At 38.6% G+C, this 144,179-nt stretch overlaps 1 protein-coding gene across 1 annotated transcript; it reads right to left on the reverse strand.

The window, feature by feature from the left end:
- Positions 1 to 4,342: 4,342 nt before the first annotated feature.
- Positions 4,343 to 105,075, reverse strand: FYB1 (FYN binding protein 1). The gene is made up of 18 exons (XM_060146035.1): positions 103,920 to 105,075; positions 55,819 to 55,975; positions 37,557 to 37,603; positions 35,615 to 35,634; positions 35,140 to 35,174; positions 34,012 to 34,132; positions 31,602 to 31,761; positions 30,957 to 31,101; positions 26,553 to 26,575; positions 25,338 to 25,404; positions 24,431 to 24,565; positions 22,718 to 22,743; positions 19,893 to 19,959; positions 17,082 to 17,172; positions 15,744 to 15,906; positions 8,045 to 8,078; positions 5,397 to 5,428; positions 4,343 to 4,609 (listed from the first exon to the last, which is right to left on the reverse strand). The coding sequence occupies exons 1-18, from the start codon at positions 105,052 to 105,054 to the stop codon at positions 4,587 to 4,589; spliced, it is 2,481 nt and encodes an 826-aa protein (XP_060002018.1). The 5' UTR covers positions 105,055 to 105,075; the 3' UTR covers positions 4,343 to 4,586.
- Between the last annotated feature and the right edge of the window lie 39,104 nt (positions 105,076 to 144,179).

Consider the following 144,179-nt stretch of genomic DNA (forward strand, 5'->3'; position numbering starts at 1 on the left):
TTATTCCGAAGGCCCCCATCTGGTTGGCTGAGGATGTTGGGCTTGGATCCCAGTTTAACTGCTTTCTCTGCTCAGTCATGTTTCTTTCCCTTCCTTCAACAGATGTTCATCCCTAATAGATACTACAAACTCTATCCCAGAATCTGCTTCCTAACGCAGGGCACCATTGCAGTCAGCTTGGGCTTGATTGCTTCAGTCTTTCTAAGGTCACCTATTATCCACATGTTGATAAATCGAACTGGCATTTCTCAGCCATCAATTTACTCAACCTCTTATGGCATTTGAAACAGCAGTTAAGGAAAAATTACAGTGGCAGCCTACTGGATTAACACATTCTTTGCAGGCATCACTTATATTTTCATTGTCAAATATATAATAAAAGGCTTCAAATACCATGTAAAGTATAGGAGTATAAAACAAGTAAGACAGAGTCTTTATTTTGGGGACCTCTGTTTAATGATGAGTCATTGGACACTGAGAATGAATGAGCAGAAGCAGAGAAACTTCTGGTTTTGAGCTTGGGCAAATGGATGATACATTTGTCACTGAGATAGAATCTACAAGAGGGATCATCAACTGAAAGGGGGAAGAGAATGAGCTCAGTTTTGAGTCACGTGAGTTAGAGGTACTTGTGGGATATCCACATAGAGCTGACTTGAGAGTAATTGCAGCACAGATCAGACTGCAGCAAGTTGAAGATTGAATATAACTTAAGAATGTGGCAGAGGGTGAATAGAGGCCAGGGATTCCCAAACCTGGCTAAGCATTAAACTCATATTTAGAGTTAATTAAAAATTGATGGAAACCAGCAAGTTTCTACTGTGTAGCACAAGGAACTATACTCAATATTTTATAATAACCTATAAGGGAAAAGAATCAGAAAAATAGATAGATTATATATATGTAAAACCGAATCACTTTGCTGTATAACTGAAACTAACACAACATTATAAATCAACTATACTTCAATTAAAAATAATGATTGAGGGCTTCCCTGGTGGCGCAGTGGTTGAGAGTCCGCCTGCCGATGCAGGGGACATGGGTTCGTGCCTCGGTCCGGGAAGATCCTACATGCCGTGGAGCGGCTGGGCCCGTGAGCCATGGCCGCTGAGCCTGCGCATCCGGAGCCTGTGCTCCGCAACGGGAGAGGCCACAACAGTGAGAGGCCCGCGTACCGCAAAAAAAAATAATAATAAAATAAAATAAGATAATAATAATAATGATTGAAAAGTTTCTTCCCCAGAGATTCTGATTCAGTTGATTTGAGGAGGATGTGTATTTTTACAAACTCTCCAGCGCTACTGTGTTCAGTGCAGGTCCTCTGGAAAGCAAACACCAAGATGGAGTGAAAGTGTAGTAATTTTCTGTGGGGGGGGGGAGGGTGGCACAAATATATGTGTCAGAGGAAATGGGAGGGAGGTGGGGAAGGCTGGAGGAGCCATCAGGCAGCAGCGCAAGTCTGACCTCATGAAGGGAGGAGGGGGAGATGATTGGGTAGAAGCATCTCAGAGTGCTATGTGGGATAAGGAAGGGTTAGCCGGGCTGCTGGAAGCTTATGTATCTTTCAGGAACAGGCCTGCCATGCTCAAGTGCTGGCTACACAGGAGCAGTCTGTGGGAAACGTGGCATTGGCACAACAGTGGGGATGGATTTCAGAGTGCAGAAGCTGGGGTCTTTGGTTAATTAAGCTCTCCGTGGTTGAAAGTCTGTAAGGCACATTCTCCTGGCTGCCACATATACTCTACTTTTTTTTTTTTTTGGCCACACCGGGCGGCATGTAGGGGTCTTAGTTCCCCAACCAGGGATTGAAGCTGTGCCCCCTGCAGTGGAAGCATGGGAGCCCTAACCACTGGACCACCAGGGAATTCCATATACCCTACTATTTTAAGACAATGAGATGAGGAAAGGAAGATAGAAATGGGCTGTAGTTAGAGAGGTATTTGGATTCGAGGCAAGGTTTCCTGCTGTTTTTCAAATAGGAAAGACTTCGGTATGTTTGTAAGCCTAGAAGAGGGAATCTGCAGAATGGAAGATGTTAAAGATAGAAAAGAGGAAGGGAAGGAGGGAAAGAGGGTTGGGGAAGAGGTGCAAGAGGGATGTTGAGAATGAATTAATTGTGGAGGAAGAAGACTCCAGAGAAGGTAGAAAGACGTAAGATAACAGGTTGTGGCTTTGACTCTAAGCAGTGACATCTTATTTTCTGGGATAGTGTCTGGATAGGGTTAAGGTTGAACGTTGTAGGAAGTTAAAGGGAACTGCACTTGGTTATCTCAATTTCTACCACAAAACAGGAGGCAAAGTATCAAGGGCACCAGTGGTGGAAGGTTTGGTCTTGAACAGGAGGTACCACCCCATCCGCTGAGGTGGAAATCAAAAGAGGTAAAAATGGGCTCAAAGACTCATAGATTTGGGATCAAGTTACAGGACAGAAGGGCTGATGGCCTTGATTTCTTGATAAGTAGGAGGCAAAGTTATCTGCTGAAGGTATTATTTATTTGTCGCTCTTCTCACATGACAAAATTCCTCACATAAAACCATAATAGAAATAATATTTAGTATATTAAAATTAATACTTCAGATATTTCTTTTATATTAAGATGATTGTCATATAAATCTTTCATAAACATGTGTCTGTTTCTTGGTGTATAAAGCATAACTCTGAAAGATACCCTTGATATAATTTAGAATTTTAAAAACCGACATTGGGGCTTCCCTGGTGGCGCAGTGGTTGAGAGTCCGCCTGCCGATGCAGGGGACACGGGTTCATGCCCTGGTCCGGGAGGATCCCACATGCCGCGGAGCGGCTGGGCCCGTGAGCCATGGCCTCTGAGCCTGCGCGTCTGGAGCCTGTGCTCCGCAACGGGAGAGGCCACAACAGTGAGAGGCCCGCGTACAGCAAAAAAACAAACAAACAAAAAACCCAAAAACTGACATTGTATTGAGTTTATACCATTCTCAATCAGAAGATAAAATTACTGGAAACATAATGTCAGTGTATGTTGTATATTTGTTACCAAATGTAACAAACAAAAACCACTTCTGGATGCTGTAATTTTATCTAGTATTAAAATAAATTCATCATGTGAGCAAATACTGGCTCTCCCTATCAAAAAGTAGACACCAAAATATTTCATAATTGGAGGGGGTCTTTGAGATTAGTGGCTTCTAATTTGGGGGCCTCAGACCCCCAGAGTATACACATTGAACAATAGTAGTTGATCTATTTTTAAATTTCAAAGCACCTAACAGAAATCCCACTTTACCCACATGAAGCCTTTGAGTTCCTTTACAATTACTTGAAATTATTTCAATTCAGTGGGGCTACTCTTCAGACTCTCCAATGGGCCTCTGCAATATTAAAACATGGATAATGCATTAATGATTATTTAATCAATGAGTTTTAAAAATCAGCAAAACTTCTGAAACACAGGGCTAGGGTAGAGGGAGGATTATAGACATTTGAGGTAACTGATAGTGAAAACGTTGGGAAAAATTGACTTAGTCTAATCCTGAAATTTGCAGATGAGAAAACTAGGAGGAGGATAAATAATTTATCCAGTAACACATCATGGCTCATTAATAGCAGAGCCAGCATTAGGATTTGCTCAATTCATGTTTTGGAAGCTGTGAAAAAATTTCCTAATATGCTATTTTCTTGGGTGTTACGTTTCTGCATTTTGTATCGTGGTGTTTAGTGTTCTTAGCATTTGGAACCCAAATGCTTCACATTTTGTTTTTGGGTTATTTTTGGTTGAGTACGTACCAATAGGAAATACCCCAGCCCAAACGCTAAGGTTTATTAATTTGTATTTCCTCTGCTGGCCAACTTTCCAGTAAAGTGGTTTAAAATTTTTTTTCCATAGAGGTAATAGAGAAACAAAAACAGAAACCTTTAAAAGAGTCTTCATAGTAAAGAGATGCCATAAAAGGCTAGTTAATTTTGAACTCCATTCTTCCATTCTTCATAATTTTGGGGTGGTCTTCATTCATATCTACTCTAGTTACAACAGTACTTTAAACAGAATTATATGGTAAACTTTATACAAAAGTTCTGCTACTACTATAATTTTTGAAAACATTTAACCCACCAGTAAGTGTGGAGACAGCCCTGCCTTTTAAAAGATAATTTGAATAGAGAATATAAGATAGGATCATTAGAAGTACAAACAAGAGTTTTTCTTCTTATGAAAAATTTAAAAATTTCCTTCCTTATATTTTTGTTGTTCTTTATATTTCTTTAGACAACAGCCATTTTTTCTCAAAAGATTTTTTTTTTTTTTTCGGAAGGGAGAGTTGTCTATTGATGGTCTAAAAGAAGTGCTTATATAATTGTAGCTGAGGCAGAACTGGGTATTTAATATTTCTTACATCTCATTGATGCAGTCTTCCAAGATGTTGATTAAGCAGGGAAATCATTTTCTAAGTCCAAAATCTCAAAATGTATAAAAATAATCATAATTTTATAACAAATGGTAATAACTAGTTTTGTGCATTCATTTTCTATGATACCCGATAACATAGGCCAATTAAAACACAGACTTCACATTGTCATCAAATGAACATAGCAGAATGACCAAAGCTGAGAACTAGTCATTGTCGTAGATGGAACCTAAAAAAAGAAAATACAAATTTAAATTAGTTACACAAAATACATATCCTCTAAGTGTTCCAACGCTGTAAATGTAAATGATTCATACTCTCCTGGTTTAGGATAAAAATAGGAGAATTGTCTCACTTTATGAAAAAGCATTTAAATCGAAGGCCATATATTTATTTAACATTCATTGCTCAGTGTACTTTTCCAAACAAAGTTTCTGGACAAATCTATTCTCTATCAAAATGAGACTCAAGATTATTTTACCTGGTACTTAATTAAATGTACTTTTTGATAGTAATTCTGAATGAGGTTGAAAATACTAGGTATCAGTAAGAATCATACATTTAAAAGGAGACTAAAAGGAACATAATTAACACTATGCTTCATTTCAGGTGAGATTTATTTTTTAGATCATAATTTAGAAATGTACAATGCTTAGATAATACTAGTGAGTAATACAGGTTATGAAATAAGTACCTACTTATTGTCGAGGCACAAATATTTTTGTGGATAAAAGCAATTCTTATTAAGATTCATGGTATAATGAAAAATACACTAATATTTCATTCTTTTGTTTTCAAAGAAAATAAATAAGAGATTTTTCCTTGATTTTCAGTCATGTTCAAAAATAATTTTATTTCATTATACCATGGCATTTACCTTTCTTAACATTTTCAGGTGATTCAAATTCTAATCAGATTGGAAGGCTCTAATTAATCCAGCAAGCTATTTTCAGTATTTGTAAGAACAGTAAATTCACCATGACTGTTCTCTGTGCTGGGTGCCACGTGAGACTTACCATCAGCAATATCGTCATAAATCTCTCCATCACTGTAAGTGTAGAAAATAAATTTTATTTTAAAGAAAGAATCTTCTTAACATTAAAGCAATATTTAGGTTATAAGTTTAATAATGTGATTTTATGTGACATAAGGCATTTAAGGGTGAGAGTTACATTTATAAGTGGGAAGAAATTTCATATTCATCTGTATCTCCTTTCATTGACTTAATCGAATCCTCTGTTTCATTCTTATAGCGCACACATACACACACACACACAATTTATTCCATATCATAGACATACAGAACAATGAAAACATGCCCCAAGAGCATAGACCTTGCCTTACTCATCTTTAGATAGAACTATAAGCCTAGCACACAGCTGTCCTTGGTCAGTAGTGTTTGTTGAACTGAACAAACTGAAAAATCATGGCACAGTACTCCACTGGGGGCCCTAATCCAAAACTGTGATGGATTCTTTATGTTCAGTAATATCAGATTTATACTACTTTCACTTGAACTTCAAATGTTGAATCAAATACAGAAATATTTGGCATAGGAAATGGGTGCATAATTTCTGCAATGTTTCTAATTATAATGTGTAAATATTAATTTAAAATATATAAATATTGGTTACAAAATAAGCAGCCAGGATATGGTTTGTATGGCGATTCTTTTTTTATTTTTTATTTATATATTTTATTTATTTATTTATAATTAATTAATTTTATTTTTGGCTGCGTTGGGCCTTCATTGCTGCACGCCAGACTTTCTCTAGTTGTGGCGAGCCGGGGCTACTCTTCGTTGTGGTGCGCGGGCTTCTCATTGCGGTGGCTTCTCTTGTTGCGGAGCACGGGCTCTAGGCACGCAGGCTTCAGTAGCTGTGGCACACAGGCTTAGTTGCTCTGCGGCATGTGGGATCTTCCTGGACCAGGGCTCGAACCTATGTCACCTGCATTGGCAGGCGGATTCTTAACCACTGCGCCACCAGGGAAGTCCTATTTTTTACTTTTTAAAGTTTTGGGCCATGCCGCGCAGCATGTGGGATCTTAGTTTCCCGACCAGGGATCAAACCCATGTCCCCTGCATTGGAAGCATGGAGTCTTAACCACTGGACTGCCAAGGAAGTCACTGTATGGTGATTCTTGTGTTATATAATTTAAAAAATATTTGTGGTTATAGGCGGCAGCCATAATAATCGTTCTGGTGAGTTTTACACATTTTAGGTTTTATCTGGTCCTGAATCTTTGTGAAATATTCTATTCTACACACGCACTGAGTTCCTCCTATGTACCAGGAGATATAAGTAAGACACAGTTTTTATTTCAAGAAACTTATAATCTAATGGAGGAGAGAATGATATGCAAGTAATTAAAGTAGAAAGAATTATAAATATTAATATAGCCTTGAAACGTAGGATACACAAATGTAAGGTGACTTTGTCATTTAGACCAGACCTACTCTTGGTTCCTATACTACCTCTGTGCATTTATCATGGAAGCAGCAGCAGGCTTTTCAAATTGCTGCCAACTATGGCAGATGCTGTGAGTTCCCTAGGTCTTCTGTTTGGATCCTTTCTCTGAGATTGAGGGAGGATTTGGCTAACGGAAATCTGATACAAATGCAAAGAGGACAGATTTTTTTCTATTATTCATTCAATAAACTTTTATTAAGTATTCACTTCAATAGGTAATAAAGCAATAATTACTTAGAGAGTACACTTTCTGAATTCTCTCTTCACTGATGAAGACATGGTCCCGTTATTTGTCACGCATTCTTTCCTTGAAATTTGTATCTTTCATAGAGTAAAACCTATTGAAAAGTCCCACACCTACTACTGTGATTAATGCTCTGAGGAAAATAAAAGTATTGTGATTATTTTTCTTTTGACTCTTTCCTGGTTTGCTGACAGAGCCCTTAACATTGCTTTGCCTCTTTCTGATTGGTGTCAGGTTATTTACGGATACAGTTTGTGAATCTTCCTTGATTTCTTAATCATGCTGAATTCTGTAAATCTCTGTATTGGTATATGACCTACCCTGATAATGGAGTTCATTTCTTGCACTGGTTTACTTGGAATAGGATCTTATAACATTGTGGGTGGACTCTAATAGCACTAGTACCAGACTGTGACAATGTCCTATTCATAAAAATAGAAGAATCATTGACCACTATCTTTTTCTGGCATGCTTCCAAAAAAGGCAACTTAATACTCTACTATGCCTAGTGTGAGTAAAGAAAAGCCTTCAATTAGGCGCCAAGCCATAAACCGTTAACAGGTGATATTTGTACCTACTCTGCAGACACTAATCGATACCTGATTAATTCAATTCAATCAACTGCATTAATAGCTAGTGAAATGCAAAGTGTTAGTGGTTTTGACCTGTCTCCAATGTTTGCAATGTGTGTATCCAATGAATATATAAAACTATGAACTGTATAAACGTGAGTGAGAAGGGCTCCTCCTTTATATTTAAAAGAGTGACACTTTATCAAAACTAACTTTGTTATGGGTACTACCATATTGACATTAGTATAGCATATTGTTTTAAAATTTATTTATGATAGTTTAGTAGATTATATTATGTAAGTGATATTAGGAAACTTTCTTAAAGAAAAGCATATAATTATTTTCGGAAGTATAGTAGTAGAAGAAAATGGGCTTACTTGTCTACCAAGTGACTCCGAAGGACATAACCGTCTAAGAAAGAAAAAGAAAATAAATTTTATTAACAGTACAAACTTGAAAAATCCCTACTATTTTTAAAGAAATTGAAATAGAATTTAATAATTAAAAGAATATATAATATATTGAATAATTATATCTATCTCCAAATATGACTTATTTTTCTTATTTGTGTCCACTTTTCTCTCCTTCCTTTTTTTTTTTAACATCTTTATTGGAGTATAATTGCTTTACAATGGTGTGTTAGTTTCTGCTTTATAACTTTTCCTCTTCTCTCTAACTTTTTTTTCTCTCTCTCTCCTACATGACTCTTTTCCTCCATTTACAATCTTTCCTCCTTTCCCCCTTAAATTAAAAACCAATATTTTCTTTTCTAAGCTACTGTAGGTTGTAGCACAATCTTCTTTCACATTTTAATCTATTTCTTTAAGGTGTTACCCACTTGACACAGTTTTAAGAATCTATTAAGCATAATTTCTCCTATGAAAAAAGTAGGTCACAGGTAGGGATTTTAAATATCACCAGGTCTAAGACTTAACTTTTCAAATTTTATTATACTGAACAGTCAGAACTGTGTTCCATTCCCCTTTCAGATCCGCAATCTAGTGTTTACTTGGGGGAGTGTGCATTCTAAATGGTTTCAAAACAGCTCTCTTATAATGAGCGTGAAAGAGCTTTCACTATTGCTTTTGCCATTTGACAGAGCGTCAATGTTTGCATTTTCATCTTTCATGGAATAAATAATTATTAGAAGAGCACTAGTATCAGGGATTCTAGTGATTCTTCTGTTAAATGGAAAATAAACATTTTATACAAGAAAGCAAAGATTTTTTTTCACTTTATTTTTGCCCCTCTTGTGCAAAATACTCCTAAGAAAAAATATGGGCTGTTTTTCTTAAGAAAATGTCTGCTGACATCTAATTAATGTTACTAGCCTTTGGAATTATTGGTTTTGTGTTAGCACCTAGCCACTGTTGTATGTTTGAGATTAGTACCATTTATAGTCTTGTCAATACAGCTTCTAAATAACTTCTTTCACTGAGTCAGTCTATTGGTTTTGCTCCACCTCAGATCTAGTTTTGGTTCTAAATCAGAGTAAATGTGTAAAAAATGATAAAGCAGGAAGCTCACAAGCAAAAATTAATACCAACGTTAATAAACTTATGTAAACGTTAATAAACTTACATATTGCCATTGATTTAACATGCAAAATTTTTTAAAAGTTAGAATCATACAACTGAAATTGTGGATTAAAAATTAAGAGAATGAACTTTCCCTTGAAATATTCCAGGGTAAAATCAATTCCACCAAAATTTTTTGTCAAGAAATTAACTACTTGTTGATGAAAATTGTTCATAAGAATCATATTTGGAAAATAAAGAATCAAAGTTATCTCTGAATTCCTGCAGCATGGCAGTAATGAAATGATAAAATGATAAAAGTACAATAAGTAATATTTTTCTCAGAGTATGAAAAATTAGACAATGTTATACCTTCCTTTTTATTTCAATTAAAGAAGTGGAAAAATTAATATAAAGGTCATCTAAAATTAATATCTATGATCCTTGGGTAGACTTTGATTCCACAGTTCTTTCAGTCATTTCACGTTAACAAACTTTAAAAAAAAGTTAAGGTAGACATCATCATTTAGCGTAATTTTTAAAGGGGGATAATCTCATCTCTAACAAATTCAACTCTATGTGTGTCTCTCAAAAGAGAAACTCTGCAAATAACAGACTTTTTGAACAAATTGTGGATTTTGTGTCAGGCTTCCAATAATTGAAGTCTGTCTTTACTTGTACTTCTGTTTAGGACTAACATAAAGTATGAACCATTTCTACAGACAGTAAGAGTCACAAAGTTTTTTTTTTTCGTTAGTTAAAATTGGTGGTTATGTTTTCATTTTGAATTTTCTCTTAAAACAAATTGGAAAATAAAACAATACAAGTAAGTGTTCCCATTGATATTCATGTTTAAATTAATAATTTTAAAATAACGACTGAAGCCTTTAATGGTGAAATCAATCTCATTGTGAGTTGTCTGGGCTTTGTAAAGTGTCTGAACTAAAATTAACATGTAGACAATTAGAGAAATGTATAAGAAGTAAGAAAATATTGCCAGAGATTGGAATTATTCTGGCCTCAAGTATATTTCTGTTGTTGTTTGTAAAATATATTTAGAAGGTCAAGAGAAACAAAATCCAAAACAAAGAGAATATAATCACCATTTCTGGAAATAAAAGGATTTTATTTTCTTGTGCTTGTAGGTCATCTACTTTTTAAAACTCAGTTATGCTAAAATTGTATAGACCTGGATAAAACACTATCTGTAATTAGGCATAAAACAGTCCTTTCAATGACCAAAGTTAATAACTCATGATATAGAGCTTAATTACCTAACCTCACAAAGTTTATTATAAAAATATATATTTTCCTAGCTTCTCAAATCCCTATTACATTTCCTCCTATATCTTGACTCTTCAAGAGCTCTAAGGAGCAGCTTTTTCTTTTGTTGAAGGCTCTAACGTTGTTGCCGTTTTGTTGTTTTTGTTGTTGTGTGAGCTACATAAACATCAACGATTGTGAATATTATTTAAGAACAAACTTATCAAGGGGTTGGGGTGTGGGATGGTACTGTGCTGCTCTACTTTAGTTCCCTGAAATGATGTGATCATTTGGGGCTCATAAACTATGAAATCACTATTATATAGCACTTTTGTAGGGTTAACGACTTTTAATACAGCATAGGTTTTGCTGTCTAGTACCTTTAAAAATCTCCGCTGAAACTTCATTCTATTACAAGCATGATTCATGGCAGTGTCAAAACAAGTGTCTTACCATGAAGTTTTAAACCACTTCTCCATGATAGTTCCTAGACACAAATTTTTTTTTTTTTGCAGTAGAAAAATGTTCTCTGCTCACATGTTCCATGAACATTCATCATAGGGAATGTAATGAAAAATACAAACAAATGAAATGAACAGAAAACCTCATCATAGTTCTGTAACGTGCAGAGTGGCTGCTGTGTTTAGTTAGCTCTGTAATATCGTGGGCGCTGGCTCACCAGGGATGCTCACAGATACTATGAAATTATCATTAGGAAATCTCACATTCATAGAGCAGAACACAGTGACTTGAAACAAATGTTTTGAAATATGTGGTGGGTAGAGTTGGTTAAGAAAGTAACACCCACCCACCATTTGTGCCAGTTAATTTCTTCCCAAAACATTTACTTGCTACAGTGCAGATGTGTTGCAGGACTAATGACTCACCTTTCAGAAGGGTGTTGTGAATATAAAATTACCAAGGATATACAAAACCATCTTTGGAAAAAATATCTTTGTTCTAATATTTTCAGATTTTTTACTCAATAAAAATGACAAATTTTATTATTTCCTTATTATTTCGTTTGTTGTGAGCAAGTCCAGAAATAAAGTTAAACTTACTCAATTTGGCCTCATGCAGTTTAAAAACAATAAAGTCATACTGCATAGATTTACTAAGGCAAGTGGAACAACGTCCGACTTCAAGAGAAAATGCTCATAATGTAATAGAAATTAAAAACAAAATGCAGTGTATAACGCTAAATATAAATTATTATCCTAGTTCTATAAAAATGTTCTCTTTCCCTCTCTCCTTTTCTCTCCCTACTTATTTTTAGGGCTTCAAATCAGGTGACATTAAATTTCTGAATACAAAAATTTTCTTCAGTGAACATGTGTTGTTTTAAAATCGAAACCAAAATTACCTAAGCAAAGAAATCATCAATTGGATTTGGGGACACCCAAAGCACCTTTAAAATTCCCCTTCCTTTGGTGCCCAAAGGAAATGGACAACATTTTGATCACAAATAACTCAGCTCATGTCTCATTCCATACTTTTTTGTAGAAAAATTTTCTCCAGTGACAAGAGGTGGGAAAACTCACAGCTTATGAGACTTTGAGTTGAGGAACATGCACAAATATTAGCAAGAAATTCTAAACATTTGGGAATGTGCCAGAAATATATATTTAAGATCTCAATGCCTCTACAATGTGCTTTTTACAAGTCAGTGGGTGAGACTTGATCAAATGTGATAATGCCTGTAAAAGTGGCTTGTACTCTACTCCGCAGTGGGAAGGGATTACTGTTAATGATTTAGCCTCTCATATCTATCATTACAAATTAGGTTTAAGTAAACTATGGTTTTCTTTTTTTTTTTGGATGGATTAAAGAAGAATAGAAAGTGAGGAAAATGTTAGGGTCATCATGATGTTGGACTGCAAATGTCGTTACCGCTAATTAGATGTAGAAAAAAGGAACTGAAAGATTCAGAGTCTCCCAAATGATACACAACAAGTGAACCACATCACTATGGCTAAGACAGAGAAGTTCTGTCTTCTAACAAGTTAAACTATTCAACGGACTTCTTCCTGTGAATGTCAGTATGTCAGATTTTCATCTGGTTATCCAACTGCAATCTCCAAATTGTTATACTCAATTCAGCAAGCCCCAAACAAGGTGCCAGGCAGTGTAGAATGTGTTGGCAATACAGTGTTGAGAACATTTCACTGAAGCTACTCTCAAGCTCCGTCTCATAAGAGTAATAGATTGGAAAAACAGTAAGGACAGTGACAGCAATAACAGTAGTGGCATGGTGCAGCAAGGGAGAGATTAATTGTGTTAGGGTGGCTGCAGAGGAGTGAGTGAGTGTGCTTCCAATTTTAGATGACAACTGGGTTGTTTTTAATAGATAATTTATGGGCATTCCAAGTAGAATAAAATAGCATAGAAGGATGAAATAGCATAATTTATTCAGGGAATGACAAATGAGTAGTTTACATTTCTGGAGTGTTAGTTGCAGATGGGAAATAGTTGATGAAGGTGAGGCTAGATCACAAAGGGTTTTATATACTAACCCTAAAGACTTCATGTTTTTAAAAATAATATTTGGGCAACAGTATGGTGAGTGGATTGGCTGAGAGAAGGGTAAGGGAGACATATCATTTGAAAGGCTATTGCAATAATCCAGGTGAGGAAGGGTTAAATCCATACAACAATTGTCCCAAATCCTATGGAGGTATTTGAGGAATAGATCAGAAATTAAGAAATTTAAATTAGATTTAAAATTAAGAAAATTAAACATCCAGTTCAAGGAAAGACTAACCAGCAGTTTTAGAAAAATTAAGAAAAGCAAGAGATTTGGAAAAATAAAAGGGAAATTAAGCAGATATGATCATTGAATTGTGGAATAATGAAATCGCAAATGCTCTTGGTGGCCTTCCCACCTGCCCAGGAGTAGGCTTCAATTCCTGATGGACACAGAGTTGATGTATAAGTACCCCAGTTTGTTTCCCACCGGATGGGATAACACTGCCACTCCGATTTCCCAACTGATTAAGCTCCTACTACCCAAGTGTACCTTTTTTTGATAACAAGATTTTATTAGCTGCCTTCTCTTCCCAGTCTACTTCTCCATGTGCTCATGGGAGTATCCCAGAATCTCCTCCCAAATGGGAAAGCCAAACTAAGACAAAGTCCAGGCCAAAGAAAGTCTATAAATAAAAAACAACTAGTACGCAAGTGCTACTGATATAATCATCTGGTTTTCATTCTGTCCGAGGTGGACCCTAAAACCACCTAAGAATTGAATTAGTTATCAGTGAGCTTGAGAATTGTAAGGTGCATTGGTCCTGCCGCAGAAAAAAAAAAAAAAAAAAAAGAAGAAGATAAAAGGTACAAGGAACTCTTGATTTTATCTACCAGAATGTCATGTAATGTTTTCACCTCTCATTTTTAACAGATGATAAATTCTAAGAGGATAGGAGTCCTCCAGTATTCATAGCAGTATTTAGAATTATTGATGTCGAAGTAGAAAATGATAGCAGACTACAAATTATCCCAGAATGGCTGTTGCTTTTCCTCATTCTTAGGGTCTACTGGTTCCTAGGTAGGAGTCTCCTCTGAATTTCTGTTTTTGATGCTGAATCTACATCTGCTCATCTGTATCTATACTTGTTTGTTGTTGAGGTCATTTATATCCTGTTACTCAGAGTATGTTCTGCGGACCAGCAGCATCAATTACCTGCGAGCTTGGGAAAACACCTTACCTCAGACCTGCTAAGTTAGAATCTGCATTTTTAACAAGATCCCCACATGAAGTGTATGTACTTTGGAGTCGAGGAGCATTGCTCTAGATGGGATTTGTTGCGGGGACAGAAATCTCAGGACAGCAGGTCAAGATAAATCTGAAGCTTTTCCCCTGGAGAAAGGTCCACATGACAAGTACTAGAACAATTCTCTGTTGTGAAAAATGTGAAATAATTTGGAAAGTAGAGGGAAGGAAACATATCATTTAGGTCCATCACCCTAATCAGCCACTATTAGGATTTTAGTTTGGTTTCTTTTATTTACATATTTTTTAACATGGCTGTAAATAAATCCTATCCTACTTTAAGCAGGCTTCTTATTCCTCTTACTGTTGTATCATGAGAATTTCCTCATGCTATCATAATCACCCTGGAAAATACTCAGTTTATATATTTATCATAACTTATTTAATAATTTTAAAAATTTGAACATTTTAAAATATTTTGATGACCTTTTAAAGCATGTAGTTATTCTGCATTTAAGACTATTCCTTGGGGTACATCTTCACAAATCCTGGTCTGAATGGGGGTTTTCTTTGTCTTCTGGAGCTCCATCTTTGAATTATCTCCAGTAACCTTCAAGTCGTAACACTACATACCCCTGCCTGTTATCCTTTGCACCCACATTCCATTTTTTCCTTTTAAAGCCAACCACACCCCTTCCATAAAAGCTTTAGATCCATTTTCCCCACCCTTGAGTCACTGTATTTTATTCTTAAAACATCTACTTCGGTTCCTGTACCTGAGTCACCTTCCTGTCATTAAAATTGAACTCAAAGTTTGTGTTTTCCGTGCAGACTTGCCGAGCTGATATGGGACAGCCATGTTGGCCATTCAATTTTAAATATAGGACAACATAATTTTGACTTACTCTTCTCTGGACGTTAAATGAAATAAGCTTCCTTTTAAAACTGGACAAAAACATTTCCATCTGCCAGCTTTAGTAGCTGAGAAAGTCAGAGAGGACAGGACACTCTTGTGTTTATTTGGAATAGAATGTCGTATTAAATGTGGCCGAACAGGAAGTGAAAACAAGTGAATTTGCAAGGTAGGAAAACTGGAGATTCTAGGTGTGACATATGTGATATAATTTCAAACCAGACCAGAGCAAGAACCACTCACTACTTTAGCAGAGTGGTTCTCACTTTAGTGTACGTAGGAGCAAACTAGGGAAGCCGTTATGATCACAGACTCTGTCTGACCCACGGAGTACATGACTCAGCAAGTCAAGGGTGGGTCCAGGGTGTTAGAATTGTAATACACACAGGAGTTTTCTGATGCTGGTGGTCTGGGGACCACATTTTCAGAAGCACGAATTTGGCATAACTTTGGCAACTCAGTGCCAAATATAGCAGGTGGGAAATGAAAAAAAAAAAAAAATTAAAATAAAATACATTGATTCCAGCACAGCGAGGTCTCCAGTTTCTTAATGTTTTCCACAACTCACAAAGCATGGAGCAAAAACAGTTAATACAAATAGGAGTGATCACTAAAACTTGTTTAGTCGTTAAATTCTGGGGCGTCCTAGCGATAAAGAATAAATAGTGACTTACATTTTCCTTCTTCATTCCTGCAGAGAACTTTTGTATCATCTGTGTTTTGTATAACTTCCAGGGATTCTCCAGGCTTCACCTGTAGATCTCTGTTCCCCCACTTTTTAGAAGTTAAGTAGGGTGCAACTTTGGTGTAATAGAGGACTCTAATTTCACCACCAAACTGGAAAAATAAGGAAAAACATTTACCTTATTGATTGATGCGTAGTATTAAAGTAATTCATTTAGGACAGATTTATTAAGAAAATCTTTGTTAAATAACTAGTTCCTTGTTTTCAAAAAATAACAAAAACTTCTTTGGAGAAAAATCACTCATAACCTCACCAACCTAATAATAATTACTATTATTATTTTATTTTTTTTGGCGGTACGCAGGCCTCTCACTGTTGTGGCCTCTCCCGTTGCGGAGCACAGGCTCCGGACGCGCAGGCTCAGCGGCCATGGCTCACGGGCCCAGCCGCTCCGCGGCATGTAGGATCCTCCCGAACCGGGGCACAAACCCGTGTCCCCTGCATTGGCAGGCGGACTCTCAACCACTGAGCCACCAGGGAAGCCCCTAATAATTATTTTTAAAATAAAAAGTTTTTTAAAATTTAAGATGTAATGCATGTGTTGATTTGTCGCACTCATATATTGCAAAATGATAACAACCAGAACGTAAATTCTATTGGCTTGATCACCTCGCAATATTACCATTTCTTTTTTTATAGTGAGAACATTTAAGATTTGCTCCATTAGGGACTTCCATGTATATAATACCGTATTGCTAACTATAAGCACCGTGCTGTAATTAGATCCCTAAAACTTACTCATCTAACTACTGAGTATTTGTACCCTTTGACAGACATCTCCCCATGCTCCCCTTCTCTGGTAACCATGATTTTACTCTTGATTTCTGTGGGTTTGGTTATTTTAGATTCCACATACAAGTGATATCACACAGTATTTGTCTCTGTCATTCTGACTTATTTTGCTTAGTATAATGCTCTCAAGGTGCAACCATGTTGTCACAAATGGCAGGAGTTCCTTGTTTTTCGTGGCTGAATAATATTTCACATGTATCTATCTATCTCACATCTTTTTTATCTATTCTATTTTTAGCTTACTTTCTGATTAAGTTTCAAAGGACAGCTAAATTTAGATGATTATCACAGTACATATATTGCGTATGAGAGTTTACTTAATTTCTTATAGGAATAAATTTAAATCTAAAATAAATTTTGTAGAAAATAAAGGAGTTGTGATGGAGAACTGTGATATTGATAATTACACTTTTAAAAATCATCAATTTTTTCATTAGCACTTTGAACTTTGTATGATATTTAAATGTAAACATACTTTAAATTTTTTCCTGAAGTCTTTTTCTTCTTTTTCTTGCTTTTTTAGTTTCTTAGGGTCTTTTTCTTCTGCCTTGGCCTTGGCTCCTTGACTAGGATGGCAGAACACACATAAAATAGCATTTAGTTTCAAAATATAAGAAGAATAGTGTATAACAGACAATTCATAACATTACATTTTTGTTAAATTTCATTTTCAATTATCATTGTTAGAAATCTAGTACATTCATTGTAATAAATGATGACATTTCATAATGCAGAATAGATTTTCAAAAGAATACAGACTGAGTTAAAATGGAAGTGAGAGATAATGTATTATGTTGAATGGTATAAAATGACTGAAGTATAGTTTAAACATCGTTACATACCAGCAGTTTCATATGATTCAACCTATTCTTGAACCCCTTATATTTTTCAACCCTTCCTAGATAATTAAGTGGTTTGGCTAATGTCATAGAAAAGGCTTTTTAAAGAAGAACACTTTGTGAAAGACTGATTTTTATGGCTTAAAAAATTTATCTATATATAATCTACTTAAAACAAAGCCAGGGTCACATCTCATGATACCAACTAAAGCCAATTATTATAAGACAGGTGAACAGCTCTGAGGTAGTGATTCTCCAGCCTGGCCACATATAGGATCACCTGGGAAGTTTTTAAAAAATACCACTGCCCTTGTCTAATTCCCAGAAATTAAATTAATTAAAAATTCTAATTAATTAAATTGAGTGAGGTCCAGGTACTGACGTATGTATTTTAAAAGTTCCCAGGTGATATTAATTTGCAACCAAGGTTGTGAACAATTCCTGGGTTAAGTATGGATGTTAGGGAAAGGCTGTGACTCTCTGTAGGAGGGAATTTAAAAAATCAGAATATTTGTGAATAATGAAAAATTTTAAACACTGACATTAATTTTGATTACCTAAGGTAAAGTTTTGTTTGTAACTGATTTATTTAAAAATTTTGAATCTTAGAATTTAGTTCATTCACTGGGAAATGAATTAGCACACTGTCCTGCCCTAGGTTCTGCATTGTCCCTCATACCTTCTCTCTGATGGTACCTGGGTAGTAGTGGAATCGCTGGCCCGGATTAGCACTCTGGAGCAATCAGAATATACATGAATGTTAAAAATGCCCCACAAGCTCTCGTTAAAGGTAATTTATTGAAATTTATTTAAAAAAATAGAATGCTGTGTTAGAGACACACGATTGCCTTAAACTCTGAAAATAAGCAATGGGAAAGAAATTAGTACATATCGCACAAAGTTTAATCAGCTGGGGCTTATTTTGCTTAAAGAAAAGGGCCAGTGGGTGACTCTGGGTTCCTAGAGAGCTATTTAATGGAATGTGGTGGCATTTCTACAGTAATATTAAAGACAAAAATGTGCTTAAAACTGTCAGGAATAGAAGCGACGTCCCAATGGTGAGGAATATTAAAACTTAACATATTTCTGAAGATTAGATTTTCCTTTCATGGAGAACTGAAAAAGGAGAATGATTCTCCTTTCATATTTCTGGTGTGCTTTGCCTGTAGAACTCGATCTTCTTATATAAATAACAGGATATTTTCCCCTCAGTTTCTTTGATCTTGCTCTTGTTGTGTAAAATTAGTTTAACAATGTTGGTAAAAAAAACGAAAAAAGAGGGGCTTCCCTGGTGGTGCAGTGGTTGGGAGTCCGCCTGCCGATGCAGGGGACACGAGTTCGTGCCCCGGTCCGGGAGGATCCCACGTGCCGCGGAGTGGCTGGGCTCGTGAGCCATGGCCGCTGAGCCTGCGCGTCCGGAGCCTGTGCTCCGCAACGGGAGAGGCCACAGCAGTGAGAGGCCCGCGTACCGCAAAAAAAAAAAAAAAAAAAAAAGACAAAAACATAAACTTAGAGTTCACTCATGCATTTTTTACCAGTACAGCTCAGAAGACACCACTTACTGTATTCCATTGATGTTACTTCTATCCTTTAACTGATCAACTTCAAGATCTTTTTATTCATCTTTCTTTTTTCTTGAAAAAGCTAGAGAGGTGTTCTTGCTTCCATACATAGCATGTATCAGATCATTTCACATATTTATTGGGGTATAAAAAAGCATCCTAACATGTTATTTTCTATTACAAAAGAATTTTGTAAAGGTACTCCTCTTCTATTAATTGATTTTAGGTTTTCTTACAACTTTTGTCTAAAATTAAATTGAAGCCTTAGGTAAGTTAAAGAATGTCACTATTCACTGTTGACTGTTTTTGTTTGAATGGAACCTTTGAGAATCAGATGATTTTGTGAAAAAGTGACATAACTCGTAAAAGTCCTTTCAAAACACAAATCTGCTCTCTTTTTTTTTTCATAAAAGGAAACGATCTTCTTGTGGAGGATGGAGGAGGCTTGAAGCAGGTGGGTTAGGATTGAGACATAAACTAAGCAGTGTGTTCAAGATAAAAAACGTTTTGAGAAAAAAGTAAAAAAGGGAGCGAATGAATCAGTGAGAGCAGTTGCGATCAGGCTCTCAAATATTTTCCCAGTGAATGAGTGAATAAATGAATGAAGACATTGGTGAGTCATAGGTCAGAAGATAATCAGGGGTCAGGAAGAAGGACCACTGGGAAGGGGTGAGGGGAAGCGAGAGAGAGAAGGAGGAGGAGAACCTGGGCTATCCATCCATTCACAAACCTGGCAGAGAGGTCAGAGTTGGGATCAGGGAGAGGACGACAGAGCCAACAGGATGGCACACAGTACACACGCCGTCACTGGGGTTTTATTCCAGCTGAATTTTCTTAAACCGTCTGATTTTCATAACTTCACTGTAATGAGAACATTTAAATTACCTCATCTCTGGTGGTGGAGCAGGGAAATCAGAGGCATCCACATCGTCATAAACGTCATCTCCCATGTCTAACAAAAGACAGAATAGCAAATGTTGAAACACTGTCAATGTACATTTTGATATGAGCATTCAATGGGATTTTAATATAAAGATTGTTTCAAGGACAACAAAATAAGTTTTCCTAAGGTCTCTGTACATTTCTCCTGGAAGCACTGCCTATTCCTTAAAAGGGAGAGAGAGGTTCCTCTCTTCCTTGATGCTTGTGTTAAATATCCCTCAAAAAGAAAAACAACAACAACAACAAAATAGTGACAATGATAATAACTATTGTTATCAGGGAAAAAACCCTAAAGCGGTGACTGGGATTATTTGAATATCCACAAGTGTGATGAATTGTAAGATTAGTAGATTGCTGACAAGCAAATCAATATTACTGGCCATTGGCTGCAGGTAGAGATTGAAGTAAAGATTTTGATGGGATTTGGGGTGCTAGGATAATATATATCACTTTATTTATATGTCTTTGTCTTTGTGCCTATCTATCTATCATCTATCTATCTATCCCTCTTTTTTACTCATTGATCTGTCTTTATTAACTTTTACCTTGTAGGAATATTATGTGTGGCACTATTGTAAAATAAAAGACACTTCTGATACCAGCAGGTCTTGAGAATCAGTATTGGTGGAAAAGTTGCTATGACCTTAGCTGGTTCAATGGCTTTTCCAATATGTAGACATTTTTCTTGATCCTAGACTTCTTGTTAATAAAGTCAGGAGGAATGCATCCTCTCTACACCTATTAAGTTGCTCCACAGCAAATTAAGCTGAAGAGATGAGTTGAAGAGAGTACAAATGTTTTAAGAAATGATTATCACAGAAAGTTTAAAATGCTCTCTGGTAGTGGTAAGGATTTGATTTCCTTTAAAAAATCCCCCCCGCCCCACCTTGGGACTTCCCTGGTGGCACAGTGGATAAGACTCTACGCTCCCAATGCAGGGAGCCTGGGTTGATCCCTGGTCAGGGAACTAGATCCCACATGCATGCAACAACTAAGAGTTCCCATGCCACAACTAAGGAGCCGGGGAGCCGCAACTAAGGAGCCTGCTTGCCGCAACTAAGACCTGGTGCAACCAAAAAAAAAAATCCCCCCCCTTCTGTATATATGTACACACACATATATATATATATATAAATATATGCTCTGTATATGTATGTATATATGTTTGTGTGTGTGTGTGCTTGTGTGTGTATTTTCCTCCCACTCAGGTTAAGTAATTTCACAGGATAAAACGTGCTCAACTATATGAAGAATCTATAATAAATATGTAAAAATATTACATATCACTGGTTTCCAGAAAGGGAAAAGTTACTATTCCATGCACATGCACTTAATACACCTTTGAGAATGAAAGAAAATTAAAACAAGAAACACATTTTTTACTTATTTGATCACATTTTTTCCATTTTGTTCCTACTATTTGTGGAGCTAAGTTTCTTTTTTTTTTTTTTGCGGTACGTGGGCCTCTCACTGTTGTGGCCTCTCCTGTTGCGGAGCACAGACTCCAGACGCACAGGCTCAGCAACCATGGCTCACCGGCCAAGCCGCTCCGCGGCATGTGGGATCTTCCCGGACGGGGCATGAACCCGCGTCCCCTGCATCGGCAGGCGGACTCTCAACCACTGCGCCACCAGGGGAGCCCAAGAGCTAAGTTTCTTGAGTACTTTTTGAAAATTATAGATTAAGATATAAGCTTATCAGTTATTGATCAATTTGAGGTAGAGCCTTACATATTTTCAAATTGATAACTGAAAACAAAGTCAGATAAACAGTCTGGAAGAATAGATTATCTTTGTGTTTGGTTTGCTCTTTCAATTTATTTATTTATTTATTTATTTTCATGTTGGGGGTAGGAGTTTATTAATTAATTAATTTATTTTTGCTGTGTTGCATCTGCATTTTTGTGCGAGGGCTTTCTGTAGTTGTGGCAAGTGGGGGCCACTCTTCATCGCGGTGCGCGGGCCTCTCGCTGTTGCGGCCTCTCTTGTTGCGGAGCACAGGCTCCAGACGCGCAGGCTCAGTAGTTGTGGCTCACGGGTCTAGTTGCTCCGCGGCATGTGGGATCCTCCCAGACCAGGGTTCGAACCCATGTTCCCTGCATTAGCAGGCAGATAGATTCTCAACCACTGCGCCACTAGGGAAGCCCTCTTTCAATTTATTTACAAGTCAAAATAAACTTTTTGAAAGCCCCTGAATATTCTTGTGAGACATTTTATTTTGTTCAAAGTAAACTTAAGAAAACTCCTTTAAAGATCTGTCTCAGCAGGGGTAAAAAAATAAGCTGATCAAAATTGTACAAAGAAGAAACTGTTTCACATTGAGCAGTGGAAAATTTTCCAAAGACAATATAAGTGATACATTTTAAAAATCAAAGAAATTTAGATTTAGAAGGACCTTCATGGCATATAATGTGGCATGTTTTCAGAAATCTTTATGCATAAATGCAATACACCAAGCTCTGACTGAATTGGGGTGGGGAGGGTCCATGGGGAATGTTGGGGTCCATCCCTACTCGGCCCTTTCTCCATAGTGATCCTATGGCTGGAAGAACTGTTCAAAATTCATGATATTTTAAAATTTCCTCTTCCCACTATTTTACTGTTGAGAAACTGTGGTGACCCCAGGTGAAGTTACTTGACAAGGTTACACCATTTATTATTTTCAGAGTCAGGACTTTAATTCAGACAGCGTGACTATAGCCAATCCTTTCCACTACCTCATCTGCAAGAAGTGAGATATAAAATATACAATTAGCTTTTATTACTTACCCACTTGTTTAGGAGGAGAAGGGAAACTGGAAAGAAAATGATAACACAGTTATAATCAGACCAATATAAACACAGAAATTGAGTCTTTTATTTAGGAGAGACATGAATAGCCTGGAGGCTTATGAAGTCTAATTAATCTGCTGACTGTCATTCCTTTCTCATCCTCCATTTCTCTGCTAAGTCCCAAGTTTTTGTCCATCAATCTGGAATTTAGCAAGACTTTTTGTGAACTCCAGTGCTGACCAAAAAAGTCAAGAGTCAAAACATCCAGTGGTTTATTTTGCTCACAGCCATTAGACCAATGTTTGCAGATTTGTTTTACGAAGTTTGGGCATATAATCATACCAGAGTAATTCAATGGTCTCAGTGTTCCGGAGTCACTGTGGCATAGCTCAGGCCCCAAACTGTTTATTTGACTCAAAGAATAGGAATGCAGAGTCAAAATCAGCAGAGGTCATAGGAATCTTTATATGACCATGTTTCAACAATATGTACATGTATATCTCCAAAAGAAGAATGGTGAATAAGAGAGGAAAAGCCACTGAAACTAGAGAGTGAGAGCTTATTAACAGAAGTGATTTGAAATCAGGATTGGGTGGCTTTTAGTTGCAGCAGAAAAAGACCTTTGCTTTTATTACTTTCTGAGCTTTAAACACACACACACACACACACACACACACACACACACATCACTGGAAGAATGGTGCACAGTTACAGTAAAGTGTGAAAGGTCATTAGTTCGAGTGATCTAAAACCAGAATTAGCTGGTGTGTAATTAGAGCAAAAAAAAAAATCTCTTCTTTTATTTCTAAGGACTACATTTGAGTAATGCTGCATGAAGAGAAGATTTGCTATGTTTACTTATAATTTTAAGAGTCCTGCTTATTGAGTGTTGTTTTAGTGTCTCACAAAAGGGTTTAAAATTAGGACTTCTATGTGGAATTAACATCTTATAAAGACTTCAGTTAAGTGTGGTGAATCTATTAGGCACATATAAAATAAGGATATCCTGTACCAGCGAGTGTAATTAAGATCCTTCAAATTCATACACATGGAACTTATACTAAAGGGTTATTTTTGTATGGAAAGATAAAATTTATGCTTTAGTTTTATTTATACAAACTGAAGATATTTAGAATAATTTTATTATAGAATAAATATGTAATTCAAGTAGAATTAATATATCACAATTGTGATATAGAGTTACAAAGACTTTAAATACTGTACTTAGAGAAAAGAAATTCCAAATTGTGTCCTTTATTTCTAGCAATTAATTTTTAAAAGAGAATGTATATTTTGAAGAATAGTTAGTATACAATATTATATAATAAAATGTGGCATTGGAATTGTGAACATTCAGATGTGATGCCACAGTTTAAAAAAGTCCTACTAAATGGAGGGTGAGTGTGTATGAGTGTGTGAGGGTGTGTGTGTGTACACTTGTGCGTGTGTGTGCTTGTACATGTTTGAATGGAAAGCAAAATATATTTTTGAACCATATGATGATTTTCGAATCCTTTGTGCTCCTCTTATATAAATGCATGAGTTTAAGGGTGACACAGTAAATTAGGCTAGAATAACTAATGGAAAAAACACATTAAATTGTTAGAAGTTTGTCAGAAATTGGTTATTGGTTATAAAATATTAGCAGCATTTGATTAAATTATTAGTGCTGTTATCGTGCACTGTATTTGGTGGTTGGTCGACTCTTACGATGAACCTTCATTGTCTGACTCAGAGTCTTTTGGTTTCTCTCGTATACTTTTCTTTCTGTCATCTTTTCCCTTTAACATCTTCAAAATCCCCCAGGACCACGTGTTACTCTTCTCTTCATCCTGTAGCGTGGAGCTTTGGAGCATGCAGGCATTGATCAGATTTTTTATAATTATACTGCTTTGATCATTCAGGCTGTAAGCTACTCATCGTATTGAACAAAATGAAGCTATTACGTTTATAGGTTATGGTCTTTGAATACTGCTTCTACTAGGTAAATAGGTAAGTTATTTTTTCCTATTTGGTAGATTTCTCCTGGTTCTTAAACTAGCGAGCTGAGTCAGGATTAAGTTTTAAACATCAATTTAGCTATACTGTATTAAAAGTAAGTTGTTAATAGATTAAACATTTTTTTAAATGTATTTAAATTTTAAAATACACCATTTCAAAAGTTTAAACACCCAAAGGATTCAATACTGGTTTTGCCACAGATAGCATATGATCTCAGTTTATTTGGGATGCCTACAACTATGTTTAATATACAAAGGATAGCCATGCTACTGATTAACTTTCCAGATTGTCATAAAAATAAATTATTGATTGATAAATAAATGATAGGGAAAAGTTTGAAAAAAAAATCTGCAACACTTCTAATCCTTTATCCCTTTTTCATTTCACTTCTTTTGACGTAGTTGTCAAGGTTATTCCAAACAATATACCACTTCATTTGAAGTGTGGTGCAGTTACACTTCCGCATTTACTAATGCTGTTAATTAAACATTCAAATAAGTTTTGGTAACGTAACAGGGAATGCTATTTCTGCTTTTTATTTTAAATAGAAATCAAAACTATACAACTCCAGTATATACAATACTTTGCAAAAAGGCAATTCGCTGATCATTCTTACCCATTAACAGCATCCTCCTCTTCTATCCCATCATAAATATCATCGTCTGGGGGAGGTGGGAACATCCCTTCATGTGAATTAGGGGGGAAAAAGTCTTCTGTTAGTTTTATAATTTGGTCACAAATGTTCACTCAAAATTTGTGAAATTTAATTGCAGAAAGCATCCTACTTTCATATCAACTATTTAAATAAAAACTAGCTTTATTTCCCACTCTCACATAGGTAGTAGGTAAATTATTTTTAATTTAATTTTTTAATTAAATTTAATTAATTTAATTAATAAATTAATTTAATTAATTTAATTTAATTTTAATTATTTTAATTATTTTTAACATTATCTTATAAGGAATTTTTAGAGGTGAAATGTAATAAAAATATGAGGGAAGATAAAGAGTAGTATGCATGGGAGATGAAAGAAATGGGGGAAAATAACTATGAAAAAAATCAAATTAAATAAAGATAGAGTTAGAATTTATTGTGGAAAAAGAAGGGAGAGGTGATAAGAAAAATTTAATTAATACTGAGGAGACATTCAGAAAAAGCTACCGATCAAGATATAAGTAAAGAAAAGCAAATAAAATGAAAGGTGAATTTATAAACATTGATGGGCTGACTTTTCATTTCTTTATTTCATTTCATCAATGTGATATTTTAAAAGTTAAACCTTTTTTTGATTTGTTATCCTATAGTCCTTAGGAACCTTTCTATTTGACAAATATTTATTTAACAAATCTTTATTGAGTACCTTCTCTATACAGGAATATGTAAAATCAACTTGACATTTGATTTTTAGGATGAGAATTTTAGCACTGCCAGGTATTAGTAACCCTTATTTTGTTGATGAGATAATGAGGAGTCTTTAGGAGTCATAGCTAAGGTGACCATGTAAGTTATCATCCAAACAAGGATACTTCTGAAAGTGAAGGGGGATACTACTAAAAATTGTGCTCAGACAATTGGCATAAGTCAACACTGCCCTGGGCATACTGGAAGTGGAGTCACCCTACGACCCATAACAAACTTAGAAGAAAGAACTGACTTGCTCAGGGTCACTCAGTGGCCAGGGCTGGACTCCCAGTCATTGGTTCCCAGTCCAGTGTTCTTTCTACCACATTAAGATCCTCCTCATTGTTTGCAGACAAAAGCATTTTGTCATTAGTACACACAAAAACGTCGAAGACTTGCAGAAACTGCTGATGAAAGTGTGTGGCTTACCTCCACTTCCACTCTGATTGTGGCTAGGAAAAGAAAAGTGGACCAATTAAATTAATATATGAAGTATTTAGCTATCAGGGAGAGAAGTACATACATTGAGCAGTTATACAAAAGAAAAAATAACATTCCAATCAAAAGTTTATCAGGATGTTATTTACAATAGCCAAGATATATCAATAGAAGCAACCTAAGTATCCATCGACAGATGAGTGGATAAAGAAGACGTAGTACATATACACAATGGAATGTAACTCAGTCATAAAAGGAATGAGATTTTGTCATTTGCAACAACACTGGTGGACCTACAGGGTATTGTACTTAGTGAAATAAGTCAGATAGTTAAAGACACATACTGTATGCTATCACTTATATGTGGAATCTAAAAAAAATAAAACAAATGAATGAATATTACAAGACAGAAAGAGACTCGCAGATATGGAGAACAAAGTACTGCTTATCAGTAACAAGGGGATGGGGTGGAGGGGCAAGCTGGGGATAAGGGTTTAAGAGGTACAAACTACTATGTACAAAATAAATAAGCTACAAGGATATATTGTACAGCATAGAGAATATAGCCAATATTTTATAATAACTTTAAATGGAGTATAACCTATAAAAACATTGAATCACTATGTTGTATACCTGAAACTAATATAGTATTGTAAATCAGCTGTATTTTAGTTAGAAAAAAAGTTATCAGATGTTATATGTGAAAAGGAAGAAAAACTGTTCCTTATTGTAATAGATGAGTAGTAACAAAGCAAAAAACAAAGCAAAACAAACCTAATAAGAATCGAGTGAGATTCAGTACCATAAAGTATTCTAAACAATGATACTGTTTGCTTCTAGCATGTTCCCATGAGGCAGTTTTCAGATTATACTGTATTACATCATTCCATAGATGGACTTATTTATAAAAAGAGAGTATTATTCCAGAACCATTATTGCGTTAAATTCAATTTTCTTTTGCTATCTTATAGTCACAGCATTTAACTCTTAGTCCAATAGCATTCCATTTTTTTAAAAGGGAGAACTTAAAAAAAACTGAAATCCTCTTCATGGGGCCTTTGTAGAGCGTGGCTCCTGATTCTCTAAATCCAGAATTCTGATTTTTAATTTATTTTGATAACATTCTCTATTTCCCCTCTTTTATAATTGTCTGTTTTCTTGTCCATTTCTGCCACTAAAATATGAGTTCTGTGAGAACAAAGGAAGTGTAGAGTGTGAGAACTAAAAAAAAAAATCTCAGGAGTCATCTAGTTAATTTTGCAGAAAGCAGTTGAGGTGCTGAGAAAGCAGTTGAGGTGCTGAGACGTGATATGACCAAGCCCACTTTTAAGTAAATGAACAGATGAGAGGAGAACTTCAGCATCCTGCCTTCCCTTACAATATCCTTTTGGCTACACCTCGCTGCGCTCCCTGTGTCACCATTTGAGCCTTTTGGATAATCTGCCAGTAACAGATATCAGTCTGATATTACAATCGTATAGTGTAATTATACACTCATATCTGATTCCTCAACCTTTAAGTCAGAATAAAAGAAATTGGTCCGACGCAGATCTACTGCTAATCTAGAAATAAAAAGTACGTTTGTTAATGGAACTTTGGAGGAAAACATGCTATAAGTGTCCTAATATATAAATAAGAATGGATTTTTCATGAATTTTTAGTATATTTTCTACTTGCTTACAAACTATTTTCACATTCATTGTCCTCAACACTTCCCTTTGCGCATGAAGCAAGCAGATAGAATTATGTGAAAAATTGCAATTTGGGTTGGCTGCCACTCCTGGCAAATACAATATATTCCCTTGGAGAGTCTCACACCCAATTCCTAAAGAACAGAGTTATAATCAGGAGCAAAGCCACCATACATGATTTCATCTCTATAGCCGTTCTTCAATTTCCTATAATGGTCTTTTTGGAATACAAACCATTGATCAGATGAATGAGAGGTAAGAAGAGGAGAGTGTGAGAAAAGAGGAGGAAAGAGAAAGAGGAAAGGATAAATCGCAGGGAAAAGGTTGGAAACATACATAGAAGAAAGTATTTTTATGTGATGGAAGAGTGGTATTTGCACTTGTAATTTCCTTTTGTTCAACGTTTCACATTTAGCACAAAAAATTGCTTAGTTGAGAAGAAAGGGAGAAGAACCGCTGTCAGGTCCTGTGCTTTTAAGCCTCCTGTCTGCTCACAGAATTTGAAGTACACAGTCAGCTCTCCTTACCCTGGAGGAATTGGGAAAGAGCCGGTAAAGAGTGCAAGGAACCAGGAGGCATCTGGGGGAGGGAGAGGAGAGGATGGTGCCTTCTCTTATTCTTGCCAGGACAAGCTGCCAGCTATACTTAGCATCTTTCCTTGTTCTACTAAGGACAAAGCATATTCTGTCATGAGATCTCTGCCAGCAGCAGCTGTAGTTTCAAGAAAAAAACTTGTGTAGAAGTGATGTCTCTTATTCCATTTTCTTATTAAATGCGCATAAGGGAGGAATAGATGCTAGTAAATATTGTGGGGCTATACTTGTTTAAAATATTAAGCATAAAAACCATACACCTCCTCCAACCCCAGTTTATTAAATGGGAGATTCTTTTTCTGCTACATGTTTACTAACTAGAGATATCTTTTAGAGTTGTGGTATGTATAGACTAGATAAAAGGAAAAGGTAATAGCAGTTGTTTTGGGAAATAGTCACCTATTATGGAACATAATGCTTCATTTTAAGGATATCATCCCTTTTTGTGGATTTATCATTTTTTTCTTGAGTATGTTCATCAGTGTAAATATGTATATATTAATATAACTGGGGTTCTTTAATTCCAAAATAAGAGAAATGTGTGTGTGTTTTTTTAAAAAGATAAAAGACAAACATAAGGTATATATGTTGCTAATATACATGGTATGGCATACTCATGTCCAGAAAATTCTGTAACTCTCAGAATATGGCCATTTGGAACTTTGACCCCCAAATTAGCATTTACTGACTTTCAAATTAGGTCAAGGTGTTTCTTATTACTAAGGCCAATTTACAATCTGTAAACTCCAGTGCATACATCGCATGTTTTGCTATATATTGCATAATTTATGATCATAACATGGTAAGAAGGCATGGAAGGCCATCATTGTTTTTTTTTGGCTGTGCCACGTGGCTTGTAGGATCTTAGTTCCCCAACCAGGGATTGAACCCAGGCCCCATGCAGTGAAAGCCCAGAATCCTAACCACCAGTCCGCCAGGGAATTCCCTATTATTCATTTTAGAAAGACAAAACTGCCGGAGAGCAACATAAGTTTAATTGATGCCATGAGCTCAAAGTCCACAAGAGGGAAATTTAATTCTTCATATAGTTCAAAAGTATATTACTGTTTTGATCATTTTACATTTTTAAAATGGTTGATAATGAAAATATTTTTCCTTTAAAATCTGAGTTATGAAGAATGCAGACACATTTTTTTCCCAAGTGAAGGTCTAGCACAGATCCTGTGTTCTGGATCACGTGGGGGATTTCCCAATTTCACAAATGGGCATTAAAAAAAAGAGGATTCTTCACCACGCTGGAGATTTTCCTTCTCCTTTTCCTTCAACTTGAAGGGATTATGGCTTTACCAGGAAAGGGAGATATTGGAGGCAAGAAGGAATGAAAAGAAAAGGGGAATGGAAAAGGAAGGAGAAGAAAGGATAAGGAAGATCAGAGCTAGGAAAAAGAGACAGAAGAGGAGGCAAGGATAAAGGGAGCTGGAGACGGAGAAAAGAGAGAAGGAAGGAAAGGTACGTGGGAGAAGATCGCCATCCTCCCCTCTGGACTCCTCTACCCCAGAAAGATGTTCCCATAATTCTTGCAGGGAAGGTCATGCCATTCTAGTGGAATGAATGGAAAGTTGGACCCTTAGCTGATTGCCAGGGATCATAGGGGATTTCACATTTTAACTCTTAAAGAGCAAAGTAGAGTTGGCTTAAAAAAGCATTTTTGTCTGTTATGTTTTTAAATAAGAACGATGAATACATTTAGACTCAGATTTCAGAGAAAAACACTTTATATTTTTCAGAGCTAACTTCTACATCTCATCCTTCAGTTTTACAAAGTCATACTTACTTTAGGCATATCCTTAAGATCAAATCAGAATAAATACTGTAAAACAGCATTTTGGATTGACAACACGTTTGGCAATATCTGGCAAATGGCCCATTATATTTCAAGTAGTATTTGATACATACAACCAAAGAGTGAAATAAAAGACTACGGAGTTTCAAATGACTTTTCATCCATATTGAAGTGATTGTAAATGGTAATTCAGTTTAGTGATAGAGGGCAGTAGGAAATAGGGAAAGTAAAATTCTAGCATCTTACAATCTACAATATCTGACAAAGAGATGATTTGATTTGCTTTACAATTTGTATTTACACATACCTGTTAACATCTTCCTGCTCTGCGACATCATCATATACTTCCTGGTCATCTTCAAAAGGTCTTGATGAAAGAGCACCAAGCGAATTTTTTTTCCGTTTCAAGGAATCATAGTCAATCTCTACAGCCGTTGTTTTAATATAGCCATCTACCAAAAGGGGAACAATTTATGTTCAGGTAACTGTAGTTTAAATATCATAAAGTTGTGGATAAAATATTAATTGCACACTTACTCTTTAAATTTTCCCTTTATTTCTTTGCTTGCAATTCTGATTTATAGACTTGTTGACACGTTTCACTGTATTTTGTCAAAGTCTTATGCTGTTGTGGTTTGGGGTAAGCCTAGAGTCTATTTTCAAGATTCCAAAGTGATTCGTATGAATCATTTTTGCCTTTTAACCTCAATGAAGAACCTAATGCTCTTTGCTCCTCCCTGAGACACTATAAATATTTACATTTTTCCCCACTAAAAAGATTACACAGATGAGGTGAAGATGGAGCTATACCTGTCATTTAAAATCTTCCTATCTTTGTCCACCCTGTAACGTGCTCCCAACTTAATGCTTATGAGTAGCTTTGGAAGAATTTTCACATTCATATTGGCTCAAATAGAAAACACTTCGAAGCCGTAGGAAAATGTGCACTCACATGACCCCCTGGCTGTTTTGCCCAGCCATTTTCCTTCAGGGTTGTCTGTGATTCGGATTATCTCAATTTGCTCTCCTTGCTTGAAGCTCAGTTCATTCTTTCCTCCTTTGACATCACAGCAAGCTTTTGCTTGGTGGATGACTTGAATAGGGCCTGTTAGCTGCAAAGAGGAAAAAAAAATCACGACCAGCTTCTTTACTATTCAGAACATCTTTAAGGAACGCGGTTTTGAAAGACAGTATGTCCACCACTTGCCAACCTGCCTATTACCAACATTTACAAGTTTGAACTAGAAGTTGAGGGTGAATGTCATTCCTGGTGAATGTTCTTAGAGGAGGGGTTAGGGGAAAATTGCAGAGGTCAGACAGAACCAGCAAAGAACAGGTAAGCACATGCTCGGGGGCCAGGAGAGAGTGGCAGTGATCTGTTGACCTCGGGAACTCTGTGGAAGATTTGCAGAGAAAGCCACCGATAACCGAATACCACTTATGTACGAATTGCTGGGTGCTATGTGTTTTTATGGGGTATGCTGGTGGTTTGCTTGGTAGACAGAGAAATAGCTTTGTGAATAATAAAAATAACAAACAAATATTATGAGAGGTTTTTAAATTAATATCCTGAATAGTACAGTGTTTTCTTGACAGCAGGGGAATAATCTAGTTTAGAGGTCATGAATCCTAAACATTTCCTAATCCTAAATTGGTCTTTTCAACAGAATTTCTCGGACCTTTTGATATGCAAATATGCATTGTGAGTTTTGAAGAAGGTCTACTTTATTTTATTGAACTTGTGATGTGATGAATTGTGAGACATATCATTAATTATGCACCACCAAGAAAGAAAGAAAATAGCTTAAGTTAAATTTTGATATGCCAACGATGTTAAAACGCATCTTAATATCAGAATTTTAAAATGTGAAATATTTTGTCTTGGAATTAATGAAATGTGAAGCTATGTAACAGTTCTCACATTTATTTATTTAATTGGAACATCTATTAACATTTTGTGGAAGGAATATAGCGTGTGAAGTCCTAGTCTTGACAGACTTTTGAGTTCATATTTGGTGGTATATCTTCCATATCCTATTGTTTTCTTACTAACAAATGTTATTCAAATGAATGAGTGAAACAATGCAAAATTGATTTCTCAAAAAAAGCCCCACAAGGGAAAGCTTCATACCATTCCTTCAAAACTACAAACAATCTCTTCATAAAAAGTATGTTATAAAGATTTTCATTTAAGAAATTAGTTTTTCATGTTTTCCACTTGAAAACTATAAACATTGGTAGCCATATATTCTGTATGAGTAAAATGTTTTAGTATTCATACTGTAATCTTAATTTTGCTTAATGTAGTAAGCAAAATTGAATGAGATCCTATAATAGATACAGTGCCTTCCGTGCATTATTTTATTTAATTCCATAAAAATCTTTCAGGATCTGAGATTCAGAGATGTTTAGTAATATGCCCATGATCACATAATTTGCATGTGCAGTTGGACTTTGAATCCACATCTGTCCAACTGACTCTAAGCTTTACATTTTCCCTTTGCCCTGCTGTTGAATCTTTGTTTTACTATAATCAATATACTGGGAAATTATATATAAACCACATTTTTATAATTCAAACCATATTGTAAATGTTCAGGAGGAATTAAATATTTAAAGGAAACTTGATATGAATCCTTTTTATAGTGAAGAATAGTTTTGTAGCTAGATAATCACTCTATAGCTGACATACTAGACCCACCCCAGATGGGCCATGTCATCAAAGACGTACTGGCCAAAAGAGTATAGTCCGCAAGTATAGTGGTAGTGGTGGTAGCAATAGAAATCACACAATTAGAAATCAGAGATCAGAGAAGACAGAGGTCAGAAATCCAGGTGGATGAAGAGGGAGGAGAAACAGCAGGTATCAAGTCAGAATGTAGGTCAGCTTAAAATAAAGGCAAAAGTCAGGTCTAGACAGCAGCAATCAGGTAGCTCACGGAGCTTTATTACGACAGGTCTGGTTAATCCAGAGACACTTCTGTCCCTCGTACCATTATAATACATGCCACAGGGATGTGTATGTGTGTGGTCCTGAGCTCATATTATGAGTAGGATAAAATGAAATGCATAACAAGGAGGGTCAAGATGGGTCTGAGAAATCAAGTACTCTTTCACTCAATCGACATAAAATTTCCTGAGCTCCCACCATATTTTATTTGGACTTTATTGCATTAGTTTTTAGTGCAGGGGTAAAGGAGATTATTGGACAAAAATATTACTATTGTGAAGGTAGTTACTCTTTAGAAAACAATGATTAAGTAATTCTCTGACCATGTAAGGTTTCAAGAATTGTGCCCCTTTTGTGTGAAAGTTATAAAAAGAGGTTACTCTTTTTCACCCTTCGGCAAGCAGGCTCTTACTTTAAATTTCTTCTTTATTTCCTGTTCTTTCTTTTCTCTCTCTTTCTGTTCCTTTTTCTCCAGCTCTAATCTCTTCCTTTCCTCCTTTTCCCTTTTCTTCTCTCTTTCTTTGGCTGTTTCTCTGTGGATTAAAATTGTAAGTTTGTTTTAGCATCCACGGGCATTGATGTGTCAGGGCTCCCTATCCAGAGAGGTTTCTACCCAGAACAGAAGATAGTATGTGAAGAAGTATAGGTGAAGGTATAAAGCCAAGGCTTGTCAAAATTCCTGGGTGTATGAGACTGTTCTTAGAACCAGCAGGAGGCATTCAAATGAGGATGCCTTCCTAAGGTTCTGCTGCCCTTACAGCTCGTGCAGGCAAGTGGAAAGCACTGTTTATAACGGTTCTTGCGGCCTGTTGGCATGAATAGAATTAATCTCTCTCTCTCTCTCTCTCTCTCTCTCTCTCTCTCTCTCTCTCTCTCATGCACTCACTAGTACAAGTTCACGTACACACATGCACTGGTACACACATGTACAAACCTTAATTCAGAAACTTTAGTCAGAATTAGTTGAATAAGAACTGGGTAGGGAAAATTAACATATTTGAATCAACAAAAGATAAAATAACATATTCATTCTACTTCTACTCATTTTCCAAGAAATTTCTTAGTCTCGGGCTACCCAGAAACCCATTATGGAACCCTTTCTAACACCTTTCTGTTTAGCAGGCTAAAACTTTGGCATCTGGTGCTGTGTTAAATCGTCTCTCATAGCAAGGTTGTGAGGTGAAGCGCTGTCTAGGTGAGGACATTGTAACGTATACACGAATTCATGTGCCCAAGGACACACCGAGAGCAAGAAATCAGATTCCCGGCCCCTGTGATTCCCTGCCTGTGGGCTATCTAGTGGGCTGCAGGCCTCTGACCTCTCCGGGGATGACATTTTAATAGAATCCTCTGTAAAATCCTTAGACAAGAAAAGAATCTTTAGTCCTTTGTATTGAAATAAAGGTTATCATTATATGCCCGTCATTTGAACAATACAGCTTTTCCCTCCCAGTGTTGAATATCCCTCCACTCTCCCTCATACAAATCATTATATTCATCTTAGAAGGAAAATATCATGGTAAAAAACTGTAACTCATACATGTCTTCATATGTTTCTCCTTCACTCTCTTGTTCCTGTCAAGAAAAACATTAATAATGATTAACTGTAATTATTTAATAAGGGAACATACACATATTACATTGCTCAAATAATCAGTAAAACAAGCATACATTTGTGTGTCAATTTGGCTTATTTAAAATATTTTTGTTTCCTTTTGAGAGACAGACTGGAAAAGGAAGCACAGAAAGATTTCATTTTATATCTTGCTATGTAATTCAGATGTGTAGCCAGACTTCAGTCTATGTTTAGCATTACAAAATTACTATGAGTCAGTGTAATAATGGGTGTTTAATGTCTCAAGCATTTTAGATGAAATAAGATTATAAATGGAAAAAAATCACCATTACTCATAAGGATTTTCATTTGTTGGTTTATATCAATAGAAGATGAATCACAATAATTGTTACATATTCTAGTTACAGCAATATAATATGAGAAGGAAAAAAAAACTGACCTCATCCAGATTTCCAGTTCCTAAAGTGTTTAAAAAAAGAATACAATTTAATGTAGTGTAATTAAGAAGTGCTTTAATACAGGATTATTAGATGTAATATAATATTCAAAACAGTTCATCATGTAACAGAACTTATAATTTACCAAAGGTATAGAAGTACAAAATAGAATATGCAGTTTAGATTCTTACTATGGCTTTTTTGAATCTTGTAATTTAATTATAAAATCATTTCACTGACTTTCATAAAATAATGCAAAAGCCAAAAATTAATGAAGACACTCTTTATTCTCTTTATGAAAAGCATGCACATTTGGTTTTGTGGGCTTGCAGTATGGAACAAAGATTTTACCAGAAAATCACAACTAGTTCACACTTTTCGACTTACTTGTTCCCAAGGATTTGCTTTCATGTGTCAAACAAATCAAGTTAATAAGATTTTTTAAAAAGATATTTTACTGTTCAAGGGTTTGGTAATATCAATAAATTACCAGGTACAAAGACATCATCTAAAACAATAATAATAAAAGCAGTGTGGAACTGATATACAAATGAATAGACCAGTGGAATAGAGCAGAGAGCTCAGAGACAGATACACAAATTTACACACACACAAATAGAAGCACACATTATGCACACACAAACACACCTATATATGCAAAGACACAAACACATCAATAGAGTTAATACAGTAAATGTGGCATTATAAATTAATGAGAAAAGGGTGGATTTCAGAGTATGGTAATGGGAAAACCGGCTTTGTACATGAGACAACAAATCTATATTTCTACTAACGCCTCAAAAGTGGACTGCAAAGAGATCAAAGACCTAACTATAAAGGATAAAGTTCATAGAAGATAATATTTGTATTTCCTAGGGATAGGACTTCTTAAATAAAACTTAAAAAGTATAAATTACAAAGTAAATATTAATGAATTTGATTATATCAAAATATATTTATGTTCAGTGAAGGACAGCATGGACTAAGTTAATAGACAATGGACAGAATGAGAGAAGATATTTGCAGTGTCTACAACTGACATAGGATTAATATCTGGAATACAAAGGAACGCCTGCAAATCATCCAGAAAAGGATACCAACCCCAAGAAAAAAATGGTCAAGGAATAGGAACTGGCAACGTACAGAAGAGAAAACCACAAAGGCTATTAAACAAATCAAGTATTCGAACTCAGCAGCAAGCAGAGATATGAAAATGAAACAAGTCATCATTTTATGCATGTAAGACTGGAAACAACTGGAAAGCTGCATGGTACTATGCACTGGCGAAAGGCAGGCATCTTGGAATCTTCATGCCCTGTGATGGGAGTACACAGAGATGCAGCTCTTCTGGAGAGCACTCTAATCCTACTCAGTTGGAATGAGTATGCCATTGCTTACAAGCAGCCACTCTACTGCTGGATATACATAAAGGAAGGCTCTCAGAGGTCCACATGGAGATATGGACAAGAAGGTGCATTGAACTATTATTTGTGGTACCAGCAAGTTGAAGGTGAAATGTGAATGCGTAGGATGCATACCATGGAGTGCTGTGCAGTAGTTAACAGAAAGAAATTAAATATACATATATAACATGGAGGAGTCCCCCCAAAACACATTATGCTGAATATAAAAAAAAAGGCCAGAGTGAGCTATAATATACAGTTTATGTAAATTGAAATATGTACATATACACATACAACAGCATGCAAAGAATATGTACAAAAGACACACACTAAGTACATTAGAATATTTGTCTCTGGTAAGGGGGAGGAAGGAAAGGGAGTGGGTCATGGAGATAAAAGGAAATAAATAAGTAAGTAAAATAAGAGACGGGTCTTGCATGGACCAATGACGATAATGACCCATTAATGATCCTATGAGAATAATTAACTCAAACTTCCGTATCGGAGGGAAAAAATAAATAAAACATCTTTCGCCTCTTACCATCAGAGTGCATGACACTATCTTGATTTTCTTCATTTACAGGGTTTCTGAAAACAAGAGAGAAGAAAAAGTGAAAATGAAACAAGTAGATGCTCCCCTTACAATGAAAAAGAAAAAAGAATAAAAGGATCATTTAAAAATAACTCTTCTCTTTCATATCTGCTCTGATTTAAAACTTCAGAAGTCAGTAGAGTAGGCTTTAGCCTTGTATTGATGCCACTACTGCTGCAAAAAATGGAGAATCGGGGAGCTTGAGCACAGCACTGCCCATTCAAAGTGAGTATCTACAATTAATCAGTAGTTTAGTTTCAGAGCAGAAATATTTTTCTGTTAAAAGGACAGTATGTCAATAAGTCAATTCTGGGTTCTGAAGGTATATGATTGGCTGTACGGTACAGATTCCAAAGATCATTCGTTCCAATCCTGACTCATCACCCTTTTCCAGATGTTTTCCATCTGGTTTTGCTTCCATCACTTGTGGCTTGAGCTCCAAGGTGCTTCATTCCAAACCACTTCACTCCAACTGTTCATAACAGCTATCAATACCTGGGCTTCATGAATCCCTAATGATTTATGGAACCATCTATATTTTCTATTTCTATTCTTGGGTTGATTTGCATAACTGGGGAAAATTGCCATTTTACTGATTTAGGATATTACCAATAATTGACATTCAATCTCAGCTATACCCCCAACACTATTCTATAATCTCATTACACTTTTTTTCTAGTCAACCCTCTCTTGCATCATCCTTCCCAATTGCTATTCAAAACGTTCATTACTTCCCTCAGATCTCCTATTCCTCTCCTTTCTCTTTTCATCAGATGATCTTGTGTCTTATTTCACTGATAAAATAGCACTTATTGGGGGTGAACTCTCTTAAAATACATTCCTTTAACTCCCAAGCTTATCTACAGTTACGCCCATCCTTACCTGTCCCTACCGAAGTTCCTTCCATCTGTGTTCTGAATCCTATCTGAATGATCAATTATTTTACTCCTTTTATTTGCTATCTTCTGTGTGTCATCATATTATTTATATTACTATTATTGTTCTTCTTCTTTCACTCCCCATCCCTAAATATCTCACTACTGTTTTCTCCCTCAGCCCAAGTTACTCTCATTCATGAAGGACAAACACTTCTCTTCACCTTTCTAAATCCTCCACATTACCATAACGCCATCATCCTTTTCCCAAAGTAGAAAAAGCTGTCCATACTCACCGACTTCACTTGCTCTCCTCCTCCTCATTTCTTCATTGACTACAATCTGGTTTCCCTTGCTAATCCTTCACTGAAACTATTCTTAAAAGATTTGATTACCAAATCCATTAAACACTTCTCAGCCAGCACCTACTTGATTGCTTTGTGGCTCTTATCACAGTATTGGCTATTTTGCCTTCCTGGAGTCTCCTTTGTTTCCATGAGAAATCTCTCCCACTCACTTCTTGTCCCTCTGGTCACTACCCCACAATTTCCTTTGTGGGTTAATTTGCTCTGACTTCCCCTTTTAAGTGATGGTGTTCTTTTGTGTTCCAGTCTTGGCTTCCTCATTTTTATTTTCACTCTACGTTTGCCTCTAGATGGTCTCATATAACTCCATAGTTTCACATATTATCTTAATGTTGGTGACTACATGTTGAAATCTCTAGCCCAGACCTCACTTCTGAGTTTCAGACTCATCTATCTATCTATCTATCTATCCATCCATCCATTCATCTATCTATCTATCTATTCATCTTCCTATCTATCTTTATTTGTATGTCTCACTGACACTAAACCTGTTTTTCCTACTAAGTTTCTTACCTTGGTCAATCGCACCACAATTCCCTTAACCACTTAAGCCTTAAGTCATCCTTTATTTCTCACTCTTCTACAGTCCCACATTGACTTAATCAAGTTCTGTACGTTCTGCAAGTTCTGAGTATTTAGTGTCTCCTATAATGCACTCCCCCTTCTGCCTCTCCTCTATCCTGCTAGACACAAGAACAGGATTCTATCATTGCTAGTGTGGACCCATGAAGTAGCCTTCTGGACAGTCTTCTAGTGATGAGAATTGCTCTTCATCTTTCCTATCCTTAAAGTCCCTTCTATATGCTTCTGCCAAAGTGATCTTTCTAACGTGAAATTGACACCATTTGAAGAATGTGAGCAGGAAGTGCCTTGCTACCACTGAGACCATAAAAAAGGGCTAGTGGGTACTCTTGTAGCCCAGGAAGAATTGTCATGGATATACATGTCTCAGTTTCCACCTGAGATGATAAACATATGTGGTCATAAACTGCTATCTAATAAACTCACTTTTTAAAAAAATCAAACATTTAAAATTTAACACATATGCATAGCTTACTACCTAGGTAAGTGTAAAGGCCCAGTGAAATTGATCATGACATGACACTTGTTTTTATTAGTAAGCTTTTTTAGATCTTGGATGATTCAGAATTAAATACAGAAACGATGAAGTAATTCAAGCCCATGGTACAAAAATCTGTTTCTAATCATTGGGACAATATATGTATGTTCAATATTTTAAGTATTTGTAGTATTTAAGAGATTTACTACATTAGATATTCAGTTGAAAATCTGTGTCACATCGCTTAAAAAATTGTCAGTTAGACTTAATATTTTAGTTGAAAACTAAGGACTCTAAGTGTTAATGTCAATGGCTGCTGGCCTCATAAAACAGAGTCAGCCAAAATTATGAGCTCCTAATAAAAGAATATATCATCACCAAGGAAGGAGTCTTACCTAAATAAAGAAAGAAGTACATTTAGAAAATAGAACTGAATTTGATCAAGCACCCATCAGTATCCAACTACCAATTTCCAGAGGAATGGGGAACACACAAGCTGTACTGTGAGGAAGCGATCAGTGCAATCTAGACTGTGGGCAACTATAACGCCCACGAACAACTTGATTTGCTCAACAAATAAATTGCAACAATTAAAAAGAAAGAAATAGAGGGTGAACCTAGAGATTGAAAGAGAATTACAAAACATATAAGCCATAGACTTTGCTTGGATTCTTATTCAAACAAACAAGAAAACCCACATACAATTTAAGAGAAAACTGGAAATTTGAAGACTTTATGTCTTAAATTAATACATAGAGTCTATTTCTAGGGAAACCTACTGAAATATTTATGGTTATTATTACATGATGCTTGGTATTAGTTTCAAAGTAATATAAGAAGAGAGAAGTGGGGGGGTATAGATGAAACAAGATTGGTAGTGAGTTAAAAACTGTTGAAGTTGGGGAAGGGTGCATGGGTGCATACTATGCTATTCTCCTTGCCTTTATACACTTAAATTTTTTTAAATAAATGTTTCTTAAAAAGTATAAGAAGAGGACTAGGAACCAAGATGGCAGAGTAGAAGGACATGCTCTCACACCCTCTTGTGAGAACACCAGAATCACAACTAGCTGCTGGACAATCATCAATAGGAAGACACTGGAACTCACAAACAAAGACACCCCACATCCAAAGAAAAAGGAGAAGCCACAATGAGATGGTAGGAGGGGCGCAATCACAGTCAAATCAAATCCCATAACTGCTGGGTGGGTGACACAGACTGGAGAACACTTATATCACAGAAGTCCACCCACTGGAGTGAAGGTTCTGAGCCCCACGTCAGGCTTCCCAACCTGGGGGTCCGGCAATGGGAGGAGGAATTCCAACAGGAGGAGGAAGAAGCAAGAAGAACTACAAACCTGCAGCCAGTGGAACAAAAACCACATTCACAGAAAGACAGACAAGATGAAAAGGCAGAGGGCTATGTACCAGATGAAGGAACAAGATAAAACCCAAGAAAAACAACTAAATGAAGGCAGCTTTGCAGAAAAACAATTCAGAATAATGATACTAAAGATGATCCAGGACCTCAAAAAAAGAAAAGAGGCAAAGATCGAGAAGATGCAAGAAAAGTTGAACAAAGACCTAGAAGAAATAAAGAACAAACAAACAGGGATGAACAATACAATAACTGAAATGAAAACTACACTAGAAGGAATCAATAGGAGAATAACTGAGGCAGAAGAATGAATAAATGACCTGGAAAACAGAATTGTGGAATTTACTTCTGCGGAACAGAAAAAAGAATTAAAAGAAATGAAGACAGCCTAAAAGACCTCTGGGACAACATTAAATGCAACAACATTTGCATTATAGGGGTCCCAGAAGGAGAAGAGAGAGAGAAATGACCAGAGAATATATCTGAAGAGATTATAGTCGAAAACTTCCCTAACATGGGAAAGGAAATAGCCACCCAAGTCCAGGAAGCGCAGTGAGTCCCATACAGAATAAACACAAGGAGAAACATGCCGAGACACATAGTAATCAAATTGGCAAAAATTAAAGACAAAGAAAAATTATTAAAAGCAGCAAGGGAAAAACGACAAATAACATACAAAGGAACTCCCATAAAGTTAACAGCTGATTTCTCAGCAGAAACTCTACAAGCCAGAAGGGAGTGGCATGATATACTTAAAGTGATGAAAGGGAAGAACCTACAACCAAGATTACTCTAACTGGCAAGGATCTCATTCAGATTTGATGGAGAAATCAAAAGCTTTACAGACAAGCAAAAGCTAAGAGAATTCAGCACCACCAAACTAGCTCTATAACAAATGCTAAAGGAACTTCTCCAACTGGGAAACACAAGAGAAGAAAAGGATCTACAAAAACAAACCCAAAACAATTAAGAAAATCGTCATAGTAACATACATTTCTATAATTACCTTAAACGTGAATGGTTTAAATGCTCCAACCAAAAGACACAGGCTTGTTGAATGGAAACAAAAACAAGACCCATATATATGCTGTCTACAAGAGACCCACTTCAGACCTAGGGACACATACAGATTGAAAGTGAGGGGATGGAAAAAGATATTCCATGCAAATGGAAATCAAAAGAAAGCTGGAGTAGCAATACTCACATCAGATAAAATAGAATTTAAAATAAAGAATGTTACAAGAGACAAGGAAGGATACTACATAATGATCAAGGGATCAATCCAAGAAGAAGATATAACAAATATAAATATATATGCACCCAACATAGGAGCACCTGAATACATAAGGAACTGCTAACAACTATAAAGAGGAAATCAAGAGTAAAACAATAATAGTGAGGGACTTTAACACCTCACTCACACCAATGGACAGATCATCCAAAATGAAAATAAATAAGAAAACAGAAGCTTTAAATGATGCAATAGACCAGATAGATTTCATTGATATTTATAGGACATTGCATCCAAAAACAGCAGACTACACTTTCTTCTTAAAGGTGCATGGAACATTCCCCAGGATAGATAACATCGTAGGTCAGAGATCAAGCCTTGGTAAATTTAAGAAAATTGAAATCATAACAAGCATCTTTTCTGACCACAAACCTATGAGATTAGAAATGAATTACAGGGGACAAAACGTAAAAAACACAAACACATGGAGGCTAAACAATACGTTACTAAATAACCAAGAGATCACTGAAGAAATCAAAGAGGAACTCAAAAAAATACCTAGAGACAAACGACAATGAAAACACGACTATCCAAAACCTATGGGATGCAGCAAAAGCAGTTCTAAGAGGGAAGTTTATAGCTATACAAGCTTACTTCAAGAAACAAGAAAAATCTCAAATAAACAATCTAACCTTATACCTAAAGGAACTAGAGAAAGAAGAACAAACAAAACCCAAAGTTAGCAGAATGAAAGAAATCATAAAGATCAGAGCAGAAATAAATGAAATAGAAACAAAGAAAACAATAGCAAAGATCAATAAAACTAAAAGTTGGTTCTTTGAGAAGATAAACAAAATTGATAAACCATTAGCCAGACTCATCAAGAAAAAGAGGGAGAGGACTCAGATCAATAAAATTAGAAATGAAAAAGGAGAAGTTACAACAGACACCACAGAAATACAAAGCATCCTAAGAGACTACTACAAGCAACTCTATGCCAATAAAATGGACAACCTGGAAGAAATGGACAAATTCTTAGAAAGGTATAACCTTCCAAGACTGAACCAGGAAGAAACAGAAAATATGAATAGATCAATCACAGGAAATGAAATTAAAACTCTGATTAAAAATTTTCCAACAAAAGTCCAGGACCAGATGGCTTCACAGGTGAATTCTATCAAACATTTAGAGAATCGCTAACACCCAGCCTTCTCAAACTCTTCCAAAAAATTGCAGAGGAAGGAACACTCCCAAACTGATTCTATGTGGCTACCATCACCCTGATACCAAAACCAGACAAAGATACTACAAAAAAAGAAAATTGCAGACCAATACCACTGATGAATATAGATGCAAAAATACTCAACAAAATACTGCAAACAGAATGCAACAACACATTGAAAGGATCATACACCATGATCAACTGGGATTTATCCCAGGGGTGCAAGGATTCTTCAGTATGCACAAATCAATCAACGTAATACACCATATTAGTAAATTGAAGAATAAAAACAATATGATCATCTCAATAGATGCAGAAAAAGCTTTTGACAAAATTCAACACTGATTTATGATAAAAACTCTCCAGAAAGTGGGCATAGAGGGAACCTACCTCAACATAATAAAGGCCATATATGGCAAACCCACAGCAAACATCATTCTCAATGGTGAACAATTGAAAGCGTTTCCTCTAAGATTAGGAACAAGACAAGGATGTCTGCTCTCATGGCTATTTTTCAACATAGTTTTGGAAGTCCTAGCCACGGCAATCAGAGAAGAAAAAGAAATAAAAGGAATACAAATTGGAAAAGAAGAAGTAAAACTGTCACTGTTTGCAGATGACATGATACTATACATAGAGAATGCTAAAAATGCCACCAGAAAACTATGAGACCTAATCAATGAATTTGGTAAAGTTGCAAGAAACAAAATTAATGCACAGAAATCTCTTGCATTCCTATACACTAATGATGAAAAATCTGAAAGAGAAATTAAGGAAACATTCCCATTTACCATTGCAACAAAAAGAATAAAATACCTAGGAATAAACCTACCGAGGGAGACAAAAGACCTGTATGCAGAAAACTATAAGACACTGATGAAAGAAATTAAAGATGGTACCAACAGATGGAGGGATATACCATGTTCTTGGATTGGAAGAATCAACATTGTGAAATTGACTATAGTACCCAAAGCAATCTACAGCTTCAATGCAATCCCTATTAAATTACCAATGGCATTTTTTACAGAACTAGAACAAATCATCTTAAAATTTGTACGGAGACACAAAAGACCCTGTATAGCGAAAGCAGTCTGGAGGGAAGAAAACGGAGCTGGAGGAATCAGACTCCCTGACTTCAGACTCTACTACAAAGCTACAGTAATCAAGAAAATATGGTACTGGCACAAAAACAGAAACATAGATCAATGGAACAAGATAGAAAGCCCAGAGATAAACCCACACACCTATGGTCAATTAATCTATGACAAAGGAGGCAGGGATATACAATGGACAAAAGAAAGCCTCTTCAATAAATGGTGCTGGGAAAACTGGACAGCTATATGTAAAAGAATGAAATTAGAACACTCCCTAACACCATACACAAAAATAAACTCCAAATGGATTTGAGACCTAAATATAAGACTGGACACTATAAAACTCTTAGAGGAAAACATAGGAAGAATACTCTTTGACATAAATCACAGCAAGATCTTTTTTTTTTTGGTGGTACGCAGGCCTCTCACTGCTGTGGCCTCTCCTGTTGCGGAGCACAGGCTCCGGACGTGTAGGCTCAGCGGCCATGGCCCACGGGCCCAGCCTCTCCACGGCATGTGGGATCTTCCCAGACCGGGGCACGAACCCGTGTCCCCTGCATCGGCAGGTGGACTCTCAACCACCGCGCCACTAGGGAAGCCCGCAAGATCTTTTTTGATCCACCTCCTAGAGTAATGGAAATAAAAACAAAAATAAACAAATGGGACGTAATGAAACTTAAAAGCTTTTGCACAGCAAAGGAAACCATAAACAAGATGAAAAGACAACCCTCAGAATGGGAGAAAATATTTGCAAACGAGTCAATGGATAAAGGATTAATCTCCAAAATATATAAACAGCACATGCAGCTCAATATTAAAGAAACAAACGACCCAATCCAAAAATGGGCAGAAGACCTAAATAGACATTTCTCCAAAGAAGACATACAGATGGCCAAGAAGCACATGAAAAGCTGCTCAGCATCACTAATATTAGAGAAATGAAAATCAAAACTACAATGAGGTATCACCTCACACCAGTTAGAATGGGGACATCATCAGAAAACCTACAAACAACAAATGCTGGAGAGGGTGTGGAGAAAAGGGAACCCTCTTGCACTGTTGGTGGGAATGTAAATTGATACAGTCACTATGGAACAGTATGGATGTTCCTTAAATAATGAAAAATAGAATTATCATATGATACAGCAATCCCACTACTGGGCATATACCCAGAGTAAATCATAATTCAAAAAGACACATGCACCCCAGTGTTCATTGCAGCACTATTTACAATAGCCAGGTCATGAAAGCAACCTAAATGCCCATTGACAGACGAATGGATTAAGAAGATGTGGTACATATATACGATGCAATATTACTGAGCCATAAAAAGGAACGAAATTGGGTCTTTTGTTGAGACATGGATACAGAGTGTAGTAAGTCAGAAAGAGAAAAACAAATATCGTATATTAACGTATGTATGTGGAACCGAGAACAATGGTACAGATGAATCGGTTTGCAGGGCAGAAGTTGAGACACAGATGTAGAGAACAAACATGGACACCAAGGGGGGATAGCTGTGGGGTGGTGGGGATGGTAGTGTGATGAATTGGGCGATTGGGATTGATATGTATACACTGATGTGTATAAAATTGATGACTAATAAGAACCTGTTGTATAAAAAAATAAAATAAAATTTAAAAATTTAAAAAAGTATAAGAAAAATCCAATTGCAAATGCAGTTGGAGTAGATAAGAGAAATGGATATGGTTTAATAGATTTACAAGAGTTGTTTAAGTTCTTGGGAGGTTTTGCTGAGTGGAGTTATGAAATTTGTTCAGTCAGGTAGGTATCGGAAATGCTTAAAAACAAAATTCAATATGTAAATTTATACACGTAATGGGAAACATGTAAGGGAGTTTAATTACTTAAATTTATTATAAACATAACTATTGATCTGAAAGAAGTTAGTCTGAGTTTTCCAATCATTAATCAGAGATCCCCCTGAAAATAATTATTCTTATTTAAATAAAAATTGCTAGGTGTATAAATTGCATAGCAAGTTATATTATGTGAGTTTAAATATTTAAAATAAATTAGGCCTTTGCATTATGAACTTTAGTGAATTAAATATTAATTAAAAGCACAAGATATAAATACCTTAGACATCAAAATACACTGACATTCTACAGAATAAAATCTATAGTTCTTTTCATGGTATATAGTTCTTAAGATCTGTCCTGCTCTTTTAGAGTTTTATTTTCCATATTTCCTCTTCTTACATTGTCTTCTTTTCACATATTAATACTGAATTCACTTATTCTCTGAACACTGGTTTCTTGTTCCTTCATGCTTAGCCCCTGCTGTTTGCCTTCTCTGGAATAATTCTCCCTTCTCATCATCCCCTGCTGTGGCCCTCCTTAATCTTTAAATCTTTAAGCCTCTTCTTAAACACTCCCTCCTCTGTGAAGTTATCCTAACTCCCCCAAGCTCACACAGTTGCTGCTTCCATATGTCATACATTGCTCACTACAGAGATTATTCTGGATTGCTATAATTATAGAGCAATTACTTGCAGGTCTCTATTCCTACTACAAAACCATAAGCCCTTGGAATAAAGAGATTATCACTGTTAGTTAATTTATTATTATGACTGTCATTTTTAGGAAGCTATTAGAATAATTCCTGTTATATAGAACTTTGATTTTTTTTGGCCAAATTAACGATGTCTTAGTAATACTAAGAAATGAACGCTTATTACTAAGGTGAATTGTTTATTATCATTTTTGAAGAAGAATATAAGTTAAAAAGACTACTGGACTTGCAGTTTACTTCCTGAAACACTTGGATGAATTACAAATATTTGCAAAATGAAGGGGATCTGCATAGCACACTCATACATATACACCTGCACTTTAATGTAAACCATTTATTACTTGTAGATAATGTTTGTATGCATACATATATTCATGGAACCAACATTATAGCATATAAATTTTAGTTTTATATAGGTCTGAATTCACCATATATAGAACATTAATATAGTCACTAAATATGAAATTGTGTTAAGAATAGGAATAACAGTGAAGAATAAAAGGAAGAAAGATGAGGGGAAGAAATAGGTGAGTGTCAAGGATAGACCCAGAACAAACTGTCACCAACTGCTCAAAAAAGTGTTCCAGGCATTGAGAAAAGCCACACAGAGAGACAGAGACAAACAACGACACTAGCCACAACCCAAGTCCTAGAAAAGTAAACAGAGGGAGCGGGTAAAGAAGAAAAGGAAGCTTATCAGTTGTTACAATAAGGACATCTATTCAAGAAGGCCTTTCACCATAGTTCTTTGTTTTAGTATAAACAAAGCATACAGAATTAAACAGGAAAAGCAAAATTAATTTAATGTTATGACTGTCATGTTTAGAAAGCTATTAGAGCTCTATTTCCTGACTTTTAAAGATGGGAACTGTTGACCTTTATACTTTATTCGCTATTCATGACCTTTATTCCGTGACTTTAGCTCTTAATTCTCAGTTTGATTTTTAAAGAAGAAGGAGGAAATCTAAGTGACATATAAAACTTTGTTCTATACCTGACCTTACTGAAAACGAAATCTCATAAATTTTTCTCTGGAACACGACTTCCTGTATTTAACGCATGAGAAATTATGAAACTATGACTTCTTAAAGCGAATGGACTTAGGTAAGACTGTCTGGGAGTGCATGACTGATATGGCAAGTCTCAAAATTCCAGAAAGTGTTAAGCATTTCTTTTTTTTTTAATGTTCAAAAAGTGTTGAAGAAAGTGTTACTTTTTTTTTTTAACATCTTTATTGGAGTATAATTGCTTTACAATGGTGTGTTAGTTTCTGCTGTATAACAAAGTGAATCAGTTATACATATACATGTCCCCATATCTCCTCCCTCTTGCGTCTCCCTCCCTCCCACCCTCCCTATCCCACCCCTCTAGGTGGTCACAAAGCACCGAGCTGATCTCCCTGTGCTATGCGGCTGCTTCCCACTAGCTATCTATTTTACGCTTGGTAGTGTACATATGTCCATGCCACTCTCTCACATTGTGCCAGCTTACCCTTCCCCTTCCCTGTGTCCTCAAGTCCATTCTCTAGTAAGTCTGTGTCTTTGTTCCCGTCTTGCCCCTAGGTTCTTCATGACCATTTTTTTTTTAAGATTCCATATATATGTATTAGCATATGGTATTTGTCTTTCTCTTTCTGACTTACTTTATTCTGTATGACAGACTCTAGGTCCATCCACCTCACTACAAATAACTCAATTTCATTTCTTTTTATGGCTGAGTAATATTCCATTGTATATATGTGCCACATCTTCTTTATCCATTCATCTGTTGATGGACACTTAGGTTGCTTCCATGTCCTGGCTATTGTAAATAGAGCTGCAATGAACATTGTGGTACATGACTCTTTTTGAATTATGGTTTTCTCAGGGTATATGCCCAGTAGTGGGATTGCTGTATCATGTGGTAATTCTATTTTTCGTTATTTAAGGAACCTCCACACTGTTCTCCACAGTGGCTGTATCAATTTACACTCCCACCAACAGTGCAAGAGGGTTCCCTTTTCTCCACACCCTCTCCAGCATTTGTTGTTTGTAGATTTTCTGATAATGCCCATTCTAACTGGTGTGAGGTGATACCTCATTGTAGTTTTGATTTGCATTTCTCTAATATTAGTGATGCTGAGCAGCTTTTCATGTGCTTCTTGGCCATCTGTATGTCTTCTTTGGAGAAATGTCTATTTAGGTCTTCTGCCCATTTTTGGATTGGGTCGTTTGTTTCTTTAATATTGAGCTGCATGTGCTGTTTATATATTTTGGAGATTAATCCTTCATCTGTTGACTCGTTTGCAAATATTTTCTCCCATTCTGAGGGTTGTATTTTCATCTTGTTTATGATTTCCTTTGCTGTGTAAAAGCTTTTAAGTTTCATTACACCCCATTTGTTTATTTTTGTTTTTATTTTCGTTACTCTAGGAGGTGGATCAAAAAAGATCTTTCTGTGATTGATATCAAAGAGTGTTCTTCCTATGTTTTCCTCTAAGAGTTTTATAGTGTCCAGTCTTATATTTAGGTCTCAAATCCATTTTGAGTTTACTTTTGTGTATGGTGTTAGGGAGTGTTCTAATTTCATTCTTTTACATGTAGCTGTCCAGTTTTCCCAGCACCACTTATTGAAGAGGCTTTCTTTTGTCAATTGTATATTCTTGCTTCCTTTATCAAAGATAAGGTGACCATTGTGCATGGGTTTATCTATGGGCTTTCTATCCTGTTCCATTGATCTATATTTGTTTTTGTGCCAGTACTGTACTGTCTTGATTACTGTAGCTTTTTAGTATAGTCTGAAGTCAGGGAGCCTGATTCCTCTAGCTCCGTTTTCCTTTCTCAAAATTGCTTTGGCTATTCGGGGTCTTTTGTGTCTCCATACAAATTGTGAAATTTTTGTTCTAGTTTTGTGACAAATGCCAGTGGTAGTTTGATAGGGATTGCATTGAATCTGTAGATTGCTTTGGGTAGTAAATTCATTTTCACAATATTGATTCTTCCAATCCAAGAACATGGTATATCTCTCCATCTATTTGTATCATCTTTAATTTCTTTCATCAGTGTCTTATAATTTTCTACATACAGATATTTTGTCTCCTTAGGTAGGTTTATTCCTAGATATTATATTCTTTTTGTTGCAATGGTAAATGGGAGTGTTTTCTTAATTTCACTTTCAGATTTTTCATCATTAGTGTATAGGAATGCCAGAGATTTCTGTGCATTAATTTTGTATCCTGCTACTTTACAAAATTCATTGATTAGCTCTAGGAGGTTTCTGGCATCTTTAGGATTCTCTATGTATAGTATCATGTCATCTGCAAACAATGACAGTTTTACTTCTTCTTTTCCAATTTGTATTCCTTTTATTTCTTTTTCTTCTCTGATTGCTGTGGCTAAAACTTCCAAATCTATGTTGAATAATAGTGGTGAGAGTGGGCAATCTTGTCTTGTTCCTGATCTTAGTGGAAATGGTTTCAGTTTTTCACCATTGAGGACAATGTTGGCTGTGGGTTTGTCATATATGGCCTTTATTATGTTGAGGAAAGTTCCCTCTATGCCTACTCTCTGGAGGGTTTTTATCATAAATGGGTTTTGAATTTTGTCGTAAGTGTTAAGCTTTTCTAACTAATAAAATGTTTATAATGGTAAATTCTTACTTTTCTTCTAATTTTAGAGCCAGAAAAAGAAAAGTCTTACACTGACTAAGAATGACCTCAGGGTAAGAATTGCTTAACATTTCCTTTTCCAACCTTAGTCATTTCCATTATTTATTACTTCTTATTACTTCATTTTTCCTGTTTCATTACTATTAGTAACCATGTAATTTGCTTTGTATACCACAATATTCAACCACTGGTTCTGTGTTCATATGAATGAGTTATACTGTTAAAATTATAATTAATTTTTAAAAATGGTACCAAGAAATGCGTTACCCTAAAGATATTGATTTGAACACTAAAACTGATGAACGAGCTCCTTTGACCCATTTCAGTTCCTCTTCAGATGTCTGAGTAAAATAAAAAATGGAACTAGCTGATTTCTGACCACTAGGTGGGGAAACAATACAATTTAAAATACAGTATAACTTTGGCCTTAACTACTGTCTTTTTGAAGATGTTTATTATTCGTAATTCTCACCTGCCTCCAATTCTTCACATTCTTAAGGCATACTGACCTGAAAGATACAATTACAAGTGACTTCTGGGAAGTAGGCAGGTGATAAAGGCCGGGAGATCTCCTGAAATTCTTTCTTTGATCCCGATTCCTTTTCTTGCCATAAGCAATACAGACTCTACACCCTGGGGAGAACTGTGAACCTTATCAGTCATTTATGCCTTTGGGAAGCCAGTCCCTCACTTGAGCACTAGTTCTTCGTTGTTCTAATTCTTGGTTCTAGGAATTCACTTCCTTAGTGATCTTAACAGTGTCAGGACTTTAAGTGTGGAATATACACCCATGACTCTCAAATATATATTTTTAACCGAGAACTCTCTCCCAAACTCTTCACTTCTTATACCTAATTGCCTCCTCAACATCTGCGCTTGCATGTTAAGAGACGCCACAAGCTTAACGTAGCTGGGCTCTCCTGATCTTCCCCAGGCCCAAACTTGCTCACCTTCAGCCAATCCCATTTCGGTTGATGGACACATCAGCCTTGGAGTTACTCAGGCTCAGACCTTGGAGCCACATTGGATCCTCTTTTTATTTCATACCCCAAATCCAAATTCTGTAGTCTCTACCTTCAAAATACATCCAGAATCTGGACCTCGTACCACTTGCCCTGCACCCTCCTGGTTAGAGCCACCTCTGCACCTTGCCTGCACTTCTGCCCTATCTGCCTAACTGGTTTCCCTTCTTCAATTTTTGCCAACTGTCCCTTTTCAGACAGCTGTTAAGGTGATATTTACAAAACATAAGTGAGAACGTCGCTGCTCTGCTCTAGCTCTTCAGGATTTCCCATTTCACTTAGGATAAGAGCTGTAATCTCTATCATGACCCGCAGGGACCTGCATGAGCTGAATCTTTCCCTCCTACTCCTTCCCTTGTTCATCGACTTCAGCCCCAGCTACCTCCTTCTGAGTCCCTGGACATTCTAGGGCTCTGTTCTGTCTGTCCTCTCTGCCTGGAATGGTCTTCCTCCAGATATTAGCGTGACTAACTCCTTCACTTCCTTGAGTCTTTGCTCCAGTATAACTTCCTATAAGGGGAGTGACCCTCACCTGTCTCTTTAAAGTTGCAACACGTTGTCTCCAACCCTCACACTACACCACTAATCTGCTCTACTTTCTCCTATAGCACTTGATATTTCCTAACATGCTCTATCCTTTACTTGTTTATTATTTTTTTTCCCCTTGTGTCTCTTGTCCCCTGTTTTATGTGGGCAGGAATCTTTATTTTGTTCACTGATATTTTGTGAATTTCTACTGCAAAGGCACAAAGTAGTGGCTCAAAAAATTATTATTGGAAGGGTGGTGGTGAGAAGAAAAAGCATAGAACATACATCACTCACAATTTTACTTAAAAATCATTCCATAAATTTCCCTCTCACATGAAATATAAATTTGTGAGACTGAATATCAAGACCAATGTTACTTTCATTTCCTCTTTGTGTCTTTTCTAGCTTCCCCTCCTTGGGGGAAAGTTTCCAACCCAGATTTTGGATTTTACTTGAGCTCTCTGATGGGAGCTTGAAAGCCTTACACCATACACCACATTTTTACTTAAAAAAAAATTGTCTTATAGATGTCCCTTGGCTTTCATTTTCCCTGTTCTCTTCATCTGACATTTAACTTTCAGATGTGCCAGTTCTAGCTTATCTAGGCAATGTAACATCTAAGATTCTTGTTTCTCTCCATCTTTTTTCTGAGAGTAAGAGTAACTCTTAGATGAATCAAACTTTCTTATTAGGAGTCCTTAATAAGATGGAAATAGGGATGAGGTTAAGTTTATTGCAATTGGTGGATTTTGCTGATTTCTGATGAAAACACTATTACAAGTGAAAATTTGAACCTGGCTGGTTGGCGGGCTCTTTTCAACTTTGCACGAATTTCCTACAAAGTTGGGAAATTGACCAGCATTGGTATGATGCTGTAGTCCAGGCTACTGGTCTCTTTTTGAAATCCTTTCTTCTTTTTATAACTTTTTATTCTCCACCTTATCACAGTGGATTCTAGGGTGTAGGTTTACAGAAAAGAGTTATCATAGCAGGCCTGAAGTTGCTATTTTTAAAAGAATCTTTTATCAAGATGGGCTGTTAGTTTGTAACTGGGAACTCAGCTCCAAAAGCATTTCCTGCACTGATAGGAAAAGTTGCCTAATCATAAGAATGCTTTGCTGTGCCTAGATTGTATAAACAACATGACTTACGGTGAACACCTGCTTTCCTTCTAGAAGTCTGGTATTTTGGTAGTTGCTAGGCAGAAGGTGCCTAGGTGTCAGCTTTCAGTAAAAGCTGCCTCTAAAAGGCTTTCCTGAGAAGCAACATTACACTTGTATTGCATTTTTGTACCTGGAGAAAAGAGCAGTCCTACTCTGTCCACTGCCAGGTTTAGAAGGAGAGTGTGACTGGGATAAATCTTAGCCATGAGTACCACTATGGGCTGAGTCCCGTGTGTCCTTTTAGTGGATCATCAAACACATGGGTGGTCTTGGGGACTCCCAAACAGCAGGAATAATGCCAAACCCTCCTCCTCTCCATGATTTCTTCAATCAAAGAGTTACCAGTCTTTATGCCTTAGAAATTATCAGGAATCCAAGCTCAAGCTATTTACTGAAATTTCTCACTAGAATTAAACAGGATCCAGAAGACTAACTGAAGCCAGGAGCAGGGATAGAGTCATATAATAAAATTCAAAAGTACTAAGGTTGAAATCTAATGGGTTAAATTCATCAGAGTAGGAACAAAATTAGGAAAAAGACACAGGATTTAATACATGTGAAAGGAAAGTAATTTACACAGAAATCCAGTGTATATAAGAACACCTATTAGTTATTTTAATTAAACTAATATTTATTTGACACATATTTTAGTAGGCAGATGGCTTACACTCTTATTTGGTAGCTGGTTATCATAAATTAGGATTCATAAACTCAAATGCCTGGAAGGGCATGTAGTTAACATAAATGCACAGTGCAGCTTATACAGAGGATTGTAGCCACTAAGCTGCTCTAACACCTCCTAGTTAGTTGAAGTTATGCCTTTAACCACACCCCCCCCACCCAAAGCCTAATAAAGTGAAATGTAGTGGTGGCTACCCATGACAAACATGTTTTCAACCCCTGCTCTAAATTGTAATCATCAGCATTAAAGGAAAGCTGTCAATCGGATTTTGATATTAATAGATTCTATCAGAAGGATTAAGGATATTAAGTACTTTAAATGTAATGAATATCAATCTGATAGGGGATTGAAGTGAAGGAAAAACAAACGTAGCTAAATATTTTGGCATATTACTTACTTGCGGTAAAGGAGAATCATGCAAAACAATTTTCTAGCAGAGGAAACGGAAGATCTACTCTGACTTGCCAAAGGAATCTATGCTTGCCATCGTCTGGCTATTTCTTTTTAAAACATTTCATCTATCCCAATCTTCTGCTTGCTTTTTCCTCAACCAGCTATTCTGGTAAATCACGGATAAAGAGCCCGTGCATACAACCCATACAGTTCTGACATTTCTAAAACTACCATCTAAGAAAAGTGAGAGTGGGCTTGAATAAGTGTCCTAGTTTTTTAATACACAGTCAAAAATCTGACTATTCAGAGAAAACCTCCATTTTTTTACTTAAAGGAGGTTATTTAGCAGAGTGGTTAAAAGCTCACATTTTCTTTGGACTCAGACTGACATTGACTCACATTTGGAGAAGTTACTTAGCCTCTGTAAAGTTCCATTTACTCATCTGTGACAGGAGGATAACACTATCCACTCAATAAAGTTATAAGGATTATACATGTAACGTGCCTAGCACATCATAGTCAGTGAGTAAAATATGGTGGTGGTGGTGGTGATGATAATGGTGGTGATGGTGGTTGTGATAATGGTGATGATGGCAATGATGGTGCTGGTGGTGATGATAATGATGGTGGTGGTGATGATGATAATGGTGATGGTGGTGATGGCTGTGGTGTTGGTGATGCTAATGGTGGTGATGATGTTAATGGTGGTTGTGGTGATGCTAATGGTGATGGTGGTGGTGCTGACCTGAAGAATGCTTCAGAACTTCTAAAAAGGCACTGGAAAATTTCTTCAGATGAACTCTTAAGGGGAAAACCACTGAAAAAACAGAGAAGTAAGAGTTGCTCAAAGGTATGGTGGTGTGAGAGCAGCTTGCTCAGCCATCTTTTCCCCCTGCCAACTGCTCATCTTTGTGGATCCATTAGCTTACCATGGAACCCACAGCATTCAGCCAAACATAGTTTGAAAATCCATGGCAAGAGACTGACAAAGAAATGGCAAGATAACCTTTTGCTTACTTGAGATCGAAGGGAGGTTTAATGTTTCTGGGAGGTAGACTTGGGACTGTCGATTGTGTTGGGTGAGATGCTGGCAATGGTGGCTGGCAGGCTGGATGGGATGGTGGAGGTGGTGGTAGGGAAGTTGTTGAGTAGGACGTTGAGACCTTGCTGGTACCTAAGAAGCAAAGCAAAAAATACTGTGAATTAAGACAAATCTTCAAACTATAAGAACTGGCTATTCCAAGTATGTAGAAATGAGGATTTTAAACATAAATATGTAAGAAATGCATTCTAATTATTCTAATTAATGCTTTAAAGAGTTTAATACTCTCAGTATCATGCGACATGGCTTTTTTATTTTCTTTCTGCATACCAGCTTTTATATTTACACAATTAAAACATCTACATATTTTTATTCTTAAATGCTTACAAAATCTCTATAGCATCATGATTCTCTGAATCCTCCTCAACCCTCTTGCCCTCATAAAGTCACCTTTTTTCTTTCTTATTTTTCTTTTTAAGTTCATTTTTTCACACACACACACACACACACACACACACACACACACACACACTGTATTTTATTTTTACAAGAGATAAATAAACTGACACCAAGCATTGTAAATGGATGACCACAACAAAAGCAACAATGGTTGCAATTACCAAACACGAAAGACACTCATACTGTGTCATAATATTGACATTCAGTCCAGTAATCCTCCACTGTAACAGCTCCTTTACTTTGCAGTGAAAATTGATTTGTATATTTTTTGCCTCTGACTCCTTGTGGGATTTCTTTTTTTTAATTCAAACAGAAGGTCACAAAAATTATAATCATCCACATCAGTTCACTCAGTCCCATGTAATTAATTTGTTTTTATCTTGATCTTTTGTTAGCACTTTTATGAATTCATCAGGTTTCCTTTAGAGTTCTGAAAATGCTTATTCATTCAGTTCAGCAGTATAGTCAGTTACCAGAAACCTGTACTTGTCAGAGACTTTTCATAAATTCCTTGAAGATGAAACCCTTTTATAGGAACATTTTTGCAAAAGCATCAGACTACACCCAGAAATGTCTGTAAATGACAAAAGACTTAAAAATGACCACAGTTAAAGATTTGAAGAAAGTTCATAATAATGCAATTGACAAGGAAATTTATTTATTTCTGAGATATACATTTTACATTTTAAAGTAATAACTAGAATTATGATTTATAACTTTATACCAGAACATATAAGATTTTTAGAAATTTCATGTAACGTCTAAAACATTTATATTAACATATTTCCATACAAATAACCCAAAGAAAGTTTAGTATTAGTTGTTTTTTTGTTTGTTTGTTTTTTTATACTGCAGGTTCTTATTAGTCATCAATTTTATACACATCAGTGTATACATGTCAATCCCAATCGCCCAATTCAGCACACCACCATCCCCACCCCCCCCGTGGTTTTCCGCCCTTGGTGTCCATACGTTTGTTCTCTACATCTGTGTCTCAAATATTCCCTGCAAACAAGTTCATCTGTATCATTTTTCTAGGTTTCACATACATGCATTAATACATGATTTTTTTTTTCTCTTTCTGAATTACTTCACTCTGTATGACAGTCTCTAGGTCCATCCATGTCTCAACAAATGACTCAATTTTGTTCCATTTTATGGCTGAGTAATACTCCATTGTATATAAATACCACATCTTCTTAATCTATTCGTCTGTTGATGGGCATTTAGGTTGCTTCCATGACCTGGCTATTGTAAATAGTGCTGCAATGAACATTGGGGTGCATGTGTCTTTTTGAATTATGGTTTTCTCTGAGTATGTGCCCAGTAGTGGGATTGCTGGATCATATGATAATTCTATTTTCAGTTTTTTAAGGAACCTCCATACTGTTCTCCATAGTGGCTGTATCAATTAATATTCCCACCAACAGTGCAAGAGGGTTCCCTTTTCTCCACACCCTCTCCAGCATTTGTTGTTTGTAGGTTTTCTGATGATGCCCACTCTAACTGGTGTGAGGTGATACCTCACTGTAGTTTTGATTTGCATTTCTCTAATGATTAGTGATGTTGAGCAGCTTTTCATGTGCTTCTTGGCCATCTGTATGTCTTCTTTGGAGACATGTCTATTTAGGTCTTCTGTCCATTTTTGGATTGGGTTGTTTGTTTCTTTAATATTGAGCTGCATGAGCTGTTTATATATTTTGGAGATTAATCCTTTGTCCATTGATTCCTTTGCAAATATTTTCTCCCATTCTGAGGGTTGTCTTTTCGTCTTGTTTATGGTTTCCTTTGCTGTGAAAAAGCTTTTAAGTTTCATTACACCCCATTTGTTTATTTTTGTTTTTATTTCCATTGCTCTAGGGAGGTGGATCAAAAAAGATCTTTCTGTGATTGATATCAAAGAGTGTTCTTCCTATGTTTTCCTCTAAGAGTTTTATAGTGTCCGGTCTTACATTTAGGTCTCTATTCCATTTGGAGTTTATTTTTGTGTATGGTGTTAGGGAGTGTTCTAATTTCATTCTTTTACATATAGCTGTCCAGTTTTCCCAGCACCATTTATTGAAGAGGCTTTCTTTTGTCCATTGTATATCCCTGCCTCCTTTGTCATAGATTAATTGACCATAGGTGTGTGGGTTTATCTCTGGGCTTTCTATCTTGTTCCATTGATCTATGTTTCTGTTTTTGTGCCAGTACCATATTTTCTTGATTACTGTAGCTTTGTAGTATAGTCCGAAGTCAGGGAGTCTGATTCCTCCAGCTCTGTTTTTTTCCCTCAAGACTTCTTGGGCTATTCGGGGTCTTTTGTGTCTCCATACAAAATTTAAGATGATTTGTTCTAGTTCCATAAAAAATGCCATTGGTAATTTAATAGGGATTGCATTGAAGCTGTAGATTGCTTTGGGTGGTGTAGTCATTTTCACAATATTGATTCTTTCAATCCAAGAACATAGTATATCTCTCCATCTGTTGGTATAATCCTTAATTTCCTTCAACAGTGTCTTATAGTTTTCTGCATACAGGTCTTTTGTCTCCCTAGGTAGGTTTATTCTTAGGTATATTATTCTTTTTGTTGCAATGGTAAATGGAAGTGTTTCCTTAATTTCTCTTTCAGATTTTTCATCATTAGTGTATAGGAATGCAAGAGATTTCTATGCATTAATTTTGTATCCTGCAACTTTAAAAAATTCATTGATTAGCTCCAGTAGTTTTCTGGTGGCATTTTTAGGATTCACTACGTATAGTATCATGTCATCTGCAAACACTGACAGTTTTACTTCTTCTTTTCCAATTTGGATTCCTTTTATTTCTTTTTCTTCTCTGATTGCCATGGCTAGGACTTCCAAAACTATGTTGAATAATAGTGGCGAGAGTGGACATCCTTGTCTTCTTCCTGATCTTAGAGTAAACGCTTTCAGTTTTTCACCATTGAGAATGATGTGTGTTTGCCATATATGGCCTTTATTATGTTGAGGTAGGTTCCCTCTATGCCCACTTTCTGGAGAGTTTTTATCATAAATCAGTGTTGAATTTTGTCAAAAGCTTTTTCTGCAGCTATTGAGATGATCATATTGTTTTTATTCTTCAATTTACTAATATGGTGTATTACGTTGATTGATTTGTGCATACTGAAGAATCCTTGCATCCCTGGGATAAATCCCAGTTGATCATGGTGTATGATCCTTTCAATGTGTTGTTGCATTCTGTTTGCAGTATTTTGTTGAGTATTTTTGCATCTATATTCATCAGTGGTATTGGTCTGCAATTTTCTTTTTTTTGTAGTATCTTTGTCTGGTTTTGGTATCAGGGTGATGGTGGCCGCATAGAATCAGTTTGAGAGTGTTCCTTCCTCTGCAATTTTTTGGAAGAGTTTGAGAAGGCTGGGTGTTAGCGATTCTCTAAATGTTTGATAGAATTCACCTGTGAAGCCATCTGGTCCTGGACTTTTGTTTGTCAGAAAATTTTTAATCAGAGTTTCAATTTCATTTCCTGTGATTGATTTGTTCATATTTCTTGTTTCTTCCTAGTTCGGTCTTGGAAGGTTATACCTTTCTAAGAATTTGTCCATTTCTTCCAGGTTGTCCATTTTATTGGCATAGAGTTGCTTGTAGTAGTCTCTTAGAATGCTATGTATTTCTGCGTGTCTGTTGTAACTTCTCCTTTTTCATTTCCAATTTTATTGATCTGAGTCCTCTCCCTCTTTTTCTTGATGAGTCTGGCTAATGGTTTATCAATTTTGTTTATCTTCTCAAAGAACCAGCTTTTAGTTTTATTGATGTTTGCTATTGTTTTCTTTGTTTCTATTTCATTTATTTCTGCTCTGATCTTTATGATTTCTTTCCTACTGCTAACTTTGGGTTTTGTTTGTTGTTCTTTCTGTATTTCCTTTAGGTGTAAGGTTAGATTGTTTACTTGAGATTTTTCTTGTTTCTTGAGGTAGGCTTGTATAGCTATAAACTTCCCTCTTAGAACTGCTTTTGCCACATCCCATAGGTTTTGGATAGTCGTGTTTTCATTGTCATTTGTCTCTAGGTATTTTTTGATTTCCTCTTTGATTTCTTCAGTGATCTCTTGGTTGTTTAGTAACGTATTGTTTAGCCTACATGTGTTTGTTTTTTTTTTTACGTTTTTTTCCCCTGTTATTCATTTCTAATCTCATAGGTTTGTGGTCAGAAAAGATGCTTGATTTGATTTCAATTTTATTAAATATACTGAGGCTTGATTTGTGACCCACGATGTGATCTATCCTGGAGAATGTTCTGTGCACACTTGAGAAGAAAGTGTAATGTGCTGTTTTTGGATGGAATGTCTTATAAATAACAATTAAATTTATGTGGTCTATTGTATCATTTAAAGCTTCTGGTTTTTTGTTTATTTTCATTTTGGATGATCTGTCCATTGGTGTAAGTGAGGTGTTAAAGTTCCCACTATTATAGTTTTACTCTCGATTTCTTCTTCTATAGATGTTAGCAGTTGCCTTATGCATTCAGGTGCTCCTATGTTGGGTGCATATATATTTATATTTGTTATATCTTCTTCTTGGATTGATCCCTTTATCATTATTTAGTGTCCTTCCTTGTCTCTTGTAACTTTCTTTACTTTAAAGTCTATTTTATCTCATATGAGTATAGCTGCTCCAGCTTTCTTTTGATTTCCATTTGCATGGAATATCTTTTCCATCCCCTCACTTTCAGTCTGTTTGTGTCCCTAGGTCTGAAGTGGGTCTGTTGTAGACAGCAGATATATGGGTCTTGTTTTTGTATCCATTCAGCGAGCCTGTGTCTTTTGGTTGGAACATTTAATCCATTCATGTTTAAGGTAATTATCAATATGTATATTCCTATGACGATTTTCTTCATTGTTGTGGGTTTGTTTTTGTAGATCCTTTTCTTCTCTTGTGTTTCCCAGTTAGAGAAGTTCCTTTAGCATTTGTTGTAGAACTGGTTTGGTAGTTCTGATTTCTCTTAGCTTTTGCTTGTCTGTAAAGCTTTTGATTTCTCCATCGAATCTGAATGAGATCTTTGCTGGGTAGAATAATCTTAGTTGTAAGTTCTTCCCTTTCATCACTTTAAGTATAACATGCCACTCCCTTCTGGCTTGTAGAGTTTCTGCTGAGAAATCAGCTGCTAACCTTATGGGAGTTCTCTTGTATGTTATTTGTCATTTTTCCCTTGCTGCTTTCAATAATTTTTCTTTGTCTTTAGTTTTTGCCAATTTGATTACTATGTGTCTTGGTGTGTTTCTCCTTGGGTTCATCCTGTATGGGACTCACTGCACTTCCTGGACTTGGGTGGCTATTTGCTTTCCCATGTTAGGGAAGTTTTAGACTATAATCTCTTCAAATATTTTCTCTGGTCGTTTCTCTCTCTCTTCTCCTTCTGGGACCTCAATAATGCGAATGTTGTTGCATTTTATGTTGTCCCAGAGGTCTCTTAGGCTGTCTTCATTTCTTTTCATTCTTTTTTCTGTATTCTGTTCCACAGCAGTGAATTCCACCATTCTGTCTTCCAGGTCACTTATCTGTTCTTCTGCCTCAGTCATTCTCCTATTGATTCCTTCTAGTGTAGTTTTCATTTCAGTTATTGTATTGTTCATCTCTGTTTGTTTGTTCTTTAATTCTTCTAGGTCTTTGTTAACATTTCTTGAATCTTCTTGATCTTTACCTCCATTCTGTTTCCGAGGTCCTGAAGCATCTTTAGTATCATTACTCTGAATTGTTTTTTTGGAAAGCTGCCTACCTCCACTTCATTTAGTTGTTTTTCTTGGGTTTTATCTTGTTCCTTCATCTGGTACATAGCCCTCTGACTTTTCATCTTGTCTGTCTTGCTGTGAATGTGGGTTGTTTTCCACAGGCTGCAGGACTTTAGTTCTTCTTGCTTCTGCTATCTTCCCTCTGGTGAATGAGGCTAAGAGGCTTGTGTAAGTTTCCTGATAGGAAGGACTGGTGATGGGTAGAGCTGACTGTTGCTCTGGTGGGCAGAGCTCAGTAAAACTTTAATCCACTTGACTGTTGATGGGTGGGGCTGGGTTCCCTCCCTGTTGGTTGTTTTGCCTGAGGCCACCCAGCACTGGAGCCTACCTGGGCTCTTTGGTGGGGCTAATGACACACTCTGTGAGGGCTCACGCCAAGGAGTGCTTCCCAGAACTTCTGCTGCCAGTGTCCTTGTCCCCATGGTGAGCCACAGCCATCCCCCACCTCTGCAGGAGACCCTCCAACACTAGCAGGTAGGTGTGGTTCAGTCCCCCTGGGGTCACTGATCCTTCCCCTGGGTCCCGATACGCATACTACTTTGTGTGTGCCCTCCAAGAGTGGAGTCTTTGTTTCCTCCAGTCCTGTCGAAGTCCTGCAAACAATTCTCACTAGGCTTCACAGTGTGATTCCCTAGGTGTTCCTCCTCCTGTTGCTGGACGCCCAGGTTGGGAAGCCTGATGTGGGGCTTGGAACCTTCACTCCAGTGGGTGGACTCCTGTGGTATAGGTGTTCTCTAGTCTGTGAGTCACCCACCAGCAGTTATGGGATTTGACTATGATTGTGCCCCTCCTAGCATCTCATTGTGGCTTCTCCTTTTTCTTTGGATCTGGGGTGTCTTTTTTGGTGAGTTCTAGTGTCTTCCTGTCAATGATTGTCCAGCAGCTAGTTGTGATTCTGGTGTTCTTGCAAGAGGGAGTGAGAGCACTTCCTTCTACTCCGCCATCTTGGTTCCTCCCCTCATATACTCGACATGGCTTTTTAAATATTCCATTTCTTTCCCTACCTCCCCCCACTCCCAGTTTGTATGTATAATTGACAAATAAAATTGTAAGTTGTTTAAAGTGTATATATGATGATTTGATATACATATATATTGTGAAAGGTTTCCCCCCATCAAGTTAGTTAACATCCATCACCTCACATATTGACCTTTTTTAGGGTTGGTGGTGAGAACATTTAAGTTCTTTTAGCAAATTTCAGTTATGCAATACGGTGTTATCAACTGTAGTCACCATGTTTTATTTTAGATCCTCTGACTTTACACATCTCATAACTAAAAGTTTCTACCCTTTGACCAACCACTTCTTCCTTTTTTTTCCCCATCCCAGCCCCTGGCAACCACTTTTCTACTATTTATAGATTGTACAAAAAGCTTCCGAATTCCTTTTAGATATTTCTGCCTCTCTCCAAAATTTTTCACTTATGGTGACTATTAAAAATACTACCCTCTCTCCTTTCTCTCACAGTCCTCTTGGAGTTTTAAAAATTGCTCAGCCCCTGCACCCCTGACTTGTGACACTTCTTGCAAGGTGCAAACCTCACAGGAATAGCTCATTTTCTCTTTTGGCACCTATGTTTTTGGGTTGAGGTAGGGAGAATTAGTTCCCTTATAAATCTGGTAAATAAAAATTTCTAACTGATTACATTTATGGTAAAAATATTTTGTCTAGGGCTTCCCTGGTGGCACAGTGGTTGAGAGTCCGCCTGCCGATACAGGGGACGCGGGTTCGTGCCCCGGTCCAGGAAGATCCCACATGCCGCGGAGCAGATAGGCCCGTGAGCCATGGCTGCTGGGCCTGCGCATCCAGAGCCTGTGCTCCGCAACGGGAGAGGTCACAACAGTGAGAGGCCCGCGTACCAAAAAAAAAATATATATATATATATATATATTTTTTTTTTTTTGTCTAGTTCATTTTTGTCATAAAGTTAATTTTTTTTGATATATAGGACTTACTACTTTTTCTCTAGTTCAATTAGTAAATTCTTGGGAATTCCCTGGCGGTTCAGTGGTTAGGACTCTGTGCTTTCATTGCCAGGGGCCCGAGTTCGATCTCTGGTGGGGCAACTAAGATCCTGAAAGCCCCACAAGCCTTATGGTGCGGCTTTCTGATGGGCATCTGGGATGCGCACCTGCTCTTCTGCCTGCCCAGCATCTACTCTCCCTCCCCTGGGTAGAATAACTTGAACTGCCCAGAAAGGGGTGTCACTGCTTTTCCACTGGACTTGGAACGCCAAGGGGGTCCTCTGGGAATTCTGCAGCCATCTCACCACCACCACCAGAGGGCTTGCTTGAGGGTACAGCAAAACCAGAGGAAAGCAACGCTGGGAGATGGAGAGGGACTGGTTGGATTTTTTTTTACTTTTGGAAAATTGTTAGAGATAATTTGACAGGTTTAATGAGACACTAAACTGTGTAAGTGTCTTATTCCTCATTAAGCTTGGGAGAACACATGCTAAAGTCTTCCTATGTTACACTAGTATTTAGCAGTGGAATGTTTTGCTTTGCAAAATTTTTTTTTTAAAAAACATGTATTCATACAGTGATCATTTGGTTAATAGGATTTTTTTTTTTTTAGATGTTGGGGTAGGAATTTATTAATTAATAAATTTATTTTTGCTGTGTTGGGTCTTCGTTTCCGTGCGAGGTCTTTCTCTAGTTGTGGCAAGCGGGGGGCCACTCTTCATCGCAGTGCGCGGGCCTCTCACTATCGCGGCCTCTCTTGTTGCGGAGCACAGGCTCCACACGCGCAGGCTCAGTAGTTGTGGCTCACGGGCCTAGTTGCTCTGCGGCATGTGGGATCCTCCCAGACCAGGGCCCAAACCTGTGTCCCCTGCATTAGCAGGCAGATTCTCAACCACTGCACCACCAGGGAAGCCCTTGCTTTGCAAAATTTATGGTCACTTTCAAATACTACAGGGAATATATTTGCATGTATACAAAATAATTCTAAGGAAAAGCATCTTAGTATTTCAGGGGGAAAATAACAGGTAGACTTACCTTACTATAATATGATTGCCTCGAAAATCTTAATGTGGACTTTATAAAATAGACCAAAATATAATTAGTAATATTGGAATTCTCAAAAACAAAAATCTAGTCTGATGTGATGGAAAGAAAAGTGTGGATATTGAATTATAATAAAGCAAGTAAAGAAGAGACAGAAACAATAAATCTATAGGAAATTTCTGAGATTAATGATAACATTAATATATCACTTTTTTGCTAGGAACCGTTTTAGGCATTTTGCATATGGAATTTTATTTAACTTTCATAACATTCCTTTGGGTATATATTATTATCTAGCTTCCATTTGATAATTAAGAAAACTACCCAAGTTCAGAAAGTCAGTAAGCAATAGAGGTGGAATTCAAACTCAGCCAGTATTTGAACCTTAGTTGATTTCTTATGATGTCTGTGCCCTTTCTGCTATGTTCTGCTCATGCCCTCAAAGTGATGAAATGGAAATCAGTGATACGTTCCAATGGACATATTAACACATTTTTGTAAGTCCGGCTTTTCTAATTGGTACTTTTCCTCTTAGTGCAGTTTTGACAACTGTTTTCAGTTTCATTAGGGCAGTACTAGCTCTGGAGACTATAAAGTAATCTGTAAAGGAATTCAAATATATTGGTGTTTTGGATATATGTTTCAGAATTTGATCTTGGAAACCAGATAGCAGGAAAGTAGATATTCAGGAGTTAGTGGAAAATGGGTCCCCAAAGATGGATGACTGATGTGGGCTGACAGGAAAAAAAAAAAAGTCTCATGAATTGGAATTGAGGAGTTTGAAATAAAATCATGAAAGGATTTAAAAGATATGAAATAAATAAAATAAAGGGAAAGAACAACAAGTTTAGAGTTTGGTTGGCATCAAGAAATAGAAATGTAAAATTTGAGAACTAACACACAAAACTCTGATCTATCTGTTTATCTATCTATCCATCCATCCATCCATTTATCCATCCATCTATCTATCTATATGAGTGTGTGTGTGTATATATTATATATATATATATATATATATGTCTTATCCCCCAAGTCTCAGGGGATATTGCCTAGGTAGTCTGTGGCTTTACAAGAATTGAAAAGACAATTTGGAATTTCTTCCCCCAAGAATGACAAGTTTGTGTAGGGATATGGGCCTCATAGCAGTAGGCAGAGCTAGTCTCTTGGACAGTATAGGACAGCTCAGTGGCAGTGAGCTAATCAGGTGAATATGCATCCTACTGCCCACTCTCATCCCAAGTCAGATTCAGGAACTGTGTTCCTGGGCCTTTTAACTGGAGCCCAAGGCTTCAAGGAGATCCTGAGCATTTTGCTAAAAAGCTGAATGGGAGCTTGACTTCCACCTTGCTGTAACGCTTGAACTTCCACAAGAGATGTAATTTTGATAATAAAATTCTTAGACATAATTTTAAAAATGTGACTAATAGAACTCACTGTACTTATAGTAGGGAACAGTTCATACTGGTTACAGAAAAACTGGGGAGAGTTGGGAATGAAGGGGAGAGAACTTGCAAAACCTTCTAGAGCAGGAAAACAACTCTCAAGAATCTGGGAAGTTAACAACCTCTGATTCAAACTTCATTCTCTTTAATTTTGGAAGCTCAGAAGAGGTCTTGTGCAAGTCATGTGCCCTGGCTCAGGCCGGCCTGGATGGGTGGAACACAAGGGTCATTTTACCAGGAGCAAACTACTGGGAGAGGCTTCCATGAGTCAGCAGTGCCTAGGGGTTATCTGGCCTTGCCCTGAAGGGTGGCTCCAGGTTCACTGAACCACAAACTACCCAAAGTGGTGACATTATGTCAGGATTTAAAACTATAAATGGGGGGCTTCCATAGTGGCGCAGTGGTTGGGAATCACCTGCCAATGCAGGGGACACAGGTTCAGGCCCTGGTCCGGGAGGATCCCACTTGCTGCAGAGCGGCTGGGCCCGTGCGCCACAACTACCCAGCCTGCGCTCTAGAGCCCATGAGCCACAACTACTGAGCCCACGTGCCACAGCTACTGAAGGCCGGGTGCCACAACTACTGAAGCCTGTGTGCCTAGAGCCTGTGCTCCACAACAAGAGAAGCCATTGCAACGAGAAGCCCTCGCACTGCAACGAAGAGTAGCTCCCACTCACCGCACCTAGAGAAAGCCCGTGTGCAGCAACAAAGACCCAACACAGCCAAAAAAATAAATAAATAAAATAAATGTGAAAAAAGAAAAAAACTATAAATGGAAAAACAGAGTTGAGCGGGAAGGAAAGAAGAGATGCGGAGAAGGGGAGGGGGTGATTAATGAAGAAATGGTGATGGTGGTAATGTACTCATGTTATAGAAAATGGAAATTGTATTATTTCACAAACTTTGCACTTTAGATTTTTTTGACAACTAAATACTGGTGCCTGATATTGTCACAATAATCTTGTAACACAAATATCTATGAGGACTTGGGAAATCTACCCCACAGATTCTGACATTTATGACTTTTGATTAAGAAGGTGCTTGTAACCTTCATGTCCCAAGGCGTCTAAGGAGCATCTTGAGTTGTGGTTCTGGATTTCCTTTTTAATGCATGGATTCCTCTACAAAACCAAAGACACTATCACCCAATTGCCATGAAACCCTGACTCTAGACCTAAGTTCTAATTATGGTTTTGTTGGGATGTCTTAGAACTGAGCCAGAAATTAGAAAACTTTAATTTTACCACCAGCTCTGTCACCAAAGAGCTCTTTGTCGTTGGCAAATCATTTTACTTCCACGTGATTTAGTTTTTCCAACTGTCAAAAGGGAGTGATATGACCCCAACTACTTCACATAGGTTTAAGGATTAGGTGAGCTGATATGTCTGAAAGCATCTTGAAAGGTCTGAAGCATTATATAAACATAAAAGATGATCACACAACGATGAGGGGGCGCCACAAATAAAATCACTACTAAGTTATCCTGACTTGAAATCCTTTAAAATCATTTATATAAGGTCACTTATTTATTTGGGAATTATTATGTGCCTGCCCCAAGACTTAGCCATTGAACTGGCAACATGGAATATAGACTTTTATTTTCTCTAGGCCTGGATAAGCATATGGCTATTGCCCATCCAGACAGGATGAAAAGCTCTAGCAACTGTATGGCATTTCCAGAATCTGGACTGGTGAATTCTGCACTAAGAACAATCTAAGTGCACACTTGATGGAACCCCTAGCAGTTGCCTGACCATGCGCAGTCATTTACACCTAACTAAACATGGGCTTTTTCAGGATGGAGTCTCACTGAGATCTTTTCACGTTTACCATAATAATGGTTTCAAAGTTCTCCACATTACTGGACCCTACTCATGCCTTCCTCATTCACCACAGATTTTCTTACCTCTTGTTTTACTAACAGCATGGAGAACACTCTACCTGACCCTTCCCACTTACCCTTCATTCTAACTTAAAGTCTCCTTACATCTTGCTTCCCTCATTTCCTTTACCACTGATTCTCTGGAAAAACATCAGTCTTACCAATACTAGCTGTCATTCTTGGTTCGTATTAGTGCCCGCTTCCTTAGAGACCCTGCTTCATTAATCACCAACTCCCTCACTTGCATCAGGAAAGAAACATTTATTACGAAACTACTATGTGCTCTGGACTGTTTCATCCTTTACGATGCACTTCCCATCTTAAACATGGTTTGATCTCCTCTACTCTAAAGAAACACAACAATATCCTTTCTTCTTTGTCCCCCACTTTGGTTACCAGCTGCTTTCTTTCCTTCCCTTCACAGCCACACTTCTTGGAACACAAGTCTATATTTGCCACTTCTATACCTTTATTGTGCTTGGGTGGCTTCATGGCAGAGGGAAGAATGAAAAGTTCTGAGGTAGAGAGGCTTGGGTTAGAAATCAGACTTCACCACTCTTACGTTATGTTAACCTTTATTTAATTGTTTATTACTCAATTTGGGGCCTTAAGTAAGTTGCTTGACTTCTCCAAGTCTTCATTTTCTCATCTGTGAAATGGTCATATACACCCACCTTGCAGAAGCACCTGAACATTGCCACTCTTAATAAACATTCCTGTTCTTAACTGTTACTTGATCAGGCTGCATCATTGATATATGGCAGTCTGCCCACCTCAACTGTAAAAACCAAGACCTTTTCCCCAAACCAACTATGCATAATCTTGGTTCTGTTAAGATATCTTAGAATGGGTTAAGAATCAGGAAGGTTAACTCCTTATCCAGCTTGTTAGGTACCAAACAAACAAACATTACTTTCACTTTCTTGATTCCTAAACAACACCAGAAGCGAGTTTTCAACATGGGAAGTAGAATGGTTTGGTAGAAACAATATTTGTGCTGGAATCATTCAGATCTGGGTTTGACTACCAATCCCAACTAGTACTAGTTGTAGGACACTGGGTAATGTATTTTGCTTCTCTGGGTTTTATATTCCTTGCCTGTTAAAATGGGACTACTGCTTCCTAACATGCAGGATGGTTATGAGAATTAGAAATGATATGTGTACCTACCCAGCACATAGTGGGTGTTCTACTTAAGAATTATCTTAGAACCTAGAACCGTTGTGTTCTACATGGGACAGGCTCTCATTAAACCTCCGAGGGCACGTTTATGTCTCTCTGTGTACTGAGACTGGGATAATCATACTCTATTACGATTGACATTGGATCCAGTATAGAATATCATTTACAATATAGGCATATAAGTAGTATTGCCATTTATGTTAAATCATAAAATTTTTCAGAAGATCCTCAGTAGCTTTCAAAAGTAAGGATTTGAAACCCCTGGGTCACAGGCTTAGAAAATCCTGTTTTACAGAATTTTTTTCTTGCCTGATTCAAAGTCATCTATTCTTATCTTCAAAGAATTTATAAACCCATAGTGGATGTAAACCCATAGAGGATGGGAAATTTTGAAAACCAATTTAGTTGAAAACAAAGTACTGTAACTATATTAGTAAAAAAAAACCAAACCTTTGCTTTGAAAGCAAACTGCCAAGAAAATGTTGGCCAGCTTAGAACAGTCCATCAACATGGAAAGAAAAGTAATACTGAAACGTTCATGTTTTCATAGATAATCAAGGCAGATATTAAAAAGAAGGTGAAGAGGTAGAGATCAAAACAAATATGATCAATTAGAGGAAAATAAGTAAAGAAAGCCTTTGATCACTACCTGAAACTTCCCTATCTCAGATCTAACTGTAACATTCAATGTCTCTGAATACTTTTTTAATTCTTAAAACTTCACTTGCCCAATAACTTTCTTGGCTATCCATTTGTTTATATCGTTATTTTCATAATTAGACATAATCATGAAATGTAAGTTGTTTTTATAAATGTTTTTATTTCTTTTTCTTTTTTTTTTGCGGTACGCGGGCCTCTCACTGTTGTGGCCTCTCCCGTCGCGGAGCACAGGCTCCGGACGTGCAGGCTCAGCGGTCACAGCTCACGGGCCCAGCCGCTACACGGCACGTGGGATCTTCCCGGACCGGGGCACGAACCCGCGTCCCCTGCATCGGCAGGCGGACTCTCAACCACTGCGCCACCAGGGAAGCCCTGTTTTTATTTATTTCAATTCATAAAATAACATGAAATCAAATCAGACAGTAATTTGACTGAAGGCTGCTGACTTCTGAACCTTTCCTTGTAAAAAAATGTTAAGTATTATATGAAAAGGAAAAAAGTATATAGGAAAAGTTTTTTGTCAGATGCTGATAGCTTACAAGGTGCCCTTCTTGTTCTGAGATAGAGCATATTTGGGCAGAAGACAATAACTGAATTTCTTTTCTTCAAATGCTAAAATTGTTTTAAAAGTATACTAAAACTCATATAGGAGTAAAGGAAGTACTAGAACTCAAGGTTTAGAAAATCCTCATATGAACTGTTTTATATGTTGAAGGAATAGTGAGTGTTTTGAGTAAATCAATACTTTAAAACTAAAAATCAATAAAAATCAATCCAGAAACATAACATCTATAAGCAGAGAAGGAGTAAACATTGTTGATGCAGAGACAATATTACAGCTTCAGAATGTGAGCAAACAGAGGGACAACTAAAGCAGATGCTTCAAACTCAACTGTCAGTGGAAGCCAGACAGGAACATGCATTTGTACGTAGCTCTGGGAATCGACTGGTGAGCAGGAGGTTCATGCCCTGGCTCAATGGAGTGGCTACTGCAGGGCTCCAGCCAATTGTAAATTTGTGGAGAACAAGTCTAGACTTTTCTGTGAAATCTTTCAATTTTTGAATATCGGCAACTAAGTAAACAAAACAAAACAAATACATAAAGCAAACAACATCCCCCAAATTCTGCACACCAAACAAAGCGCACTTTTGGATTAAACTACTTTGTGATAGACACCTTTTTTAAGTTAAGTGAGAGGAAGTGCTATAAAGAAAATGTCTACTAAGGGAAGTTGCCTGATCATAGGTTCCTCCAGGAACCTAGTTTTTTTCCTGCTAAAACTATAAGGGTTTGAAAGGGGTAAATTAGACCACCAGACCAGGTAGAATCATGAATTGAGGAAAGAGGACCAGAACTGCCAACAAAGAAGACAGAGCTTCCCTGCAGCGCCTGGACAGAGACTCCAAAGGAAGAAGCGCTGGAGAAGCAAAGTGACCACAACCCAGTGTAGCTGAAAGAAGCACAACTATGTAGACAGATGGATGTAAACAGAAGGTTCAGTTCAATTAATGTTTGTCATTTCTATGGCAATGACTATTCTTGTCATTGCTAGTTTTGGAAGATCACCAAGGGAGAAGAGTGAAGGGTCCCTGAATCAAGAGACAGCACAAAAGCATCAGGTGATAAATCAAGACCTAGAGGAGAGAAAGACATAGAAGAAGAGAAGACCCAAGAGAGAAAATATAAAAGCCACAGAGAAGCTCCTACCAGAGGTGTGACCTCAGGCAGGTCTTGCCCTCTTCCTTCTTTTCTTAAAAAAAAAAAAAAAAAAGGTATTTTAATTTATACAAATAACATTAATTATTTCTTGAAAAAGTTTTAGAACAGAAAAAATAAAATTTCACGTGACATCTCACTCCCCATTCCAACCATTGTTTATCTTTGCAGAACTTTTTCTATGCATTTACTCACCTACGGATGTATGCATAGAAATATCGGATTAAAAGCCTAAATATTGCTGTATGCTGAGCGTCATATTGCATAGCATGGGCCTAGCTCATTCTTTGTAACCGTGGCAGAGTGCTTTGTGATCAGGATATTTCATGGTTTGTTTAGTCTTTACCCACTTTCTCCTAACAATGCAGCCGTGAGCAGCTACCTACATGCTTCTCTGTATATCCGTGGCAGTAGCCTTCTAGACTAGGTATGTAAAAGTAGAATTATTGAGAGGAAGGATTTGCACATTTTATATTCACATGGTTTCTGTGAAATTGTCCTCCAGCGGAGCTTTACCAGTAGAGACTCTCTGAAGGCTTGCCCCCTCATACCCTCTCTACCATTGGACATTTTTAATCATTTTTTTTCAGTTGTGTCAACACCAACACTTAACTTTTCTGAGCCTCAATTTCATCTGTAAAATGATAAAAATCCTACTTCCCAGTGTTAGGATAATTACATTAATTAACAAAAGTGCCTGTCACAAGTGCCTAGCTCACAGTAGGTAATCCATGAACTTTCATTTCCTTCCCTTATTATGTATTCCTCAGTGAAGGACAATTTAATCTAGTTAGTTGTATTTGTATAATTTTCTTATGGTGCTAATAAACCTTTTCTATTAGTAACATGTGTTTAACCATTGAGTAAATCCATTTTTAATTTTTAACCCATATTCACAGTCTCTTTTTAATTAAAGTGCTCTAATGAGGAATATTTCTTTTAGCGTTTAGTATTGCTATAGTATTATGTCCTATGTTATAAGCCAATTTTACCACTACATTCTTTTTTCAGTTACTGTGAAACCTTTGTCTTTATTTTCATTGTGACATTTTTTGGCTTTCACTTGTACTTTTCATTAGTCTGGGGTAAATAAAGGTGTATTTTAATGAAAATTAATGTAAATGTATGCTTAATTAATTTTTTTTTAGATTTTCACTAAAATGATAATTTAAAAGTTTGTCTAGAAGATCTGAGGAACTCTGAGAATGTCTGAAGACCTCACGTTGAAATATACTACCTTGTCTCTCCACAGCTCAGTCAGGTTTACGAATCGCAAATAAAGATTTCTCCACCTCATTTATCTCATCTGTGTGCTTTGCTTAATGATTCTAACTGATCAAACAATACCAATTTTTACTGCTTCTAAATCTAATTCATAAATTTCTTCACTATATTATGCAAATTAATTAAAATAATATAGTCACATTTGCATTGTGCATCTAATCTTGTATGATGTCCAAATATAATAGTAAATTGGTGAAATCAATGTATAATATTTAACAACCACTCATATTGATTCCTGTTTTGTGTTTTCTTACTCCCTACATCCAGTATGTGAACAATTCCTATACTGGATAGGTATAGGTAGCTATCAACGCTATACCTATACTGGATAGGTATAGGTAGCTATCAACGCTACCTCTGAAACATATTCTAAATTCATCTACTTGTCTCCCTTCCACCCTGGTCCAAGCCACATCATTTCCCACCTGAAAATCTTCTAACCTGTCTTTCAGCTTCATTCGTATGTGCCTACATTTTATACTCCACACAGCAGTCAAAGAGAAGTCCCAAAATGTAAACCAGATTATAATACTCTTCTTCATAATGGCTCCAATTTCAATGGCTTCCTTTTACAAATTCTGAACCATGACCTTCTAGGACCCATTGGATTTGGTCAGTGCCTACTGTTCCAGCCTCATCTTGAACCACTCCCCCTTCACTTATGGTATTCCAGCTGACTGAGGTCTTACTATTTCTTTAACCAAGAAATAGGCTGATTCTTGCCTAAGGAATTTGCACTAACTGCTTTCTGGCCAGACATTCCTCTCCCATATCATTGTATAGTTGGACTCTCTCATCATTCATGACTCTGCTTAAATATTATCTTCTCAGAGAGGTCTTCACTGACAATCTCATCTAACGTAGCTTCACTTTGTCTGCTACCTCTCAGTCACATCATTGTTTTTATTTCATTCACAACACTGAGCATTCTCTGAATTTGTTTATCCATTTACTTGTGTATTATCTGCTCCTCCAACTAGGATGTAAGCTATATGAAAGCAAAAACCATATAATCATTCTTATTGCTATATTCCCAGGCATAAACACATGGTAGTCACTCACTAAATATTTGTTGAACGGATATATGAATAAATAATCTTCTGCTAGAAAAAAAATGTCAAATCCTCTTGGATCTTTCACTCTTGGAACAAAGCAAGATTAAACACAATAAAGAATTTATTATGTAGTTCATGTTTATCATTAATATTCACACTAAGGGTTATTATTTTTTGCACGCAGTAGTGAAATTGAATGTTACAGGGCACTGAACAGAAAGAATGACAGTCAAATATAGGCATAAGTCATATAATTAGTAGAAAGAATAACATTTAATACCAGACTTGGAGTTGGAATAAGAAGTCATCCAGTAGAAAAATTCACTGGGTCTAAATACAATTAAATTTTAAATCACTGACTTGACTGAAAGAAAGGAAATCTTTGGTAATAAGAGAGCAAGGCCAGTAAGCAGTATAGGATCAAGACTAAGGATTCTGAATAGATCAGAATTGGATGGGTCTAAATTCATCCAGAAAGGTCAGCCAGGAAGGAGAAAAGAGTCCAAGATAACCAGCCAATGTAGAGTTCGAGTCAAAACCATGTACTTTGGAGTCAATCAGACTTGGAGTCAAATCCCCTTGACCTTGCACATAATTGATGCTCTTGTCCATATTGGAGTTTTAGCATGATGAAACTGGGAAGGGGGGAGGATAAGGGGCTTGGTAAGACCCCATTTTGCTCTTTCCACATGTGCCAGGAATTCACAAACAAAACAGTACATGTCCAACATATAATAGAACCAAGCCAAAGTTATCTTTAAGAACCAGGAGATATAGAAAACTATGACCACCAAAACTGCCCCAGCCTGATTTCTTCTGGCATGCTTTGCTAAAACTGTATTACTTATACTTGTCTTGGTAAACTTTGACGGCTACAAATTGCATCATAGTGTTCATTTTGACCAAACTTCCAATGCAGTCTTTTGTAGGGCTGCATCAAAGGAGCACACTTAACTTAGATTGTTGATAACACCTTGTTGAAGGGCCTACTGCTACTTTAGAAGCTAAGAATTATATTTAAAGAAACCCCAATAAGTTAGAGAGCTCTAACTAGAATGACATTAAACAGAAAAAGTACCAGTTAATTACTCAGTGACCAAAAATTTAGTATGTGATGGGGAAAAATCAAGTATGTACAGCGATCACAGAAAAACTTTTAGGGCACCTTATTTCATCATAGATCAAATATTAATAAATTATATAGCATACCCATTTTAAAACTTAAAATATTTAATATTGTAGATATTTCAACTGAAATATGACCCCTAGTTTCAAAAAGGAATCACCTTTTAGGCTCTTATTAAATTGTCAGAATTTAATTATTCAGAAATTGAGTATAAGGCTGATTATTGAACTTAGATCTACAGCAGTAGTTTCATAATTTAAGAATAACTTGGGTGCATATTTAATAAATATGGGTTCTAGGAACCCATCCTTAGAGATTCTGATTCAGAGATGCTCTTGGATGGGGCTCAGTGATCTGCATTCTTGCCTAGAATCTCAGGGAGTTCTGATGCATGTAGACTACGGACCACATTTTGAGAAATGTTAATTTTGCTTTCTTCTCCTTTAAAGAAATAGTGAAACTCAAGCCAGCTAATGTTGGCACTACTGATGTGGTAAGAGGTTTAGATTAAGGTGTGAAGAGATGCTTTAAGTAGATTGCTTAAAAGAATTTAAAAAAATAACTTAGAGATAGTATTTGTCCATTTTCTTCTATTTAGCATAGGACAGTGTTTCTTGAAGTGTAGACCCAGCACCAGTAGTATCAGCATCATCTGAGAACTAGTTAGAAATAGAAATTCTCAGGCCCCATCCCAGATCTAAGAATTAGAGATTTTGGGGCTGCGACCCAGAAATCTGCATCTTAGCAAGTTCTGGGGTTGTTTTGATGCACAGTCAAGTTTGAGAATCCTGGTGCAGACTAAAAGGTGGTAGACAAGGGCTATGAAGAGACTGGTAATCTTAAGTAGTCATTGTGCTACTAAGGTGTGTAACTTGTTGCCTGAAATGTATTATTATCACAACCTCTCTTTCTTAAAGCAGAACTTGTTTATTTTTGACCCTCAATAATATCATATTGGCGGGGGACCTTGAAGATGGCGGAAGAGTAAGACGTGGAGATCACCTTCCTCCCCACAGATACACTAGAAATACATCTACACGTGGAACAACTCCTACAGAACACCTACTAAAGGCTGGTAGAAGACCTCAGACCTCCCAAAAGGCAATAAACCCCCCACGTACCTGGGTAGGGCAAAAGAAAAAAAGAAAAAACAGAGACAAAAGAATAGGGACGGGACCTGCACCAGTGGGAGGGAGCTGTGAAGGAGGAAAAGTTTCCACACACTAGGAAGCCCCTTCGCGGGCGGAGACTGCGGGAGGCGGAGGGGGGAGCTTCGAAGCCGCGGGGGAGAGCACAGCAACGGGTGCGGAGGGCAAAGCTGGGAGATTCCCGCACAGAGGATCGGTGCCGACCGGCACTCACCAGCCCGAGAGGCTTGTCTGCTCACCCGCCGGGGCAGGCGGGGCTGCGAGCTGAGGCTTGGGTTTCGGTTTCGGACGGAGCGCAGGGAGAGGACTGGGGTTGGCGGCTTGAACATAGCCTGAAGGGGTTAGTGCACCATGGCTAGCCGGGAGGGAGTCCGGGGAAAAGTCTGCAGCTGCCGAAGAGGCAAGAGACTTTTTCTTCCCTCTTTGTTTCCTGGTGTGCGAGGAGAGGGGTTTAAGAGCGCTGCTTAAAGGAACTCCAGAGACGGGCGCGAGCCGCGGCTAAAAGTGCGAACCCCAGAGACGGGCGCGAGCCGCGGCTAAAAGCACGGACCCCAGAGACGGGCGGGAGACGCTAAGGCTGCTGCTGCCGCCACCAAGAAGCCTGTGTGCGAGCACAGGTCACTCTCCACACCCCTCTTCCGCGGAGCCTGTGCAGCCCGCCACTGCCAGGTTCCCGGGATCCAGAGACAACTTCCCCGGGAGAACGCACTGCGGGCGTCAGGCTGGTGCAAAGTGACGCCGGCCTCTGCCGCCGCAGGCCCGCCCAGCACGCAGTGCCCCCCCCCCCCGGCCTGAGTGCGCCTGAGCCCCCGAATCAGCGGCTCCTTTAACCCCGTCCTGTCTGAGCAAAAATCAGACGCCCTCCAGCGACCTACACGCAGAGACAGGGCCAAATCCAAAGCTGAGCCCCTGCGAGCTGTGAGAACAAAGAGAAAGGGAAATCTCTGCCAGCAGCCTCAGAAGCAGCGGATTAAAGCTCCACAATTAACTTGATATACCCTGCATCTGTGGAATACATGAATAGACAGCCAATCATCCCAAATTAAGGAGGTGGACTTTAGGAGCAAGATCTATGATTTTTTCCCTTTTCCTCTTTTTGTGAATGTGTATGTGTATGCTTCTGTGTGAAATCTTGTCTGTATAGTCTTGTTTCCACCATTTGTCCTAGGGTTCTATCCGTCCATGGTTTTTTAAAAAAATTTTTTCTTAATAATTAATTTTAATAACTTTATTATACTTTACCTTCGTTCTTTCTCTTTTTCTTTCTTTCCTTCCTTCCTTCCCTCCTTTAGACAACGAATCATCCCAAATTGAGGAGGTGGTCTCTGAGAGCAAGATTTATGATTTTTCCCCCTTTACCTCTTTCTGTGAGGGTGTATGTGTAAGCTTCTGTGTAAGATTTTGTCTGTATAGCTTTGCTTCCAACGTTTGTCCTAAGGTTCTATCCGTCCCTTTTTTTTTTCTAAATATTTTTTAATTCAATAACTTTATTATACTTTATTTTATTTTTACTGTATCTTCTTTCTTTCGGTCTTTTTTCCTTCTTTCCCTCCTTCCTTCCTTCCTCCCTCCCTCCCTCCTTTCTTTCCTTCTTGCCTTCTTTCCTTCTTTGCTTCTTTCTTTCTTCCTTCCTTCCTTCCCTCCTTTCCTTCTTTCTTCCCTCATACTTCTACTAATTCTCTCTACTTCTTCTCCCTTTTATTCTGAGCCGTGTGGATGAAAGGCTCTTGGTGCTCCAGCCAGGAGTCAGGGCTCTGCCTCTGAGGTAGGAGAGCCAACTTCAGGACACTGGTCAACAAGAGACCTCCCAGCTCCACGTAATATCAAACGGCGAAAATCTCCCAGAGACCTCCATCTTAACACCAGCACCCAGCTTCACTCAACGACCAGCAAGCCACAGTGCTGGACAACCTATGCCAAACAACTAGCAAAACAGGAACACAACCCCACCCATTAGCAGAGAGGCTGCCCAAAATCATAATAAGTCTACAGACACCCCAAAACACACCACCAGACGTGGACCTGCCCACCAGAAAGACAAGATCCAGCCTTATCCACCAAAACACAGGCACTAGTCCCCTCCATCAGGAAGCCTACACAACCCACTGAACCAACTTTAGCCACTGGAGACAGACATCAAAAACAGCAGGAACTACAAACCTGCAGCCTGCAAAAAGGAGACCCCAAACACAGTAAGATAAGCAAAATGAGAAGACAGAAAAACACACAGCAGATAAAGGAGCAAAAAATGCACCAGACCTAACAAATGAAGAGGAAATAGGCAGTCTACCTGAAAAAGAATTCAGAATAATGATAGTAAGGATGATCCGAAATCTTGGAAATAGAATGGACAAAATGCAAGAAGCAGTTAACAAGGACCTAGAAGAACTAAAGATGAAACAAGCAACGATGAACAACAGAATAAATGAAATTAAAAGTACTCTAGATGGGATCAATAGCAGAATAACTGAGGCAGAAGAACGGATAAGTGACCTGGAAGATAAAATAGTGGAAATAACTACTGCAGAGCAGAATAAAGAAAAAAGAATGAAAAGAACTGAGGACAACCTCAGAGACCTCTGGGACAAAATTAAACGCACCAACATTCGAATTATAGGGGTTCCAGAAGAAGAAGAGAAAAAGAAAGGGACTGAAAAATATTTGAAGAGATTATAGTTGAAAACTTCCCTAATATGGGAAAGGAAATAGTTAATCAAGTCCAGGAAGCACAGAGAGTCCCATACAGGATAAATCCAAGGAGAAATACGCCAAGACACATATTAATCAAACTGTCAAAAATTAAATACAAAGAAAACATCTTAAAAGCAGCAAGGGAAAAACAACAAATAACACACAAGGGAATCCCGATAAGGTTAACAGCTGATCTCTCAGCAGAAACCCTACAAGCCAGAAGGGAGTGGCAGGGCATACTGAAAGTGATGAAGGAGAAAAACCTGCAGCCAAGACTACTCTACCCAGCAAGGATCTCATTCAGATTTGATGGAGAAATTAAAACCTTTACAGACAAGCAAAAGCTGAGAGAGTTCAGCACCACCAAACCAGCTTTACAACAAATGCTAAAGGAACTTCTCTAGACAAGAAACACAAGAGAAGGAAAAGACCTATAATAACGAACCCAAAACAATTTAGAAAATGGGAATAGGAACATACATATCGATAATTACCTTAAATGTAAATGGATTAAATGCTCCCACCAAAAGACACAGATTAGCTGAATGGATACAAAAACAAGACTCTTATATATGCTGTCTACAAGAGACCCACTTCAGACCTAGAGACACATACAGACTGAAAGTAAGGGGATGGAAAAAGATATTCCATGCAAATGGAAATCAAAAGAAAGCTGGAGTAGCAATTCTCATATTAGACAAAATAGACTTTAAAATAAGGACTATTAAAAGAGACTAAGAAGGACACTACATACTGATCAAGGGATCGATCCAAGAAGAAGATAAAACAATTATAAATATTTATGCACCCAGCGTAGGAGCACCTCAATACATAAGGCAAATACTAACAGCCATAAAAGGGGAAATCGACAGTAACACATTCATAGTAGGGGACTTTAACACCCCACTTTCACCCATGGACAGATCATCCAAAATGAAAATAAATAAGGAAACACAAGCTTTAAATTATACATTAAACAAGATGGACTTAATTGATATTTATAGGACACTCCATCCAAAAGCAACAGAATAAACATTTTTCTCAAGTGCTCATGGAACATTCTCCAGGATAGATCATATCTTGGGTCACAAATCAAGCCTTGGTAAATTTAAGAAAATTGAAATTGTATCAAGTATCTTTTCTGACCACAACGCCATGAGACTAGATATCAATTACAGGAAAAGATCTGTAAAAAATACAAACACATGGAGGCTAAACAATACATTACTTAATAATGAAGTGATCACTGAAGAAATCAAAGAGGAAATCAAAAAATACCTAGAAACAAATGACAATGGAGGCACAAAGACCCAAAACCTATGGGATGCAGCAAAATTAGTTCTAAGGGGGAAGTTTATAGCAATACAAGCCCACCTTAAGAAGCAGGAAACATCTCGAATAAACAACCTAACCTTGCACCTAAAGCAATTAGAGAAAGAAGAACAAAAAAACCCCAAAGCTAGCAGAAGGAAAGAAATCATAAAAATCAGATCAGAAATAAATGAAAAAGAAATGAAGGAAACAATCGCAAAGATCAATAAAATTAAAAGCTGGTTCTTTGAGAAGATAAACAAAATTGATAAACCACTAGCCAGACTCATCAAGAAAAAAAGGGAGAAGACTCAAATCAATAGAATTAGAAATGAAAAAGGAGAAGTAACAACTGGCACTGCAGAAATACAAAAGATCATGAGAGATTACTACAAGCAACTCTATGCCAATAAAATGGACAATCTGGAAGAAATGGACAAATTCTTTGAAATGCACAACCTGCCAAGACTGAATCAGGAAGAAATAGAAAATATGAACAGACCAATCACAAGCACTGAAATTGAAACTGTGATTAAAAATCTTCCAACAAACAAAAGCCCAGGACCAGATGGCTTCACAGGCGAATTCTATCAAACATTTAGAGAAGAGCTAACACCTATCCTTCTCAAACTCTTCCAAAATATAGCAGAGGGAGGAACACTCCCAAATTCCTTCTACGAGGCCACCATCACCTTGATACCAAAACCAGACAAGGATGTCACAAAGAAAGAAAACTACAGGCCAATATCACTGATGAACATAGATGCAAAAATCCTCAACAAAATACTAGCAAACAGAATCCAACAGCACATTAAACAGATCATACACCATGATCAAGTGGGGTTTATTCCAGGAATGCAAGGACTCTTCAATATACGCAAATCTATCAATGTGATAAACCATATTAACAAATTGAAGGAGAAAAACGATATGATCATCTCAATAGATGCAGAGAAAGCTTTTGACAAAATTCAACACCCATTTATGATAAAAACCCTGCAGAAAGTAGGCATAGAGGGAACTTTCCTCAACATAATAAAGGCCATATATGACAAGCCCATAGCAAACATTGTCCTCAATGGTGAAAAACTGAAAGCATTTCCACTAAGATCAGGAACAAGACAAGGTTGCCCACTCTCACCACTCTTATTCAACATAGTTTTGGAAGTTTTAGCCACAGCAGTCAGAGAAGAAAAGGAAATAAAAGGAATCCAAATCGGAAAAGAAGAAGTAAAGCTGTCACTGTTTGCAGATGACATGATACTATACATAGAGAATCCTAAAGATGCTACCAGAAAACTACTAGAGCTAATCAATGAATTTGGTAAAGTAGCAGGATACAAAATTAATGCACAGAAATCTCTGGCATTCCTATGTACTAATGATGAAAAATCTGAAAGTGAAATCAAGAAAACACTCCCATTTACCATTGCAACAAAAAGAATAAAATATCTAGGAATAAACCTACCTAAGGAGACAAAAGACCTGTATGCAGAAAATTATAAGACACTGATGAAAGAAATTAAAGATGATACAAATAGATGGAGAGATATACCATGTTCTTGGATTGGAAGAATCAACATTGTGAAAATGACTCTACTACCCAAAGCAATCTATAGATTCAATGCAACCCCTATCAAACTATCACTGGCATTTTTCATAGAACTAGAACAAAAACTCTCGCAATTTGTATGGAAACACAAAAGACCCCGAATAGCCAAAGCAATCTTGAGAACAAAAAAAGGAGCTGGAGGAATCAGGCTCCCTGACTTCAGACTCTACTACAAAGCTACAGTAACCATGACAGTATGGTCCAAATTTGGACAGTAGGGTCCAAATCGGGGTGGGCAGTACAAGCTTCCAAAGAAGCATTTGGAATTGAGGATGGGGTGGGGGAGAAGGGGTTGATCTTAGCTATTCCGATGGCTACTGGCTTTTCAGTGGCTAGAGATCAAGGAGGCTAAAATTCCTGAACTAGGCAAGACAGCTCTACTTGAGGAGGAATAGTGTGTCCCAGCCTGCTGGTGGCATTCCAGAAAAGAAGACCTCATTTTATACATGAGATCCAGGGTGTTAAGTGCCCTAGAGGCAGGTGCAGAGCACGGAGCAGCCCCCTCTAAATATAGCAATGTAACATCCCTGCCCCAAAGTGGCCCCCTCATGGTTGTCCTCTTTTATTCAGAAAATCCCAGGTTGTTTTTGTATCCACCTAAGGACTGTGTGAGTATAAAGACACACAGCTGCTATACTCCCCATCATCAGCAAAAGCAAATCTATATTTTCAAACAACTAAACATATAATAGCTCACAGCTCTAGATGATCATATGATTAGTCTTCCTTTGGCATCACGATTAGGAGTGGCTTTACTTTGAAAGTGCCAATCTCTGAAAAGATAAACACCATTGATCTCTCAAGACAGTCATAAGTGGTAGGAAAAGAAACAAAGATGGAAACCTTAGAGTTTTTCAGAAATGAGCCTTTTTCTTCAAGTTCAGAGTAAAATAAAAATAGTGATGCAACTTCCTGATTTTCTGATTCAAGTCATTTCATGCACTAGTCATTTGGTTTGCTTTCCCAAGCCCAGTTTAATTGAGATGGTGTAGGCAGTGAAAACTGCACCAGTGAAACCACGGCAAAGTTTCACCCTGAGAGACAGGAGCAAAAACAGGAAGGTAAGAGGTTAGCCTAATTTCCAGAGACTGGGTGGTTACAATTTCAATTAAGCATTATGAACCCATGGGAGGAAGCCAGTGATCTTCCTTCTCATATATATATATAGTATTTCTGATTTTGTGGACTCTGTCTTAGGAGATTTTGCCCTGGCAACACTGGAAGATCACAGCTGTCATTATTTCCAGCCATTCATGGCCTACACTTACTATTTCAGGCCCATCCTGAATTTAGTAACATGACACAGTGGCCTGCAGGCTACAGCCTAGACACCTATCTGGTTTCCTCAGGGCTGTGGCTAACCTCTGAAGTTTATTGTTTCTGTTGGTGCCTCCTTACTGCCATGCCCCTGCTATCCAGATAGGTCTCTATTTTCTTGGGGAATTAACGACCAGAACAGGTCTGTGATCCACTTCTTCCTTTAATTTCACAGATTTCCAGAGCAGGAAGGTACCTTAGGGGTGATCCAATTCAACCTTCTCCTTTTGCAAATGAGAAGGCGGTCAAAGAAATTGCTTGTCCAAGATCACCCAAAGTTGACAGAATTGGGCCCAGAAAGGAACTCTTGACATTAAAGATTGTTAATAACTGTGGGTTGATCACAGTCACTGCAACTTATGGTGCTGAAACTGCTGGTTGTCATAGAATTAGTGAATCATTTAGAGTGCAAAACTACTTTTTTTTCCAGTAAGTTTTTAAACTTTGCAATTGCTTTACTTCCAGCTTTTGAACCTCAACTTTTATATATAAAAGGGTACCACCAAAATCCCCAACGTTCTTCATCACCTCTCTCTGGTCCTTGAGGTTGTGTGTGCATGTGTGTGTGTGCTCTCTGAGATAAGGCATCTTACAGCTCTGGCTCTGAACAACAAAGCTGCTGTAGCTGTTAGAAGCTGCAAGAATACCACTTCCTACTTGACTGGTGACATATTTTTGCAAAGTTGTTCTCACTCAGCTCCCCCATCTCAAGCAAATTAAGATTTAGAACAATGACTTCAAATTCCTCTTTATGCAATTTCTGCTCTGTACAGTAAAACATCTTTCCTAGCAAACACAAAATATTTTTCACCAGTGAATTTGAATTGTAAGTATTATGTTACTCTGCATTTATGTCATGCAGCATTTCCTTCAAAGTTAGTTCCTGAGAACATTGGTCTTACTGAGCTATTTTGAGAGAGGGAGGAAAAAAGAAAGAGGTCTGTAGTCAAATATGATTTGGAAATTGCTACAAATTATATTCTCCGTTTGATATTCATAGTGCTCAGTAGTATATTAAAGACCTTACACTAAAAAACTAATTTAAATTTGCTTAACCCAGGATTTCCCAAACATACTTGAATTACTTTTCCCCATAACATTTATAACATCCTGCAGAAATCTCAGTAGATGGGCAATTCTGAGATAACACTAGCCTTTCAGTATGTCTCAGTGTTCCAAGCACCATATGATAATGAAGTGTTTTTAAGGCTCAAATATCAGAATACAAATGCAGACTCTGTAGTCAAAAGGCTCAGGGTTCAATTTTGGCTACATCTCTTACTAGTTGCATAAGTTTGGGTAAACTACTTAATTTCTGAGCCACAGTGTCTTCATTGCAAAATGAGGAGAATAAGAATGGATTGTAACATAATATTAGGAGAAAAGAAAGAAATACTGGTAGAATATCCAAATAAAGTAAAAGAACTTGAGCAATACTTGTGTTTTTTAACTGAACCAAGATTCAAAAAAGTACCGAAGGCCTGATATTATGTTTCTGGTAACAACTGAGGCTAACAATTTTTAATCTCTAAAGAAATATCACTCAGGAATTTATTGTTGGGTGTGGTAAGACAAATTTTTCTTTTTCCTCAGATCTTTTAACATATTGCAATAGTTTTCTAAGGTACCTGATAATTTTCTCAAAATCTTGGGAAATCCCTAAAAAACATATTATCTCATGGAACACACAGAAAATTTGCTAAGTTTAAAAATCTTCCTAGCCCCGGCTCCTAGTGGATTGGGACACAGAGAAGTTTGTAAGTTGTTCCCCATGGAAATGTAGGTTAAATGCTTGTTTCCATACTAGCTAACAAGAGTCTTTTTAGCCCATGCTAATAACAAATAGCTTTTGTAGGGTGCTTCCTATGTGCCAGGCACATATGTTCTCAAAGCTCTGCTTTTGGAAATATTCCTGTAATTCCTCAAAACCCTCAGAAGGTAGGTAGCATTATTGTTCTCATTTGTAGGTGAGGAAACATGCAAATTATTATAACTTGCCCCAAGTCTGACAGCTACTGGTGTGCAGAGCTGGGAATCACACCCACACAGCCTGGCTCCAGAGAGTGTGCATTTAACCACTGTGCAACCACGTGTTGTGACTGAATGGCAGGGTTGATTTAGATTCCTGTGGGGGAGGAAGAAACATGGGGCAGAGTAGGAAAAGAGAAAAAAAAAGATGAGATCTTTTCCATTTCTAGGGGACAGAGAACAGTATGTAGGCTTTAACTTTTCAGTACTTTTTTGTACTTCCCACACCTTGCCACTTCTCCCACTGAAACTCTGAGTTACAGAAAAGTTCACTTTGGGGCCCCTGACAGCTCTCACTTCTCTTCAGGCATCTGCACGTACTCATCTATCTCCCCACTCTTCCCTCACTGGCCTGATTGACACTCTTTTCTGAGGGTTCTGCTTAGGTGTCAATTCCAATAGGAAGCCTCCTCCTCTAAGTCTCCAGGAATATTTAAGTCTCACAGCATCCAGCCCGTGCTCTCCTTTCCTTAGCACTTGTCAGGGGTAGTATACATGCCCACTGACTTGTCCGTGGCTCCTAGTACAAGACAAGCATCAGGAGAGTAGAGACACATCTGTCTCATCTCTTTTGGATCCCTAGGGTCCTGCACAGTACCTAGGGCATACTCAGTGCTAAATAACTATTTGCTGCTGTCCACACCGTACTATCACCCAATGATTTACCATGTCCAAAATCATTATCCCTCACCTACAATTTCCTTCTTCCTTGTGCATAAACAGGAAAATTATATCAGAACATTGTGCTGCTGGGATAAAGGAAGAGAAGTACGTTTCTACTCAGGCTTTGGCACTCCTGTCCTATTCCATTTTCATGTGCCTCATCATTCCTCCTGGGACCTCCACGATGTTTAATTTCTATTCCAACCCTCCCATCCTTACGTGTGAGGAGGCAATCCCTTGCAGCAGCATTGTGACGAGCGTATGCAGATTGGGTGTTGACTAAGGCTCTTGGGGAAATCCTTATCGTGACACTGACCAGTCCCAGGAAGACTCTGTGGCCAGAACTCTCAACACCACCACGGTTATCTGGCAAGGTACCCTGGCCATGTAGGGGCAGAACACTTGAGGGATGGAAACAGAGATGCTATAGCAACAGATGCTATTGCTGCTGCTGTCTCCGTGAAGTGGTACATGGTGGTAGGTGTTATCCACTGAATGCTAGTCTCGTTAAAACTGAGTACAGTAGAGGCAGAAGGTAACTCGAGAGTACACCATCTACTTTCTACCTCTCCTGCCTCTACTCTAATTATGTTATAATTATGTGTAATAAACCCTTTTACTGAAGCTGTCTTATAAACCAGGCTATAGTATTCTATGGGTCCAAATTTCAGTAGTTATCTCATCAGTATAAATCTAAGAGGTTACATAAGTGATTACTTTTCTACATATTTTTGGGACAGAATTTTAAATATTGTCTTGCTCAGTTACTCATTCAATCAACCAATGCTTGCCAAGCACATGGTACAAGAGCATTTTGCTGGTATGGGGGGACTTGAGGATGAGTAGGGCATGGTTCTTGCTTTCATGGAACTCACAGTTTTCAAGAGTTTAGGTACAGAAATAACCAGCACCATATAACATGTAATTGGTGTGATATTGTTGGTGATATTAATTCAGTTTTGGAGATGTAGCTGAGGCACCAGGAGGTCATTCGATGAGTGTTGTTCAGTAGAATGTTCTGGGATGATGGAAATGCTTAATATCTGTGCTGTCTTATACTATAGCCACTAGCCATAGGCGGCTACTGAGCATTTAAAATGTGGCTAGTGCAACTGAGGAACTGAATTTTAAATTTATTTGGTTAATTTAAATTTAGAAAGCTCCCTGTGGCTAGTGGCTACTATATTGGACAGGACAAACCTAGATAACAGTCTATCAGACACGTGGAAATGTAAACACTCAGAAGAGCACTGGGTCCCAAGAGACAGGCTGAAGTGTCAACAATGTAGAGAGACAACTGAAGCTCCTATGAGCTCCAGACCCTTGTAATTATCTGCCTATGCGACGTCTCAAAGACTCCTCTAATCGAACATGTTCATATAAAGACTGTGGTCTTCTCACATAGTTAATCCATCATTTCCTAGTCTAGATATCTCTCAGATTCACTCTCTTTTGCCATCTCTACTGCCACCTCTGTAGTCCAAGCTCTTGCCTGGATTACTGCAATGGTCTCCTACATCTTTGTACTGCTCCTAGAACGATCCTTCCCAAACGTCAAATCTAACCAGGTCACCTCATATTTAGGCAAACGTCCCAGGTCTTTAATATGGCCTATAAAGTCTGACCCCTGCCTACCTCCCTGGTCCCATCTTTTACTGCTTTTATTTATTTATTTATTTTTTTGCATTCTCTTTTGGATGTTTTAATAAAGAATAAAGCATACAAAATATCTTAAAATAGCATCATTCTTATATTAAAAATAATAGTTTCTTTATTTTGATATTTTTGCCTTTTTAAAAAGGAGTAGCCAAAAAACTTAACGTTTAGCTACTAGGTGTTTTACACACTTAGGAATATGTGTCAGAAATCTTTTTTTTTAATTTTGAAGTTTTATTTATTGTGGTAAAATACATATAAACTTTACCATTTTAACCATTTTTTTCCTCCTTTTTAAATTGAATTATAGTTGATTTACAATGTTGTATTAGTTTCAGGAGTTCAGCACAGTGATTCAGTTATACATATGTATATATCTATTCTTTTTCAGATTCTTTTCCCTTGTACGTTATTATAAAATATTGAATAAAGTTCCTTGTGCTATACAGTAGGTCCTTCTCATTTACCTTTTATTGCTCATTAAACAATGCTGGTGTGCATGGAGAGCAGGTGGCATGTACAGATGCCATTAATGTGTGTGTGTGTGTGTGTGTTTGTTTTTGTGGGTGTGTGTGGTCAAATACTATCTACCACTGCCATTTGGTTTCACTAAAATTTGAGGAAGCTCCAATAGGTGATGTGCAGGTGGCTCTAACCAATAAAAACAGATGCTTTTATTTCTGCCTGAGGTCTATCTCTGTTTTAAAAAAGCTTTAATTAAATAGAAGGCTTTCAAAGAGACTCAGGTCATATACACCCTTTTTACTAGGTTAGTGTGAACTGTGCAGGTACAATGTGGGAAAAGTAAGCTTATTTTAGCATGATCATATTCCTTGCTAACTGGTTCATCACAGACCCAAATCAGGGTGAAAACAAGGAGCCAAAATGTAAGATCCTTGTAGGTCAGAGTACTTAGCATGTGGGGGATTGAAACATTTGGTAAAATAAAGTACCCATCTGGAGATAGAGGAGTAGGAGAAGGCTTTCTTCACAACACTTTCTCTATAATAGTTGGCACCTCAGTCTGACATACTTTCGTGCTATTGTTTCTTTCCTGTTTGTTGTTGTTATTATTAATTTTTTTAGGTGTTTCAGGAAAATTTCATTATCCTCAAAAGTTGTTCAGGGCAGAATTGTCTTCTTAGGCAAAAGGAAATAAGTGTAGACAGGACTAGCTCTAAGCAAAACTGAGTTGACAAAGTTCATCTACAAAGGCACCCATGTCCCCTATTTGTAAATATTGGTATTTGTTTCTCCTTTTAGGTACTCTCAAACTCTGGTCCAGGAAGGAAAGGGGTTGGTTTGGTTTAGTCACAACTAAAACCAAGCATAATCTATGCATTTGACATGTTTGGATCTATCCTAAGAGCACTTAGCTCTTTTAGGAAGATTGTCTGGAATTCCTAGCATGATGGGAGAATGAATGTTATCCAGCAGTCTCTTCTGATTCTACACAAGGTAACTGTCAAATGCCAGCTCTCGTGGCACTTCAGGCCAGCGTCTATGACAAGGCTGTGTGGAATGGTTCAGACCAACTGCCTGGTTTACCAGTTGTCCTTTTCCTTGATATCTCTACCTTTCCATTCCTACTCAGTACAGGGCTTCCCTAAGGAACATGAGTTTCTAACACTGCTCAAAACAAGCTATTATTTACTTTATAACACAAGAAAAAGTATTTGCCAGTTAAAGAAGGGCTGATCTGAGTTAAAATTTTTCTATTGGCAATGTGCACAAGCATCTCCAGGGCAGTTATTAAAAAATGGAGATAGCTTGGCCCCAAAGCCAGAAGTTCTCATTCAGAAAAGTGGCTATGGCGGTGGTAGAATTGTGGGGATGCAGTGATTTTAAGTTTTGTAAAGTGCCTAAGCCCGTTCTGATGTAGATGCTCAACAGGCCACACTGGGAGAAACACTGCCTTGAGAAACAATGGGTGAAAAGGAAATTTTATAATAGTTGTCAGGTGAGATACTTAGAGATGATGAAAATTGACTTCACCTAATGGCAGACCCAGTCCTATTTAGCAACTTAGAAGAAAACCCAATTTTCAATTATTAGAGAAAACAGAAAAATGTATTATAAATTGATTTGCTAGGCTAATTTCGTGACCATATCAGAAAATGTGATTATAATATTCATAAAACTTTCTAAAGCAGATAGTTGCCAATATTCATAAAACTTTCTAAAGCAGATAGTTGCCAAAGTTATGAGGTAAATTATAATTTAACAAATTGACCCACGAAGTCTAAAACTTTTTTTTTTTTTTTTTTTTTTTTTTTGGTGGTACGCGGGCCTCTCACTGTTGTGGCCTCTCCCGTTGCGGAGCACAGGCTCTGGACGCACAGGCTCAGCGGCCATGGCTCACGGGGCCAGCCGCTCCACGGCATGTGGGATCTTCCCGGACCGGGGCACGAACCCACGTCCCCTGCATCAGCAGGCGGATTCTCAACCACTGCATCACCAGGGAAGCCCTAGTCTAAAACATTTTGTGTTGCTGTATGTGGAACAGAATAATAAAAGTTAAAATAATAAACAATTCAAGTATTTTAACCAAAAGAAAGTTTGATGAGTTTTCTTCTACAAGGAAGGTATAGTTATCTTAATAAAATCAGTAATGTTGTTGCCTGTTTAAATTATTTTAAATTACCAAAAAGTGAAAATTTGAAAACAAAAGTTAAACGGGTTATTTTGGTGAGTTTGAATGTGAAAATCCTAAACTATTGGGTAGCATAATTAAGTCAAATCTCTCTTTTTTCTCTTCACTCACAGACTACAAAAAATTCCAAGAAAATTCCCAAAGAATTTTCACATTGGGTGATAAGTCCATTTGAAGGAAAGACTCATTTCATATTTGCAGAGTATGCTATCAAATGTGCTACTGCTACTGCAAACTGGGCTTTTACTTAAATATTCTTTGTTGAATCAAGATGCTGAAGTAAATCCCATCAGTTTGCTGCTGTGGCTTAAAAAAAAACTCTTCAGTAATTCGTATATTTTTTGATAGTTCACCTTTTGCCCCGAGATTTCTTTAATAGTGTTATAGAGAGATACTTGTTGAATATATGCTTTGAATCAGTGTTCATTTTAAAGTGAGAGATGATGCACAACCTATTCTGACCTATAGACCTATAAAATCTTACAGAAATTATATCGATTTTACTTATCAAAGATTAATTAATCTCTATCCCATGGATATCTTTCAACATGAATTTATATTATTTTCCCCTCAATTAAATGGAAAGCACTTTAAGTAAAAACAATTTTGCCCCAGCTTTAGTTAATCTTGATTCCAGCTCATATGCTGTTAGCATTTATGCCTTAAGTCTGGAATCTAAGTAAAAATCTTTTTTGGAGAGTATGTAATTTTTAAAATTCCAAATAATGAATTATGTGTCCCTTTAAGGCACTCAAACACATTTCTCAAAGTTCTTCCTTTAGATCTTACAAATCCTTGTAAATAGGGAAGAGTACTCAATATATACAAACATTGTTTTTCTTGTAACATAATTCAAGAAGTGAAAAACCCATGTAAACTATTATCTTCTTTAGGATGGTTCTCATTTATTATGACCAGGTGCAAAGTCTACATTGACACATACATACTATCAATACATGAGGATGGTTGAATTTTTCACTGTTTTTTACATTGTGTAAATCCAAACTTTAGATGATTCATGTACGGTAACCCATTAAGTACTTCTTCTGATATTGATGCTTTACAACAGTTATATGCCTTACTAATGTTTTCCCCCTTAGATATATGATTAGAAGTTCCCAGTCAAGATGGCCGGTTGACTACACGCCATAGCAAGCTCTGCTCACCCCAGATCTCTAGAAATGATGGAAAAGATAATTAATGAAAACAAGCAAGCAAGCAAACAGACAAACGATAAACGTACTGGAAAACAAGAAAGTAAATCCACAATGGACCAGAAGCCATGAGGAATCCCTAAAAAACAGATTTGAAGAGAGACCTGTTGAAAGAAGAAACAGAAGCCCAACAGAGCACACGAGAGAGTGGGACCCCACCCAGAGTGCTCTGCACTCAAAAGACAGAGAATGGGGGGGACAGGAAGGGGCTTTGGGGGAGTACTTGGAGGGAAAGATGCAATATAGATATGGCCAGGAATCAAGGGAGCAATGACTGAGCCCTTGGGTGGGCGAAGTGGAGCAGGACTCCGGGGGCTGCAATGCCCAGGAGGCAGGGGCTGTCCTGGGGAAGATTAGCCATCAAGGTCCTACCCCTCAGCGCTCAGCCACTGCCTCACTCCGCTGAACTCTGTCTCCCCCAGAGCTGGCTGCACAAACAGAAACGGCAAACAGCCGAACTGCATCACCACTACCAACCTGTGCACAAACAAACAGCCTTCAAAATTCAAGAAAAGCCAGCGCCAAGAAAGGAGAACTCTGTAGTGAACAAATAGTAGAACTCACACCTAAGGAGACAGTAATACTGCAAGAGGGATGCAAGGCGATGCTGCATCTCAAAGAGGACCAAGTTGATGCTGTGATAATGAAAATCTTGTATGTTGTGTTGAAACAAAATAAACTATGATTTAAACTCTGCAACAATTGGATGATGTTCTTACTAGTACTGATTGATACCTGAGGCGACTTCTAATGGCTGCCATCTATTATTCATGTGTTTTTCAATGAGGTCTTTATTTGAACATTGTCTCCGTTTCCCCTTTAATACATGTAATTAAATTACTGCTAATGGTTTGAGTCTTCAGGATACACCAGGAACTTTAAAAGTACATTATATACATTTTCATTTAATCCTCACAATAACTGTATGACAGAATTGATTTCTTATTTCCGTTAACAGATGAGAAAACCGAGGCTTGGAGAGGCTAAGAACCCTCCTCAGGGTCACACAGTAAGTAACGGACCTTGTACTAGACCCCGAGTCTCTCTAGCAACAAAGCAACTGCTCCGAACTCTCTCTGATGAGAAACAATTGTGTAAACACTTACATTTTTCAAAACAAAAAAAGCACCACTGTCATTAGAATACATCTCACTTCTCATAGATCATAAGTGTTCACAGCGCTTTCCGTAAGCTCACCTATCAACTTCACAGCGAGATTAAAAAGAAAGTTTCCAGCTTACAAAAATACAGTGACAAGCTTGAAAAAATCTGTTTTTATCCATGCCACATCCACCCTCTCCTTTTATCATTAGGCTCACAAATGCAGGACTCTGCAGCATCGGAACTTGAGAGAGCTTTTCTCCAAACTCGAATAGCTCTGAACATCAACTAAACAGCATTACAGAGGAAATCCACCCTTTATTTTGGGACAAATGCCCAGCTTTCTTTTGCATTGGCTTAATTACTCTTAAGTACTATATGAACATAGGCCTATTTTGAAGATTAGTAACTTAATACACTAAATATTGTTAAATAAAAAGATGAATGTTGTTACCAAGTGATGAGTTATATAGGTAGTGGGGTAACTAGGCCAGTACAGTTGCACTTGGGCGCTGATGAGATTCAGAGCATAGAAAAACCCAGTGCTTTTAACTCTGCTTATCCCCTGGCCCTCCTGGTCAGTTTCAGTGGAGGGGACCCTCCATCTCCAAGCATGGAGACCTCCCAAGGGAACAAGTACAGCCACCTTGGGCAAGACTGTGGGCTCTCCTGTCATCCTGGCCTCCATCAATATAGTGGTAGTTCTTACAGTGATACACAATTATTCAGGTTTCCAAAGTCTGTTTATTTTAGCACTTACATTGTTTTTCCTTTGCCTTGAGTACCACCAGTTGTGCTAAATATGGCTTTTTAATTTGATGAATAGTAAGAATATGTGCCACGTGAAAAACACTGCTGAAGTAGCCTGAAGGCCAGTACAGGGCAGAAGGGGAGAGAATAAATGAAAATAGAAGGGAATAGAGAGCAGAAAAAAGGAAGAAAGGAAAGAAGCAGAGAGAGTAGTGAGAGTCCTTGATTACAGGTGTTCTGTGGGGGAGATGGGAAGCACTACGCTCCTCCAGGCTGATGGGCAGGGTGAGCTGGGGCGTACCAGCCAGCTGGTATGTACGATTTAACCATCAACTTTTAAAACACTCTAACTAGCTGCAGCCCTCTGAGGGTTCCAGGTGCCCCTCAGTAACCCCTGGATGTCTTTGCAATCCATCAACGAACAGGTTAATGCCTGATATAACAAAAGCCTTTCAGGACTCTGGTGCCAGCCACCCAGATGTTAGATATTTGAATAGCATCTTTGCACTTTCCCTAACTAAGCAAATTTTTAAGCTCAACCCTAGGATACTACTTGTTTGCTTAAAGAGATCACTCACTCATTTCCATGTTTGATATAATCACTAACTCCTAAGATCCTGTCTCAGTGTTACAGCATTTCTTTTGTTTTCAGGAAAATACCGCTGGTTTAGAAACCCTTCCTCTCCCCATCATCCCCTTTACTCCTCTCCCACTGTAATAGTTCTCGTAAATGGCAGTATTTCTCAACTGTGGTCAGGGAACAACTTGCATTAGAACCACTTGATGATGTTGATAACTATTCCAGTTTCTGGGTTTCATCTCAGGCTTCTTGCACTAGAAAATTGGGGGGCATTCCTAAAGCAATGTAAAGTTTGAGAACTTTTGAAAGACTAAGGCCTAATTTTTATGTCCTCTGGCTCCTTCTGAATACATATGATGTCCACATTGTTGATCAGAGCCACCATTCATTTTGGTCATCTTTCTCTTTAGGACCCATTTAGTGTCGCAATGATCATGAAGACATGTAAGAGACATTAGTTTGCATGGTTGTCCTTATATTAAGGCAAAAGTCTGAAAACTTGCAAATCCCAGATCTGATAGAAGAAAACTGCTCTCCAGCACTTGTATTTTTAAAGAATCTCTGGTTATTAGGCACTGAAAATAGACAAAAGGATGAAACAACCTGACTCTCACACCAGTGTGGAACGATTCATTTCCTATACTTCTATCACGATAGACCAAACTCTCTTGGATGTATTCTATTTATCAGCAGTTTGTTTCTAGTACTAAAATGGCTACCAATCACAATAAAAAATAAAACCACTTCCACCCCCCCGGGCCATCCCATCCCACAAACTCCTTCCATTCTTAAAAGAGACGGTGAGGGCTTCCCTGGTGGCACAGTGGTTGAGAATCTGCCTGCTAATGCAGGGGACACGGGTTCAAGCCCTGGTATGGGAGCATCCCACATGCCGTGGAGCAACTAGGCCCGTGAGCCACAACTACTGAGCCTGCGCGTCTGGAGGCTGTGCTCCGCAACAAGAGAGGCCGCGATAGTGAGAGGCCCGCGCACCGCGATGAAGAGCGGCCCCCGCTTGCCACAACTAGAGAAAGCCCTCGCACAGAAACGAAGACCCAACACAGCAAAAATAAATTAATTAATTAATAAACTCCTACCCCCAACATCTTCTTTAAAAAAAAAGAGAGAGATAGTGAAATGGCCTTTGAATAAGAAACTCCTGCTTATGTGCAAGGGAAGACACCAGCTGAGTTCAAGGGTTTGGGTTAGAGGCAGCTGAACTCTTCTGAATAAGAAAATGGAAAGTGTGTTCTCATTTTTCTTTGCCATTGAGAAGGAGGGGTCAAGGAAGTGAGGAAAAGAAAGAAGGTGAGTCAGAGTGCAGGGGACAGGAAGCTGAGCTGCAAAGTTGCTTTTGAAGAACCATGGTTGCCGGTGTTCCATTTCACATTTCTAGCCTCAACGCAATGTGAACTCCTGTCTCCACAGACCTTCACTGAAGTCTGTCACTCACACACACAAATGCCTTCAGTGAGTGGTCTGCAGTGAAAGTTAAGGAAAATAGCCGGGTCTTGTTTGGGTGACTGCAGTACAGCACAAGGTCAGGGGGGCAATTGCTAAACCAATCCAAGTTAGAAGCAGGAGCTGAAAGACAGAAATGACCTTGAGAATTCAAGCTACGTGGTTATTCATTTATCTTCTGTGGAGATCATTCGATTCGTCCATGAGACATGGGCTAGCATTTGGAATGAACTTTATCCAGATTTTCAGGAGCACACTAGCAGCTTTTATTTATTTCCTACTTTAGCTTTTCCATTTCAAAATCATGTTGACACATGTAATTAGCCATGTTTTCTTAGTAGTTTAGAATCAGCAACCTCTTTGATCCTCATGGCTTCAAAAAGCTCAGCATTTTCTGTGGGTTTTACTCCCAGGCTTCATTGTCCCAAAAGAAAAGAGATTTGTGGTGATGGTGTGGAGGGATGGGAAAAAAAGAGATTTTTTAAAAGGAACCGTGGTTAGAAAATGAGAATGAAGAAGAAAGCAAGAAAATAAGAGGGAGACAGATGGTTGGGGAGTAGTAGACTCTCATTTGCAAGTCTGAGTAGCACAGGAATGTTTTTGTTCCTCCAAATTTTACATGAAACTTAATCACTAATGTGATGATATTTGGAGGCAGAGCCTTTGGGAGGTAATTATGTCGTCATGAGAGTGGAGCCCTCATGAATGGGATTAGTGCCCTTATCAAAGAGACCCCAGAGAGCTTTCTAGCTCCTTCTGCCATGTGAGGACACAGAGAGAAGACAGTCAGCTATGAAACAGGAAGTGGGTTCTCACGAGACGATGAATCTCTCGGTGCCTTGATCTTGGACTTTCCATCCTCCAGAATTGTGAGAAATAAATTTGTGTTGTTGCAAAGCCACCAATCTATGGTATTTTTGTAATAGCAGGCTGCACTGACTAAGATACTACTGCACTTTGTAATAGTTCACCCAAGGTCCATTAGATAATCACTCGGAGTCAATGGAAAAGGTAGGCGTTGCTAAGTGGTAGACAGAGATGTAGCAGAAGATAGTGATCTGGAAACGTCATCTGGTTGCACTCTACTCAGCCGGAGCACAACTAACGTCTCCTCCTGAGGACTAAGAACTCAAGCCTTCAGAGAAATAGAAGACAGCCTCTTAAAGAGTGAGATTTCCTGCTTGTCAAACTGTTCATATCAGGTCTAGAAAATTCTCTTTAATTTAGAGTAATGTGAATGACTGAAATGTATTTTATAGACTTACCTTATCCTCCTTTCATATAAAACAGCTTTTGAAAAAATGGCTGAGGAGCAAGTCAAGGCTATGTTGTGTGTGTGTGTGTGTGTGTGTGTGTGTTGTGTGTGTGTGTGTGTGTGTGTGTGTGTGTGTGTGTGTGTGTAGCTTTACCCACTCTACATGAACCAGAAGCTAAAGGCTGGAAAGCAAGGAGAAGCCACACTCCAGACCCTCCGTAACTGAGAACACATGATGTATCTCAACTTCCTTAAGGAGACAATTTGGAAGAGAAATAGGAACTACTGTAGGATTTAAAAACAAACCACTAAAGACTGTTGCGGCCTCTCCCATTGTGGAGCACAGGCTCCAGACGCGCAGGCTCAGCGGCCATGGCTCACGGGCCTATCCGCTCCGCAGCATGTGGGATCTTCCCGGACCGGGGCACAAACCCATGTCCCCTGCATCGGCAGGCGGACTCTCAGCCACTGCGCCACCAGGGAAGCTCGCGGGGACAGATTTTTAGCTGCCTGGTCGCAGTAATCCTATCACCACACAGGCTGCTTTAGAAAATCAGATGAGCTATCTTATTGCTCTAAGAATTATAAAAAAATCAAGGAAAGAGAGCAAGGGGTGGTATGTGGCAAGAACTTCCCTGTGCCCCTCTTTACCTCAACAGACCTACTGCCACCCCTGGAGAAACACCTGCCCAGTCGCCAGTAGCATGCTGGCGGAAAGAGCTGTTGTGGTGTGCAGAAGCACAGCTGCAGAGAGATGCAGACTTTTGTAACAGATACGAACAGCTGATTCGACAATGCAAGTTCTTACTTTGGGGAAAGAAAAACCTCACATGGGTTTTTGTTCAGACTTTTTTTTCTACTGCCAGATGTCTCATCTTTGGTTGCTCTTTCCTGATGGTATCTATTGCTATCAGCTGTTCTAGATGTTTTTTTCTAGCTTGCTATGCCAGACAAAATGAAGTATAGTCTTTTTTCTTTAGTGGCAATTTAATGGAAGAGAAATAGGTTTCTTGTCTGTGTATTTACTAGTGGTTAATGTAGCAGTCACATTCTCCAGCATGTGGACTTTTTTCTTTTCCTTGTTTCTCGTATATTGGAAGAACAAACAATCTAGTGCTCTAGATGTTTCTCTGGGCTTTAGAGCCACGCCACAACTATCATGATTGTGCTTACTCTAAAAGGATAAAACATTTCCAGATATTTTTGTAAAATCAGGTAGCTGGATTTCTGCTCCTGAAGGCATACTTTTGCTCTTCTAATAATTGAAGTTATTCTTGTGTTATAAAAGTTAATTCGTTTTGTTTTGAGAATAAAACACATATGCACAAAGAGGTACTTTTTGCATATGAACTCATCATATTCAGAAACAGTTGTCATCAGGGGAAAAAAGGAGCCTTCAATGGCAAATGACTATTCTGGAATTCCAATTCTTAAAACAAAAAAAGGTTTTATTTGGCTTGAATTGGAAATTATTTTAGCAGATTATATGAAGCAAGGCATCTCCTGCCCAGTAACTGAATTATCACACGTACATCTGTCCCAATCTTCCTATCTAATGCTTTTCTTTAAAAGCATTTTTATGTGTAAGCACAATTGAAAGTAAATCAGGAAAAGCTTTCAGGTATTTGATTACTTGACTCATATGTATTTTTATTTGACTCTTAGATGTGACTTTCTTTTTTACCCCCTTCCTTCCTCAAGTAAATTGCAATTTCATTTTAATGCTTTTACCTGTAAGGGTTGCATGCCTGTTTTCTTCCAGTTTTATTGAAATATAACTGACATACAGTACTGTATAAGTTTAAGGAGTCTACAGAAACATAATAATTTAACTTATATACTGCATGAAAAGATTACCAAAATAGGTTTAATGAATATCCATCATCTGAATATGGCTAAAAATTAAAGAAATAGAAAAAAAGTCTCTTCTTGTGTGAGAACTCTTAGGATTTACTCTCTTAACAACTCTGCATGCCTATCTTAAGAATTAAATAATGTTGATCAAATTTTTAATATATTAAATCATCTCGTATGAATTTTATACTTTAAGTGTAAGTCAGCCACTGTAAAACAAAATACGCATTTATATTACAAGTGGTCATAGCTTCTTTGATCTAGCGCATGTTACAAACGTTGATATAGTGCCAGTTGGTTGGGCAATATTTACAAATTTTCCTTTGTAAGTGGCTTAAAAATATACCGACTTCTAGCCTCTTGATCACAGGAAGAGTTATTATTACATCATGGTAAATCATGGCATGTTGCTCCAAACTGGGTTTACAGAAATTTCTCTTCTCATAGTTAAGAAAACAATAGTCTGTTTTACAGGCCTGGTGAATATCACTGTAAGGAAACTTTTTCCTGTAAATTAAATAATAAGTGTGCTTTATCGTTTCAAAATTCATATTAAAAGACTAGCTGATGCCCAGGCCATTAAGAAAGAATTTTGATGGCCCAACTGAGCGCCCAGCAAGAAACCAGGAACCTCAGTATGCTTAGGGGACTTTTCAGTGGTGACAGTGGCCCTGAAGAGGGGGAATCTGCCTTCCCTAGGGGTCAGTTCAGTGGTCCTTTCCTTTTCCTGGCTCATCTGCCTAGTCAGTATTCGAATCCTCTCTTAGTCCGAGTATAAACTGATTGGCTGTTAAAGGCTTAATATGACTGCTCTCAGGGATTTGCAGGTTAGTGGAGGTCAGATGCTATCAACAGTCTGAGTGAAGCCCGCGTGGGGTAGCTGGATCTCCCCCAGCCCCTTCTTGATTGCGTCCTGAAGACTCCTCAGAATAGGAGACTTGGGGAGGGGATAGGGAGTGGTCATCCAAGTGTCCATGACCAGTGAGCACAGTCCAGAGGATACGAAACACAGCTCTCAGTGGGCACTCAAAGCCACATGAGTTTCCTTTCTGCCATCTTGCTGCCTGCCTTTTGAAGGGGTGAACCTATGGTCCCTTTGGAAATACCACTGGCTCCTGGATTATAACTGAAATATTTAGTTGGTATTAAATAATGAGGGAGGGACTTACAGGATGTCCCTCCTCCAATTCCCAAATAAAATAGGAAAAACAAAATAAGGCAAGATAAACATTATCCCAAACTCACTAGGAGCCATGGCACAAGAAAAGGAAAATAATTGCATTAAATGAACTTCAAAAATTAGTGGCTAAGGGAAGAAACAGAAGAGTGGTGCCACAGGAGGCAAGTGAAGCTTTCCGCTTGTTCCCCAGGCTGAGAAGCAAGATGGGGGGGCAGACAGTGATCCTAGGAAAACCTGTGGATTCTACCTAATGCACACCAGGTTGGAGAAGTGGACTCAGAGGTGGTGAACAGCCTGGGGAAGGTCAAGGCAAAACCTATAGCATAAAAGTCCTACATACCACAACAGGATCTTCCCAGAGACAAAGGGGGAATGAGCTGCCATGGTTGGCCTTGTCCTGGTACAGGGCTCTTAACGAGATGTCAGAAAATGTAACGGCATTCAGGTCCCAGCAAGGACTGCCCTCAAGACCGGCACAGCTAACCTTCATCTTACAAATGAGGGGATTAAAAGCAATACTCAGAACTCAAATCACAGCTCTGAAGGGAAGACAAATTGATCACACTGGATTAGAGTGAGTAGATGCGTTCGTTATCCATCAGCCAGATCAAAAGAAGTGGTGGGCCCTCCTTATACATGGAACAGAAAATGTCTGAGAGCTAAGAGGAACATCATCTCAGAAAATACTGGTGATAAAATGATTGACACAGATACATCTTGGCTGTTTTTAAATCTTAAAGACAGATTTCTTTGGGAATCTAGACAGAAAAGCAAATCATTTTCAAAGTAATTGCTAAGCTATAAAGAGTATGAATACTAAATTCTGATTAAACGATTTTGGTGGGAGGACAAATCTGAGCAATCAACAAGAATATATTATTTCTATGCTCCAAATAAATAATGTTAAACAGACTGGCCTCTGTTTACATGGAGCTTATAGTGGTATTTATAGTAAAACAAAAAATGATGTGTTTTAACCAAAGGACAGAGAAAGGGAGAAGAATGAAGATTCTTTGGGTTTCACTTATGCTTTACTTATTATCTCATAATATCCTATGTTTCAAGAGAGGGACCATAGCAAGGAGGGTGGCAAGGGGGGACACAGGCTCTGAAATCAGAGAGACAGGAGGACCAGCCCTGTCTTTGCCTAGTCACATTATGGCCTTGGGCAAGCCACCTAACCTCTCTGAGCTTTAATTTCCTCATTGAATTCCCATTTCATTGGTTTCTTGGGAGGAATAAACAGGGGTAACATGTATCTAATATGTAACAAGTCCTCAATAAATGATAAGCACGCTTAATGGCTAATATATTGGACAGAGATGATAAAAGAGGGAAGGTAGATCTGGGGAAGAGGTTTAAGGAATTAGATGTGAACCTGGAAAGGAAGGAACCATGTAGAAGCCTAAGAAAAAAGTTCTAGAGTTTTGAAAACCTACAGAGTTACTAGGTGAAGCTTCAGTTAATTTGAATGCTATTATACACTTTCAAATTCTGGTATTTTTTTTAACCTTTCTAAATGGAGTACTAAATTACTTAGTATGGTTTAGGAAAAATAGCAATGGTAGGATTAGGAGTCAGCAGACCTGATTATTAAGAAATTCTCTGTGTTCAGAAAGTAAATGCTCATTTTGTGACACATATACAAGGTTATTTTCTGTAGCACTGTTTGGAAGAGCAAAAGTTTGGAAACAATACAAATTGTTAAATCAATTAGGTGAGTCATCCATTTACCTGAATATCATGTAGCTTTAAAGAATATTCAATAACCTCTTATTAAAATGTGGAAAGATAGACAGAAATTTTATTTTTAAAAAGCAAGGATCAAAGCATTGCATATAGTATTTTACTTATTGAGTAAAAAGCAAGGAGATTAATATCTGTATTTATATTTGCTTGTGTAAACACAAAGAAACTTTGGACAGATATACAAATTAAGAAGAGTGGTTTCTGTGGAGCAGAGGCTGAGGAGACCCAGGAAATGGTGGAGACGGACTAAAGTACTTTTTACTCTATATCATTTTTGAGCCAGATGTAAATTTCTATTTAAAAAATAAGTTAAAAATTTAAATGCTTAAAAAAAAATGTGAATGCTGTAAAGGGGTGTTACTCAGAATTTAAAGTTATGAATCAGATTACTTTATCCTGACACCAACCTGACATCAGTTCAAATTAAGAAGATTGAGTTTTGATTTGTGGAAGAGGTGGATGAAGAAGGAACAGGGTCCACTTTGAAGCATAATATATATCGAGGGATCAGAGGGTGGAGGTAGGGTACATTGATGAGAGGATTTCGAATCTAAACTGTATCATGGGGCACGTGAGCAGGGGGGAGGCATGTCAGGATGGGGACAGGGTTGCAAGAAGGAGGAAAAAGAGGACAAGGATCAACTTGGCTTCCTAAGCAGTTTTGCCTGGGTCCCTGGGAGCTATACGGCACTGAAAATCAGATCAAGGCTGACCTTGCCAGGACTGCAGAGCCAAAAGAGGACTTCACGGGCATTTCAATAGCACAACAGCAGCCATCTGGGTACTACCACTCAAACCAGGTAGTGGAGTGTAAATAAAGATGGAAGACGTGGAAGAAAACTCTCAAGGATTTCCGCTTCAAATCAGGACAGTTTCCTTGGCATGAACTCAGAGCCGTAAAATGGAGGTTACGATAGTTAATTTTTTACCGGAGGCGCAGAACTACGACAGGGAATTAAGAAAGAGCTTTTTTAGAAGGTTTCAGAAAAACAACATTTCTGAGTTATGGCCCAGTATTAAAATGAGAAGGTGACACACGAGGACACAACAAGTGTAACAGGCTAACTCTTTCTAGAAGAAAGGTGATCACGGGGTCATTCCAAACTTGCTTTCTACGAGACCGATTAATGGGGGATTTGATTCCTAACATGTTGGTCGACACCGAGAATATTGGTCTCAGGAAGATGACACTGTGAGATGCTTCTACAGAGCCAAAATAAGAATGAACTACCTTTATACCCAGAACTGCATTAATTAGATCCACTTTCGTAAGTAAAAAATATATAGAGTTGTGGTGTGGTCACTCGTAAGTATCCTTTTTCCTTTCTCACAATAAACAACGGTTGTACATTATTTGCCTAAAATATTAATCATTTCAAGCATAAGTGAGCTTCTTTCATCACTCTGAGGGTTGCAAATCTTTACCAAGTCATTCAGGATCAACTTTTAGCCTGTGCCATTGGATGGTGGTAACATCTCTGGTAGAAAATGAAACTATTTACCCAGGAGGAAAATAATGTATCCCTTTGTCTGGCTTATTATCTTAGTTATGTACTACTTTATGAATCAGAAACGTTCAGAAAACTTTATGCTGACGGAGCAATAGAAAACAGCTGAAATATAAAACAGTAAGCACCATTTCACAAGAGTCCTGTGCATCTCTTATTTGAATATTGGGCTTAGGAGACCTATGATAAATTTGTGGACATTTAAAATCATTTGGAAAAAGGTTTCTCAACCTCTGTACCATTGACATTTTGAACTGGATAATTCTTTGCTGGGCGGGGCTGCTCTGTGCATTGTAGAATGTTTGCAGCATCCCTGGCCTCTACCCGCTAGACGCCAGGGTAGCACCCTCCAGCCGTGACAGTCAAATGTCCCCTGGGCATCCACCACTGACTTAGAGGTTTGCTCACCTTCTAACTCCTTTGTGGTAGTAGAGGGAACACACCTCAGTCGCATTCAACAGAAATGAAACCCAACAAAGGAAGTAAAAGAAATGGTTATCATTAAGCAAAACCACTTGGCAATCAAATGGATGTATTTCTCCCCACGCCCCCAAATCAGCCCCGCAAGGCACTTCCTCACAGAATGCCGACCTAAAACCAAGGATTTCAACCTTCTCAGACGTCCCACACCAGAGGAAAAAAATGCCAAACAAAAGTCATCATACACACAGGAGTACCGGTGACGGCATCGGTTCCTTGTTACAAATTTTTCCCCGGAAGCTAGATCACCCTCTGCTGGGAAAAAAAACATGTGCAAAATAGCAAATGAGAGAAGAACTCACTGTGTCCAGAAGCGGCTTTCCGGAATTTCGTCAAGTCAACGTGCGGCGGTCTGCTGGGCTTTTGTGGAGGGGGGCCCAGGGTAAACAAGGAGGGCAGGGGTTTCCGCTTGGGGGTGGCTGAATTCTGGTCCTCCTTTTCCTTTTCTTGACTTGGGCCCCAGGGCCCTGCCGTTGTCCACTTCGAAGGTGTCTTCAGGAACTTGGCAGGAGGGGCCCCGGAGGCCGGCTCTTCCGGATTCACTTGGCTCAGGAAGACGTTCTTAGCAGCATCCACCTTCCTATCTTCTCTTTTCTCTTCAGCATTTTTGGAGAGGCCTGGGGCCCCTCTGCTTGCAGCAGGTTTCAGAACGACTCCAGGAAAAGGAAAACTTGACGTCTCGCCTCCACGCTCTTTATTCTCTAGGTCGTCCCTGGCTGGTTTCAAAGGGCCGGATTTGGCCTTGGCTCCCAGGGGGGCCGGGGGGCCTCTCTGTGGAGCCACAGTCTTGGTGGGGCTTCCGTCTTCCTGGGGGTCATCTGTATTCAGGGATGGCTTCTGGCCAAAGACAGGTCTGGGGAAGAGGGGCGTGGGGTCCTGATCTTGTGAGGCTGACATAAACTTGCCTTTAGCCCCAGCCAGCTTTGGGAAGACTTGCTTCGGTTCATTTTCCTGGGCTGGATGATTTGACCCCGGCTTGGGGCCTGGTGGCTTCAAGTCATGGTCTTGGTTTACACTGTGAAGTGAAGGCTTATTCCCAGGAGCCCGGGGAACTGCAGGTTTGGAATCTTCTTTGTGCAAGCTGATGGGCTTGGGGCCTCCTGGTTTCAGAAATCCCGGTTTCACCTCGGGGTCTCTGGCGGCCGAGTTAGCCTGCGGTCCAAACCTGGGACTCACTCCGGTCGCCTTTAGAAATGGAGGTTTGGGCTCCTTGTCAGGCTTTTCCTCAGAAGAAGGTTTCACCCCCAGAGGGGGCTTTGGGGACCCAAACTTGGGCACATTGCTCGGTCCTGCAGGAGGGCTGGCATTTCCTTGGTTGTTGAATAAGTTCTTTTTGACCTGTACTCCTGAAGGGGAGTTTTGGCCCGGGACCTTGAAGGGCCTGCTGTTGACCGAGACCTCCTCCATGGGGTTGCCCCCTGTGTTAAACTTCGCCATGAGGGACTTCACATTCGCTTTCCCATCCTGCAAGCACAGGGAACAAAAACTCATTGAGAGCCCAAAGTCTCACTTGCACAATTTAATAGTACTACACTTTAAACGGTTTCCTGGTTTGAGGCCTGCAGTGCCGCTGATTGGTTCGTGAGATATTGTAACATTTATCTTCCTCTATGGCAAAATAAGTTGTGAGAATTTCTTGAAGGGGGAGGGCTATGATACTTAGACTTTTTTTTTTTTTTTGGTTGTCTTAGACTGACTTGCTTTTTGTTGTTGTTGTTAAGTCACAGCTTATATTTTCTCCTTTCCTCTCACTGGTTTTCTAACTCTCTTGTTGGATTTACTCTGAACTTGGTATTTATGTGTTTTGTTGAACTTGAAAAAATATGAACGTGACTAACAAATGACCTCTTCCATATTTTATAGCTGAGTCTCTTAAATAGGAACTGCATTTAAAAAATGAAAGCAACTCTTCTGTAAATCTGGGCTGCATGCTTCACGCAGCATAGCCACATTTGACATTTTGTGTTTGCAAGCCTGTTCTTGTTCCCACCTATATTGAAGGTCCATCTGTTTCCTAACAGGGAGATGTGGCAGAAAAACCCACTCAGTTTTATACATAAGCAATAAAATGAGTTTTTCTACTTATTGATACATATGAGTGTAAATGATTCAACTGGAACCAGACTAGCAGGCAGACTGCGCTCGTTTTCAAGGGACATAGTCTGGAGCACAGGGAAGGTGACAAGGAACGTGCAGGGACAGGCTGGAAAATCTCATTTCCAGGTGCTGGTTTCTCCAGTCTCTGTCCCCCTGTCTAGAACTAGGGTATTACCTAGTAAAGAGGGCAGGCAGTCACCTTTCTCTGCGACTATAATCCCATGTAACCTGTAAGAATGCATGGTGGGTTTGCTTTTTCTCTCAAAAGCCAGGAGTTGAACTTTTCTAGTTCTTTTAGGAATATTTGAAAATCTGAGGCTTAGAAAAAAAAATCACAGGTAGCCACAACAGTTTCCATTTTTTGCCTTAAAATTCACCTAGAAAACGTTTTCTTACTTCCTATCCTCACCTGTCATTGATAAGCGTATTTCTTCTCTCAAGGCCCCACTCAGATACTACAAAACCAGATCCTGTCCGGTTGGGAGGAATTGCTCCCTCCTCTTAACTCACGTAGCACAGCAGGCCCTGCTACATGCCCCTGTATTACTTCCTTTCCTAATACTAAGAACCACCGTTTAGCGCGTAAACACGTGTGCTTGATTCTGAACCAGGCAAGTCATCTATGTCGCCTCATCTCATTCTTTTGGATGATGGCATTATTTAACTCCATGTCACAGGAAAGAAGATTGAGGTTGAAACTGCAGGAGGACATCACGTAAGAGCATGGGAACTTGGTTGGAATCCTAGTTGATTAGCAGGGCCTCAGTTGCACAATCTGTACAATGGGGATAAGAGAGCATATCTGCCAGAATTGTCATGTGTGTTAGAGATAGAATTTGTAAAGTGCCTGCCTGGCCCTCAGCCTGGGCTCAATGTAAGGAAATTATTATTAGAAACGTTAAGTAGCATATTCAAGGGCTCACAGCCAGGAACTGTGAGGACAGGGGTGCAGACTCAGGTCTGTCTCGGGCTCCAAAGTCCAGAAACTGTCTCATTCCCCTTTGTATAGAACTCTCGGGATTCTAATATATTCGGGAAATTGTTCAGGTTGGCACTGAGATGAATACTGTGAATGGTGATTTTAAAAGAAATGGTCCCTTCAGCAAGAGTTTCTCTCCACACCAAACTACAGTCTTTCAGGACTGGGGTAAGCAACCTAGGCAGGAGGCAAAAATGAGGTGAAAGGAGCAATTTCCAGCTTGGTTTTGTTTCTTTAATTTACTACCCTGTATCCAAGTTGCTGAAAATATCTTGTTTTCTACCTTGCCTCCTTTGACCATTTTTTTTATCCCCATGATTTTCTCAAATCCTCAAGTAATCCCCAGAGGTAATAGGCAGGAAGGCAGCAGAACCAGGGAGAGTTTGGGTGCTGGCAGAGGGAACAGGTGAAGACGGATCCTACCCTGTGCCTCCTGGGAGATCATAGCTGCAAAGGACTTTAAACCTTAACACAAGATGCATAAAAAAGTATCAATACAAAAATTTTCTCCCCACCTGGAAGAAAGTCTGTCTCTAGGGAAGAATCTTTTATTCTAGACTCACTCTATATTTTGTCATTTATATTCTAGATCTACAGTTTAGTCCAGAATGATAAGAGGCTGCAGAGTAGAGTGGTTAAGAGCATTGACTAGGGAGCCAGGTTTTGAGTCTGATCAGCTATTTACTGTAACGTGAGGTATATAAGATCCCTGGGCCTCAGTTTGCTCACCTCTGTTAAGGGAATAAAGAGTCGTGTCATAGGGCTTTAAAAGAAATCAATATCTGTAAGGCATTTTAAAGAATGCCTGGAACCTGGGAGCGTTTTCTATTTTTATAAAGAAAGTGAAGACTTTGAAATTATCTATTCTACCTCTCTCACTGCATTGGTGACAAAACAGAAACTAAAGGATTTAAGTGATATCTTATTTAGTCACAACAACTTCACAACTTGGATTTCATGGGGGGAAATCCATGAGACACGCTAATACATTGTCAAACTGCACACCCTGGTTTTAGTTTAGAAAATATGGAAGTGGCTGATTTGGAATTTAAGTCCCAGATGCCAACTCAAAACCAGGAGGCAGTGCAGTATCATGGTTAATAGCAACGTCTCTGAAATCATTGACTTGGGTTCCAGCCTTGACTTTGCTACTCACTAGCTGTGTGATCAAGCAAATTACTTAACCTCTCTGAAACTCAGTTTTCTTTACCTATAAAATGAGAATAATGAGTACCTATTTCTCACCGGGTTTTGTTTTTTAATTAGGATTAAATGAGTTAATGCATGTAAAGTTCTTAGATCAAGAATCGCATGTAATATACATCCAAGGATTGTCTGCCATCATGAGTTTTTTTTTTCGAATTCACTAGTCACATAACATCATTTCTCCAGGTGACCAAATTCTGAAGTTACAATCATTAATGTTGCATCTTAATTTTAAATTAATATGACTGAAACAAACATACTGCTGGATAACATCATAGAGTTTATGATGTTTGAGTTTGGTTTCCCCCACTCTGAAACTTTCAACTGTATATTGAAAGACAGGGAAAGAAAGAGCCACAGGTTCCTGTGTGGGACACACTGAAGAAACAGTAACAGCATCTGAACTTACTAATATGTCTCGTAAATCAATAGCTTGAACCCTACAACTATTTAATCTCTTATACTGACTGCTTAGCTTTAGAGGTTTTTAGTTGTTACAACTCTTAATAAGTTTATCAGATAAAATTTTCAACACCCAGATTCACCCTTAATCTTAATAGCTAGATTTCTTTCTTTATGATAATGATAGAAAGGCAAAAATGATTAAAATTTTTTTGACATTCTCTCATTCTCATTTCATTCCATTTTCTAGGGCTCTTTTTACTCTAAAAAAGTTTAAAAGAGGGTAAGAGCAATGTATTTCATGAAAAAGGGAAAAGTAAGCTTGCTCTAAACCCTGACCCTCCAAGCCCTCATACCCCAGTTCTATGGGGATCATAAATACTGACTTATCAGTACAGTACAAGTTCATGCCTGTTGTTCTGGAATAATTATTAATAATGCTCCCTTTTACTCTCAAAATTGACCTGCTTTAAACAATAATTACATGGTGAATTTACCCAGTTCCTCTCTAGAGTCAGTCAACCACTGTTATCAGTTTTTTATGTATATTTCTAACTGTGCATATACAAATATATAAAAATAAACACCACGCACATCCTTTCTGTCCCTGCTTTTTGCACAAATGGAAACCCCTGCTTTGCACCTTGCTTTTTTCCTGAACCGATACTAAGTTGCTACACACCAGCTCAGCTGGATGTGTGGTCAGCAGCCACTCTGATTGCTTGGTGCCTGTGCAATTCCAGCTGTTAAATATTTTCAATATTAATTCTCCTTTTTCCCCCTTGATAATTGGATCCATATCAGTGCATATTATTTGTACCATCTCTTAAAAAATAGACTTAATTTCTTTATTTTTTACAACAGTTTTAGATTTACAGAAGAATTCAGAAGATAGTACAGAGAGTTCTCACATAATTTACATCCAGTTTCTCCCTTACTAACCCCTTACATTAATTTGCAGGACCTCTTTAACTTTTAATGATTTAAAGATGGGGCTTCTGTTTATTCTTAAGAAGAGGCATTTCACAATCTAGGAGATCTCAGAGTTTAAGATATTTAAGTAAAACAAACATTTTATCTTGAAATTTACTTGAAATTTATTTTCCAAATTTATTTGAACAAATTGTTATTAATTCCAGCTGTTAATGAGTTTGTGCAGCTCTTTCTCCACTTATGATAGTTACATCCAGATAAACCCATTGTAAGTTGAAAATATCCTAAAGAGAAAATGCATTTAATACACCTCACCTACCAAGCATCATAGCTTAGCCCAACCTACCTTAAACGTACTCAGAACACTTACATTAGCCTATAGGTGGGCAACAACATCTAACACAAAGCCTATTTTATAATAAAGTGTTGAATACCTCAGGTAATTTATTTAATACTGTACTGAAAGTAAAGCAGGATGGTTGTACGTGGATGGAATGGCTGCAAGTATATGGGTTGTTTACCCTCATGATTGCACAGCTGACTGGAAGCTGTGAGCATCACGAGAGAGTATCGTACCACATACTGCTAGCCTGGGAAAAGATCAAAGTTCGGTTTTTCGTAGATGCATATTGCATCATTATAACGTTGAAAAATCCTAAATCAAACCATTTTAAGTCAGAGAATGTCTGAACAATGTTTAGCCAAAACTACTCCCATGCATTGCTCTATAATCATACAGGTGTAATTGTAGAGATGATCTTGACAGAAATGAATTTCCTTTAGCCCCCATGTTTTCCCCTTCCTCAGAATCATGTACCTTCACTAACATAAATTTAACGTGCTTTTCACAGTCCCTGGGAAGATGCAAAAATGCTTTAGCTATATCCTCTGTACTTCTAGTTAACAACTCCAGATTCCAGAAAATCTTTTTTGCTTTCAGCAACTTACATAAAGGCAATAAATCAAGTACATACATAAACAAAGGCTGAGATGGCATTCAGGACAGACATCAAGAAACTACACATCAAGAAAATGTTTTCTTTTGCAGCTAGTTCATCTACATATTTTCATATGGAAAACTAACAACATTGGTAACTGGATTTTGTTTGGTTTTAAATATATCCTGAGCATTAGGTTAATGCAGCAGTTCTCAAATTGGGGCAATTTTGGCAATGTCTGGAGATATCTTTGATTGAAATGGTGGACTGAGAAAGTGCTCTTGACAACTAGTGAATAGAGGCCAGGGCTGCTGCTAAACATCTTACAATGCCCAGGACAGACCCCAAAACTAAGAATTATCAGTCGAAATAGTGCTGAGATTGAGAATCCCTGAGCTAATCCTCTTGCTCCTGAATAATTGGAAATATCTTACCAGAAATTCTGCTTTTAATTTTTATAATGTAATACACTCTAAAACCTACAAGTAACTGTAGAGAAACTAATAATACAAAAGACTATCACTAGATTGTTTTCAAAGTTCCTTGTCTTTGAAAGTCTCATCTTCGTAAAGTTTCATTTGTGAAGCACAAAAGAAATAAAACACCCATGAATCGTAGGTAACTAATGAATTTAAAATAACTTTGAGCCTAATTTTACCTCCTTAATATGCGTTAGTGTCACTTTTGTAATTAAAGCATGAGGAGAATGAACCACTCTTATGGATGCTGTTATTCTTTCCTAAATAGAGCCCAAGGAATAAGAGAAGAAAATGATTTCACTTGATTGCATCTAATGCTTTTAATCATGAGGGAGTTGGTAAATAACAATAGTTTATCCAAACTGGTCTCTTTCTCCCTCTATCTCTCTGACTCTCCTTGTTCTTTCTTTCTTTCATCATTGATCAATTCTACCATGTGTAGGTTTTCTTTTTTTTTTATTGCTATGTTGAGATAACTTGTCAATACTCATGATTTATTTGGTCTGAATTGCTAGTGCTTCTCACAGAACAAAATTAGTTCCTACCACCGCCACCACTGTCCAGAACAGAACCCCAGGTAGAGCGGCATCTGTGGCATCAGGGTGCAAGGAGATGCATATGTAGTGGGAAACTGTTCCAGGAAGCCCACCCTAGTCCTGCCCAGCACGGGTAGAAGAGGAAAGAAGGCAGGTGAGGGTGGCGTGCTGCATGGGAGAACACAGCTTCTGCTGAGGTGATGGCTCATGTTATTCAAATTTAGGATCCACTCAGCCCAGGATTGACCAGAGGTATAGCAAAAAGACAGAAAAGATAGTTCTTCTGTTAAGCCAGATACATTTACCATCCTTGAGGTAGGAAGCAGGCTGGTGAAAATTTGGAATAGACTCAAGCAGCTCAAACTTTCATAGAGCAATAGTAGCATTTAGCATCATGGATTTATACTGCCTAGATTAAAGAAAACAAAACAACAGATATATTCCTCATGACCAAGCCAAGCCCTCCCCCACTTCCCAACACACACATACACACACACACACACACACAGAGTGATAAGTTGTCTTTTCTCTTCAAAGTGACTTGATCTGCTCTACCCAGTAAACTTGGAAAAGGGATTTTTTTGGGGGGGGAGGGGGATTACTTTTGTCTCAAAATAAATTTTCTTAGAACTTCTATTGTTAGAAATTATGTAATAAAATGACTTTAATTGTTTTTGGTTGTCAAGATAGAGTTAATGGTTGAAAACACAGTACTTATGACAGTGCTTCACAAGATAGTAGATGGCAAGCTCCACTCTAGACACTGAAACTGCAGTAAACTTTTTTTCATCCCTGTTAACACTGTCTAAATATTTAGGTACTTAATGAATCATAATTTATGTATTTAATGTGTGTACTCTGTTTTCTTAAGGAGATGTAAAAGCAGGGACCTGGTTTTATTTTCTTCCTCAAAAACAACCCCCCTCTGCCACCCCATACCCAAATAAGCACTCCCATAATGCCTGCACATTTCTTTCCATAATCGCTATTAAACATACGGCTGACAGGCTGAATTTACTTGAATTTCTTCATGACTGATCACACAGATGAAAGTAGGAAAAAAGATTTCCTTAGCCTCTTAAGGAGCATTGAACCCAGTCATGAATCTATCCTCGAGAGCTCCTTGCTTAACGGAATGTTTACTTCATGGCGAATGGGCTGTGATGGATTCCAGTTGGCTGAGCCTCTGATGCTGAAGGGAGCATCAGGCCCCTTTTCAACAGGATGTGGGAACGTGCTTCTCACCACAAATTGAGTTCTTGGGGTGGGAGCGGGCTGCTGCAGGCTGGGCAAAGCATAGGGAGGAGGAACTGGCAGTGGGAGAAGTGGTGGCAGCCCCGACTGTGACAACCCCTTACATTTTTGTCAGTGACTTATGAAGGTGGAGAGGGAACTGCAGACCACCCCAACCTCGTGTTGTGAGGTGAAATATAGTAGGAAGAAAACACCTGGCATGAGTGGGGTCTCTCCGGGAGCTGTGTGTGCATGGCTTTCCTTGACACAGGTCAATGTGGCCTTTTGTCCTCAGGAGGCTGGCCTGGGCATCTTAGCAGAAAACTTCTGCATTTGTCACTGTGTATCATCATTCCCTCTTCTGGGATCTCTGGCACCTGCTGCTCTGCACTCTTTCCTGGTTCCTACTGGGTTCTCTCTTCTAGGGTGAATTGAAGTAGAGGAAGCCAGGTCACACAGCAACTTAAAGCTGGTAAAACTTTACTGGTAAACTTAACCAGTAAAGACCCACCTCCCAAATGCTGTGGCACCTTGAACTCTCCAGGCATATTGATCAGTTAGGCTTTTGGGTACCCTTTGTCTTCAAAGACAGGCTTGAAAATCACCATCATTCTACATAGTAGAACCTTCAAACCTCTTCCTGGTCATCTGACCAAATAGCTCCTGCACAAATACAGTTTTGACTTTGGCATGGTCTCTGATGGCTTAACCATTAATGGATGAGGAAATTACCTATGACTTTCTATGTGTTTCTGAAATTTGTTCTGCTGTAAGTTTTTGACTTCTCGATGCTAATGGAATGGCGATAGGATGTAGATAATATAGAACAACAAACAGTCCTGACGCCATGTGTTTTTGTTATTCCATTTTATATAGCATTTATAGCAAATTTATCTTACATTTGCTTATGACATTATTCACTTAGCCTGCATAAACTATAACAAATCAGAGGATAAGCTCGGAGGAATTTACATTTTGTCTAATGAAATTGTAGATAATTGAAGTATTTTCATAGATCTCTTCCTAGGGGCTTATTTGGATCTTAGGATAATATTTAATATGCACATCATAATACAATATAAGTCCTTTCATTTTTCCTGTACCTCCAACTCTGTCACCTCAAAGAGATCTTATTTTCATCTACTATTTCTAATGGTTATTCTATTTTCATATAAAAGGAGTATAAACCAGCAAAAGAAAACTCACTTTGCTAAAAACATATGAAATTTGAAATAAAACATTCTTGATGGCTGAGAAAGATACTCCTTGGCATAGGAAAAATAAGATAGAAATGTCCTGCTCTCTTTTTTTCTCAGCCCCCAGGTCCCTCTCAACACACATAAACACACCTTGACCCCAAGCCCGGGATTTGAGCTCCTTTCTGCAGTTGACAAGAAGCTAAAAACTGAAAGTGCCGGGGTGGGGAGAGGAGGCCATCTCTGGGGTTTTCTAGACACTTCCTTCCCAGCGAGTGAAAAGATCTGTGTGAAGAGAACTGCTTAGAAAAGGAAGATTTCAACAAGCCCATCAAGACAGGGGGCGGCACTAACAAAAGATCAAGATGAAAAACAAAAATTACATGGGACTGAGTGAACTGATGAGGATGATTATAATTTTTGTGACTTCTGTTTGAATAATAATAATAAAAAAAAAGACGGGGCGGCAGCTCATCAGCGAGGGATCCAGAATGTGATTTGAGGAAAATAAAAACTAGATATAAGAAATGGAGGGTGGGGTTTCCCTGGTGGCTCAGTGGTTAAGAATCCGCTTGCCGATGCAGGAGACATGGGTTCGAGCCCTTGCCCGGGAAGATCCCACATGCCACGGAGCATCTAAGCCTGTGCACCACAACTACTGAGTCTGTGCTCTAGAGCCCGCGAGCCACAACTACAGAGCCTGTGCTCTAGAGCCCGCAAGCCACAACTACTGAGCCCACGTGCCACAACTACTGAAGCCCGCACACCTAGAGCCCGTGCTCCGCAACAAGAGAAGCCACGACAATGAGAAGCCCGCTCACCGCAATAAAGAGTAGCCCCCGCTTGCCGCAACTAGAGAAAGCCTGTGCACAGCAAAGAAGACCCACACAGCCAAAAATAAATAAATAAATTTATTTTTAAAAAAAAGAAAAAAAGAAATGGAGGGCTATGGAAGCTTCCACACACAGAGATGGTTGATATTTGAAACCTCAGTCTACAGAATATGTGGAATCCTTCCCCCACACCTCTCCCCAACTCATTTTTATTCTATTTGTTCTCCTTTTGAATGTGGAAGAAAATGCATTCAGTATTTTGTAATCAGGATTAAATAATATAATCACCTCACAGTTCTGACCTCACTTTTTCTCTCCTATAAGTCACAGTAACAAGACTTTGCCATGAAATGAACAATTTCTCTCACCTTTGTCATCATGGGGCTCTTTACTGTCAGTTGCACCTTTTCTCATTAAAACTGTGATATTCTCAATTTCAACCTTTCCATGGTGTATATCCTGATCTTAACACCTAGCCACCCTCTTTTCCCAGGGGCCCTCAATTTTCCAGGGTGTTACATGACTTCAGCTACTCTGGGTTTTCACATACCCTTTCATTCATGCATTCCATCATTCCCTCCTGAGGGTACTGGTGATTCCTTGCTTATGTGCTAGTTCTAGTACGTGGCACTTTGCCATTATCTAGATTAAAGTCTGTGCTTTACTAAGATTGCTTATTCCAGGCTATAAATGATCTCAATATTTTTCTATGAACACTCGTATATCTGACAAAAGACATTCTGGAGTTTGGTATTTTACACCCATTACTAATTCTATTATTAGAACTATTAATCACATTTTTAAAAAATTCCGTATATAATATCTCTTTTGATCTTCCCAAAAGCCTGGTAAATTCTTATTGTTACAGAAAGGTAAATGGAGTTCAAGCACATGGTAGAAAGGAGATCTAAAGCCAGAGTTTTTGATAAGTCCTGGTTTTCCCTAATACATCATAGGATCATGACTTTCCTTCTTTCTTATAAATAGGTTTTTTCTATTTTTTTTTATATAGCAGGTTCTTATAGGTCATCAATTTTATACACATGAGTGTATACATGTCAATCCCAATCGCCCAATTCATCACACCCCCACCACTACCTTCCCCGTGGATTTACCCCCTTGGTGTCCATACATTGTTCTCTACATCTGTGTCTCAATTTCTGCCCTGCAAACCGTTTCACCTGTACCATTTTTCTAGGTTCGACATATATGCGTTAATATACGATATTTGTTTTTCTTTTTCTGACTTACTTCACTCGGTATGACAGTCTCTAGATCCATCCACGTCTCAACAAATGACCCAATTTTGTTCCTTTTTATGGCTGAGTAATATTTCATTGTATATATGTACCACATCTTCTGTATCCATTCATCTGTCAAAGGGCATTTAGGTTGCTTCCATGACCTGGCTATTGTAAATAGTGCGGCAATGAACATTGGGGTGCATGTGTCTTTTTGAATTGCGGCTTTCTCTGGGTATAAGACCAGTAGTGGGATTGCTGCATCATATGGTAATTCTATTGTCTTGATTACTGTAGCTTTAAAGTCTGAAGTCAGGGAGTCTGATTCCTCCAGCTCCGTTTTATTCCCTCAAGAGTGCTTTGGCTATTCAGGGTCTTTTGTGTTTCCATACAAATTTTAAGACTTTTTTTCTAGTTCCATAAAAAATGCCACTGGTAATTTGACAAGGATTACATTGAATCTGTAGAGCTTTGGGGGGTACTACAGTCATTTTCACAATATTGATTCTTCCAATCTAAGAACATGGTATATCTCTCCATCTGTTAGTATCATCTCTAATTTCTTTCATCAGTGTCTTATAGTTTTCTGCATACAGGTCTTTTGTCTCCCTAGGTAGGTTTATTCCTAGGTATTTTATTCTTTTTGTTGCAGTGGTAAATGGGAGTGTTTCCTTAATTTCTCTTTCAGATTTTTCATCATTAGTTTATAGGAATGCCAGAGATTTCTGTGCATTAATTTTTTATCCTACAAGTTTACCAAATTCATTGATTAGCTCTAGTAGTTCTCTGGTGGCATCTTTAGCATTCTCTATGTATAGTATCATGTCACCTGCAAACAGTGAGTTTTAATTCTTCTTTTTGAATTTGTATTCCTTTTATTTCTTTTTCTTCTCTGATTGCCACGGCTAGGACTTCCTAAACTATGTTGAATAATAGTGGTGAGAGTGGACATCCTTGGCTTCTTCATGATCTTAGAGGAAATGCTTTCAGTTTTTCACCATTGAGAATGATGTTTGCTGTGGGTCTGTCATATATGGCCTTTATTATGTTGAGGTAGGTTCCCTCTATGCCCACTTTGTGGAGAGTTTTTATCATAAATGGGTGTTGAATTTTGTCAAAAACTTTTTCTGCATCTATTGAGATGATAATATGGTTTTCATTCTTCAGTTTGCAATATGGTGTGTCACATTGATTGATTTGCATATATTGAAGAATTCTTGCATCCCTGGGATAAATCCCACTTGATCATGGTGTATGATCCTTTTAATGTATTGTTGGATTCTGTTTGCTTGTATTTTGTTGAGGATTTTTGCATCTATATTCATCAGTGATATTGGTTTGTAATTTTCTTTTTTTGTAGTATCTTTGTCTGGTTTTGGTACCAGGGTGATGGTGGCCTCATAGAATCAGTTTGGGAGTGTTCCTTCCTCTGCAATTTTTTGGAAGAGTTTGAGAAGGATGGGTGTTAGCTCTTCTCTAAATGTTTGATAGAATTCACCTGTAAAGCCATCTGGTCCTGGACTTTTGTTTGTTGGAAGATTTAGTTTTTTTTGCGGTACGCCGGCCTCTCACTGTTGTGGCCTCTCCTGTTGCGGAGCACAGGCTCTGGACGCGCAGGCTCAGCGGCCATGGCTCACGGGCCCAGCCGCTCCGCGGCATGTGGGATCTTCCCAGACAGGGGCACAAACCCGTGTCCCCTGCATCGGCAGGTGGACTCTCAACCACTGCGTCACCAGGGAAGCCCCGTTGGAAGATTTTTAATCACAGTTTCAATTTCATTACTTGTGATTGGTTTGTTCATATTTTCTGTTTCTTCCTGGTTCAGTCTTGGAAGGTTATACCTTTCTAAGCATTTGTCCATTTCTTCCAGGTTGTCCATTTTATTGGCATAGAGTTGCTTGTAGTAGTCTCTTAGGATGCTATGTATTTCTGCGGTGTCTGTTCTAACTTCTCCTTTTTCATTTCTAATTTTATGATTTGAGTCCTCTCCCTCTTTTTCTTGATGAGTCTGGCTAATGGTTTATCAATTTTGTTTATGTTCTCAAAGAACCAACTTTTAGTTTTATTGATCTTTGCTATTGTTTTCTTTTTTCTATTTCATTTATTTCTGCTCTGATCTTTACAATTTCTTTCCTTCTGCTAACTTTGGGATTTGTTTGTTCTTCTTTCTCTAGTTCCCCTAGGTGTAAGGTTAGATTATTTAGTTGAGATTTTTCTTGTTTCTTGAGGTAGCCTTGTATAGCTATAAACTTCCCTCTTAGAACTGCTTTTGCTGCATTCTAACCGTTTTGGATTGTCGTGTTTTCACTGTCATTTTTCTCTAGGTATTTTTTGATTTTCTCTTTGATTTCTTCAGTGATCTCTTGGTTATTTAGTAACGTAGTGTTTAGCCTACACGTGTTTGTGTTTTTTACGTTTTTTACCCTGTAATTCATTTCTAATCTCATAGCATTGTGGTCAGAAAAGATGCTTGATATGATTTCAGTTTTCTTAAATTTAATGAGGCTTGATTTGTGATCCAAGATCTATCCTGGAGAATGTTCCGTGCGCACTTGAAAAGAATGTGTATTCTGCTGTCTTTGGATGGAATGTCCTATAAATATCAATTAAATCTATGTGGTCTATTGTGTCATTTAAAGCTTCTGTTTCCTTATTTATTTTCATTTTGGATCATCTGTCCATTGGTGTAAATGAGGTGTTAAAGTCTCCCACTATTATTGTCTTACTGTCAATTTCCTCTTTTAGCTGTTAGCAATTGCCTTATGTATTGAGGTGCTCCTATGTTGGATATATTTTTTGCATATATATTTATAATTGTTGGATATATTTTTTGCATATATATTTATAATTGTTATATCGTCTTCTTGGATTGATCCCTTGATCATTATGTAGTGTCCTTCCTTGTCTCTTGCAATATTCTTTATTTTAAAGTCTATTTTATCTGATATGAGTATAGCTACTCCAGCTTTCTTTTGATTTCCATTTGCATGGAATATCTTTTTCCATCCCCTCACTTTCAGTCTGTATGTGTCCCTAGGTCTGAAGTGCATGTCTTGTAGATAGCATATATATGGGTCTTGTTTTTGTATCCATTCAGCAAGACTGTGTTCTTTGGTTGGAGCATTTAATCCATTCACGTTTAAGGTAATTATCGATATGTATGTTCCTATGACCATTTTCTTAATTGTTTTGGGTTTGTTTTTGTAGGTCTTTTTCTTCTCTTGTGTTTCCCACTTAGAGAAATTTCTTTAGCATTTGTTGTAGAGCTGGTTTGGTGGTGCTGAATTCTATTAGCTTTTGCTTCTCTGTAAAGCTTTTGATTTCTCCATCGAATCTGAATGAGATTTTTGTCAGGTAGAGTAATCTTGGTTGTACGTTCTTCCCTTTCATCACTTTAAGTATATCATGCCACTCCCTTCTGGCTTGTAGAGTTTCTGCTGAGAAATCAGCTGTTAACCTTATGGGAGTTCCCTTGTATGTTATTTGTCATTTTTACCTTGCTGCTTTCAATAGTTTTTCTTTGTCTTTAATTTTTGCCAATTTGATTACTATGTGTCTCGGTGTGTTTCTCCTTGGGTTTATTCTGTATGGCACTCGCTGTGCTTCCTGGACTTGGGTGGCTATTTCCTTTCCCATGTTAGGGAACTTTTTGACTACAATCTCTTCAAATATTTTCTCGGTCCTTTCTCTCTCTTTTCTCCTTCTGGGACCCCTATAATGTGAATGTTGTTGAGTTTAATGTTGTCCCAGAGGTCTCTTAGGCTGTCTTCATTTCTTTTCATTCTTTTTTCTTTATTCTGTTCTGCAGCAGTGAATTCCACCATTCTGTCCTACAGGTCACTATCCGTTCTTCTGCCTCAGTTATTCTGCTATTGATTCCTTCTAGTGTAGCTTTCATTTCAGTTATTGTATTGTTCATCTCTGTTTGTTTGTTCTTTAATTCTTCTAGGTCTTTGTTAAACATTTCTTGCATCTTCTCGATCTTTGCCTACATTCTTTTTCCGAGGTCCTGGATCATCTTCACTATCAATTTTCTGAAATTCTTTTCTGGAAGTTGTGTATCTGCACTTCATTTAGTTGTTCTTCTGGGTTTTTTTCTTGTTCCTTCATCTGGTACATAGCCCTCTTCCTTTTCATCTTGTCTGTCTCTCTGTGAATGTGGTTTTTGTTCCACAGGCTGCAGGATTGTATTTCTTCTTGCTTCTGCTGTCTTCCCTCTAGTGGATCTCTTTCTCTCTTGTGTAGTTAGTGTTTGGAGTTTAAATTCTCAGCTCACATACAAAACTTTTTAGTTTCCTTTTCTGATACAAAAATTTTCCACCAAACTCTCATAATTTACCTTCTGTCCAAGAATCCCTAATCATGTCAGGTGATGTGTTAACATTTGTTCTACCCATAGGATGAGATGAACAAGGAGACAGAACAAGGTGTAGTGGGTGTATAGCTCTGGCCAGAACATCTTGATTGACTTTGCAACATCACAGGCAACTTGGAAAGGGGAAACAACTAAGAGAAGACAAATAATGCTGCTTGCTGTTTTTGATATTTGTTCTAAGGGTGTCTTGGTGTGGGGGTGGGGTTTTAGGCAGGTGACTGTATTAGTGTCTCTTTCCAGCAAACAGCTGCCCCTAGAGTCCATAAAATGAGTCATCCAATTGTCAGTTCAGGGACCTGGGGTGCCATTCTGGCTCATCCACTGTCCCCTGGGGATGGTGTTGATTGCTCACCTGGCTGAAGTTTAAAGTTTATTACCTGAATGAGGTTGAAGATGGATGTGAACTGATGTGAAAAAATTGATCTTATATTTTCCCACAGTGAGATGTTTTCTTTCTTTTTTTCTAAGTTACACTGATTGCAAGAGCAAAGTGAAAATGACTCAATACCTCAAACCATACATAAAAATAAATTCAAAATGGCTTAAAGACTAAAGTGTAAGACATGACACCATAAAACTCCTAGAAGAGAACACAGGCAAAACATTCTCTGACATAAATCGTAACAGTGTTTTCTTAGGTCAGTCTTCCAAGGCAATAGAAATAAAAGCAAAAATAAACAAATGGGACCTAATCAAGCTTATAAGCTTTGGCACAATGAAGGAAACCATAAACAAAAGCAAAAGACAACCTATGGCCTGGGAGAAAATATTTGCAAACCGACAAGGGCTTAGTTTCCAAAATATACAAACAGTTCATGCAACTCGATAACAAAAAAACAAACAACCCAATCAAAAAATGGGCAGAAGACCTAAATAGACATTTTTCCAAAGAAGACATACAGATAGCCAACAGGTACATGAAAAGGTGCTCAATATTGCTAACTATTAAAGAAATGTAAATCAAAACTACAATGAGGTATCACCTCACACCAGTCAGAATGGCCATCATCAAAATATCTACAAACAATAAATGCTGGAGAGGATGTGGAGAAAGGGGAACCCTCCTACACTGTTGGTGGGAATTTAAATTGATACAGCCACTATGTAGAACAGTATGGAGGTTCCTCAAAAAACTAAATAGAGAGCTACCATATGATCCAGCAGTCCCACTCCTGGGCATATACCTGGAGAAAACCATAATTCAAAAAGATACATGGACCCCAATGTTCATTGCAGAACTATTTACAATAGCCAGGACATGGAAGCAACCTAAATGTCCATCAACAGAGGAGTGGATAAAAGATGTGGTACATTTATACAATGGAATATTACTCAGCCATAAAAAGGAATGAAATAGTGCCATTTGCAGAGACGTGAATAGACCTAGAGACTGTCATACAGAGCAAAATAAGTCAGAAAGAGAAAAACAAATATCATATAATATCGCTTATATGTGGAATCCAGAAAAATGGTACAGATGAAGTTACTTGCAAAGGAGCAATAGCGACACAGATGTAGAGAACAAACTTATGGATACCAAGGGGGGAAGAGGGGGTGGTGCACCTCAGTGTTCATTGTAGCACCATTTACAATAGCCAAGATGTGGAAGCAGCCTAAATGTCTAACAACAGATGAATGGATAAAGAAGATGTGGTATGTGTATATATATATATATATATATATATATATATCTATGTATGTATATATATATATGTATGTATGCATATATATGTATATGTATATACATATATATGTATAAAATGAAATATTGCTCAGCCATAAAAAAGAATGAAATAATGCCATTTGCAGCAACATGGATGGACCTAGAGATTATCATACTGAGTGAAGTAAGTCAGACAGAGGAAGGCAAATATCATATGATATCGTTTATATGTTCTAAAAAATAATAAAAATGAATTTATTTACAGAACAGAAACAGACTCACAGACATAGAAAACAAACTTATGGTTACCAAAGGGGAAAAGGGGGAGAAGGGATAAATTAGGAGTATGGGATCAACAGGTACACACCACTATGTACAAAATAAACAACAAGGCTTTACTGTATAGCACAGGGAACTATATTCAATATTTTGTAACAGCCTATAATGGAAAAGAATTTGAAAAAGAATATATATTATACATATATATATATATATCCGAATCACTTTGCTATACAACTGAAACTAACACAGTATTGTAAATCAATTATACTTCAATTTAACAAAAAAGAAAATGACTCAAAAGGGAGGAGAAAATGGCATTTCAATAAGATCAAACTTTCATGTAAACATCTTACACTCCAGATGAAATTTTGTTTGATTCAAAATATTATTTTTAACTTTTAGAAAAAATTAAATGACTTACATATAAGTGTGGCTAAAATGTAACAATGGACCAATGTTAAATTTCTAATATGAATAAAAACAATAGAAATGACTTGAGAGGTACAAGCATATTTGTCACTGACTAAAGTTATTTTTTGACTGATAAGGTAAATAAAGGTATTTTGGATGTCCTCTTTGAGGTGAAGACAAGGAAAGAAGAAGGCAAGAAGCACAGGGTGTGATAGAATCACCCTGGAGATTTTTTCAAGCTGCACATGCTAAATGTCCCAACGCATCCTGCTTTGTTTCTCTAAAAATTTCTTTATGGAGAATCACCAGTCCAGCCACTACAAATGGGAGGGTGTAGAGTCCCCTGGTGTATTTAAGTAGAAAAATGATGCAAAACCATTGGGATCCTGGATCCCTCTTGCTCTTATCCTCACATCTTTATTTATCAACTCCTGCTAACAGAGTTGCAGAAATTCAATGGCAAGGACTGGTATATCTTTCGGGGCTATCCTGATTCGGCATGGGTGAATAGAACTGGGGTGCAGATGTTGGCTGCTTGTCTTTCTAAATTTCCCCTCTATCTTCTATGCTTACTAAGTGAGTTCAATGGTAGCAATCTCAAAATATATGTCCATGTCTCAGAACCTGTGCATGTGACCTTATTTGAAAAAGGGGTTTTTGCAGATGTAAGAATCATGTGAGGGGATCATCCTGATTACCTAGGTGGCACTAAATCCAATCACAAGTGTCCCTATAAGATACAGAAAAGGAAAATACAAGAGAGGAGGAGATGGCCATGTGAAGGTAGAGGCAGACTTGGAATGACGCAGCCACAAGCCAAAGAATGCCGGTAGCCACCAAAAGTTGGAAGAGGCAAAAAATGGATTTTCCTCTAAAGCCTTTGGAGGGAGCATGGCCTTGTCAACACCTTGATTTCAGAACTCTGGTCTCTAGAACTCTGAGAGAGTAAGTTTCTGTTGTTGTAAGCCACCTAGTTTGTGATAATTTGTTATAGGATCCACAAGAAATTAATACACCCACCCTCACAAAGATTCAAAATGCCTTTGTTCTGTATTTCTATAAATGTCCAAGCACTTGCATGGATGAGGTTTAGGATGAAGGGCAGAAAGTCTTGTTTCATGATTACGTTTACTGAGCCACCATTTGGTACCACCCCAGAGCAAGGTGTCCATGCTGGGATGGCCCCTGGCTTGGAACAACAGAGTGGGGAATTAGTCATATGCAGTAGGTGAGCTTTGGTGGCATTTAACGTGCTCTTGGAAGAAAGATCAGGTACTAGTTGAACCAACATTGGTGGCACAGACTTGGCAATACTACTAATAAAGTATATATTGAATTTATACAGCTCAATGGTTTTGCTGGTTTCCTGTCCATGTAAGGAGGCTAGTTAGCAGAGATTAAAAAAACAAAGCAGGTTCTGAACCCTCCAAATGTATCAGAGAAACCCCAGACCAGCTTCTGATGGGGGAATATTCTTCAGCTTCTAGGATTTCCCTTTGGATTCTCATCCCTGCCCAAACATGTACTTGGTCTATTCCTAGTGACTGATACAGAGACAATTCCAATCTCTATTTCTCATCAGTCAGCAACTATAGAAATAAATGCCTGGGACATGCTTGCCCCGGGCTTTGGTAAAAGGAAAGATCAAAATGAGCCTTAAAGGTGAGCCAATTTTAATGGGAAGACTTACCTTAGACTCACAGTGTTTGAGAAAAAAAATAACCTTAAACATCAGTGAATTCAAGCTCTTCATTTTACAGGAAAGGAAACAGGGTAAGTGATCTGTCCAAAGTCACACGGCTACTTAGTGGCAGAACCAGAATCTGGTTTGCTCGTCCATTGGGTCCACTGTCCTGTGCTACCTGACCTGTGAGACATCAGCTTCTACAGCATCTTCCTTTTAAAAATAGTCACGACAGGCTTCCGGGAAGATGGCGGAAGAGTAAGACGCAGAGATCGCCTTCCTCCCCACAGATACACCAGAAATAGATCTACACGTGGAACAACTCCTACAGAACACCTACTGAACGCTGGCAGAAGACCTCAGACCTCCCAAAAGCTAAGAAACCCCCCACGTACCTGGGTAGGGCAAAAGAAAAAAGAATAAACAGAGACAAAAGGATAGGGACGGGACCTGCACCAGTGGGAGGGAGCTGTGAAGGAGGAAAGTTTCCACACACTAGGAAGCCCCTTCACGGGCGGAGACTGCGGGAGGCGGAGGGGGGAAGCTTCGGAGCCGCGAAGGAGAGCGCAGCCACAGGGGTGCTGAGGGAAAAGCGCGGAGATTCCCGCACAGAGGATCAGGGCCGACCGGCACTCACCAGGCCGAGAGGCTTGTCTGCTCACCCGCCGGGGCGGGCGGGGCTGGGAGCTGAGGCTAGGGCTTCGGTCGGAGCGCCGGGAGAGGACTGGGGTTGGCGGCGTGAACACAGCCTGCAGGGGTTACTGCGCCATGGCTAGCCGGGAGGGAGTCCGGGGAAAAGTCTGGAGCTGCCGAAGAGGCAAGAGACTTTTTCTTCCCTCTTTGTTTCCTGGTGCGCGAGGAGAGGGGATTAAGAGCGCTGCTTAAAGGAACTCCAGAGACGGGCGCGAGCCGCTGCTAAAAGCACGGACCCCAGAGATGGGAATGAGACGCTAAGGCTGCTGCTGCCGCCACCAAGAAGCCTGTGTGCGAGCACAGGTCACTATCCACACACACCCTTCCGGGGAGCCTGTGCAGCCCGCCACTGCCAGGGTCCCGGGATCCAGGGACAACTTCCCCGGGAGAACGCAAGGCGCGCCTCAGGCTGCTGCAACGTCACTCTGGCCTCTGCCGACGCAGGCCCGCCCCGCACTCCGTGCTCCGCCCTCCCCCCCCCCCCCCCGCACTCCGTGCCCCGCCCTCCCCCCCCCCCCCCGCCTCCCCGCCCCGGCCTGAGTGAGCCAGAGCCCCCGCATCAGCGGCTCCTTTAACCCCGTCTTGTCTGAGCGAACAACAGACGCCCTCCAGCGACCTACACGCAGAGGCGGGGCCAAATGCAAAGCTGAGCCCCTGGGAGCTGTGAGAACAAAGAAGAGAAAGGGAAATCTCGCCCAGCAGCCTCAGAAGCAGCGGATTAAGCTCCACAATCAACTTGATGTACCCTGCATCTGTGGAATACATGAATAGAAGACGAATCATCCCAAATTGAGGAGGTGGACTTGGAGAGCAAGATTTATGATTTTTTCCCCTTTTCCTCTTTTTGTGAGTGTGTATGTGTATGCTTCTGTGTGAGATATTGTCTGTATAGCTTTACGTCTACCATTTGTCCTAGGGTTCTATCCATCTGTTTTTTTGTTTGTTTGTTTTTAATTCTTTTCTCTTAATTATTTTTTTATTTTAATAACTTTATATTTTAACTTACTTTATTTTATTTTACTTTATCTTTCTTTCTTTTTTTCCTTCCTTCCCTCCTTCCTTCCTGCCTTCCTCCCTCCCTCCTTTCTTTCTTTCTTTCTTTCTACTTCTACTAATTCTTTCTTTCTACTTTTTCTCCCTTTTATTCTGAGCCATGTGGATGAAAGGCTCTTGATGCTGCAGCCAGGAGTCAGTGCTGTGCCTCTGAGATGGGAGAGCCAACTTCAGGACACTAGTCCACAAGAGACCTCCCAGCTCCACATAATATCAAATGGCGAAAATAGCCCAGAGATCTCCACCTCAACACCAGCACCCAGCTTCATTCAATGACCAGCAGGCTACAGTGCTGGACACCCTATGCCAAACAACTAGCAAGACAGGAACACAACCCCACCCATTAGCAGAGAGGCTGCCTAAAATCATAATAAGTCCACAGACACCCCAAAACACACCACCAGACGTGGACCTGCCCACTAGAAAGACAAGATCCAGCCTCATCCACCAGAACACAAGCACTAGTCCCATCAGGAAGCCTACACAACCCACTGAACTAACCTTAGCCACTGGGGACAGACACCAAAAACAACGGGAACTATGAACCTGCAGCCTGCAAAAAGGAGACCCCAAGACAGTAAGATAAGCAAAATGAGAAGACAGAAAAACACACAGCAGATGAAGGAGCAAGATAAAAACCCACCAGACCTAACAAATGAAGAGGAAATAGGCAGTCTACCTGAAAAAGAATTCAGAATAATGATAGTAAAGATGATCCAAAATCTTGGAAATAGAATAGACAAAATGCAAGAAACAATTAACAAGGACCTAGAAGAACTAAAGATGACACAAACAACGATGAACAACACAATAAATGAAATTAAAAATACTCTAGATGGGAACAATAGCAGAATAACTGAGGCAGAAGAACGGATAAGTGACCTGGAAGATAAAATAGTGGAAATAACTACTGCAGAGCAGAATAAAGAAAAAAGAATGAAAAGAACATACATATTGATAATTACCTTAAATGTAAATGGATTAAATGCTACCACCAAAAGACACAGACTGGCTGAATGGATACGAAAACAAGACCCATATATATGCTGTCTACAAGAGACCCACTTCAGACCTAGAGACACATACAGACTGAAAGTAAGGGGATGGAAAAAGATATTCCATGCAAATGGAAACCAAAAGAAAGAAAGATGGAGTAGCAATTCTCATATCAGATACAATAGACTTTAAAATAAGGACTGTTAAAAGAGACAAAGAAGGACACTACATAATGATCAAGGGATCGATCCAAGAAGAAGATATAACAATTATAAATATTTATGCACCCAACATAGGAGCACCTCAATACATAAGGCAAATACTAACAGCCATAAAAGGGGAAATCAACAATAACACATTCATAGTAGGGGACTTTAACACCCCACTTTCACCCATGGACAGATCATCCAAAATGAAAATATATAAGGAAACACAAGCTTTAAAAGACACATTAAAAAAGATGGACTTAATTGATATTAATAGGACATTCCATCCAAAAACAACAGAATACACATTTTTCTCAAGTGCTCATGGAACATTCTCCAGAATAGATCATATCTTGGGTCACAAATCAAGCCTTGGTAAATTTAAGAAAATTGAAATTGTATCAAGTATCTTTTCCGATCACAACGCTATGAGACTAGACATCAATTACAGGAAAAGATCTGTAATAAATACAAACACATGGAGGCTAAACAATACACTACTTAATAACGAAGTGATCACTGAAGAAATCAAAGAGGAAATCAAAAAATACCTAGAAACAAATGATAATGGAGACACGACGACCCAAACCTACGGGGTGCAGCAAAAGCATTTCTAAGAGGGAAGTTTATAGCAATACAATCCTACCTTAAGAAACAGGAAACATCTTGAATAAACAACCTAACCTTGCACCTAAAGCAATTAGAGAAAGAAGAACAAAAATACCCCAAAGTTAGCAGAAGGAAAGAAATCATAAAAATCAGATCAGAAATAAATGAAAAAGAAATGAAGGAAACGATAACAAGGATCAATAAAACTAAAAGCTGGTTCTTTGAGAAGACAAACAAAATTGATAAACCATTAGCCAGACTCATCAAGAAAAAAAGGGAGAAGACTGCAAATCAATAGAATTAGAAATGAAAAAGGAGAAGTAACAACTGGCACTGCAGAAATACAAAAGATCATGAGAGATTACTACAAGCAACTCTATGCCAATAAAATGGACAACCTGGAAGAAATGGACAAATGCTTAGAAATGCACAACCTGCCAAGACTGATTCAGGAAGAAATAGAAAATATGAACAGACCAATCACAAGCACTGAAGTTGAAAGTGTTATTAAAAATCTTCCAACAAACAAAAGGCCAAGACCAGATGGCTTCACAGGCGAATTCTATCAAACATTTAGAGAAGAGCTAACACCTATCCTTCTCAAACTCTTCCAAAATATAGCAGAGGGAGGAACACTCCCAAACTCATTCTACGAGGCCACCATCACCTTGATACCAAAACCAGACAAGGATGTCACAAAGAAAGAAAACCACAGGCCAATATCACTGATGAACATAGATGCAAAAATCCTCAACAAAATACTAGCAAACAGAATCCAACAGCACATTAAACGGATCATACACCATGATCAAGTGGGGTTTATTCCAGGAATGCAAGGATTCTTGAATATATGTAAATCAATCAACGAGATACACCATATTAACAAATTGAAGGAGAAAAACGATATGATCATCTCAATAGATGCAGAGAAAGCTTTTGACAAAATTCAACACCCATTTATGATAAAAACCCCACAGAAAGTAGGCATAGAGGGAACTTTCCTCAACATAATAAAGGCCATATATGACAGACCCACAGCCAACATCATCCTCAATGGTGAAAAACTGAAAGCATTTCCACTAAGATCAGGAACAAGACAAGTTTGCCCACTCTCACCACTCTTATTCAACATAGTTTTGGAAGTTTTAGCCACAGCAATCAGAGAAGAAAAGGAAATAAAAGAAATCCAAATTGGAAAAGAAGAAGTAAAGCTGTCACTGTTTGCAGGTGACATGATACTATACATAGATAATCCTAAAGATGCCAGAAACCTACTAGAGCTAATCAATGAATTTGGTAAAGTAGCAGGATACAAAATGCACAGAAATCTCTGACATTCCTATATACTAATGATGAAAAATCTGAAAGTGAAGTTAAGAAAACACTCCCATTTACCATTGCAACAAAAAGAATAAAATATCTAGGAATAAACCTACCTAAGGAGACAAAAGACATGTGTGCAGAAAATTATAAGACACTGATGAAAGAAATTAAAGATGATACAAATAGATGGAGAGATATACCATGTTCTTGGATTGGAAGACTCAACATTGTGAAAATGACTCTACTACCCAAAGCAATCTATAGATTCAATGCAACCCCTATCAAACTATCACTGGCATTTTTCATAGAACTAGAACAAAAACTCTCGCAATTTGTATGGAAACACAAAAGACCCCGAATAGCCAAAGCAATCTTGAGAATGAAAAAAGGAGCTGGAGGAATCAGGCTCCCTGACTTCAGACTATACTACAAAGCTACAGTAATCAAGACAGCATGGTACTGGCACAAAAAGAGAAAGATAGATCAATGGAACAGGATAGAAAGCCCAGAGATAAACCCACACACATATGGTCACCTTATCTTTGATAAAGGAGGCAGGAATATACAGTGGAGAAAGAACAGCCTCTTCATTAAGTGGTGCTGGGAAAACTGGACAGGTACATGTGAAAGTATGAGGTTAGATCACTCCCTAACACCATACACAAAAGTAAGCTCAAAATGGATTAAAGACCTAAATGTAAGGCCAGAAACTATGAAACTCTTAGAGGAAAACATAGGCAGAACACTCTATGACATTAATCACAGCAAGATCCTTTTTGACCCACCTCCAAGAGAAATGGAAATAAAAACAAAAATAAATGGGACCTAATGAAACTGCAAAGCTTTTGTGCAGCAAAGGAAACCATAAACAAGACCAAAAGACAACCCTCAGAATGGGAGAAATTATTTGCAAACGAGTCAACGGATAAAGGATTAATCTCCAAAATTTATAAGCAGCTCATGCAGCTCAATAACAAAAAAACAAACAACCCAATCCAAAAATGGGCAGAAGACCTAAATAGACATTTCTCCAAAGAAGATATACAGACTGCCAACAAACACATGAAAGAATGCTTAACTTCATTAATCATTAGAAAAATGCAAATCAAAACTACAATGAGATATCATCTCACACCAGTCAGAATGGCCATCATCAAAAAAATCTAGAAACAATAAATGCTGGAGAGGGTGTGGAGAAAAGGGAACCCTCTTGCACTGTTGGTGGGAATGTAAATTGATACAGCCACTGTGGAGAACAGTATGGAGGTTCCTTAAAAAACTACAAATAGAACTACCATATGACCCAGCAATCCCACTACTGGGCATATACCCTGAGAAAACCATAATTCAAAGAGAGTCATGTACCAAAATGTTCATTGCAGCTCTATTTACAATAGCCCGGAGATGGAAACAACCTAAGTGTCCATCATCAGATGAATGGATAAAGAAGATGTGGCACATATATACAATGGGATATTACTCAGCCTTAAAAAGAAATGAAATTGAGCTATTTGTAATGAGGTGGATAGACCTAGAATCTGTCATACAGAGTGAAGTAAGTCAGAAAGAGAGAGAGAAATACCGTATGCTAACACATATATATGGAATTTAAGGGAAAAAAATGTCCTGAAGAACCTAGGGGCAAGACGGGAATAAAGACACAGACCTACTAGAGAATGGACTTGAAGATATGGGGAGGGGGAAGGGTAAGCTGTAACAAAGCGAGAGAGAGGCATGGATATATATACACTATCAAACGTAAGGTAGGTAGCTAGTGGGAAGCAGCCGCATAGCACAGGGAGATCAGGTCGGTGCTTTGTGACCTCCTGGAGGGGTGGGATAGGGAGGGTGGGAGGGAGGGATACGCAAGAGGGAAGAGATATGGGAACATATGTGTATGTATAACTGATTCACTTTGTTATAAAGCAGAAACTAACACACCATTGTAAAGCAATTATACTCCAATAAAGATGTAAAAAAAAAAACTAATGACAATAGATAATGCTATGGATTGCCTTCTTTGCTAGGAAATCATAATAAACCATGAAGACGTTATTGTTTTCCCCATTTTATAGAAAAAGAAACCAAGGCATGGGGCAGTTCAGTAATTCACCCAAGGCCCATAGCTGGTGAATGGCAGACCCCACACCCCCCATTCAAACTCAGATCTTGATTTTGGAACCACAGCCTTATCTTTGCCAGTAGGCTACGGTCCTCTCCCACATCCTTGTTCTTAGAAATGTTCACCCAGAGGCAGCCCGGGCTAACACCTCAGACCAATGAAAGGTCTTGTCTACTCCCCCTGAGCGCTCTCTCTCTCTCTGTCTCTCTCTCTCTCTCTGTCTCTCTGTCTCTCTCCGTCTCTCCCTCTCTCGTTAACATGGGATTCCAGTACTAGAAAGAAAACGTGAGTTTTAAGGCACAGTAAGGCTAGAACAAGCTTCAAAGCAATCGCTTGCACTCAGCTTTTGCGCCACTAGGTGGCGGTGTGACTGCTCGATGAGGCCACCATCACTTTCAAGGATGTAGAATTTCCCCTCAAACCACCTTTACTGAACTTCAAGTCCAGGAAAAGGGCCTCTGGATTCCCACAGGAGCTGGGAAACGTTTAAAGTGCACTGGTAGTTAAATAAATGGATGGAAATAACATGCAGGCACCATGGGTTTGAACTTTTAAAATAATTTCCCAAGAGAAATGGAGTCCTTCCCAGATATTTCTGTTTGAAACAGAAGGCTAACTTCTCCACGGTGTCCCATGAATACACCGCGATTCCTTTGACATTCATGATCAACTTTAATGGAGCATTTTTAAAGATGTGGTTTTATTGGAAGGAACAATCTCATCCTCCTGCCCCTCATTTATCATTAATTTCTTGGAACATCAGAATCTGAAGTTTGTGCCCCATCTTGTACATGCACATGTTTTGATCAACATAAAATCTCCCCTGACAGTTTCTCAGCATGGACAGAAAAACACAGCCATGATTTTGCCTTGTGTTCATAAACCTATCTATTTTTCTACACAGAATAATCCCTAATGCCAAAATATTTAAAGTGGCAAATATTAATGATCTTTTATTATATATTAGTACACAATAAGTATATATAATTTTATACTCACAACAACCCTGTGAGGTAAGTACTATTATTATCCTTATTTTTTTAGAGGAGGAAACTGAGGCACAGAGAGGTTAGGTGGCTGGCCCAAAGTCACACAGCTGGTAGGAGACAGAGTAAGAGGCCTATGCTCTTCTTTTAATTACCTCATTGTAAGTTTAGTTAAAATGGGGGAGGGGTGGGGAAAGGCCCTGTGATTCTTTTCATGAGAGGTAGCAATTCATACAAGTGGGCCAAAGTCTCCAACTAAATTTTGGAGGTACCGGTTGCTCTGAAAAGATTTCCTCGGATGACTTGTAGCAGTTTGTCATCATTTGTCCCACTTTGCCAGGATTCCTTCTGAGGAAGGCAGGGCTGATGGCAGCAGAGCCCCCTTTCCCTAGTCTGTGTAGGAATTCCACATGAATCCCCACTTCCTGCCAGCTCCTTAAGCTTTGGGGGAAGGTGAGCTTTGTTCCTCTTCATCAAAAGGTAAGCACAGGCTTGTCAGTAGCCAAGATGAAATCAATTGTCTGTGCCCAGTTAGGACCATGGCTCTGCTTTTGTTTCAAGACTTACTTCATTTAATACCAGCAGCACCAGAGCTTGGAACAGGCATGTGTGACAGGCCCTATCCAGTTATGAAACAGCAAGTGACAGACACATTTTTATCTGCTTATCACCCTTCTGGTTACAATGAGGCTGAGTTGTGGTGTCTGATGTCCACCTCTTCTGCTATTTGCCAACAGAACATGCTTTTCTGTCAATGATTCCAGCCAGCACAATCCGTGCTGCCAGAATGTGGAGGCAGTACCTTTTCCTTATGTAAAAAAAAAAAAATCACACATTGGTTTGAAAAAGGAAACCTGGATAGAGCTGTTACCTGAACTCCTGAAGCATGAAGTGGGAGGGTGGTCTCATTGAGTAGGTCTTCCTGGGGCCAGGGGCTGGGCTTACTCACTTTTGGCTGTTGTGTCTGTTTGGCATGTAGAATCCAAGCCCTGTAGCACTTTCTGAGCCCTGGCCGGGAGACATTCAGGGCAATGGTCGAGAGATCCACTCTTCCCCGCTCCCTGCCCCACCAGGCTGACTTAGACAAGAAAAGTTCTATTGTGCCCTCAGGATATTGAGTAAGAAGGAGGAGAAAGAGGGGAACTAAAAAGAGTCTATTCGGCCTGAATGCTTCTGCTGACAGTCCGACCAAGCATGTGATATATTTAAAAGAGCAAAGCGAAGTCAAGGCTCTTCTGCTGCCACCATGGATGTCAAAGGGAAGAAACCGGAAGGCCTTTGGTTCTGTAATCTGCTTGCACACCCGGGGTTGTCCACCTGCCGTGGAGGTCAAGGACGGGGGGCTGTGACTAGGGATGTCCACTCCAACATGTGGAATGTTTGGGACCCAATTGCATCTGTAGTTGGGAGGTGAAGTGGGCTGCTTGACTGCAGGAACTGAAGGGGATTGCAGCGGGTGGAAAGCCTAGTGGATTCACTCTTGTCTGTTCTTGGTTAGACTTTTCTTCAAACTCTGGAGAAAATGGAGTATTCAAATGACAATCCATGTTAAGAGACTGCCATTGGCACAAAATGGGATTTTAAGAAATTGTGGCTATTAAATTAACCTCCCCTATCTCCCTTCTATTCATTCATTCATTCATTCATCAGTCATCCACGTTAAGCACCTACTGTATATGCCAGCCCCGGGCTAGTCAGAAAGGTGAATGAGACGAGGCTCTTCCCCTGAGTGGTTTATAGTCTTGTAGAGGTTATGCCAGGAATGGCCACTTTCCTTCTTATATAATTTTCCTTTCTTCCATAGGGTTGAGAGACTTTGACTTGTGTGCCCAACCTGGCCTATGGCCTGTTTTGCAGAGCCTCAAGGTAAGAATGGGTTTCCCATTTTTAAAGAGTTGTAAGAAAAACAAAGAAGAAGAAGAGCAACAATACATGACAAGGACTATATATGGCCTAAAATATTTACTATTTGGCCCTTTGCAGAAAGTTTGCCAACGCCTGTTCTATAGTAAGATAATTCTTGCTTTTTAGCCAGGCATACAACTACAACTACATTTTCTACCCCTCTTGACACTAGCTGTGGCCATATGACTAAGTTTTGGACCGTGGGATCAAGGCCGAAGAGATCTGAAGAGCTTCTGAATCTGAAGTGCTTTTAAGCTGGGTCCACCATGCTTTTCTCTGCCAGAATGCTGTGCGGGCCTGAGCCATTCAGGTTTATTGATGACGGGCTTATTAATACCCTAGTGATGGCAGAGGCAGAGATGGAAGGAGGCTGGGCCCTGGCACCAGAGAGCAACTCTACTATCCCTGGATTTACTGGATGGTTATGAGGGAGAGAAAGAGAAAGAAGAAAAATGTTAACTTTTTTTTTTTCACTCTCTAGTTTTTTCTTTTATTGGAGTATAATTGCTTTACAATGTTGTGTTACTTTCTGCTGTACAACAAGGTGAATCAGCTATATGTATACATATATCCCCTCCCCCCTGGACCTCTCACACACATCACCCCCTCATCCCACCCATCTAGGTCATCATAGAGCATCAACTGAGTTCCCTGTGCTATACAGCAGGTTCCCACTAGCTATCTATTTTACACATGGTAGTGTATATATATGTCAATCCTAATCTCCCAATTTGTCCCACTCTTCCCTTGCCCCCCATGTCCACAAGTCCATTCTCTATGTCTGCATCTCTATTTCTGCCCTGCAAATAGGTTCATCTGTACTGAAAAATGTTAACTTTTAAAAAATCAGTCTTATGTCTCTGCTCCTGCACCAACCTGCCCCTGATGTCAAAATCAAAACAAAATCCGAGAACCCAGAATGTGCCCTGTCTTCATGGAATGCATCTCCTTTCTTTTCTTTCACCTGGTTAAGTCCCACTCATGCCCCAAAGCCCAGTGTAGATTTATCACTGACTTCTGACCTCAGTCCCTAAAGACTGGGGAAGGTGGCCTGCCCTTCTTTGGCTTCTGTGCTATCTTTTAGTTGTTGGAATCTGTCTCTCTCTAGACCTTGAGCTCTGTAAGGGTGGTCTGCGACATTTTGGTCTTTGATTCCTAGCTTCTAGTACGGTGCCTGGCACACAGAAAGTACTTTATAAACATTGTGGAATTGAATTAATTTATTAGAGGCCAAGGATGGCTTCCTGGTTTGTGGGGCAGTTGATTTTTTTATGCATTTATCCCAGGTAAAGGTGAGTCTAGCGATTTCTACCTCTGAGGTGTAGACATAAATTTTGCTTTCCAAAATGGGGAGAAAAAATATACACGTTTAGAAAGATTATATTTTAAAAATTGAATATTTTATTGGGTTTGGATGGTAACTCTGTTTGCTGATAGTTCTGAATAGGTTTGAAGATGTAATAAAAACAAGTAAAAAGCCATGAAGCCAGTTTAGTAACATGATGATATGTTCCTGAAATAAATGGAAGTATGGACATTTTCCCAAATCTATCTTATCTTGAGCTAATCTTATAATTATGGAATAATAAGCACTCAATTTTTTCCTATTTTATAAATCCTTCTAAAGGAAAATTTGTGCAATAATCTGTTATTATTGATAACAATTACATAATAATGAAGATAAAAATTCCATTGGGTTCTCCCCATTCCTCTCTATGTTATATAGCTTATAATCAATAAGTGCAAAAACAAAAACACTGTTTTTGGTGTAAACCTCTTTTACCATATGCTCTGGATACATGTAACCAATTTTCTGAAACAACCAATTAATATAAGACTTTCAAGACGTGATATAGCAGTAATATTTTTCCCATTATTTAAAGGAAAGAATACAAGACAGGAGGGGCATATTTTTTTTTCACATATAATCCTTCTTGAGGTGGTGTTAACAGAAGGTAGAGTTGGTACAAAATAGTTATACTATTAGTTGTACAAAATAGTTGTACTATTTTTTCTTAAAGGAACCAATAATGTAATATGGGGTTAGTAACTGAATATCTACTTTTCATTATTTTTGTAGTTACTCCCTAAAGCTTTTCGTAAATTACAAGGAACCCTGAGCAATAAAATAAAAATAAAATAAAATAATTCAAAGGTTTCTTAAATTAGACGTTAGATCTTATACTACATCTGCTACAGAATCATAGCTAACACCTCAGTGCTTCTGGGTATTTTATTAAATGTTTAGGGCTCTCCCCTGCCCCCAGCAAAAGCAATTCTAAGCAAATGATGAAGATCTCAGTGAATAGCTCGTTCTTCGTGCACCTGAGTGCCAGGCTTTTTCTTCCCCATCCTGATCAATTCTGTTGTGCCGCACAAGGAAATAAAACACTATAGGAGGAAAATTAGTGAGTTGGGGGATTATGGATGAGGTTGGAGGAAGTCAGTTTACTCAACTCGTGACTACTAGTAGCAATACCTATTTAGGATATCAGAATTTTGGTCTTTATAATTCAGGCAAATTCTTCTACTATCCTTATCTCATCCCATCCTCTCCTCTATCCCAGGCTGAGGACCTTACCCTATCTCTATCTGGTAATTACTACCTATAGCACTGGCCTGTTTATACCTATGGCCCACGAACAAGCTTACTTTTCTGATTCTAAATGAAAATACTGTGTATTATAGTTCTTACACTTTAGCAATTATGACGTTTACTTTCCCTCAGTTAAAAAAAAATGATAAAGTTCATCTTCTAGTTCCGATGGGAGTGACACAAAGCCGATGGCCAATCCAACCACCGCTCAAGGAGAGGTGATCTGCTTCCGGGGGCTACGCCCGCTCTGCTGTGCCATTTAGAGCCTCTAGCGACTTATTCAGAAAACAAATCCTGAATGTGTTTGAGAGTGAAAACGATTTGGCCTGAAGTTAGGCTTTCGCGCAATCCTGATGGCTTCCTTTCCTAGGGGCATCAGGGTGTAGTGTGAAGACACACGGGACGGGCGGGCTTCGACCTTCTGCTTGCTCAGCACGCGAACGCCTTGGGCAGGAGAGCCCGAGCCCCGCACCGCTCCAGACTATGGAGCGCAAGATGAAGCCACGCCCTTCCAACAGTTCGCCCTTGCCCTGCTCCGTACGCCTGAGTGTCGGGAATTCTGTCTCTAAGCCAATGACGTCCTGATCACAGGTCATCGAAGGTGCGTGTTCCTGGAATGAGTCTACTGCCTGCCGTCAGAAACACCCTACTGCCAGACACACTGGCGATTAGGATGAGAATGCATTGTGTAAGGCTAGCAAAAAATATATATATATATTTGAGCATGTGCCCCTAATATCTGGGTATTTATTACTGATATCTATCTATCTATCCATCCATCCATATATCTTGCTTTGGGAATATACTTTACCCATTATAAAATGTAAACAAAAATAGAAAAGATGAGATTTTTTAAAAAATCTAGTATTTCTAACAATTTCTCTTCATGCTCAACAAACTGTCTTAAACCCTCCTTTGAAGGGTCCTCCACTTTGGAGGCCACTAGAGAAAGGAGTGGAGAGAGGAAATTGTAGCACTAGGAGTCAGCAAAGGGCACAGGGACATCAACAAAACCAGGGTCCCCTAGTGGTTGGTTCCACCCATTCAAATGGGTTCACCACTCGCTTTCTGTAGCAGGCAATCCAAGCACACCCTCTGTCTGATCCAAAGGCTGGCTCTTCAAACTGTTCTGCCCCAATGCATGGCCTCTCCTGGGTCTCTCCTGGGTCTGAGGCTCTCACTACTGCTCTCTTAACCAGGTAACCACCTAAGGAACGTTGTCACTTAAATGTCCAGCAGGCACTGCAATCACCTATTCACATGAGACCGAAACATGAGCCCAGAATCAGCTTTAGCCTCCCTCCTCCAACTCCCAGGCTCATGTCTCCACTGCCCATCCTGTATTCTCTGTCTCAAGAGCTTGCCCTCCTGCCCCACCGCACTGCCTCCATCACTTCCTGCCTCTGTAGCTGCGGTGGCCTCTTACAGAATTGCTCTGCCTCTGATCCTTCCTTCTCAGGCCTATCAAACATGGTCTTCCTATGATCGACTGGATCATGGTTGCTTAAAGCCCTCCAGTGGCTCTCCAACCCTTAAGAAAAAAAGAAAAAATTAAAACCCCTCACCATGGATGAGACGCTCCTTCACCCATTCTTGGCATACCTCCAGGTGCACGTGGCAGAGCTTCTGCTTCTCTCATTGCCATACAGTTCCCCATCCTTCATCTGGTTAACTCAGCCTCCATCTTCAAACCCCACTCAGAGTTCACCTCCCCACCCCCACCCCAAAGCCTTCTCTGACCTTCCCTCTGCGTGTTCGGAGAACTTATTGCCTCAGTGATAACGTTTTATGTTTTGGTTCTACTAGAATTTGCCAGGGGTAGGGCCCCATCCTTAATTTATCTGTGTGTCTTTAGAATAGTAATCCTCAAACTTTAGTGTTCAGAAGAATAGCTGGAGGTGTTTTTAAAATAAGTGTGATTCCAGATTGAGCAGGTTTGAGGTGGAGGCCAGCCACTGGCATTTGTAACTAGATCCCTCTCCCTAGTGACTCTCATCCAATTCCTCCTCAGACTTTCACCAGGTATCAGTGCTACGACCTTCAATTAATAGCAGTGAGAGAAGGAATTCTCTTTCTGTTTCTCTCATCTTTCCGTCCTTGATAAATGAATGCACTAATATGGGCTGAGACAGACCATATTGACTCTGCTTTTGGAAGTGGAACCTTTGACGGACTACGCTTGGGTACAGAGATGTACCCCACAGTGTGAAATGGGCCTGGGGAACTGCTTTCGTTGCCTATGTGTGGGTGTGTGGGTGCATACACCCCTCCACACACACACTCATTCATATAAATCATATTCATTACCGACAATTAAAAATAGTTTTGAAAAATAAAAGAGGGTAGAAGAACTCTTCTAGATTAAAAGATACCAAAGAGACACAGCAATGAAATACAGTACGTAAATCTTGATTGGATCCTGGTTTGAACAAAAAAAAAATTATAAAATAATGTTGGGACAATTGGAGAAATTTTCATGTGGGCAATTCAAAGATAAAGAAATTGTTGCTTTTCTTAGGTGTGATAATGGCATTATGGTTAAAAGGGAGAAGGCCCTTATTCTTAGGAGATGCATGCTTAAATTTTTACAGATGAATTGTCATGATTTGCACAACTTACTTTCAGATGGTTCAGGAAATTATTTATACATATACATAAAATATGGCAAAATGTTAGCAATTGGGTGAATCTAGCTGAAGGGAATACAGTTGTTTGCTGTGCTATTGTTCAAGCTTTTCTGTAGATTGAAAACTTTAAATATTAAAAAAATGGGGAAATGTAAAACCTAGAGTGATCTCACATAATTATTTATATTTGTGGCTTTCATTGAAAAGTCCAATTTCCTGATAAAACAGTTGGCTGGAGTTTCACAGAGCCTCCACAATTTGCTGTGACTACTTAGCTCATTAAAGTCACCTACCTGGCCAGAGGAGGCATTTGATTTGCAACCCATGAGATGAAGGTCAAGAGCCCTTGAAATTCTCCTCCTGGACTCTCTTTATAGGATTGTGTCTCTTGAATCCAAGAAGACTGATCTAAAGTGTCTTTTGTTGGGCAAGTCCTTCCACCTTGAGGAGGCCAAGTGGGAACCAGGGAACCAGGCTTGGGCTCACACCATGTAGGCTGCATCTGTTCTTGGCACACACAGAACCTAGAGCATCTCTCCAAGATCAACAACCAGATCAGGATATGATGTGAAAGACCCAGTCAGCAGCAATGGGTCACTCTTAACTGGAGCAGTCATCATGTCCATCTAATGGGGTTTGGGATCCTGGCCTCACAAGTCGGGATGAACAGCACTGACCTTGGCTAGTAGGTAAAGAAGTAACCCTAAGAGAATCACAGTGAAATCATGATGGAGTCTATCTTTGGGAAGGCCTGAGGAGGAATGATGACTGATTTCAACTTTCTATATACAGTTTATTCTTTTCATGTTAAAAAAAGACTTTAAACAAATATGACAAAATTCTTGGTCATGGATCCATTGGTATTTGTTATATACTTTTTTTGTGCTTTTTTCTCTTATTTTAAAAATTTCTCAAAAACAAACAAACCAAAATATTGCTTCTACCTCCCACAAGTGTTCCATGCCCTGGATATGCAAACTTGGGAAATGTTGTCCCCTACAGAAATGTGCTGTCAGTCTCTTTCCAGAACTGAAGGAAGCAGAAGTAGAATCATAAGCCCTAATTTTCCTGAAGACAAAGAACCACAGATTTTAATTTTAAATCACCAGGGTCAATGTTTTTTGATACTGTTTTTCCCCTTAATTTCCCAGCAGTTAAAGGAAGAGGTTAGCGAAGGAAAATACAAGACAAAAAATGTGGGAGATCTTTCTTATGTATGATATAATTTCCCTTTTCTTTTTTCTGACTCTGGAAACTAATAAAGTAAGATCCCTCACTTATGATGTAATCTCCCCTCTTTTTTGATTTTGGAAGCTAAGAAAATCTTAAAACACAGTTCTTCTACTACAATTGATGACTTTAGCTAAGCATAGCCTTTTCTCACTATAAAATTAAGCAGGTTCTTTTGGCCCATTCTAATTCTCAGCAATGCATGAAAATAAAGCAGGATAGTAAAGGGGGTTTGTCTAGTGGTAACATCATGCAGAGGGTCTCATCTTTCTGTGGGACAGGGTGTGGCTGCCACACAAGACTGGGGTCAGTCCTGATTGAACGTCCCACCTCATGGGCTGGGATGGGGCCTGGGCTGATTAAAAGAATCTGGGGCTTGGGATCCCAGGCGTGGGGAGCTGAGTCTTTTAGAGGATGGGGAATGGTACTCTTTTACTAATGGAAGGACTTAAAACACCAGTAGGACTATGAGCCTTGTTGGGATGGTCCTGAGTCTATACTATCTCCATGGAGACAGCTGGCTGTGTGCAGATGATGCTAAGCTGATTTGTCCTGCAGGCTTTGCTGTGTGAAAGGAGAAAACCCAAGGAGAAACCAGTCATCACCCAGAACCAAATGCAAGGACGGCAGAAACTAGTAACTCTCCTGAGACATATCAGTTTATAGGCAATCTCAGCAGAATTAGTTGGAACCCTAAACTTCTTTAAGTCTGATCAAGACGGGTGAGTTTGGGGCCTATTCTCGGAGATTCACTTTTGATATTTATGTTGGCCATTGCTTGGGGATGTAAGTTGGCCTGCTCTGTAAAATTGATAATTATGACTACCTTTTATTGAGGGATTAACATGTTCTAGGCAAGGCACACAGGACTTTATATATATTATCTAATTTCATCCTCGTATGATTATTATGCCTGTTTTTTAGATAAGGGCACTTGGGTTTAGAAAAATAAAGTGAGTGACCTAAGGGGCTGAAGAGGTCCGCAAACTTAAATTTGTGTGTTGGTCCAAATCCACTTTCTTAAATACACCCAGTGGCTCTCAAATCTCACTTCACAACAGAATAATCTAGGGTACTTTTAGCAAATGCTGATGGCCGGGCCCATGTGGCCCAAGTAAATTTTATTATTTGGGTGAGGTGCCTGGGCATCTATTTTCTTTAAAGCTCCCAGATAATTCTAATGTTCAGTCAGGATCAGGAATCTCTGACTTACCTTGCACAGCTTCCAGTATAATCAAAACTGTCCTATAGTGTGGTAGGCAAAGTAATGCCCCGCCTACCAAGATGTCTACATTCTAATCCCTGGAACTGTAGATACGTTACTCTACATGGCAAAGGGGAATTTGCAGGAAAGTGATCTTGAGATGGGGAGATTATCTTGGATTATCCAGGTGGATCCAATGTACTATATGGGTCTTATACAGGGAATAGGGAGGCAGGTGTGCCAATGTCATAGTGATGCAGTCTGAGAAAGACTCTATTAGCCCTCACTGGCTTTGAAGGTGGAAGGAAGACATGAGCCAATAAATGCGGCAGTCTCTAGAAGCTGGAAGAGGCAAGGGAAAAGATCCTCCCTTCGGGCCTCCAGAAGAAACACAGCCCTGCCCACACCTTGATTTTGACTCAGTGAGACCCATTTTAGAGTTTTGCTCTATGAAGCTATGAGACCATAAGTTTGTGTTGTTTTAAGCCACTAAATGTGACCTTTTGCTTATACTGGAAGTGGTATAGTTATGTGTCAGACAATTTTACATATGCTGATGGCTCTCTATCCAACCATCCATACACCTGCCTACCCATTCACCCACCCATCTATCCATCAATTCAGGAAACATTTACTGAAAACCTACTAATGGTGTGAGGCGGGGATTGTCATCTCCATTTCACAGATGGGTAAAACAGGCACAGAGAAATCGAAAACTGAGGCAGGACTTGACTCCTAGTCTTTGGATCCCTGAGTGCACTGATCTTTCTCTGTAGTATGTTACCTCTAGAATTTCTGGTTATTAGAATCCCAGGCCCTGTGAGTAAGCATTCAAATATGGCCGTAGCTGACCAATAGAAGAAATATTGTGGTGCATGTAGATTTCTGTAGCATTCTTCAAGTCATAAAGTTGGTGAAGTGAGTTTGCCCTTCATTGCTGTAAGGCTGGCTCTGGAGTAGTCATGCCTAGATCAATGTTTGGTGTCTTCTCTGACCTCTATAGCATGGGACACCTAGCAATGATGAGGTCACATTTTGGCCTCTCTCTGAGATTGGTTCCTATAGCAGCATAGAACCCAAGATCTGAGATTGGGCTATAGCTGATTTCAAAAATTTTAAAAGCTGTAGAAGACTTTTTTTTAAATGAAATTTGTGTTAATAAAAGATATAAGTTAGGACTTCCCTGGTGGCGCAGTGGTTAAGAATCTGCCTGCCAACGCAGGGGACATGGGTTTGATCCCTGGTCCAGGAAGATCCCACATGCCGCGTGCTCCACAAATACTGAGCCTGTGCCCTAGGTCCCACGTGCTGCAACTACTGAAGCCCGCGTGCCTAGAGCCTGTGCTTGGCAATAAGAGAAGCCACTGCAATGAGAAGCCAGTGCACCGCAATGAAGAGTAGCCCCCTGCTCGCTGCAACTAGAGAAAGCCCGCGTGCAGCAATGAAGAACCAACGCAGCCAAAAAAAAAAAAAAGATATAAGTTAAAATCACTCCAGCAGAGGCAGAGATGTCAAAACTCATTTCTCCTACCCCAACCCGCTGATGTGTCTCCCTGGAATTCCCAGGACTCCTCAGGGCAATTTGAAATTACTGCGCTATAGTATTAGTGGAGAGTGGGACGTCTGGTTGCCCTAGGCTAGCCACACTAAGAATGGAGCATAACCGTGTACAAATATCTTTTCACTTTAACAGGAAAATATACTCATTTTATATCATAATATTGATTGATATTGATTAGGAAGAGGAGGAAAATAAATATGAGAAGAGCTATTAATCAAGAAATACTTACTTAGGGAGGCAGTGTGATGAAATAGAAAAAGGTGTTTAGCTCAGAGCCAAACAACGCTAGCTGCCAGCCCCAAGTGCTGTTACTCTTGGATTGCTGTGTTATCTTGGACTAGTCCCTTCATCATTTTGAGCCTCAAGTTCAAGGATTAAATTAGATGATTTATGCAAAAGCACTTGGCACATGGCAGGTATGGAATAAATGTTGCATCTGTACTGAGTACTTTTCAGGCTTACAAGGCATTTTATAATCAAAGATGAATAAGAGAAAATCTCTGCTGTCAAGAAACTCAAGGCTGTTTGGAAAAACAACACATTTTTGGAAAATTCATAGTATAATGATTGCTACAGAGCAATAGAGTTCAAGCACCAAATAAGAAGTCCAGACATGAGAAATTATGCACTTGAAGTGATCCTGAAATGCTACTTGAGGCATGGCCAGGGTTTGGTGGGATGAGAGACAAGGAGAACAGTGTAAACAATGGGAGAAAGGGTGCTAATAAGGAGGACCTCAGAGGCTACATAATTCTGGGAAGTGAATGGACAAACAGATAAGTATTTCTCTTCACCGAGTGGGGAACTGATAGAGGGAAGTCTATGTTCTCACAGAGTCAGCAATTCCCACATGCACCCTGTCCACCTAGGTGTCAGGCATTAGCCCACATTGCCATCGATGTGGTCTTTGAAGGGGTATAAAGGAAGGTTGGATCACCCAAGTAATAATAGATTTTTAAATAG

This window comes from Lagenorhynchus albirostris, chromosome 3 (assembly GCF_949774975.1).
Source record: "Lagenorhynchus albirostris chromosome 3, mLagAlb1.1, whole genome shotgun sequence".
Classification (NCBI taxonomy): domain Eukaryota; kingdom Metazoa; phylum Chordata; class Mammalia; order Artiodactyla; family Delphinidae; genus Lagenorhynchus; species Lagenorhynchus albirostris.

Excerpts from the sequence above, each read along its gene's own strand:
- FYB1 (XM_060146035.1), bottom strand. The coding sequence starts at position 105,054 with ATGGCGAAGTTTAACACAGGGGGCAACCCCATGGAGGAGGTCTCGGTC. Across the intron at positions 34,133-35,139 it reads GGAGAAACATATGAAGACAT|AGAAACAGCCAAAGAAAGAG; the intron begins GTATGAGTTACA and ends TTTAATCCACAG. Across the intron at positions 19,960-22,717 it reads TTCTCCTCCTAAACAAGTGG|ACATGGGAGATGACGTTTAT; the intron begins GTAAGTAATAAA and ends GTCTTTTGTTAG.